This window comes from Chionomys nivalis, chromosome 14 (assembly GCF_950005125.1).
Source record: "Chionomys nivalis chromosome 14, mChiNiv1.1, whole genome shotgun sequence".
Lineage (NCBI taxonomy): Eukaryota > Metazoa > Chordata > Mammalia > Rodentia > Cricetidae > Chionomys > Chionomys nivalis.
In genome coordinates this window covers 64,690,826-64,835,004 of record NC_080099.1, presented here as the reverse complement: position 1 = coordinate 64,835,004, position 144,179 = coordinate 64,690,826, and positions in this window count along the sequence as shown.

Here is a 144,179-nt window from a genome sequence, read left to right as displayed (position 1 = left end):
GCATTCCCTGCCAATTAACTGCTAAAGCCCCTTGGAATTTCACTCAGTGTGTGAGAGGCCTTGGAGGGAGAATGATCTTTGGATGTCTAGCTTAATAGGATTTCCTGTGCCATGTGGGATTACATTGTGCTCCAGTACAATTCCAACTGAGAAATGTTTGTCATATTTAACTGACAACTTAGTGTTATAATTGTATATTAAGAATATCTACTCCAGTCAAGCATTAAGGTAATAAGTAAATACTAGCTAATGGCCTCACTAGAATAAGTAAAAGCCTTGCCAGATATATTCTTAGGTACCTATAGGGAGTTTTGTCGCCAACCCTGTGGCACTGACTGTCTTTTGGGAATGGAACCTTAAGATGTATGTGTGTGACAAGTGTCAAGGAGAAGTGAATTCCATCATACGATCCATCAAAGCAGGGTAGACACGGGGGGTGAGGGTGGGGAGTGGGGGACGGGAAGGCTGTTCTTTCCTGAAGAAGCAGCGCCTCATCTCAATACTAAGAGCATCTGTGTAGGATTCCCTCACTGCTGCTCTTTGGGCCGACAATCTTTCATATGATCCTGAACAATTCTTATCTTTTAAAGGTGCCACTCTTGCTTAGCATGAGAAAAATTGTCTCTCTGACTAGTGATCCCTCCCTTAGAGGGAGGGACTAAGGGAGGGAGTCTCTGAAAATTCTGGATTATCCTTTGTGAAAGTTTAAATCCCTCCTCCCATCACTTGAGCAAGCATTAATACCATGTGTCTGAGAAAAGGCCCGGAGAGAAGGGAAAGAAATGACACACAATTTTTCCCATTGTCTATAATCCCTTCTTTCTCCTTTTAAAGTCATGCTTTTCTTCTGGGAAAAGGGCAAAAGCCTTCATTGCAGGATTCTGCAGAGGTCAGGATACAATAAAAAGTTGTAAGTTTTATAAATTGGGTGAAAGTTCTCATAGTGCACTTTTTTTCTGTACCGAAATAAAAATAAAATTTCTTGATCTCAATGACTGAGTGAATGGGGTTGAGGTTCTTACTCAGGGAGGGATTCTCATCTCAACAAGCTTTCTAGTATCAGTGGGGGGGCGACAAATCCCTTGTTCTTCAGCTGTGGGTAGTGATAGGTAGGAACTACAGGAAGTTAGAAGGTGTTGTGCGACTGTTGCCGTTGTTGTCAAAGACTAAGCACACAGAATGAAGAAGACAAGGTGATAGTTTTGTCTCAAAATAGTATGTGTGTACAAGAAACAGATTTTTAAAATAGTCCTGGGCTGGAGAGATGTCTCAGTGGCTTAGAACACTCTTTGCTTGTGTCACGCAGTGTTCTTTAAAGGAACAGAACTAATAAAATAGACGAATATATGTATATATGATTCATTAGTGTGGCTTAGACTTTGTGACTGGGTTACTCCAATGGCTGTTTCCCAATGTCTCCCAGGGGCCAAGAACCTAGGATTCAGTTCATGACACTGGGTGATTCAATAGTTCTAATCTGATGCTAGTGTCCCAGAAGATCCCTAGATTCAGTCTCCATTGAAATTTGAAGACATAGGCTCTAATGCAAGGAAGGAATGCCTCAGCAGCAGGATTAAAGAACTTTGCCAGTGAGAGTGAGGGAAAAGTAGCAGAAGGAAATATTTCTCTCTTCCAGGCCCTTTTATGTGGGTTGCCACCAAAAAATGGAGACTAGCTTCAGGTGATCGAGTCAAGACAATCTCGCAAAGGCTGCCAAGCTGCTTCGAGTTTCGTGGACTCCAGATGTAAACAAGTTGACAGCCAAGATCAGTCATCACACTGCTCATACTGAGGACCCAAATTCAGTCCCCGGCATGGCACCCACATTGGGTGATTCACAACTCTCTGTACATCCAGCACCAAGGAATCTGACACCTCCTTCTGGCCCCAACAGACACATGCCATGCACACACATGTTCATACTAAGACTCTAAGATGCATTTTTTATCCTTTTCTGAAACCATCTCCCACCTCCTACACACAAATCCATTGTATACCAACCAGGATCGTTTATAAAAATCCTACTGTATTAGTTACTTCAGAGCTACTGTGATTAAATACACAGCAGAACCAATTTAGGGTAAGAAATTTTGTCTCGTGGCTTCAGAGGGCTTCAGTCTATTCTTGTAGGGTAGGCCTGGGAGAGTTCATGGCTATGAGCAAAGGGAAAAGGCTCCTCACATCACAGCAACCATGAATCCGAGAACGACCGAGCAGAGGATAACCTATTCACCCTCAGAACCTCAACCCTACTAGCCTCTTTCCTCCAGCTAAGCCGTATCCATTATAGGTTTCAGGACATGCCAAAATATTGCCACCTAGTGAAGAGGAAGTATTCAAAACAGGAGCTTGAGGGGGACATTGCTGATTGCAAATTATGATGCACAGATTTGATTTATTGAAACTAACCAAAGTCCTAACACTTGTTGACAGGGGATACTTCCCTATCTTACTGCTCTCAACTCAAATGACCCAATGCTACCTAAGGAAAACTCTGGAAAAAGAAAGTGTTCTGGTGCTCAAAAAGATAGATATTCAGCAGAAAGGACTGTGGATGAACTGCAATCTAAATATCTGCAGCTACTGAGATAAACTCTTAATTCAGAGTGGGGGAACTTCTACAGGTGTTCAAAAAAGATCCATGGCCAGTGTATTGGAAAGGGCCCTAACTTAGCTGAATCTGGCAACAAGAGCCCCTGAGCATCTCAGAACAGGAACCATCTTGGCTCACATTTATGCGACCTCTCAAATGACATAGCTGAGTTTTGTGTCTTTATTTCTGTAAGAAAGAAAGTATCAGGGAAGTGTTGATGTATACCATTTAGTGATATGCTAGAACCAAATTAATCCGTGGGAAACAATTACCACTGGAAAATTTTGCTGCAGACTAAATAAGTGTAAGATAAAATTAGTGCGATTGGGTAACAAGACATGATTTCCATATTTTACTGACAAGTAATGTTAGGAATCATTATCCTAATGGTTTATGAACTTCATGTATTTCCAAATGACATTGCAGAGCAATATTATGATCGGGAGCAGAAGGCTTCATCCCTGTGTGACATAAGCAAGGAGGTTCTGTAGAGTGTAGAGGCTGTATGTGCAGTCTGTGTATGTGTCCTTAGAACAGGTTCACTTTTTCCTAAGAATCATTCTTTCTGTCAGAACGAAACACAGGAGAGAGAATCTTAAGTCTAGCATTGATGAACGTTTTATAGTCACAAACCCATGCAGAACCATGACATTCCTCTTCTCTTGTATATTTAAGGTAAGAAATTTTTCTCTTTTACTTAACTACTGATAGAGAAGGGTCATCTGTCTATGGGTTACTCTCATTGGTTAATAAAGAAACTACCTTGGACCTTTGATAGGACAGCAGCTTAGATAGGCAGAGTAGACAGAACAGAATGCTGGGAGAAAGAAGCAGATTCAGTCAGACACTATAGCTCTCCTCTCCAAGATGGGCACAGGTTAAGATCCTTCCCGGTAAGCCAGTACCTCGTGGTGCTACACTTATTAATAGAAATGGGTTAATCAAGATGTGAGAGTTAGCCAGTAAGAGGCTAGAGCTAATGGGCCAAGCAGTGTTTAAAAGAATACAATTTGTGTGTTGTTATTTCAGGTATAAAGCTAGCCGTGTGGGAGCTGGGTGGGAACACAGCCCGCCGCTCCTCACAACAAACTATTTGCAAGATTTAGGGAGTTAGTCATTGAGAGCAATGGCTGCTCTTCCAGAAAATCTTAGTTTGAGTCCCAGTACCCACATGGCAGCTCATAATTATTTTTAACTCCAGTCCTAGGAGATTTGATGCTTTTTTCTGTCTTCCATGGGCACCAGGTATGCAACTGGTAAACACACATCTTCCAGGCAAAACACTCATGCACATAAAGCAAAATAAAAATAATTTTAAAAAGATTAAGAATAACTACCTACAGCTGATTCTCTGGATAAAGCCCACATGATGAGAGGTTAGTGACTGCACAAACCTAATGTCTGATCTTCACCTGCACTTCTGCAGTGGCAAATTCCAGACTGGAAATACCAAGGATGTAGAACGTTTTAACATTTCTCTAGAGAACATGTGGAAATGAAAAGTAAAGCTGTAACTTAACATCTAATAAAGTATATGCCCTTCCTGCCCTCCTTCCTCCTGATGAGATGGATCAACCTCCTCTGACTGTGTCTCCTGAGGGAGACATGAAGATTCTGAGCATAGTCTTGGACTCCTCTGGAGTCAATATAGTAAAACTGTGTCACCCATTCTCTCTCTCTCTCTCTCTCTCTCTCTCTCTCTCTCTCTCTCTCTCTCTCACACACACACACACACACACACACACACACACACTAACTAACTAACTAACTAAAGGAAGCTCAGGGATGAGATGGATAAAAGCGGACCAGTTTGCTAGAACAAACTTGGCCAGAGGAAATCCATGGTCACTAAGCAAATGTAACAACAGTCCCAGTGATGGTGAGAGATGGAGCCTGGTCTCCCTGATCTCAAGCATCTGTGTAGTGCAGGAGGATCGTCTGTTCATGTGTTTCTTTCATTGACTAATGAGTAAAGAAACTGCTAAGGGCAGAACTTAGGTAGGCAGAGAAAAAAGAACTGAATGCTGGGAAGAAGGGCAGAGTGAGAGATGCCATGGATCTTCTGCCTGAGATGGACACTGATTAGAATCTTGCCGGTAAGCCACAGTTATGTGGCAACACACAGATTAGTGGAGATGGGTTAAACTAATATGTAAGAGTTAGCCAATAAGAAGTTAAAGCTAATGGCCAAGCAGTGTTTTAATTAATACAGTTTCTGTGTGGTCATTTCAGGTGTAAGCTAGACGGGTGGCCAGGACAAAGAGATCCTCTCCCTGCACCTTGCAATATCTGTGGTCCCTTAGAACATGATTCTGAAAGGTGATGTTCTGTTTTGTAACATAGGAAACTTGAATCACTAGTATTTGTTTTAGTATTTGCAAAGTTGTGAGAACTTATAGGCTTGTACTCCCACAGCCTCACATATGGTCACAAGCTCAGAATGGCAACATCTGGACTACAAGGCTAAGTTCATAAAACATCTAGAGAATATATACTAGGCTGTAATTGTTTCAATAATAAGAAAACCTAAAGAGACTCGGTAGGTCCATATAGCATACCTCTGAATTTTAAAAAAATGATATACAGTTTTTTAACAATCAATAGAGAAAGAAAAATAAATGATTAATGGAAGGTTTGTAATCATTTAATTGATACACTCAATGTGGTACATATAGAAGTGTAGTATTCTTTAAAGAGAGAAGACACATATCTGTGAACCAAAAAACTAATCACAAAATGGTCAAATACTAATCAAGAAAAGAAAACTTTAATAAGCATTTTATAACAGAGTCCCTTTCCTCTTAGGAACTTATGATTTGTTCAAAAATTATTATAAATCAACCATTTCCAACTACTTTAAAACATAATGAATTTAACAGATTCACAATGAACACCAAGAATAAATGGGAGAGTTTCTAAATGAGAAGAACCATTATGTAATCATTATTCAATTGTACCTTGCTCTTGACCCTGCCTGTGAAAACAGCAGACAAACAAATGTGGAAAGCCAGAAGGGTGAAAGGTGAATGCCCTTCCCAGATGAAGCTGTTCTGAGGCTCATTATCCCAGGGAACAGAAGTAGACCAGAACAGTCACCCAAGCATGCAGACTTCTGTTTCCTTCAAAGCATCACACACACACACACACACACACACACACACATACACACACACTTCTCTTTTGTAATGTTTTACATATTCTAACTTGGAGCTTATTATTAGGCATGTATGATATTATGCTTAATGTTCCTGCTTGTCCAGTTTATACAACATATCATCAAGCAGGCCAGGCAAGAGCAGTTTTTGTCCAAATGGCTAGCCTTGTCATATTGAAGGTAAATTCCATAATATATTTCTTGATTGCCCATCAACCTCTCTGAAGTAATTGGTGCTACCAGAAGCAGACATGTCTCACTATCTTAAAACCTATTAAATGCTATATTCTGTAGATCTTTAAAGTATTGAAGATTATCTGCCTAAAATATATCTTTGTATATCTGGAAAACCTAATCAACACAGCTGAAAGCTTGATTTTTATAAATTACTATAATCTGTAAGTTTTAATTATATATTACATTTTTAATGAACTGTATAAACATAATACCTTAAACAAGAGTAGAAATATATGTAACAAAATTGACCTTAAATTTGTTTCAATAAACCATGATCTATACCAATGCAAAGTATTCTTCTCTACATCATATACACCTTACTTTTTTAGGAATTGATTGTGACCATTAATCATTTATAAGCAACCCTATTAAATAAAAATAAACATTTATAAGCAATCATTTTGGGAATTTGGATATTGTTTTCTCCAAATTGCTTCCTGCTGTTTGTTAGGCAAAGTGTTTTTAGGGTTTATGGAAATGTTTCAGGAGGTCTTGTTCCATCAAATCACATTAGCCTGGAAGGAATCCACAGACTCCCATTCTCTGTGGAAACAAAAGCAGAACCTCTTTTCCAAAGTAACATATCCTTAGACTCAAGCTTTGAAGTCAACATAAAGGTATGTGGATGTACATATGTGGATATATATTGCAGAACATTGGGTGCCATTATGTAAGTGGAGGCTGCATGCTTTCGTTTCTGGCTGCCCAGACATAAATAATCACACAAAAACTATATTAATTAAAACACTGTTTGGCTAACAGCTCAGGAATATTCTTGGTTAGATCTTATACCTCAAATTAACCCATTTCTATTATTTTATATTTTACCACAAGGCTCATGGTTTGTTACTTCTTGTTTCTTGAGCAACTGCATGGTATCTTCCTGACTCCACCTTCTTTCCTCCTCTTTCTCTGCTTGGATTTCCCACCTTGCTATATTCTGGCCTGTCATAGGCCAAAACAGCTTCTTTATTAACCAATGGTAATAAAACATTTTCATAGCATACAGAAGGGAATCCCACATCAAAACAATTTGAGATTTTGTGTTTCTCAACTTTATAAACTTATATCTCTTATGTAATTTTCTTTCCAAATTTAGAAACAAGGAAAGCTATAATTATGACTCTCTCATTTTCAACTCCATCAGAGACCCAAGAAGGATAAAATGTTATGTAAGTAAACAAGAAGTGAAGAGCAATCATTGTAGGGATATAGCCCCACCCATTGGGGGCGTGTTTGCCTTGGGCTAATGTTTACTGATAAATCTGTCCGGGGGAGTGATCCCAGCAGCCCCTTTTTGCTCTACCTTTTCTGTTCACCGCGGGAACCTGTGGTCCTGTAAGTCTATTTTCTTATTAAAGCTGTATATATTTTTATAATCTTTCTGCATTCATAGGGTAGGATAGTTCTAAAAATGATATGTCAGTTATGTTAGGCCTTAGCCAAAGTTGGTTGACTCAACATTGCAAATGAGACTTTGGGTGATTGCCCAGGTAGTCAGTTGTCCCTGTCAATTGTTGCACATTTTGGATATCTCTCGATTGTTAAGTAATATTTATTCCCTTCTCAGATCTTTGATGGAGTTAAAGATTATATAATTGTAGTCACTCTTTATGTTATTTAGACTCCTTAAGATAAAATGTTTAACAAAACTTTTGTTCTCAATATTGTTTGTTATATTTATTATTTGTTATTATTGTATATAGTTGTATTTGGTTTAGTTCTATCTTATTTAGACAAAAGGGGGAGATGTAGGGATATAGCCCCACCCATTGGGGGCATGTTCGCCTTGGGCTAATGTTTACTGATAAATCTGCCGGGCGTGATCCCAGCAGCCCTTTTTTGCTCTGCCTTTCCTGTTCACCGCGGGAACCTGTGGTCCTGTAAGTCTATTTCCTTATTAAAGCTGTATATATATATATATATATATATATATATATATATATATATATATATTTGGTTTTTCGAGACAGGGTTTCTCTGTGGTTTTGGAGCCTGTCCTGGAACTAGCTCTTGTAGACCAGGCTGGTCTCGAACTCACAGAGATCCACCTGCCTCTGCCTCCCGAGTGCTGGGATTAAAGGCGTGCGCCACCACCACCCGGCTAAGCTGTATATATTTTTATAATCTTTCTGCATTCATTTACACCTCCACAATCATCTTCTAAAATCATAGAAATGATAGAAGAAGCTAGCTGCTTAGATAGTTACTCAAAGTTCCTCTGCATTGTTGGGGCATCTTCAGCCTGCATGCCTAGACAATCTAAAAGGCTTTTCTATGAAGCAAATATTTTGAAGGACTGTCCCACCTTGCCTGGCCAATGTTTGTCAGTAGTTTCCCTTTGTGTCCTGACTGTTCAGTTTATATATTGTACTGTGAGCAGTTGAGGAAAAGACATTCTTGTCCAAATGGCTAGCTTTGCCACAATGAAGTGAATATGCATATGGATGTTCTTCAATGCCCATCACCCTTTTATGAAGTAGATTGGTGCTATCAGGATATGTCTTACTATCATGAAAAGCCTTAGGTTATTAAACATTCTAAATGCCATATTCTGTAGGTCCCTCAAGTGTTAAAGGCCACCTATCTAAAATACATCTGTCTAACCTTGAAATGATACCTAACAAGACTACAAGTTTAATTGTTATAGATGACTAACTACTAACCTGCATTTTTAAAATTATCCTAAACAGTTTTGATAATAACTTTAAAGCACTAAAACTTTATATTACATTTTAAATGAGCAAATAAGTACAATATCTTAAACAAGAGTGGAAACATATATATGGTATAACAAAAAGAAACTTAAATTTGTATCAATATACAAAAATACATACCAGTGTAAAATATTTGAGATGAGCAGTTGTCTTTTAATCATGTGTTCATATACCCCCACTAAATAATGACAAATATCCATAATCTACCTCATGATGAAAACCTACTCACCCCACCTCTTGGAAACAGGGGACTTGTGTTCTCTACATTGCTTTCTCTTGTTTGGGGGGCAATACCTTCCCCAGGAGACACTAAGAAAATTAAGATAATGGTTAAGTGCTAAGAAAACTAGATATAACATTTTCATCCAGTCTCTGTGTAATGGAAAAGTGCAAGACTTATCTGAAGTCCTGACTAGAATAATCTGTGAGGCTGGACCATCTCAGTGAGTAGCTTGAAGTTATTCTTGAAGTTGTTCTGAACATTTAACTCCAAGGAAACTGTAACAGAGGTGTTGGGGACCAACCTAAACAAAAATACCTCTTACCAGGGTAGTGTCATGGAGATCTAGAAATATTAGTAATAAATACAAAGACATGTGTGAAAAAAATAGAGTAGAAAAACAGAATAGTATTGAGAGGTAGTTCCAGTAAATACTGAAATCACTGTGCCTAATTTTTCATACACTTTTATAACCCAATACCTCGGGGTATTGAGACAAAGACTGCTTTAAAGTGATACAAAGGGTAACTAGTACAGTCATTTGCTTTAATACTTCAATAATGACTTGCTATCAAGCCATCAGCATTCTGTTGTTTAGGCAGTGAACCCATCCTAGACCAAGTATCCTGAAGACAGCCATTCCCAAGGTCAAACTTCCTATTTCAAAAGGTGCAGAAGTATGCTTGAATTTACTGACCATTGGTCAGGGGGGAGTGAATCTAGCTCTAAGGGCCACTTTAATGTCAAAAGAACCCAGTAACCATGCCTTGATTCAGGATGTGTAGCCCTGATTGTTGGTAACAGTTGGGCAGCTTCAAACTCTCTGACCTTCAGATGAGGTGGAAATAAGCTCACATTTTTGGCCCTCCATACAGAGACACTCTCAAAGGTTGGATCACCTGAGCTACCCATTTTCATTGGTGTCTAGCCCTCTTTCTCTGAAATAACACTAACTTTCAAAGGTAATGTGCATGTCTGCATTAACACATGTATGGATTGCAGTTTGTACACAAGCCAGCCAAAGATGATTTTTTTGCTTTATGTTTGAGCAGATAAAAGATATCTGTCAATTTTATAGTTGGTTTAGACTCTACAACCAAACATCTATCCATGCCAAATAAAAGGATCCATGTAATAAGTCGCGAGGACTCAGTAACCAACAAGACTTATCAAGTCTCATACAGGCTCAACAGCCAGGTGGGGAAGTGACTCACATTTCTCATACTTCTGGGAGTCAGTCACATGACAACTGTGGAGGTGGGAAACAGTCATACTGTATGCTTAGGAACAAAAAGAAATAGATCAGTGACTTTGCTACAGGCTTTCCTACAAAAGATTTCCAAATACAATTTTGATTATTATTTTTTTTAGAGTTGGAAATATTTATGAATATTAAGGCAAAATGGGGAAGTGTGTTCTATAGACAAGGTACTTTCCCACCTATGCAAACTGCCATTAGGGTTATGTTCTATAGTAAATTGCAAATTCTGAAATTTTTCCATGTACCAATGTACTTCCTAATAGATTTTGTCATTTTTTTCTTTATATGTGAAAATTTGATTTTATTCTTTGGCAGTGCACAGTCTTGCTCCCAAAATGCACTAAGTGCAGAGTTCGTTGAGCTAAACCAGCCAGAAGCAGGATAAGCTCTCTGCCATTCTCCCTTAGCTCAGGGCTTTCTGTCACCAAATGTTCTGCAGCCTCCACTTGGCAAAGGGAAATTGCTACTGCCCTTGCATGAACCCAGAATAAGGAGATGGGTCATCTAACTGCCTCTCTCCATACAATCTTAGTGCAGATATCCATCTTTTGTCAAAGAAAAAGCTAGGAAAGTATCTGTGGTTGTCAGTCTAACCACCACAAGGCACTACTTGTTTGCAGTGACTGACATGGAGATAAATACCCTTTAGGCAGAAATTTTACATTCACCAAAATATACCTTCTTCTGCGATATTTGACCCTTGCTATGAAACTTTCCATCAGTAGAAAGGAGGGCTTGGATGTTAGGTATTGCAATGCTGTATTAGTTTGTGTTTGCTAAGAATCTCCATGACTCTCAGGATGTTTATGAAAGGTCTCATTTGACAGAGAAAATAAAAAAGCTAATCCACAAATTAGACTTCCAAATGCTGCAGCAATATTACAAGAATTTTGAACATTTGCATACAACACAACAGCTTTTTTTTTTACTAGAACATATTTTATTTTTTCATGTAAACATGTCTTTATTGTATTAATCCTAAACTTTCTTCTCTCTGGGATCCCCAACACCTCCTGTTCCCATTTCACAGCACCCCTCACCATTCTCCAGGTCTTACATTCTTTTTAGCCCAGCTTGCCACATGTTCCTTGATCATGGGTAGGGCATGAAAGGACAGAAACATAGATGCCTATTTAGGGCTGAAAAATCAACAGTAGTTCATTCTCAACATTTTGGCCGGGTATGAGTCTTTGTACTAACCAATGACCATTGCAAAGAGAAATTTCTCTAGTCAAGGTAGAGAGTAGTACTGACCTATCAACATGCCTAGACGGATAGAGCACAGTATATATTTAGAGCCTACATGGGTCATTAGCAGAGCTTGATGTCTTTGACAGTCATTTCTGGTCTGCCAGTTGAGATTGAACAGTTACATGACATAGTCAAATATTGTCAATGAATCATGAATGTTTCTGTGCAGGGATGGCATGAAATCCCGCAAAATCTTGCAGATTGAGCGGTCTCTTCATAGTTGAACAAGTCTCTTATTGATTACTTTTGTTAACCTGCATTCCAAGTCTTGTGGTCCAGTCTTTATCTGCTTATCCATCTCTTCCCTCTGTTCTTCAGAAGTCCCCGTGTGAGGTCTTTATTATATTGCACCAGGTTTTCTGTCCCATCTTCTATATATGTTTCCTACATAAAACTCCAACAGCAACCTCACAGATTGAGGAAAACGGCCGTGACCACCTGTTCTTACCCTGTATTTCATAACTCATGTACTCTCTGGCTTTCCTGTGTCTCCTCAAAATAACTCACGTGTCTTCTTTATCCCTCTTTAAAACCTAATGTCTACTGTTAGCTAGAGGTCAGATAAATAACCTGACACATAAATATCAATAATGTGTTTGTTTGGTTTCAGGTATTGTACTGTATTCCTTTAAGAACAGAATTACATAAAACACTGCCATTCTGAATGTGATGTTTTAACAAAGCAAGGGAAAAATGATCAAGACTTCTGGCCCTTTGGAAAACTTGTAGAGGAGAGATCTGGGAATGGGAAATTTTCCAGTATCAATTAAATAACACAATTGCACTGGAAAGATGGTTGGTTCAATAAATTCCTTGTCAAGCTAAGTTGAGGGGCTGACTATCAAGCCATGTACCATGTAAAAAAAATAGTACACATATGACTCTTGTTATCCTTGAGCTGGGAGGCAGGGACAGATGTGGGGTTTTCTAGTCAGTCAGGGTAGCCGGCTGGAGCAACCCTGAGGAAAATGAGAGACCCTGTCTCCAAATGCAAAGTTGACTTCTGAGAAAGGACACCTAGGGTACTCTTCTGGCCTCCACATGCACACTCATGTGCATACACACGAACCGACACACACATAACTGCAAACACACACAAACAAAAGAGAAAAACCTGTCAATAACACAGTAAGCTTCTTTAATCTAGAGGCACTATGGTCTCAAAGTTGCATATGATTTTTCTAGACAATAGCCTATGTTATATGCATAGAGTATGATAGAAAAAATGATGCTATTTACCTGCTTTTCTTTAAAACCAGTGTGCTAACATATGTGCCAAAGGCTTGACTGACAGTATTTAATTTACCATCTGAATGGCCCAGAAGTACATGTGTACTTCAACATATCACATCCCCAACTCACTTCACTTCCTCCTTGGAAGTGAATTCAGCAGATTAAAATAGTATCAGACAGACTAAGAATAACTATGCAATGGAGAAAAAATTGAGTGTGGTGATGAAAATGGCAACAATGGTCTCTGCATAAATAAGCAAGCGAATTAGAGTAAAAGAGAAGCTCTCAGTAGGAACTGGTAGAAGAGTCAATAGAAGCCAGTGGTAAAGTGAAGGCAAAGGCAGTGCAGTGTGCGCACAATGGCTTGATGAAATACCAGCTAACTAGAGATACTCATTGATCACCAGGGATTAGGCCCGTTTGCAGTAAACTTCAATACTCAGAATGCCTTCACAATGGCTCACAATGAAAATTGATATACATAATAATGACTGCACACTCTGAAAGATCCTGAATGCTTTGGAATCATGAAGAATTTGATTGTGCTCAGTATAAATTTAGGGACAAAGGCATTTATTTTTGAGTAAAGAGACTTAAAAAATATTTTCTTCTGCAAAGAACTATTTCATTCAGCAGCATCACATTTTAGAGCTAGACAAATGTTTCATTGCAGCCCAGTGATGGAGTGTTAATTCAGGAGGAACACTGCCCCTGGTCTGGGGAGATGACCCAGTTAGTGAAGTATATGTCACACAAGCACAGGGAGCAAGGTTGCTTCCCCACCAGTCATGCAACACTGCCTGGCATGTGGCTTATGGCTGTAATCTCAGTTCTAGGAAGCAGAGCAATGACATCAATCACATGTACATTCATGTACACATGCACATCTACACCAACACATGCACTATACACACACACACACACACACACACACACACACACAAATGACAGAGTGTTATCAGAATGGATTTAATAACAACATCAACAAAAAATCTGCAGATACACCAGAATGTATAGCTATGAAAAAGACCCAGAATCTGAAATATTTAACAGTTTCAAGTCTTGAGATATTGGGAAACCGAAGAATCTGAAGTTAATGTGCTTCTCTGAGTTTTGTTGGTTACATGCAAGTTAGACACGATATACTGTGGAGGAAAGAAAAGAGGAACAATGTAAAGCAGCTACATTCATTCAACCGCTAATCTTTTTCTCTAAGCTGCTGCAGAACCTGAGGGCTTTCTGTGCTGTGAAAATGGAATCTTGGCCTTGTCTTATCTGTGGGAGCACTAACATCATCCACAAAAGAATCTTTTCTACATAGAATTGTCTTATCCGTGGGAGCACTAACATCACCCACAAAAGAGTCTCTTGCACAAAGACTTGGGGTTTTCAAAAGAGTTGAGATATTTCTGAGTTGTTTATTAAGGTACAATTCAAGATAATCCTGTTTATCCAATGAAACTACACAGTTTGGTGGCTTTTAATATATTCCTGGATTTATGGTAAGCAAAATCACTATCAATTCTGGGACAATTTGTTACTTGATAACTAAACGCAGGCCCTGTCATTGACTGCCTCAAAGTCCCAAGCTTCCTCTAACCTCTAAACTGTCAATATGGTTTCTCCCTGTCCCTATAGGTTTGACCACTTTGAAAATGTTCATCTAATTGAAATCATAAAATATGTGATTCATTATGATGGATTTCTTTCCCATGCTTACTCCTCCCTTCCCTTTCTCCCTTTCTCTTTCTGGGACAAATTCTCACTATGTATCCTCAAACATGTGATCCTCTTGTCTCTGGATACCAAGTGCTGGAATTACAGGCTTGTACAGCTGCATTTCTAGCATGTTCATTTCTGTTGGGAGCACAAAGTTCTTTGCACTCCTGACTAGGGAGACAAGGAGCATTAATCACACAGGTGTTTTTTTCAAATGAAAATATGGATATCCTGTTTTCTGCCTAGACGGTTGGGGAAAGGAATGGTAATAGCTTAAGTAACCCCTATGCTCTCTGCAAGGCCAGGCCATTGCAAGCCCCTGTAAGCGGTACCAGAAGTGGCTAGGAGTCTAGGTAACCTTTGTAGTATTTCTATTGCAAGGGGCTCTCCCAAGATTCCACAAACGGAGCCAGAGATACTTACTAGTGTAGGGGAACTTTCTGTTATATGTGTGGCTAGGAGTTCATGGTGACTAATGGCCCGAATGACCTCTACCCTCTCTGTACGCCAGAGACTACACCAGATCCTCTTCTGGGCCCTTAACATAATTCATGTAGCCTATCTCTAGAATGCATCTTCTTGGAAGAAATGACAGGTGTGCCTTGAATTGAGCTTCGGTGTAGTTATGCCTCCTTTTGCACAGAGGATTGTGGTACACCAGGAAACTTTCTTAAAATTGTAATGTACTTATGTATGCCTATAATAAACTGCCCAGGGTCAAAATCTAGAAACTTGAGACAACAATGGCTACTGAGTTGTGTTGAACCAGATTTCATACTTGCCCCAAGCTGATAATTACTCTGTCTTCTCTAGTATTTGCAGAGACTCTCACAGTTTTCTACGTTCATTAGAATTGTAGCATTCTGACTACCTCATCTTTTTAATGTCTAGTAATATAATGCTGGATGGATAGGCCACTCTTGCTTAATTAAAAACCATCCATTTTCACTTACCTACTTACCAACATTTATTTTCTCTAGCCTTTAGGTAATGTTGCAATAAGAATCTGTGTACCCATCTTGTGAACATTTTTACCTCCTTTGGGTATGTACCTAGGAGTGAGTTGCTGGGTCATACAGTAAGACTGTGTCTGACTTTTCAGATAACTGCTAGTTTGCTAGACTGTTTCTCACTGTGGCTGCGCCCTCTCAGACCCCTACCATCTGAGCCATTTTTAAGGCCCAATATCTTTTATTCTTAAATCACTCTGTAAAAATTAGTGGTTATGCTCTAACATGTCATTCTGTATCTATTAGAGTACTTGGGAAGTCAGAGGAAATGACACAAATTCAGAAACAAAATATTATTACATATGAAATTATTAATGCACCTTTTGTGCTAAAGAGCTTGTCGTTTTCTGTACCAATACAGTCACACTTGTCATTGTAACCTTCAGTTAAAGTCCATTCTTCCCTCTCATGTTTGTTCACATCTGGGGTGAGAAAACAATATCCAGGGTCTGTAGCTTTCTACTGCTGTGAAGAGACACCATGACTACTGCAACTTTTATAAAGGAAAACACTATTTGGTTTACAGTTTTGGGGGTTTAGTCCTTTATCATCATGGCAAGAAGCAAGGTGGTGTGCAGGCAGACATGGTGCTGGAGAAGGAGCTGAAAGTTCTACATTTAGCTCTGTAGGCAGCAGGAAGACACTGCCACACTGGGCCTGGCTTGACTTTCTGAGACCTCAAAGCCCACTCCCAGTGACACACTCCCTCCAACAAAGTCACCACTACTCCAATAGAGACATACATCCTAACATCCCACCCCTTATGGACTAAGCATTCAAATACATGAATCTATGGGGATCGCTTGTATTCAGACCACTATACCCAGTTATGTGAATCAGTTGCCTGGTGCTGGTGACCCCAGGCTTACATCAGTCTGCTTATCTGCTGCATTGTTAGTGACCTTGTCTCTTTACTCGTCTGCTTTTCTGCTTTCCTGCTGCTTTCACCGATGTAACCTAGAGTTTCAGTTATAGTTTGACCAAAATGGACTAGGTGACAACATCCAATGAAACGGAATGAAACATTTATGTGAAATTACATTGCACTACGCTATCCATCATTCAAGAAAACAGTGCACAATGTTTATGATTCATATATAAAATGTAGCTTTTAAAGATGAGGAAAGGTAGTTGGCATTACAGTGTCATAAAATTAAGACCTACCTTTTATCGACATGGATTACAATTTAAACTGATGATTGGCTATCATTCCCTTCCTGCTATTTATCTTCCAAGCCAGTCCGGCTCTATAATATTTTTTGTCCTTTCAGTTTTAGGAACTTCTCTTATGATTCTGTCAGCACAATCCATACAGCACACTAGAGGCAATTTCACAAGTATTTATTGGGTGTCAACCACCTGCAAGGCATAATATTAAACATTTCTTTGAAAGGACTTTTTAAAGCTATTATTCTTTTAAATGTGCTCATTTGAGGCAGATACCCCTCCGTGGATGGCAGATTTTAATTGGGGAAACGGTCAAAAGTTATTCAAAGTCAATACTGATGGATGCAGTGGGTAAGAGCCATCAAGCAAGATGACATTCTTAACAGTCAAAATTATGTGTAACTGTAAATTTATGGGGCTGATTTTTGTGTGTGCTTCATTAACCAGATTTGAAGAAAATTCTGCAAGAGGAGTTCCAGTAACACTTTGAATAATGGCAGCAATGGTGGGGTGTAGGCTGCCAGAGGAGCTGTTCTGATGGATGGCACACTTCTTCGGGTGTATTAGTCCTGGCATGTTTTGCAAACATATTCATTGCTTATGATCTCACATTATGTAGTGCCTACAAAACACTGGACACTGAAAATTCAACAGTATCCATAGCCAGAATGATGTCATGTTCTACTGTTGCATCCTCACCACCGACAAAGAGAGAAAACAACTGACGGTGCAAGGAACTTGTTCTTTCTCAGGCTCAGAGGAGCTGGAACCTCAGCTGCAGGTTCCAGCAAGCAAACTGGCTAGAAACAAAACATCTCATTTACCGGGGGACGTTCCCATCTGACACTATTGGTAGAAAGGGTAACAGAACAAGATCATGGCTCATACAATTTGCCTAGAAATTGGAAGTAGCTCAATGGAGTTTTAAAGACAGAAGTCAGGACTGAGTGCCACTAATCGAACATGCAGTCCATTCTAAATCTTACTATGGCTGGACTACAGTCCCCTGAGGAAAACTCCTCTTGTGTAACATAAGCCAAGAGTATGCAAAGGGCTGTTCATTCTCAAGGACTGTGCTCACAAACTGCCACGAACTAGGTGGTTTAAACTAACAGGGCTTTACTCCAGACTCTGAAACCAAGTGACAGTGAGGTCAGGTGCTTCTAGGAACTAGGAGATCACAACCCTGTGACTGACTCTCTTCTAGCTTCTATGGGTATTGGCAATCCTGTTTCAGTTATTTAATTATATTGTTTTGGCTTATTTATTCCCATGGTCTTCCTCCCTCTATATGTATTTTTATAAATCTTTCTTTCCTCTCATAAATGTGCAGATCTTTGCTTTAGGGCCCACCAAAATCCAGTATCATTTATTGTTAATTAGACTAGATCCTCAAAATTCAAATTTCCAAATAAGGTCAATATCTGAGGTAGCTACAGTAGTGATTCTTATTGCTCCTGCAACCAAACATGCAAGGAGAAACAACTTGGGGGAGAAGGGTCTGTTTGCTTGTTTGCTTGCTTGTTTTGACTCACAATTGAGTAGCAGATACCACCCATCATGGCAGAACGTGCACAGAGCAGCACTAGTGTGAAACACTCATTCAAGTTGTGTTAGCAGTTGTGGCAGAAAGGAAGTGGCGCATGGCCTCAAGGTCTATCTCCAGAGACCCACTTGCTCCACCTCCTAAAGTTTTCACTTCCTTCCAAACAAAAGAGTAACACCAGCTGGAGACCTACAGAGGGCAATTCATATTCACTCAACAACAGGTAAACCGTGCTAAGTATTTTTCTAATTGAAATCAGAAACAACCCCAAAGGCTTGTTGACTAAGAGACACATTGCTGCAGACGAGGCTATTGAGACAGGATTGATACTCAAGGACTCTAGACTTCTACTACTTCGATTAATCTATTGCTAAATTGATAGTTAGATATCATTATTGAAAGAGACTAGAACTAGATGGAACCTGGATGGGAAGATTATCCCAACTTTACACTTAAACATAGACCTTGCTGATAACATTAACCATTGCAGTGGCCTTGAATTTTGCAGGATAACCATAGGCAGTAGCAATTCTATAAAATCACATATGTGTAAAAAACAAACAGGTTGCTTGAACAATATAAATACAACAAAGGTATAGAATATCACCAACCTCTATTAGCTATAGATGTCTTATTCCAGTTACCAAAACCCTGAAGGTGACAGTTGCCCTGACTACCAAGAACTGAGATGAGTGTTGACTGGTTTTGAATTTAATAAACTTTACATCACCCAGAATCTTTCCTCTTTTCTTGTCTTCTTTTACTCAACATATTGTGTGTGTGTGTGTGTGTGTGTGTGTGATATTCAACCATACCTCTATATGCCATCACGAAACTATACATTTATCCATCTGTGGCTGTTTCTCATTATGAGAAAACATGCAATCAGTTTATGAGAAGGAAACAAAAAGTTTTCTTTTGTCAAGGGATTTCAGGTCCTTTAGGTTTAGATTTTCAGGTCTCTTTTCCTGGTTGCTCTGAGTCAGTGGTGGTAGAGCAGTATCTCACAGAAGGGCATGGCAGACCAAGCCAATTCTGGATGAGGATGCCCTGCGTTTACTAGAGGAAATAGTTCTGGGGTTTCCTAGTCATAAAAGTGGTCACATTAACCACGATATAGGTATTTCCAGGTAGATCTATGTGACTAGAGCTAAAGGTCCAGGGAGAGATCTCCCCCAATGTCACAGATCACCTAAACCCCATAGGATTTGTGCCAATGAAAGATGAAAGCTGATTTTAAATAACACAGCAGAAACAGAGGAGTTGCACACTTGCATTGTTAGAATATGAACTGCTCCATAAGTTCTCATTTGATAAAAAGTGTGGTTTTTAGATGTTGACACTACAGGATTTGGGGAGGGAGCCTTGAGGGGTCTTATGTAGGTGGAGGTAGATCACTGGGGCCATGCTTTTGAATTTTTTTCTGGGTCACTTCCTCTTATCTATCATAAAGTGATCGAGTTTGCTCACCTTGCACTCTGTCATGTTTTAACTCACATATGAAAGCATAGAAGCAACAGAGGCAGGTCACCTTAGCTGTAAGCTCCAATACTATAGCCCAATAATCCCTTTATCTCTTAGACTCTTTCTTCGGGTGTCCAGCACAGGCAATACCAAGTCTGCCTTAGGCAGGTCTTGAAATAATTTAGTGGTTCATACCCACTACTCCATGAAGGTAGAAAATATGACCATCAATCGCTAGCCAAGTACACTTTTAAATAGGGAAACTTACATAACATAGATACTATGTAATTATTTATTGAATACTGGTTGACAGTGAATAGTAAGATCAAAATTGCTGGAAGCTCAATCATGGGAAAACCTATTATGGCAAGTTATCTTTTCATCTCTGAGTGTTGGGGATGAAGTGGTGGATAAGGGGTCACTCTTGCTCACAGAACTGACATCAGCACCACAGAGTAGAGACTGGCACCCCAGCTGCTTCACTTGTTTCCCAGACTCTAAAGCTATTAGAGGTCTTTAGATGTTTTGTTTCATCTTCTGTGATAGCTGTGGCGAGGTGATGACATTTCATCTGGAATGTCTAGAGGCTTGTTAGCAGAGAGCCTGTCACCACCAGGGATCACAGCATCCTTGTGCTCAGCCCTTCGGCCAGCTGTACATCTGGACTTGACAGCAAGCATCACATGCTCTAACATGACAAGCAGCTGGCTCTCCCACCTGCAGGCAGTTACTGTTCTGAAATGCATGGCAGTTCATAGAACAGGGAGGTGAAATTTTCTTCTGTCTTAGGGTTACTATTACTGTGATGAAACACATACTGAAGAAATTAGTATGGGGGGGGGGCATGGTTTGACTTACACTTCCTTATCAGTGTTCATCACCGTCTTAGTTTGGGTTTCTATTGCTATGAAGAGGTAACCACAGCCATGGCAACTCTTATAAAGGAAAACATTTAATTGGGTGGCATACAGTTCCAGAGATTAAGTCCATTATCATCATGATGAAACACAGCACCTTGCAGGCAAATATTATGTTGGAGAAGGAGCTGAGAATTCTGCATCTTAATAAGTAGGCAACAGTAAGTAAATTGAGACACTGGGTATGGCTTTGAGGACATATGAGACCTCAAAGACTCCCTCCACAATGACACATTTCCTCCAACAAGGTCACACCTCCTAACAGTACCACTTTTTGGTGGCCATTTTCTTTTAAACCCCCACAGTCACTGAAGGATTTGAGGACAGGAACTCAAATTGGGCTGGAACCTGGAGGCAGGACCTGATGCAGGGGCCAAGGAGGAATGTGCTTGCTCTCATAGCTTACATATTTTATTATAGAACCTAGGACCACCAGCCAAGCCCAAGGTAGTAGTCTGGATCCTCTTACATCAATTGCTAATTAAGAAAATGCCGCAAGTCTTGCTATAGTCCAAACTTATAGTGGCATTTTTCTCAATTGAGGCACCCTCCTCTCTGATGATGCTAGCTTGTGTCAAGTTGACATAAAACCAGGTAGCACACTCCCCATGTTATTGAAGGCAGCTCAGTTGCACCTCTGCCCCTGTTCAGCATAGCACGAATGCTCAAAGCAGGTGAAGTCTGCCCAGCCTGTTTCTACAAAATTGTCTGCATTGGCTGAAATTGGTTAATGAGGTATAATGCAAAGATCAAGACAGAAGAGCAAACAAAACATTCTATGTACAGTTAAGTTTTCCATTGAGCACTTCATGCACATTCTCTGTAAGCCCAATTACCAGAATATCAAGGCTTTCACTTTTAACAAGCTCCCTTTGTTGTAGGACAATCTTTTGACCCTGAGCTGCAAGTCAGGAAGAGAGCAATAGAATGACTGGAAGCTGTAGACTATTGTTTGTCTGAGATTTGAAAACTGCTGGGGAACTAGAGATTCCATGTCTTGCAGAAGTAGTTGCCTGCCTGCTGCTCAATTTAAACAGGGCTCTTGACAGTTTTAGGGACATCTCCTTTGTCTCCTCAAGAAAGTAAAATGTCAGCCAGTCAAGAAACATTTTTGGTTTTTTTGTTTTTTGTTTGTCAGTAGCTTGTGGCATTTTTAAGCCACCAGGGGGAGAAATATGCAGTGTGTTTATGTCTACGAGGATCTTTTGAAAGACTGCTGTTCAGAAAGTATTTCAGTCTTCATGCTTTTGACTTCTAGTGACAGCTGAGTGTGCAGAAGCTGTTGGTAGGTTGTTTTTCAGGTCGAATATTTTGTGTTTTAGAGTTTATTTCTACAACACTCTTCAAACTTGATAGGAAAGTCAAAATGACATACAAATAGCTCATAAAATAATGGCTCCATAGCATGGACGTGGTTAAAGTATTTGTAGGTCTTGGTCTATTGAAGTATATATCAATATCTTCAAATATCAGAGCAAATTTGGAATGTCAACCAATGCATGGGAGTAAAACAATTGAAATTCTAGATAAAGCTGGGAAATCCCAGGGTACAAGAGAGTATTGGATTTGTGCAAGCTGCCCTTCTGTTTAATTATTGAACAGTAGATAGAAGCAGCAAATAGCAGTGACCTCCATCAGTAAAAATTCGGGCCTGATGTTATTGGGAAGGTCTAGTTAAAGATAGGATGTTTGGGCATGGTGAATAAAATGATTTTCAGCATTGCTGAATTTTAACTTTTGCATTCCTTTAAAGTCAACTCCATTTTAAGATAACTTTCTTACACTACTTACAGGTTATTTGAAACTATTCCAAATGGAGATATATTGACAAGAAGGCTTCTCCTTTTGAATATATATAAGTACCAGGCAGAATCAAGTACAGCTATGGTTGACTACATGTGTGTGTTAAAGAATTGTGTGTCAGGCTCCATATAAGAACTAAATATATCCCAGCATCAGTTCATGGGTATTCCTGCCTTAGTTGATAACCTGATTCAAAACCATATGAATGCATCAGACAAAACACAATTGCAGAATATTCTACCAAATAAAACAACATCGAAACCAGAAACAAGACACAAAGAGGTTAACTTGATAAAAGAAAATAAGAATGATGTGACAGCAAACTGAAATATCTCATTCTGGATTGGTACCTGCACTGGGAAAAACAGCGGTAAGACTGCCACTGGGACACAGAACAGAATTTGAATACGTACCCCCCAGATTACATTGTGATTGTCTGTAACGTATAGATGTATGACTTTGATAGCTATAATGTGATCATTCCACTATTCTTTAACTATGTTAAAATGTTACAGGAAAGGAAAGAAATTTCTGCCAAGCAGGTTACCAAAGCAGCAAGCCACAGCGCTCAGTAAAAAGAGTGCAGGGAGACAGTGAACAGTTTAGAGACTGAGGAGACTCAGGCAAAGCACTCTTGCTGCACTTAGGTAAGTTTTTAACGAATATTTTATAAAGGTATCAATAAAAAAACAGAAATGTATTCAGGGAATTATGAGTGAAATATTTTTAATGTTAAGTCCTAAAATAATATTTATAAAATAATATATACATATTATAGAATAATAACAAAGACTTAAAAGTATTTGCTAAAACTTAACATCTATTCTTAATATAGTCTTAAAATTGAGAGTAGAAGAAAATTAATTTTTAAAAGTAGTTACCAGAAATTCTGAAAAACATCAATTTTAATAAGAATTATTAAAATTTTATTATTGTTAAAAATTTCAGGCACAATGATAATTACTAATATACTGTTAGTTGCAGTCCTTGTTAAAGAAATAATAAAAGAAAATAAATGTAAAAAAAGAAAAATATATTTGTAAAAGGAAGAAATAAAATTTTAGTAGCCGATATTGTTGGTGGTATGTTAGCATTAGATATGAACCTAGGGTCTTCTCATGTCTGCTACCAAGCGCTTGACCACCGAGCTACATTCATGTCCCAAGTGTTCCCAGTTTCTACTTAAATACACAACTGAGCAAAACATAATGGCAAGGGGAAGCATCAACATAATCAAGCTTTCCAGTTTCAGGGTAATTACGAGTGAGAAGATACTATCAGAAGGAAAAGGGTTCAATTCAGAGAGAAATAATGTCATGATATATATAGAAAACAAGTTTAATTAATTCTAACTTTCTTGGTATTATTCCAAAGGTTTACTTCAGAATAAACCTTGACAGACAAGATAGTATGGGTGCTTGGAAAACAGGTAGTTTTCCATCTGACGCATCAGTTTACATGTAATACAAGAGAACTAATTTCTCACAATGTTTGGAGCAGCTGCAATGGTATTGCCTTGAGTTTCTCCTTTTTGATGGCTAATGTGTTTGGAACCTCACTGTTAATTTTACATCTACATCTATAATTCATACAAAACTTGCTTTGGTACATAGCATGAGTTAGAATTCAATATGCTTTACCAGTCATATACAATATTGGTCCAGAATTGTTTGTTTTCTTATTTTAAAGACCGTCCCCCCCCCCAGTACATTACAGTGTCATCTTTTTTATATTTCAGCTTTCTGCATGTCTATGTTTTATTTGTGGATTTCATTTTTTTCCCTACTCGTCTACCTATTTGCCTTTGAAACAATTTATATTTGGTGTTTTGTTTTTTTTTTTTTGGTTCCACTGTGTAACTTTCTAAGTAGTGCTGATATTTTCTGCAAGCATTCTAATTTTATTCTTTTATAAGACTGTCTGTCTTTACGTTTGGGGCCCTTCTAATTTTTATACAAATTAGCTTTTTAATTCCCCAAGAAAAATGCCCATTCCAGAATTGTAGTTGGAATTACATTTTATATCAAATTAGGAGAGAGATATCTTCAATGCAAAGTCTTTTATTATCATTATCAAAATTATCTTTAACTTCTCTAGGTAATGGCTTATAGCTTTGGCATAGAAACATATAAAAACAGATGGTGTCAATTTATTTCCCAGTATTAAAATGTTGGACAGTGTAGTACACAGAATGTTCTTCTGTTTGAATTTCAGCTATTTCCTTCTCTGAGCAGACACATTATTGGTCTGACAATGACATTTCTAGTTCCCTTTCTAATTCTGCCAGTCATTCTGTACATATTGGGACTTTTATGCATCAATAATTACATTTACTTTCTGTGATATATTTTTATTTCATTTTATTTATTAGTTTTTTATTGTACCGATGGAGCCCCACACAGTGAGAAAGTGGTCAGAGTGAAAGTCACTAAAGCTCTTGAACTCAGAAGGTAACTTAGTCTTTTATTATTGTCTGATTACAGTTGTAGAATTCTTCTAAGTATTCTTTACTGATGATTTCATCCTTAATTTTAATCATAAACATATATGAAATTTGTTTGCTACAGTTGATAGTGAGGTAAGAGAAAATGAATGGTGAGTGGAAGAGAATAAACACCTTATCTGGACCCCAGTTTGCTGTTCTCCTGACAGTCAAGAAACTTCAACACAACTAATAGAGTCACAGTAGCCTATAAGTATAACATAAATTTTCCTAAAGATATCTCAAGTGCAGAAAGTAGAAAGAACCAAAAACTCTCTTACTTAGGACCAGAATTTTGTGATTTTGTTTTACTGTTATTAGCTCATCTATACAACTAAATTATACATCTCAAAAATCCACTATAGAATATCATTTATAAAATTACATTCTTTTATATAAAAATTCAGCACACATATTTTACATAATTTTAAACTTAACATTTAAGCTTAAAAAACAAAAACTTTATTCATATTATAAATTATATCTTTTGAGTGTGATATGTACAATTATATAGATTATATGTATATATATACAAAAATACATATATACATGTATATTTACATATATAAAAATGTAAATATACAATTATACATTAGGGACTCAACCTTTTACATGCCTTGAATGTCTTAGATTATGTGTCCCCCCCCCTCTTCTCTCCTATCTCTCATATCTCCTTCTGTCCTCAATCTATAATTTATCTAAACTATGTAGTCCACTTTATCTTAATAAACTGTCTACCTCCACATCACTCTGGTTAATCCTGAAATTATTTACCATAATCAAGGGTCAGGTTTTACCCGAGTGGGGGTTCCTAAGACGACAATAACTCCTCAGGCTACTGGTGTTTGTGTTGGGATATAGTTTGTCACCACTACTGACAGACAACAGAGGTAGGATCCTTATGTGATTGGCAAACATTCTACCATAAGCTACATTCTCAGCCATGACATTTTATTAAAGTGCTTTTCTGCATTAAATTAATCATGTGACTTTTCTTCTGTGAATGGTGAATTACACAATTGATTTTTAAAATAATTAGCTATATTTGTGTCCCTAGAGTTAACACAATGTCATATAGGTTTTTTTTATTGCAGAGAAGAGATACCATGAACATGGCAACTCATTAAAAAAAATGTAATGGGGGAGCTCACTTGTAGTTTAAGAGGCTCAGTCCATTACCATCATGGCAGAGAACATGGTGGCATATACGCGGATGTGGTGCTGGAACTGAGAGCCCTATATCTTGACTCAGAGGCCACAGGAAGACACCATTGGGTGGCATCTTGAGCATATGAAACCTCAAAGTCTGCCCCCACAGTGACACACTTCCTTCAACAAGGCCACACCTCCTAATACTGTCATTCCTTTGAAGATTATTTTCTTTCAAACCACCACACCCAATTTAGCTATGATTAACAGTTTTAGATATGTAAGATTTAAATACTTTTATGCTATATTGTATTTATACCCATCAAAAATTATCATAGAATTTTTGTTGTTACTTGAGTCATGCTAACATTATAAAATGAGAAATGAGTTTTTCTGTGTTTTTTCTAAGAGATTTATGTAACTTTGTGGTTATTATTTTATAAATATTGGAGAGATAAAGTACTTTGTCTTCTGAGCCTGGAGGTTTTCATTATGGGAAAGTTATAAGCTATAAGTAATGGATTCAATTTCTTTAATAAATATAAGAGATGCTTTTTTAGTTTTGGTGAATTATGATTTTCAATGAATTTTTCCAATTCACTTTTTTTTCAAGTTCATGGGTTAAATCTTCATTCTTATCACAGCAGTCTAGCCAATTCATGAGTAATTTTAACCTGGCAGGAATACAATAGCAGTGTCTAGAGTCTTAAATGGATTCAGTAACCTAGCAGAGATTAATGACAGAAGTCCGACAAATCATTTCCCTGTCTACTTAAATATTCAAGCCTGTTGGTTCCACTGTCACTGGGAAAACAATAATGAATGATGCAGTGTCAGCAGTGAAACAACGTGAACCAACTTAACACAGAATCAGATACACTGACTTGTAGGTAGACACAGACACAATTCATTCACCTGATACTTCATTATTTATCCTGCGTTTAGACATGTGGGGGCAATAGGATTTTATTCTTTCATTAAGCCCTAGATCCTCCTGTCACAGAAATTGGGGCTTTAGTTCTCTGTACTACCATCTGCATTCAAAGTGTACTGCCTTCAGAGTGATTTATTGAATTAGTAAGAGATTTTTATTTGGTATTAATAGAAAATGGAGCTTAAAGAGGCAATTATCAATTCACCAGAAACTCTGAGTTTTGACAAGTATTCACAATTTCAGCCCTTGGGTACAGACCACAGTATTCATATGCACTCCTGAGATGGCCAACTGATGAATGTTACATTCAATAACTCATCTTTCTTTCTATGATGACTAAGTGTAATCGATTGATATGGATGGCTTGGTTCATATTTTACAGTGTTTTAATTATTTTTCTGTCATTGCATCTTTCTTCTAACTTTACCACTCAGTCTTTGTCCATGACACAGTTGCTTTGGAGATTTTTATTTGCAATAATGGTTAATAGTCTTGCTCAGAAACTTCGGTTCCTGGAACAGAGATGAGAGAGTATACATATGCTAGGTTCTACAACCCAGTTCCTCCATGAGTATTTATGGAAACAACTTTATTAAAAAGAAAACATGAATGGAGATGGAGAAATGACTTAGTTGATGCTTTCCATGCAAAAGCCAGGACCTGAATTTGGTTCCTCAGAACATGTCATGAACTCCATCTCTCTTGAGGAGGCAGCCAAAGCAAACCCTTTCCTCCCTAAGTTTAGCTTTCATGTTATTTTATCAGAGCAACAGAAAAGTAACTCATCCACAGACCACAAGGTGAAAATGCTTGTAAGCTTTCTCTGTTTCTAAACCTAATGCACATCTGCTCTCCTGCCAGGGATCCTCCTTAGTCGCACCCTTTTTATGAGCATCCCTTTTCGCCTCTCATCACAGTCGTTAGAGGCCCGATAATTGTGTCTCTGTAACCTCACTCTTTTTTAAAACTTATCAAGGGACTGGGAATTTGAGTCTTGTCTCTTCTCCATGTTGACAGAGTTATTTTATCCCTGGAAATGCAAATAACAATTATTGATACCAACTAACATAAGGACTAAAAGTGATAATTACATTATTTATTTGTATCATATTTTAGAGGCTTTAGATTATATTCTCACTCATCCAACTTGACTTGAAGAAAAGCACTCTTATTTTCATTTTAAACAGAAGAAGCAGAGACACATGCAGAAAACTGAATCTTCAGGTTGCATAGCTTGTACTCATGCATGGCACCATGGGGACTCAGATCTGGCTGAATCCAGGTACACAGCCATCCCACTTGGTCATTAATGTTAAGCATGCTCAGTTCGCCAGAGTTTGATGCTAACTGATTGAATGACTTTGTCTTTATCTTACTGTCTTTCTGGCCACATCATTTGGTTTGAGTTTTTCTCTTTTTAGTTTTCTTCTCAATTTTTCTCAGTTTGAAAATAAAATTACAAAAAAAAAAGAAAGAAAGAAAGAAGAAAGAAAGAAAGAAAGAAAGAAAGAAAGAAAGAAAGAAAGAAAGAAAGAAAAAGACTTAGGAGTTCATGATTCATCCATGCTTAAAGTCAGGTAATTACATTTTCAGAAAAATCAATCAATCACAGTATTAGTAATAAAGGGCAAAATTTTAATAGTGCATGATCTCACAGCTGTTTGTTGGTCTTACTGGGATTTGTAAACATATTTTGTGGAGTTATTTGCTACCTAAAGAAAAAAGTATGATTTTAAAACTATAGCATTTTAAGCTTTCAAAGGACAGTAACCCTTAAACTAGGAAAGTTAGACTCAGTACCACTGTCCCTTGCCCAATGCCATACAACCAACTAAACATTTAATGGTGTGACAGAATTTAATAGAAAGTTCTGGCCAAAAGTGTGTTTATTCTGGACTGGATGGTGTTACCCTAAAATTAGAAAGTCATTTGCAAGTCTGAGTGACTTTAGCTTCAAATTAGACCAAGAGAGGAAAAAAGTCAACTGCAATAGAAAACAGAGAAGATGTCCAATGGAGAGTCTCTGGCCAAAGTCACCCTGCTGTGTCACTTTGGGAATAGTTTGGGAAAAGCTAAAATTCATTGTTGAAGTTTTCAATTCACCATATAAAAATCTTCGTGTCTGTTCTGCCCTCAGTCAAATTCAATGTGAATCGCTTGCCTTGGGTACTGCATTCCTCTGGTATGGCCTCAAGTTGCTTTTATATAACTATTAGAAAATAATTGCTGGTGACTTCATTAACTTGCTTCCTTTGACAGGATGAAGAGCGTTCACAACTGCATCTGCCTGTTTTCATCCTACATGACTGGTTTTAATAGCTATTACCAACTTGGATTTTTTTATCAGTTGCTTTATGTCAAAATGGTCATTGCTTCCTTGTTTTTATTATGTGTCTTTGTTGTTGCTCTTATTTATTTACATGTTTTAAAAAAAATCACAGCTCAACTAAATTGGACGTGGGTTTGTTTTGCAACATCCCTTTTCTCTGAATGCCTCAGCACTTTTTCATTTACATCATTATTGCTCACAATATAATTCCATAAACTTTCCTTGCATCTGGTTCCCTTAGGTTACTCACCATTTGTTCATTCCACATGATGATGATCATCATCATAATTATCCTCTTCAACAAATCAGCTTTGGTCACCCACAGGGTGCATGCTAACAGAAAATTTGTCTCTCCACAACATAGAGATCACAGGATGCTATGCCAAAGCCCAGAAGTGGAATTTTGCAAGGATGGACCAAAACAGGAGAGTTCTGGAATCCTAGTTTTTACATCCCTAACCTGAATCACACTCTGGTCTACCTACACTTTTAGGAACAGTAGATATATGATGCACAAATGCTTCAGAAACATTCAGCATATCCACAATTGATAAAGTGTTCTCTGTTTTGCTGTAATACCCAGCTACTGGTCATATTTTAGCAACATTTTCCCCATTGCCAATCCAGGCTTGGAGAGCTTTGTTTGCTCATGTCAATGCTACAAATAAAGAGTGAAAAGTGCAGCCAAGCAGCTGGGACTCCAGGCAAACATTCTGCGAGACTACTCGTCCAAAAGCCGGCCCCCCTCCTGAATGACTGGCTGCCTGAGTAAACTAACTAGACTAACTACTAGTGTGGGCAACATGGAAACAAATGTTAAATAACTGCTAATAAAAACAAAACATATAGATGGGCTGATTTTTCTTTTTTCAGAGTAATTGTGCTCAATTGAATGCGTGTCTTAGTGATGTTTCCAAGTAAATTTACTGTTTGTTTTTCTTTTTTTTTTTCCAAAGAATATTGTTGCAGGAATTCCTACAGCCAGTAGCCTTTAAGGTACCTACCCACTTTGGCATGGCCTCTAATACTATATGTGCCGATGTAAAGAGCACATCTGGTCTCTCTTCTGGCTGCGGGAATTGGTTGCTGGCTGCTCTTCCCCGTTCAAGCAGAGGACTATAATGTGTGAGTCTACCCCTAAATAAATAACCCTCTATTATACTCAATTCTGTTATTTTATTTATTTATCTATTTATTTATTTACTTATTAAAGATTTCTGCCTCCTCCCCACCACCGCCTCCCATTTCCCTCACCCTCCCTCAATCAACTCCCCCTCCCTCAGCAGCCCAAAGAGCAGTCAGGGTTCCCTGCCTTGTGGGAAGTCCAAGGAACTCCCACCTCCTTCCAGGTCTAGTAAGGTGAGCATCCAAACAGACTAGGCACCCACAAAGCCAGTACGTGCAGTAGGATCAAAACCCAGTGCCATTGTTCTTGACTTCCCAGCAGTCCTCATTGTCCACTATGTTCAGCGAGTCCGGTTTTATCCCTTGCTTTTTTTAGACCCAGTCCAGCTGGCCTTGGTGAGTTCCCGATAGAGCATCCCCATTGTCTCAGTGTGTGGGTACACCCCTCGCAGTCCTGAGTTCCTTGCTTGTGCTCTCTCTCCTTCTGCTCCTCATTTGGGCCTTGGGATTTCAGTCCAGTGCTCCAATGTGGGTCTCTGTCTCTGTCTCCTTTCATCGCCTGATGAAGGTTAATATCCAGGAGGATGCTTATATGTTTTTCTTTGGGTTCACCTTCTTATTTAGCTTCTCTAGGATCACAAATTATAGGCTCAATGTTCTTTATTTATGACTAAAAACCCATTATGAGTGAGTACATCCCATGTTCCCCTTCTTGGGTCTGGCTTACCTCACTTAGGATAGTGTTTTCTATTTCCGTCCATTTGCAAGCAAAATTCAAGAAGTAATTGTTTTTTACTGCTGAGTAGTACTCTAATATGTATATATTCCATACTTTCTTCATCTATTCTTCCATTGAAGGGCATCTAGGTTGTTTCCAGGTTCTGGCTATTACAAACAATGCTGCTATGAACATAGTTGAGCATATACTTTTGTTGTATGATAGGGCATCTCTTGGGTATATTCCCAAGAGTTGTATTGCTGGATCCTGGGGTAGGTTGATCCCAAATTTCCTGAGAAATCGCCACACTGCTTTCCATAGTGGTTGCACAAGTTTGCGTTCCCACCAGCAATGGATGAGTGTACCCCTTTCTCCACAACCTCTCCAGCACAGGCTATCATTGGTGTTTTTGATTTTAGCCATTCTGACAGGTGTAAGATGATATCTCAAGGTTGTTTTGATTTGCATTTCCCTGATTGCTAAGGAGGTTGAGCATCACCTTAAGTGTCTTTTGGCTATTTGAACTTCTTCTGTTGAGAATTCTCTGTTCAGTTCAGTGCCCCATTTTTTAATTGGGTTAATTAGTATTTTAACGTCTAGTTTCTTGAGTTCTTTATATATTTTGGAGATCAGACCTTTGTCTGTTGCGGGGTTGGTCAATATCTTCTCCCAGTCAGTGGGTTGCCTTTTTGTCTTAGTGACAGTATCCTTTGCTTTACAGAAGCTTCTCAGTTTCAAGAGGTCCCATTTATTCAATGTTGCCCTTAATGTCTGTGCTGTTGGGGTTATATGTAGGAAGTGGTCTCCTGTGCCCATATGTTGTAGAGTACTTCATGTGGGATTCTTTTAAGTATCCATCTTCATCTGGCACTCACATGAAACTGGACTCCACACCTACGAGATGGGCCAGCTTTAAGGCTTTAACCAGTTCATAGCCCCAAAAGTCTCCCACCTGGCTTGCTTTTACCTAAGTGGTTTTTGTAAAACCCCTGATACAGTGGAGCTAATTACTTGAAGAAACTTAGAAATTTCCCACGCTCACACTCATACCAATGGGTGAATGAGTTCTGCATACACTGAACATTGAGACATTTGACTATAATATTGAATCTTGGGTCAGAGAAGCAATTTCCAAATGAATGAGGAGACATCAAAATGCCAAATGTTTTAATTGTGGTAGAATGGGACATCTGAGAAGGGATTGTAGACAAGGAATTCCTAGGAATAATATCTCCTCTAGGAATGGCAAGAATAGGAAGATTCAGTCTTCAGGTATATGTAGAAGGTGTGGCAAAGGTCAACATTGGACCAATGAATGCAGATCAACAAAAGACAGACAAGGCAACACAATAACATTGGGAAACTCCTTGCGGGGCCTCTCCCAGGCCTCCAAGTCAAAAGTGATCCAGTCATTCCCAGTCACTGTGGAGGACATGTCTCACGAGAAAAATAAAACATTCAGAGTGTTCTGTAAAAAACCATATTGTTCTGGATGTTGGAATATACTTGGAGAGTGAATCAAAAAATTCCAATAGGAAATAGGAACATATATTCTGGCAGACTTCTATATATGATCAAAGACTAAAGCTAAGAGTATGTATAAATGGCATTGTAATTGTGGGTATGATAGACATGGGTGCAGATGTGAGTATCATTACTCCAGAATCTTGCCATCTAAATTGGCCTCTTCAAGAGGCAGATGTTCAATTACTAGGAATTGGAACCCTGTCTCAAGTGAAACAAAGCAAAGACAGGTTGAATACATAGGGCTAGAAGGACAAAGAGGAAGACTGAGGCCATATGTGGCTAATATTGCAATGAATTTATGGGGTCATGACCTGCTGCAGCAATGGAATACCCATATTAATATTCCTGCAGTCCCAGAAACTCATAATTTTGGAAAGATATTGTAAGGTACTATATACAAGGTCACCAGTTATTCAGGCTGTACAAGAACACAAAGCAACTAGCAAACCTTTAGAGGTACCAGCAGTCCTACATCTAAAATAGTTAACTGAGAAACCAATATGGGTTAAACAGTGGCCGTTAACAGAAGACAAATGGCAGATTTTAGAATAGCTGTTATCGGAGCAACTAGGTGCTCATCATGTTGAAGAATCAACCAGCCCTTGGAATTCTCCTGTATTTGTTGTTAAAAAGAAATCTGGTAAATGGAGAATGATGACAGATCTAAGAGCTGTCAATAAGGTAATTCATCCTATCGGCCCTCCACAATATGAAATTCCTCCGCCTTCTCTGTTACCAAAAGATTGTTTCTTCACTATACCTTTACAAGAAAAGGGCAGAGAAAAATTTGCCTTCACAGTGCCTACTTAGAGTAATTATCAACCTACTAGGAGATACCAGTGGACCATCCTTCCACAGGAATGCTCAATAGCCCCACCCTATGCCAATACTTTGTAAGTCAGCCATTGGAAATAATATGTAAAAAAATTTCCTAAATCTATAATTTACCATTACATGGATAACATTTTGCTATCTGATTCATACATAGATACTTTAGAAAGACTGAAGAAGTAAAGAAAGTTTTGCCAAAATGGGGATTATAAATTGCTCCTGAATAAATACAGAGAGGAGATTCTGTCAATCACCTAGGTTATAAAATAGGTTTACAGAAAATTTAGAACACAAAAGGCACAAATAGGAGAAACCAATTGCGGACTCTTAATGACTTTCAAAGATTGTTAGGAGACATTTCTGGTCTACAACCAGCTGTTGGAATAACACCTGATTTAATAATTACTTAAACAAAACCTCACATGGTGACAAAGACTTGAATAGTTCAAGAGAATTAGCAGCTGAAGCAGAAAAGAAATTGATGATTGTTGAGAAGAAATTACAGGAGGCACATGTGGATAAGGTGAATCCAAATCTTAATTGTATTCTAGTCATATTACCTTCCAGAATTTCTCCTACATGAATTTTAATGCAGAGGGACAATATTATCTTAGAATGGATCTTTTTACCACATAAACCAAGTAAAAAAATAAAAACTTATGTGGCAAAAGTCTCTGAATTAATTATAAAAGGTAAATTGAGATTTTGTCAATAAGTAGGTATTGACCCAGCAAAGACTTTAGTGCCTTTTACTACCTATAAAATTAAAAAATTATTGAAAGACAATGAACCTTGGGAAAAAGTTTGTGCTAATATTTTATGAGAAATTAACAGCAATTATTTCAAAAGTGATAGAATTAACCTTATAAAGAGAACTACTTGGATCCTTCCCTGCATTGTACAGTACACACCAATAACTGGAGCTTATACATTCTATACTGATGCAAATAAATCAGGAAAGGCAGGTTACAAATCAGAAGATTTAAGTAAAATGAAACAAAGCCCTTATAATTCTGTCCAAAAGGCAGAATAATATGCTATTCTCAAGGTGCTAAGGGATTTTAAAGAACTTTTTAATATAGTTACTGATTTACAATATGCAGAAAAAGTTGTTTTGCATATTGAAACCACTGAATTTATACCAGATGATACAGAATTGACTTTATTATTCATACAGGTTCAAGATATAATCAGGAACAAGCTTTGTCCCATATACATAACACATATCTGATTCCATACAGGACTGTAATCCTCTTGCACAAGGTAATGCAAAAATTGATCAGTTACTGATTGAAAGTATCTTGAAAGCCTCAGAATTCTATATAAAACATCATGCCAATAGCAAAGGTTTAAAGAAAGAGTTTTCTATTACATGGCAACAAGATAAGGAGATTATAAAGAAATGTCCTACTTGATCTTTATATAACCAAACCACTACCTGCAGGGACCAACCCAAAGGGTACTCAAAGGAATGAAATCTGAAAGATGGATATGTTCCACTTCGCAGAATTTTGAAAAAATTAAAATATGTACACCACACCATTGACACTTATTTAGGTTTTCAATAAGCAACTTCTTTGAGCTCAGAAAAGCTTGATTCAGTAATCACATATTTATTAGAAGTTATAGCATCATGGGTATACCTGCACAAATAAAATAAAGACAAGACAGATAATGGTCCAGCATATATCTCTAAAAAATGAAAGTCTTTTGCTTATTATAATATTAAGCATATTACAGTATTACAGGTATACCACACAATCTTACAGATCAGGCAGTATAGAAAGATCAAATCAAACTATAAAGGATATGTTAAACAAACAGAAAGGGAAAGATTACATAATGGTTTGTTGACCTCAATTTTTCTTAATGCTAATGAAAAAAGACAACAGCAGCAGAGAGACATTGGATAATAAAAAAGTCTTCTGAATTAAATTAGATGGTGTATTTCAAGGATGGGTTGACCTCACAATGGGAGCCAGAGATGTGCTATGTTGGGAAAGGGGTTTTGCTCTTGTTTCAACAGGAGAAGAAATGTTATGGATAGCATCAAAATAAATAAAGATTTGGTTTGAAAAAGAGAGATCTCTTGAGAAAGAGAAATGATGACTCATCCACAGAGGTGACAACCACAAAGGTGGTAAGAAACCATATAGGGTTGGGGCAGGGTTCTGTTCTTGTCTTTAAAGGAAAATACACATCTTCAAAAATTCAAGAGACCCTGGATGTATAGATGCTGACAGAAGGAAAAATAACTATCCAATAAGGATCATCACGAAAAAGGAATATACATATATATATATATATATATATATATATATATAGAGAGAGAGAGAGAGAGAGAGAGAGAGAGAACTGCTTTGGAGTTGGACAATGACTCTGTCCTTCTCTAAATCTAAACATGTTGTTAAAATAAAAATTCAGAGTTTTTGTCTCTTGTCAGGAACGATGGTATGAGATAGAAAAAAGAAAGAATTGAGAAAAAACAATTTATTTTCTTCATACCTATTTTTTGTCTCTATCATACCTTTCATTGAATATGTCTGTATAAATAATGTTAACTTTTCCACAATGAACAATGAATTTTCCTGTAGTAATCTTTGAAGTTTCCAGGAAGAGGGTGGGGCCCCACAACAACTCCACCTGATTGATATGACATCATGATGCTGATAGCACTACTATAAGACCTGTTTTTTGGGTACCAGCTGCTCAAGATGGTTCCAAATTGGTTAGCTGAAATGGGGCACTTTTTTACACTATTCTGGCCAGAATTCCAAATAGAAACCTCAGAAAAACCTTACCGAATACTAAGAGACTACTTGCAATTATACCTAACAGTAATCTTGGAACTTAACCATCATTTTACTTTCATGGAATCCCATAGAAAGAACACTGCTCCCATGACAGCTGGAAGTAATTCTAGAAGATGACATCCCTTCTTCCAAAAAATTTTGTATTAGGGCTAGGGACATTATTTAGGGGTTGATAATATTGGTATAGGGTTGGTTGGGCGTAAGCTCAGAGATCTCATTGAAAAAAAAGGAAGGAAATTGGATGGGATAATAGATTAGTGTGAGCTTACACTAATAATAATAGTGAGTAATAGAGTGAATACTTGTGAGCTATTATTTATAGGCAATTTATATTGGTATAGATTCTTGTATATTGATATAACTTAAATTATATTGAATATGTTCCTATTTTCATTTACAATATTTGTATACCTATGCAAACTTATATTGTCATATAGTATGCATGCGTGCTTCTACCTCTGCTTAAGATATTTTGTATATTAATACAATTTTAGGATATATTTATCATATCACAATATACATTTCTGCCTCTGATCAAGATACTTTTACATTGTTTACATTTTGAGGTCATTGTCCTCATTTGTTGCACAGCTGTTTAAAGATTGTTTAATATTCTAATATGAAGTCTTAGTTTTTAAGGTATATAGGTATTAAGATTTATAGGTCAATAGTCATCCATGTTTGTCATACTTATAGTTAGACTAATCAGGTTCTTTAGATACATAGAGATTGTATTCTGCCTAGATAGGCAATCTTCAACCACTTCAAAGAGCTTTACAATATGGCATTTAAATAACTTAGGGTTCTGTTGACATGAGGCATGATTGCTCCTGGCAGCACCCATCTATTCCCGAGAGAATATTAAGCACCAAAGACACCACATTTGGAGCTTCTTTTCTTGTTGGCAAAACTGAACTTTGGGCAAGGAACTGCCCATGATGTCTGGACAGGACAAGCAGGATATAAGAAAAAAAGACTTTCAAATCATGCCAAGACAAGGTAAGACAGTTTTGAAAAATTCCCTGCCTCTGAAAATGGTCTGTCAGTTACTCTAGTCCTTAGCCAAAGTTGGTTGCTCCAATATTGCAAATGAGACTTTGGATGGTTGCCCAGGTAGCCAGTTGTCTCTTGTTGCACCTTTTGGAAGTCGCTTGATTGCATTTCCTGTTTACTCAAGTAATATTATTTACCTTCTCGGGTCTTACATGGGATTGAAGACTAGATAGTTGTAGTTACTTTCCTCTCATGTCTTGGCCAAGTTATTTATTATTCAAGACTTATACTCATTAAGATAGGATAATTATTGAGACATTTATCACAGGTTTCTTGATATTGATTATGCTGGTTGTAATTCTAACTTTTGTATCTAATATTTGTTTTTATTGTATATAATTTTGTATCAGGCTTAGAACTTTCTTATTTAAACAAAAGGGGGAGGTGCTGCAGGAATTCCTACAGCCAGTAGCCTTTAAGTTACCTGCCCACTTGACCTCTTATACTTTATATGCCCATGTAAAGAGTGCGTCTGGCCTCTCTTCCTGCTGCGGAATTCGGTTGTTTTTCTTTGTCCAAGCAGAGGTCTGTAATCTGTGAGTCTAACCCTAAATAAATAACCCTCTATTATACTCAATTATGAGTTAGTGGGGGATTTCTTTTAACATACAGCTTCAGAATATAAAACTAGTTAAGGTGTGACAATATTGGGTAAATTATTTATAGTTTGATATTTTCTCCACATATTATGTAGGATATGCTTTCTCCTTTTTCAATCTAATCAAAGTGTTCTACTTATATCCTTTCTCCCACTCCTTTGTTTTTGGTTTGCTTGGTTTTTTGTTTTAAGGCAGGGTCTACTCACTGCCCAGTCTGTGCTGGAACTCACAATCCTTGTGCTTCAGTCTCTGGGCTCTAGTAGTCACTCTGTTTGAACTTATTCATCATATCTTAAATAACCTCATCCTTTTATGGTGATTAGAGGCACACCATTGAATCCTACACTCAGAAATGAAAGCAGGAAGTTCAGAAACTGAAGGTTATCCTCAGCTGCATAGGGAGTTTAGGGGATGTCTAGAATACAAGACACCTTGTCTCAAAATTTTAACTATTACCTTATTCCCAGACACTCTTTACTTTCATGACCAGAAAAACCAAAGGGGAGAAGAGAAAGATGAATATGTTTATGTATACATATATATGTATGTAGATTTTTCTAGAGTTATTATTAGCACATAGAACATATATCACTACAATTTGTATATTATCAGAATTTTTCTTTCCCAAAATGGGTCTTAGAAACTGTAATCTTGCCGGGCGGTGGTGGCGCACGCCTTTAATCACAGCACTTGGGAGGCAGAGGCAGGCGGATCTCTGTGAGTTCGAGACCAGCCTGGTCTAAAAGAGCTAGTTCCAGGACAGGCTCCAAAACCACAGAGAAACCCTGTCTCGAAAAACCAAATTATATGCTCAATGTCCTTTATTTATGACTAGAAACCAATTATGAGTGAGTACATCCCATGTTCCTCTTTTTGGGTCTGGGACAAGGAAGTGAAGGATCTATTTGACAAGAACTTTAAGTCTTTGAAGAAAGAAATTGAGGAGGATACCAAAAAATGGAAGGATCTCCCTTGCTCTTGGATTGGGAGGATCAACATAGTAAAAATGGCAATTCTACCAAGGGCAATTTATAGATTCAATGCAATCCCCATTAAAATCCCATCAAAATTCTTCACAGATCTTGAAAGGACAATAATCAACTTTATATGGAGAAACAAAAAACCCAGGATAGCCAAAACAATCTTATACAATAAAGGAACTTCTGGAGGCATTACCATCCCTGACTTCAAACTCTATTACAGAGCTACAGTAATGAAAACAGCGTGGTACTGGCATAAAAACAGAGAAGTCGACCAATGGAATCGTATAGAAGACCCGGATTTTAACCCACAAACATATGAACAACTGATTTTCGATAAAGGAGCTAAAAGTATACAATGGAAGAAAGAAAGCATCTTCAACAAATGGTGCTGGCACAATTGGATGTCAACCTGTAGAAGAATGAAAATAGACCCATATCTAGCACCATGCACAAAACTCAAGTCCAAATGGATCAAAGACCTCAATATCAATCTGAACACACTGAACCTGATAGAAGAGAAAATGGGAAGTACCCTACAACATATGGGCACAGGAGATCGCTTCCTATGTATAACCCCAGCAGCACAGACATTAAGGGCAACATTGAATAAATGGGACCTCCTGAAACTGAGAAGCTTCTGTAAAGCAAAGGACACTGTCATTAAGACAAAAAGGCAGCCTACTGACTGGGAGAAGATCTTCACCAACCCCGCAACAGACAAAGGTCTGATCTCCAAAATATATAAAGAACTCAAGAAACTAGACGTTAAAATACTAATTAACCCAATTAAAAAATGGGGCACTGAACTGAACAGAGAATTCTCAACAGAAGAAGTTAAAATGGCCAAAAGATACTTAAGGTCATGCTCAACCTCCTTAGCGATCAGAGAAGTGCAAATCAAAACAACTTTGAGATATCATCTTACACCTGTCAGAATGGCTAAAATCAAAAACACCAAGGATAGCCTTTGCTGGAGAGGTTGTGGAGAAAGGGGTACCCTCATCCATTGCTGGTGGGACTGCAAACTTGTGCAACCACTTTGGAAATCAGTGTGGCGGTTTCTCAGAAAAATTGGGATCAACCTACCCCTGGACCCAGCAATACCACTCTTGGGAATATACCCAAGAGATGCCCTATCGTATGACAAAAGCATTTGTCCAACTATGTTCATAGCAGCATTATTTGTAATAGCCAGAACCTGGAAGCAACCTAGATGCCCTTCAATGGAAGAATGGATGAAGAAAGTGTGGAATATATACACATTAGAGTACTACTCTGCGGTAAAAAACAATGACTTCTCGAATTTTGCATGCAAATGGATGGAAATAGAAAATATGATCCTGAGTGAGGTAACCCAGACCCAAAAAGAAGAACATGGGATGTACTCACTCATAATTGGTTTCTAGCCATGGATGGGGCCACTGAGTCTATAATTTGTGATCCTAAAGAAGCTAAACAAGAGGGTAAACCCAAGGAAAAACATATAGATATCCTCCCAGCTATGGGAAATAGACATGATTGATGGGCAAAAAATTGGAATCTTGGGGGTGGGGTGGGATGGGGATGAAGGGTGATGGGGAGAGAAAAGTGTGAAGGAGAAGATGAGGGGAACTGGGGGAATCGGGGTGATTGGGGATAAAGGAAAGTTGGATAGGGGAGCAGGGAAACTCATACCTTAGGTAAGGGAGCCACCTAAGGGTTGGCAAGAGACTTGAACTTGGAATGGCTACCAGATGCCCAGGGCAATGTCCCCAGTTAGTTCATTGGGGCACCTGAGGATAGGGAACCTGAAATGAACCTATCCTATAATCATACTGATGAATATCTTGCATATCGCCATAGAACCTTCATCTAGCGATGGATGGAGATAGAGCCAGAGACCCACACTGGAGCACCGGACTGAGCTCCCAAGGTTATAATGAGGAGCAGAAGGAGAGAGAACATGAACAAGGAAGTCAGGACCATGAGGGGTGCACCCAACCACTGAGACAGTGGGGCCGATCTATTGGGAGCTCACCAAGGCCAGCTCGACTGCTACTGAAAAAACATGGGATAAAACCGGACTCTCTGAATGTGGAGGACAATGAGAGCTGACGAGAGGCCAAGAAGAATGGCACAGGAACTTTCATCTGGCGATAGATCGAGAGAGACAGAGACCCAATTTGGAGCAACGGTCTGAGCTCTTAAGGTCCAAATGAGGAGCAGAAGGAGGGAGAACATGAGCAAGGAAATCAGGACCACGAGGCGTGCACCCACCCACTGTGACAGTGGAACTGATCTATTGGGAGCTCTCCAAGGCCAGCTGGACTGGGACTGAATAAGCATGGGTTGAAACTGGACTCTCTGAACATGGCGGACAATGAAGGCTGATGAGAAGCCAAGGACAATGGCACTAGGTTTCGATCCTAATACATGAACTGGCTTTGTGGGAGCTTAGCCTGTTTGGATGCTCACCTTCCTGGGCCTGGATGGAAGTGGGAGGACCTTGGTCTTCCTGTAGGGCAGGGAATTTGGACTGCTCTTCAGTATCGAGAGGGAGGGGGAATGGACTGGGGGGAGGAGAAGAGGAGTGGGGATGGGGGAGGGGATTGGGGGGAGGGGGCAATATGTGGGAGGAGGGGGAGGGAAATGGGAAACGGGGAGCAGTTGGAAATTTTAATTAAAAAAGAATAAAATAAAAAAAAAAAGAAAAGAAACTGTAATCTTCCCTTCTTTGTAGATCTTAAAACTGCATAAAGGAATTATTTTGTACTCTTGTCACATGGTTGATCATCACACTCTCATTGCCCTCCTTTCCACCCCAGGTCCTGTAAGGAGGATGAAGGCATGGATAGCACCTAAATACTCTCATTGTGGTGGGTGTCTCTACCCACTCAGTCCACAAGCGTTCAGTCAGCTCCACTTTATGATATTTCACCAAGGTTGTCCACAATCCTGAGATAGTATTTGAAATGTCACAAAAAAAAATCATACCCAAAAGTCTTTATTTCAAGTGTGCAGCACACTGGTAGAGATGTGATAAAGGGTTGGAGAGCAAGGTGCAGAGTTCTAAGCCTCCTCTGGAACTGCCACACTGCTATCTAATCAGAAATACTGATGCTCTCTTAACCCTGTCCTCTTGGATTTCTTCTGTAGACACAATTGACCGTATTGCTGACTATCAGTTCAACCTTTAGCCTCTTGACTCTCCCTGAAGGTCTGAGGGGGAGAATAAAAGGTCCAGTCCTTTAATCATGTTTGGCCACCAAAGAGCCATCCTTACTGAGGCTACTAATCAACCCACAAAATGTCACCTCATTAGAATCACAACTGTTCTAATCACTCAAGAAATTCCAAGGTCTTTAATATCCCCATGTCAGATATTCTTATTACAAACAGAACTATGAATGCCATAAGAGATCTAAGCCAGAAATCGTAGACAGAGACCAAGTTCTAGCAAAACGAGCTGATCTGTGTTCCTTCAAAGTCTTTAGGGAAAATAATATGGATGATTTTCTGGCCTGTAACAACCAAGAATTCCTGCACTGAAGGAAGGGAGCTCAGGCTGTACCATGAGGAAAGTAAGTGCCTACCTCTCAGTATATGACCAACAGACAGCAGTTGTATCTGAAAGCCAAAACACCCCATTGGAATTCACCTTTCTAGTCCACTCAGATAGCCTCTTCATTCTAAATTCATTTTTGCTGAGACTGACAATAAAGCAAGACTCTCAAACTGCAACCTGGAAATATCACTGGCTCTTCCATATTCTCCACTCCATGCTAGTTTTGCTGTCAACTCCTTTCTGCCCTTAAAATTCAAGATTCCTCTCTCCTCCCTGTCTGCTGTCTGCCCCTATCACTGCCTACTCTATTCTTGCTGTTTCATACCTTGGTCTGTTGAATCCTAGGTACCCATCTTTCTCCTCTCTGCAGACATGTACTATGGAATCTCCTCTCTCTTCCTAAGGTTATGTGAATCCCTTGGATGGTCATCTGTTGTCTCCAGAATGAAAGTCAGGCAATTGAGCATGACAAATATCCTCTCCATGCTGGCCTATCCTAGAGTTCTCATCTCATTTGTCTAGACTTCCTTTATACAAATGCTAGGCGATATGTGTGATTATCTCAATTAAATCAAAGAGTTTTATACTGCTGAGTCATTGCCTTCTCCTATTCCAAGACTTTGGATTCCCATACCTTATTCTTCAATGACCAGTTTGTACTCAATCCTAGAAACCAGGTCACTGCCCCCTACCCTGCAAAGGAGACTTAACTGTACTTTTATACATAAATGAGAGTTGTCATCAGACACCAACGCACTAAACTAACAATGTTGCAAAAATAATGCTTCTCATTTGCTGTGAGCTCGTTATGGACAAAATCCCCGTTTTATTTAGCTATATACCTACAGCACCAGGCAAGTGGCTTTTTTTTTTAGCTGTTATCTTTATTTTACATTCTAACAAGTTTCCCCTTCCTTCTGTCCTCCAAGTCTCCCCTCCTGCTCTCCTCTTCCTTTCCATCCACTCATCCTCCATTTCTGTCAAGAAAATGGCAGGATTTTAAGCTTGGAATGTAAGTTTGCCAAGTGGATGGATGGATGGATGGATGGATGGATGGATGGATGGATGGATGGATGGGATGAGAAAAGGCTAGGGAAGCCTAGGTTCCCAGTCTGGTCATGATTTGTGTGACACGCCTCAGAAAGAAAAAGCTTGGAGGCTGAGAGGAGCCCTGAGACTACATACACAGTGTAATCTTCCTAGAGAAGGAGAGACATAGGCTTCACTGTAAACAGTCAATGAAATTCACAATTTGCTACTCATTCTACTGTAATACTCAGATTCAATTGATGTCCATTACCTAAATGAATGAGTGAGAAGTGAGAAGAAATGACCAAAGGAGATGAAACAAGCAGAGAATCCCCATTTTTGTAATTGTATTTACCACCATTTCTGATTTGGCAAAACTCATTAAGGCAGCTTGATCAAAGACATAGTCACTAGATATATGAGCCTATAGCTTTGGCTTCTTGTGTGACATAAAGGAGAATCATTTGAATCCTATAGTTTAGAACATGTGAGCAATACCAAAACTTCTTTCAAAACTCAAACACTACCCCCCACCACAGAAAGAAAGAAAGAAAGTAAGAAAGAAAGAAAGAAAGAAAGAAAGAAAGAAAGAAAGAAAGAAAGAAAGAAAGAAAGGAAGGAAGGAAGGAAGGAAGAAAGGAAGGAAGAAAAAAGAAGGAAAGAGGAGAGAGAATAAATGAGTAATGGTGAGAGGCACTAAAAAATGAAAGTCCTTTATGATGCCACTGTTTTCCCATGTCCTGGCTGTGAGGAAATCTACTTAGTAGACTATTTAGAAAAATAAGCTTACTTGTCTTAGATTAGAATGGTTAGTTGGCTTGCATCCATGATATAATTAATTTATGAGAAAGCAATGCCTTCTCTCCTGACCTTTAGCTTTATTTCTCACAGATTTGGAAGTTCCAGTTCATGATAATTAGGCCTTACTCCCTTGGATCTATGGTGAGACAGCCCCGCACATCATGGGGGAGGTATTTGGTAGAGAAAGTCGCTCAAATTATCTCCAGGAAGCAAACAGAAAGAAGAGTTCCCAAGATTTCATTGGTAAGCAAGTTTTCAATGACCTAAAGATCTCCCACAAGAGCCCTCCTTCGGTTGCTAGGAAAGACTTGTTTCATGTTTAATGATGTGGATATCTGTGTGTCGTGGGGGTTATTTGCATGTAAATGCAAGTGCTGGCAGATGCCAGAGGCATTCAAGCTCCTGGAACTGGAGCTACAGGTGACTGTGGATGCTGGCAATCAAACAGGGCCTTCTAAGACTGTAAGATGTGTTCTTAACTGCTAAGCATCTGTCTAGCCCAGATCCCAGTTCTTAAAGTTTCTGCCTCCTCCTGACAGTGGCACCCTGAGGACCAAACCTTAAAATGCTGTCCTTTTGAAAGTATTCAAGATCCAACCTAATACAGGATTTAATGAAGTGATTATAAATTCCCATTGACACCTGAACAGAACAAATGTGTCTCGCTGTACATTTTTCTACTAGGCATTGTTTAGAGAAAATGTAGCAGGGATCTTTACATTACTCTCCTCTGCAATCACCTTTAGTTTTGCCCCTCATATTTAGTATATGAGCTATTTCTAAAGGTCATACAGTTTCTGATACATCATTAATAGTGCGAACACTCAATGCCATTTCTCTTTTGTTCATTTTCATTCTTCCTTCCAGCTTCCGAGCTCTTCTAAAGTGCATAAATAAATATTGTCGATCTTTCATCTTTGTCCTATGACATAGCACTTACTGACTATTATCAAAATAGAAGCTCTACCGCAAATGGAGGGGAATGAAGAAGCTGGGAAGACACTTTCCTTATCAGTTCAGAGAGTCCTGAAACTGAAGGTCACTTCTTAAGATAACCTGATTTTTTTTTTTAATTTTAAGATACAAAAAAGTGAGAACACTGACCTCTAAGTCAGAGCTTGGAGGTTTGCTCTTAAGTCCTTCTGCTCTTCATCCCACGCTTTGAATACCTCCCCGTGGGCCTGACACTGAGCAGCCGATGAACAATGCTTTCATATGCTATTGGGACACCTGAACTTCAATAACTGCTTCACATAACGAAATCAGGAATATGTATTTTAAGTTTTCAGACATTTGCAATACATGAAACACATTTTAGTCTACTGAAGATAGTTTAAAATGCATAAGGAGCTATGTTTCTGAATCCACACTACGATACCCCGCAAGATGATAAAGAAGTCCCTACGTTGGTACAATAACAGGTACAGTCAATGGATGCATTGTAGCCTGCACCCGAGGTAGCAGGTGTACTGTAAGAAAATGAAAGAGGTAAGGTCATGTGACAGGAAAATCAACTCTGTCTGTTTATGAACTTGTGGATATGCACAGTATCTCTCTCTCTCTCTCTCTCTCTCTCTCTCTCTCTCTCTCTCTCTCTCTCTCTCTCTGTGTGTGTGTGTGTGTATTGCTAGAGATTACACCCAGGGCCTTATACATGCTAAACAAGAACTCTACCCCTGATCTAGACTCTACTCCTCTCATTCCATAAAATTTAGCAAATACCTTCTTTATAAATAGGCAGCTTACTAAATTCTTGACAACAAGCAAAACAGTGCTAAGACATGACACCAGACCAAAAGAATAACAACAAAAATCTTAAAGAAAAATTGATAAAGTTGAAGAATAGGAAGAAAAAGGTAGAGCAAGAGCAATATTAGCAGACTTTTCCTGAAGTTTCTGAACTAGAACAGTAGTCCCTGTCAGGGCAGGGCTCCATCCTGAGTGGCTTAATGCACTGAGTCATTTGATGCTCTCAAGACTCTGTAAGGTGGGGGTTACTGTTACTAACTCACCTTCTGGATGAGGAAATAGAACAACGCTTATTCATGGCTCCAAAACCAGTGACTTTGGAGCCTGTGTAGAAACTTAACAGGGTGCTCAAAATAGCAGCATCACCCTGCTACTCAGTATGTGGAAACGACAAAGGATTTGGGGTTTTCTGAAAGCCAGAAAGATATAGATCCCCAGAGGGGAAAACAGGTAAAGTGCATAGCAAGATGTCTCTTATTAATTTAATCTAAAATTTCAAAAACATACATGATGAGATACCCATTTTGGTTTGTTGAATAATGTTTAGACCACAATCCTCTGGGTAGACCATCCTGTTCTAAGGAAATCTTATGAGAAACCTTCCCAAAAAACCTAATTACAGATGTTCATCGTGGCTTTGGAGGAAAAAAAGCAAAATATTTGATGACCTTAAGTAAACTTTGAAGGAATAATACAAAATAGAAGTTGTCTACTCATGAAGAAATATAGAACTCAAAGAGAAATTAAGTAGGCCTACTTAATTAAGCTAAATACACAGAATGTTCAGATACTCATGAAAATCCTGTTTATAAGCTATCATTCTTAAACTAGATAACATATCAATAATAATAATAATTCGCAGAATTTATTGAGTGTTTATTATTTCCCATGTACTATTTCTAATAACTTTAAAACAATATTAGCTAACAATAATGAATTTGGTACTATTGTCCTAAATTCACTAATGACAAAACACTGGGTCACTGAAGAGTAAATGTGCTCCCTTTATCATTCAAATTGTAAATATGGAAAATGGATTTGGATCCAGCAATTTGGCTCCATAATAAATGCTCCTGGTTTTTAGAGCCCCACAATAAGCATATTCTTATCACACATACACGTTAAAATCCTGAAGCCAGTAATATATTAAGAGTCAGAAACATCTCCTAAGAAGTTAACATCTAGTAGAATCTTAAAATTTTTTGAATTGAGAGGCAATGTCAGAAGTTGAATTTAGTTGGGAAATGAGGGATTGGAGAAGTCATTGGACTACGATAAGGAGAGATCCTACTTAGTTTCTACCACATACCACTGTGTTAAGTATGTTCATTCTACCACTTAGTCAATAAAGTAGCTGTTAGATGACTCACTCTACAGGTGTGACAGCTGAGACCCAGTGAAGCTGACTCATCTCACACCACCACCACCATCCTGCCCGGTGGAGTTGTGAAGGAATTCATCCAAATCCAGGGGCCTCTGCTCTGGGTCGTCTCTGAGAACAGTAGGGTGATCCTCCAGTGCTTAGATTTCTACATGATACTCTACACACCTCTGTAGAAGAATCCTAATTAATGCATCTGTGCACCTTGTAGAACAGCAATGATTACTCAAGGCATTAGGTATGATCTCTGAATGTTTTAAATCTTGTTGCTTTTATCTTTTAGCACATATACCAAATGCCTTCCTCCCATATGTGCCTATGGGTATGAGTGTGTGTTTACACACTAATCCTTATGGATGGTAATATGCATGTGGATGCCAGAGTTCAACCTTGGGTATTGTATCTCAGGAGCTGTCTACCTTCCTTGGTTTTTTGTTTTTAAATTTTATTTATTTATTTTATGTGTAAGTTTACATTTGTACATGCACCACATACATGCTCAGTGCCCACAGAGACCAAAAGAGGATATTTTAGTCCCTAAAACTGGATTTATGGAAGGTTGTGAGCTTTCAGGTGGGTGCTAGGACCTGAACTCAGGTCCTCTGTGAGAGCATTGTCTCTAGCCCCTGGCACTCGATTTTGTTCATTTGTTTTCTCTGACACAATGTCTTGCATTGGTCAGGCACTCACCGACTCGGCTATGGATCCGTTTGTTTCTCCCTCCTAGGACTGGGACTACAAGAGTCTGGCAGTTCTTTTATGTGGATCCTGGGCTTGAGCTCAGGTTCTCATATGTAGACAGCAAGTACTTTACTTTGCCCAGCTGAGATAGCAGATTTTTCTGGTACCCATTTGAAAATGAAAATCATTCTAGAGCTGCATGAGGCTTTACTTCTCCTGACACGGTATCAGACTTGTTTGAAAAGACTTGTTTCTATTGTTTGCTTCCCTCTAGTCTAAAATGAGTAGGCTTTAAACACAGTGACACACACACCCCAATACTTCAACTTCCACCTCTCCCAGGCTCTGCTTTCCAAACCTAAACAAATTCAGGCTCCTTTTCTCTATTTCCCTAGCATTAATCTGCCGTGGTATATAAGGTGATCATCCAGTCCCAGGCAGAGATGGCTGCCAGTCCCCAAGCAGTGGCCTGAGCAGTGGTGGCAAGCCATGTGGCTGCAGGCAGCAGGCCCTGGGAGCAGCCAGTACCAGGTAGAGAGGGTTGCCAGTCCCCATGGGCAGGCTAGTCCCAGCTAGCCCAGCGGTGTGAGCAGGCAGCGGGTAGGAGGCACATGGACAGACACACCACACAGAATAGAATTGGATATTTATTACTTAGAGGAGAGAGGCAGAGGGAAGAAGGAGAAGAGAACAGAGAGAGAGAAGGGGGGCTGGAGAAGTGGGGAGAGAGGCAGAAACGAAGCTGCCTCTTTGAGAGGAAGAGGGAAAAGACAGCAAGCTAAGGATGGAAGCTGAAGATCAGCCTGCCTCACCGGATGGGGGAGGGAGTGGGTGTGGCTTGTACAAACAATCATAACAAGTGTTCCTTAAAATACCTGAAGGGAAATAGAGAGAGAAATAGACAGTTGTGAGTACTTTTTCATACTTATCAAAACCTATTAGTTTTTGCCTCCTGAGAAGACAGGCTTAGTGGAAAGGGGAAGAACTTCCAAGCCAGGCATCCCAGATTCAAGATATGGTTCTTTCATCTACAAGTGGCACAGATTTGGACAGATAATTGTCTAAGCCTTTGTGTGTGTGGCTTTTCTTTTTCTGCTTAGTTTGTGTACACATGCGTGTATGCATGTGGGTGTGTTTGTGTGTGTGTGTACGATGTGTGAAGCATGCAGGCTGTAGTGTGTCTGTAGAGAGCAGAGGACTTATGGAGTAGATTCCCTGCTCTTTCCTTTATGCAAATTCTGAAAGTGAAGCTCGGGTCTTCAGCTCACTCAACCACCTCCTTAGGCCCTGTTCCGTGATTGTAATGGAGTTTTTTGGATTTTTGAGTGACTTTTTAATTAACTCTTAGGGTAACTTTAAAGAGTGTGCAAAATGTATGTGTTGCATTTAGCATAGAGTTTGAGATATTGCTACTCAGTGAACAGACGGAGAGTCCTGGGGCTACCTAGCTTCGAAAGAGGTCATAGTAGACACTAGCCACACTAGACATGCTGTGAGAAAGCCATTTCAGCCCTCGAGGAAGAGTTTGAGGCTACACAGTCAGTTATAGACCTAGAAACTCCATCCTGTGTTCATTCCTGGTTAGTCCTTCCGACTTCAATATTTGCAGATTCCAAAAGCTTTATATTTTCCTGGTTTTTACCGCTTCACTCACACGATTATTTTTGTTCCATCAATGATGGATTTTTTTTTCTAGTGTTTCCACATCCAAGATCTATTTGGAATCTGAAATGTATTCTGATCTGCCTCCGAGCTTACACTTTCTCTCTCAGTTTCAATTATGAGCACACAGTCAGTAGGAGAGGAGAAAAAAAAAAAAGCTCTTAGGGATTATTTTTAGCTCCTGATTTCGTTGCAACCTTGAGTTCTTCGTGCTTTGTGTAATTAACTTATCAGAAGAAGGGAGATGTTGAAAGCCATTTCCTCTGAGCACCACAGATGCTGCAAAGAGGTTGTAGGAAGGGGCAGCAGTAGAAGGGGACTGCTGAGCCTGGCTTTATTAGAAAGCAAAATAAACAACATGCTGCACGCTGCCTTCACCCTCATTAAACATTCATACCGGAAACGCTTACCTTGTGACAGCTGAGACGTTATCCTCCATAGAAAGAGAATGGGGAAAAGGAATCCCTAGGCCAATGCATTGCAGCTTGTGTTTTATGGCTTGGGAAAAGCAGTGTTATGTAAAAGTTTTTAATATGCCAGTCTAAGCAGTTTGGCCTTCAACCGGTTTGAAACACCTGCAGGCGGGATGTGATGGTGATGAGGGAGGCATCCGGAGACTTGCACACCAGCGTGCAGAGAAATGTAAATAAAAGCCTAAAAGCCGGACGGGCCTTTATGCTCCATCTATTGTGCGTTGCCAGCCCACGAGGCCCAGTGTGTTAAGAGGATTAACGCTAAGGCTGCATGAACTTTGAAATAGCCCAATGAAGCTTAGGAACTTTCCAGTTTAAATTGGTCTTCAGCAAGACCTCCTTGATCATTGGGAATTTGGCAGCTCAGATCCTGCCATTGTCTGGCAGCAGGGCTGACCTCCTGGGTGTCAATCCTGTCATATCCCTTTTTATTCTTGGCAGAAGAAAGAAAAAGCTGAAGGGGCGGGGATTATCATAGAGGTCAGAGTGGAAGCCCAAATCAGAAATAATATTCTGTCATAGCTTTCCCAAGTTAAAGAAAATGCTGTTAGAGTCAACATGAAATCATTTTTGCTACCATTTAATCTAGAAGGCATCGTGTTATTCCCTTATATAGAAGCAGGCATCAGCTCATGTAACTGTTGGGAAAGAGTTTGAAAAAGAATGAGAACAAATTTCCAGTAAAGCGACTCTTAACCAAAGGTTCCAAGACCTTTCCCTTTGTGTTAGCAAAACTGGCACCAAGTAAAGGTACTGGTGAGAGAGAAGAGGCCAGAGTCCTCCATCTGAGCCCATAGTCACCTCCGCTGAGCAGTGAATGCCTGCAGAGCCACTTCCAGATGTGGTATGCTGCCGGATTTGGGCATGGCAGGGTCCACGTGACTAAACAACTCACGGCACAGTTGCAGAATCAGCATAAATCACAGAGCGTGAAAGCATGAAGAACTGCGTTCGCTCCACTTGCAGGGTTCCAGGGCCTTTTGCTAGGGATGCCAAGGATGATGAAATTGATTTCCACTAGCTGAGGAGCAGCTGGAGACTGGAGTTGCCAGAGCCTCTCTTGGGTGTCGTCTGAAGACCCTACTTCTGTTTCAAGGGGATCAGATAGCTGGCACCTTTCTTTGTCAAGGAGGGAAAAGTGTGAGAACGGTTTCATCACCTGAGCCAGTGCTATGTCATCCCCACAAAACACAAAACCAATAGCTGGGAACATCCGTCAGTCCAGCTCAAAGGATGCTAGAGGTAGAGCTGCAGGTCAATAGGAGAGAAAGCTCCCAATTCTGAACGGGTTGTTTGCCATAAAGTGGGGATGACTAAGAAAAAAACATTTTAGAAGACAAAGCTAGAAAAGGAGAAAGAACAAAAAGTTACCATGATCTTTTGATAGCTTTGCCATGTTAACCGAGAAACAGCAGACCCTGAGTTGGTGTCTCCTTCCAGCCAGTGGGTTTGTTCTCCACCTCCCGTTCTGTGACCATAGTACTAATTGAATTCATGAGAAAACCAGGAGCCGGTCTGACAAAGTAGAAAACCAGTTGTAAAACTAATGAATATTTCAGTGGAAAAGAGATTGTATTTTTAACGAACTGATTTCTCAGCTGAAGGATACAGAATGCTGACTCCATTGCAGCGGACAAAACACTGATGCTCACTGCAGATGTGATTTCATTCATAACTCCATCATGCCAAAGTTGCTGCTGAGCCCATTCAACTGTAGAGCCCCGCAGTGCTGCTAGTGTGTTAAAGTGCTTGTTAAAGGGTCTTTGGGATACTGGTGAAAACAACTTTCCCCCTGAATCAAAACTAGCAAATAAACTAGTTGAGTGCAGCATGGCAGAAGGTATACTGGAAAATGTATAAATACCTCGAAAAATAATGGGAGGAAAGTTATCTAATAAATTCTACTTTTATTTAGCACCTAACACCTTTGTCCTCGCCCCCTGAATTTTTTTTTTTTTTTTTTTTGCGTTTGGGCCTCCAGAGAAGCCCAACTCACTAGGTTATTCTGAATTTCTAGCCTTCAGTGAAATACCCAAATTTTCACCTGGGTATGCATTTGCATGTGTGTGTGCATACGTGTGTGTGTGTGTGTGTGTGTGTGTGTGTGTGTAAACACATTATGGTGGCCACAGGTCAAACTCTAACATCTTTTGTACTCAGCACTTTAACGACTGAGCAATCTCCCTGTCCCAACTTGGTCTTCTGATGGTGTTGTCACTAGGCTATGTGACTTCCAGTCTCAACAGGGTGAAGCTCCCCTGGGCTTGCCCTGGAAGCCTTGACCTAGCCCAACAATTTTGCAAGGTCAGCATCTAAGTAAGGTTGACACAAAGTCATGAACCTACACATATAAAGACAGAGCCCTGCTCTACAACCAGCAACAACCAACCCTGGAAACTCCCCCCTGATTTGTAGTAATCACACTCAGAAACCATGTATAATGAAGCAGCTATCCCAAAGACCATGCTAGAATTCCAACAATTCAAATAATTTTCACAACTGGCTAAAATTGCCAAGATTTGGTTAATTAGACAGCTTTTCTGATTGTTGGCCATATTTTTAAGTGTAGGCTAGCCAGAGAAATCAAAATATACAATATAAAACAATCACACAGGAGACCCACTTTTAATTTGCCCACTTACATTGGCCGCATGCAAACCTTGCAATCACACCTGAAGCCTTTCTTTATTTTCACCAACTCTCCAGCTCTCAGCAGTGCATTTGAGTCCTGGCCAACACAAGTGCTGCTGGTTAATTACCTTGCTCTAACAAGCTCTGAATATGTAGCCTTTGCTTGTTCCCATTTGATCCACTTCTACTTATTTCCACAACCAGTGCTTCTTAAGAAAAGATATACTTTTAATCTTTAAACTAAAATAACATTTCCCCATTCCCCCCTTCTTTTTTCTCCCTCCAACTCTTCCCATGCACCCCCTTTCTGCCTGTCTGTCTGCTTTTCTCAAATTTATGAATTTATGACCTTTATTTGTCTAATTGTTGTTACACATGCCCAACACACACACATACACACACACACTCACTCACTCCTAAATATATAAATGCTACTTGCTCCATTTTATATTACTTGCATATATATATATATATATATATATATGTATATATATATATATATATATATGACTTCAGGGCTGCTTATTTAGTGTTGGCTGTCCAGTTTGGGCTTCTCTTCCCTAGGGAAGATTATCTCTTCTTCTCTCTGCATTCCTTAGTGGTCTGTAATTCTTTTCTGGTGTTAAGGCATGACTCCCTTCTATGCTAGCATGTCTGTTGGTATTATTGCTTCATTTGCAAGATAGTCTTTAAGAAGTCTTTGTTTAATCTTTGTTAATTTTGGAGAAGAAGGGCCATATTATTAAAACGTATCCACTTGGATACATGTTAAATGTATCAGGAAATCAGAACAAACCCTATGCTTGGGATTCATACAGTGAGCTTGCATGACATCATAAAAACAGAAGTCATCCTGCATACATATATTTTAAAAGGACTGCTAAGAAAAGGCATGGATCATAAGATTTGGAATGCTGGGATGAAAGAAGTACTCAAAGGGGAGAGAGTCACTGCTACTCTAAGATCAGAGAGCCACCACTAGCCCTTGACGTACGTGACTTTGTAAAGGCTCAACAGCTCCTACTCTGATGGACCCCCCGTCACTACTGAGCAGAAAAATGAAAGGTATAAAGACACCAAACCACCACAATTATTGACACCTGTGGAAAAGTTCACACTTTTTCTCTAGGGTGTCGTTTTTTTCCATCTACTGAAACACACTAGCAAGGACAGCTCATACAGAGAATAGGACAGCAAAACATATTAAGATATATAAATGCAGGGGGCAAGTGAGAAGACAAAGGACTTGATGGGTGCAATAGAATCTTTCTTCTCAAGGAAGAGGGAACCGTGGACTGAGAGGATCTAAAGGAGCAGTAACTGATGTGAACAGAGAGCAAAAGCAGCAAATGCTGGCCTCAAAACCAACCCTGTTGCTTCTGTCAAAGCATCCTGAGAGAGACTCTACCTTGATGAGGTTACCGAATGCCAACCAACATGTTATTTAAACCTGGTCAGCATATGAGAAAGAAAAAGATAAGACAAAATCTCCTGACCTTTTAGAGCGTAGGTTCTGCAAGGAAGGGGCAAGAATAATACAACAACAAAAAAAAAGTGGTATTAAAAAAGAGGCACAGTTGGGGGAGGGGAGGAGAGGAGGAGGTACAGAACTGGGATTGGAATTTCAATGTACACATGGGAAAAGGCTTTACAAAGAGGAAATCCTCTAGCAAGGACTCAAAGGTAAATTAGGAAGTCGTCTGAACACCAGGAGTACACCAACCAGGGCACATTGCAGGATCGAAGGTTTTGAGGGAAAATACACAAAGTCAGGGAGACTAGAAAGAAAAGCAAACATTACATTATGAAGGCCTCAAGAACCAATGAACAGTGATGTCTTTCGAGTATAAAGAGTATAAGCCTGTGATTTTTAGCTCCAAGAAAGACATGATCTAAGTTAGGGTGTTGTGAATAATTCTGGAAGCTATGTGCATGGATAGAGAGGACACAAGGGATTGCCATGGGGAAAGTCAATTAAGGAAGTCTATTCAGGGTACCATTGAAATAACCAAGGTGGAAGAGATGCCTGTAATGGCTAAAGCAAATGTCAAATTGGTGAGATAGTCCTGTGGACGGGCCTGTGGAAGATTTGTTTTGCATGAATTAAAGCAGGAAGACTCACCCATTGTGGGTGGTGCTGGTGCCTGACTGGACCCTGGACTGTACAAACAGTGAAAGGAAGATGATATGACTACTTCTGGACTTGCCTTTCTGCCGTGACAGACAGTATCTTGAACTGTGAGCCAAAACAAGCCCTTTCTCCTGTAAGTGGCTTTTGTCAGAGCTTTCTGTCCTGTCAACAGGAGATAAAACATACGCTACACTAAGGCAAGGCCCCAGAGTAGGTGACCATGGAGGTGCTGGCACGCAGTTGTTCACATAAGTAGGAAAGGACATGACTCAGCCTAGGCAGAATTAGCCTGCAGCCTTTAACTGGAAAGCCACTGCAGAACAGACTTCATTGTGGCATGCCAGCACTGCCTTCTTCAGGCCCACACATTGTTCCCGCATTGTCTTCATGTGTCGTGGTCTGTGCCTTCTTCCTGCTTCATTTTGGCTGCACAGATTTTGCTGTCATCATTACTGAGACAACTGAACTTAGTCTTTTATTTGTTTGTGGTTTTATGTCCAGATGAAGGGTTTTTTTTGTTTGTTTGTTTTTTGTTGTTTGTTTTTTTCTTTTTATTCTTTATTTATTTATTAAAGATTTCTGCCTTCTCCCCGTCACCACCTCCCATTTTCCTCCCCCTCCCCCATCAAGTCCCCCTCCCTCATCACCCCTAAGAGTAATCCGGGTTCCCTGCCCTGTGGGAAGTCCAAGGATCACCCACCTCCATCCAGGTCTAGTAAGATGAGCATCCAAACTGCCTAGGCTCCCACAAAGCCAGTACGTGCAGTGGGATCAAAAACCCATTGCCATTGTTCTTGAGTTCTCAGTAGTCCTCATACAACAAAAGTATATGCTCAACTATGTTCATAGCAGCATTGTTTGTAATAGCTAGAACCTGGAAACAACCTAGATGCCCTTCAATGGAAGAATGGATGAAGAAAGTATGGAATATATACATATTAGAGTACTACTCAGCAGTAAAAAACAATGACTTCCTGAATTTTGCAGGCAAATGGACAGAAATAGAAAACACTATCCTGAGTGAGGTGAGCCAGACCCAAAAAGAAGAACATGGGATGTACTCACTCATATTTGGTTTCTAGCCATGAATAGGGGACGTTGAGCCTATTATGCGTGGTCCTAGAGAAGCTAATTAAGAAGGTGGACCCAAAGAAAAACATTTAGGCGATGAAAGGAGACAGAGACAAAGACCCACATTGGAGCACCGGACTGAAATCTCAAGGTCCAAATCATGAGCAGGAGACAGAGCACGAGCAAGGAACTTAGGACCGTGAGGGGTGCACCCACACACTGAGACAATGGGGATGTTCTATCAGGAGCTCACCAAGGCCAGCTGGCCTGGGTCTGAAAAAGTATGGGATAAAACCAGACTTGCTGAACATAATGGACAATGTTGTTTGTTTTACAGAAAATTATTTTGTGATTCCTTATATACAAATACGTGCATAGTGTCCTAAACAAGCTTTTTGGGAAACCATTATTGCAAGAGTGTGTCATATTTTACAACATGCAAGAATGTCTCCATTCGACTGATGAGAAAGTGCAGATGTTAGCACACACCCAGGGTTTGTTAGTCGCTGACCACACAGAGCAGGCATGTTTTACAGAATCTCTCATGTCATTGTTATAGAAATAACCTTTAAAGAGTCAAACAGCTTTGTCTTAATCTAACTAACCTGACTTAAATATTAAACTCAAATGTCCCCCTGACAGGAAAAGTGAGAAACGAATCAGAAGAGAAGTAATAAACTGACTAGCAAAGATCACTACTGGTTTATCTGAGAAAGGAGTTTGACCACCTATTTCCATGGCAAATGGAAGTGGGAGTTCACACACCCAAGCTGAAAGACTGGAGTAAGCATACCCCTTGTTAAATTTGGCATCTTATGATTCAGACCTAACACTAAATAAAACATTAGTCAATTATTAACCTCCTGGAGATAAAAAGGTATTTCAATATTGAATTACCTTAAGAAGCCAAGTCATAATCATATTTAGAGCACAAATTTCCTTAGAAAAATATTATACATTCATAAATATACATATATGTATACAATCTGCATTTGTGTGTATATATATAATCCATATATATGAAATTATTTAGGTATTGATGACTAATTATCATTGCATAATATATAAGTCCTGTTTGTTTGTTTGTTTGTTTTTGAAAAGACAAACTTAGCCAGGTACTAGTGGCAAATGCCTTTAATTCCAGCACTTGTGAGTCAGAGGCAAGTGGACTTCTGAGTTTAAGTTCAGCCTGGTCTACAAAGTGAATTTCAGGATAGCCAAGGCTATACAGAGAAACCCTGTCTCAACAACAAAAACAGGCAAATTAAAGGATTGAGTGACACTTAGGACATTAACTTGAAGTTTGCAGGTTGCATGGAAAAGTGGACTATTTGAAGCATTGGCATGCCAACTCTGGAATATTTGACATACTGGCATGCCAACTTTGGCAGACATCCTGACAATGACACAGCTGTCCTGGTCCAGTCTCCTTTCTCATCCTGGGGGTCTGTGTGGAGTCAGTCACTTATGTTTTTAATAAATTTTAGATAAAGACTATGATGATGATGCTCTACACTTTGCAGAACCACTGATTTAAGGGAACCCAGAGTCTCTCTTATTCGTAAAGTAAATTCAGCAGACTTACTAGAATTTCTGAAGATCTTGAGAAAAAAATGCCAAACCAGACACACCCTTTAGAGAGGAAGTCCATCAGTCACATAAAAGTTGTAATTGGAGCTTCAAACTTTTAAAGAAATTAATAATCCAAGTATAGAAATGGCACCAAACACAATGAAGGCCTTACAAAAGCTTACCAGCTCTATACTTAGAAAACAGTGATTTATATGTTTAAAAGGCCACTCTGGGTTTAAATGAGTGTGTGAAAGTGAATGTTAACACTTCAAATGGGAGTTACCTCTGCATAATCTTTTCACTGCACAAAACTCAGTTTGAAAACTTTGACAATCCAATGTTGACTGTAGTTTCTCTATTTCCTAAGGCTTCTAAGCCCCTGGATTGGACACCCTGAGCACAAAGGAGTTGCTGGAATGTGCACCCTTTCCCTAAGCCATTTGATGCCTCTTCAAATGGTCTGCTTCCCAGCAATGAGTCAAAGCTTGCTTTGAAGACAGGGACCCAAAGAGCCCACATGTTGATTGACTCAGAGTCCAGCTACACAGAAATGCATCTCCAGTGAGTTCTGGGAGCCTTTCTCCCCAGCTCCCCTGCTAACTGTCATTGTCTTCACAGGTAGTCAGAGGACACCGCAGACAAAAAGAGTGGTGTGTCAAGATCGATGTTCCTCCAGAGACACTCTTTGAAATACTGTTGAATAACTGAGCGCTTGAAACCTTTTCCTTCTGAGACCAATTATCTCCCTGCTACAATGGACTCAGCCTTCAGCAGACTGGCTTCTGGACCCAGGTGTTTCCTACAATGCCAGATGTATGTTTGAATCACAGATGTGATCATTTAAATTAACTAAATGTCCTATGTTTTATAAAAGGTACTTTTATAAGCCTACTGGGATACAAGCTTTTGTTTGTTTTCTGTTAGGACCTCTGGTCCTCATTGCACTGTCACAATTAAAGTGCTCAATACTTCACAAACACTGGAAACATCGACAGGCACTCTCTTTCTTGTGCACATAGAGTCAGTGTAGGCCTTGCATGCAGTTGGATTCCATTCTCTAGAGACCCCCACCTCTACCTCTGCTGAATTCTACATGCCAACCACAGGCTTGATGCAAGTGCTGCTCTGAGAAAGCCTCAGTCTTTGTATATGTTCATTTGATTTAGCAAAGAAATCACTTGTTCTCTTGGAATCTGTTTTTTAATCTATCTTAGACAAAATTTTAAAGAGCTGCCACTGAAGAAAAAGAAAGTTGTTCAGTCTCTCTGTAAGCTGAAACACTATGGTATGTGCACATAAACAAAATTTCAATGTGAAGTGTTGCTTTATTACAAAAGACATGGGCTGCATACTATCTTTACCTTCCACAGGGGTTTTAACTGATAGCCATGAAAACAATAAATATGAGAAAATTATAATGACTTTTAATGTGGTTTTATATAATATGAGACTTTCAGAAAGGAAGACTAAAGAGTTCAGAGAAAAAGTATGATTTTTTTTTTTTTTGCTTAAATCAGATGAAGAATAGACAGTCATTTAGAATTGCAATTGAGCTTGAAGAGACAGCTAAGAAGGAAAAGGCTGTTAGCTGTCAATACTAATGATCTGAATTCAATACCAGAAAGTCACATGGTAGGAGACAATCTACTCTCACACACACATTGTCATCTGAATTCTACACACACACACACACACACACACACACACACACACAGAGACATTTAAATAAATAAATAATAGATAGATGATAGTTATAGATAGGTAGATGATAGAGAGATAGAGAGATGGATGGATGGATAGATTAGATAGATAGATAGATAGATAGATAGATAGATAGATAGATAGATAGATAGATAGATAGATAGATAGATAGAGGGATAGATGGATAGGTAGGTAGATGGATGTATAGGTAGGTAGGTATTAAATAGATAGATAGATAGATTATCACAAGGTACATTAGTGTTGTGGTTGTGAGACAGGTACAACCTACAGCAGTAATCAGGTGACCTCACTAAGGCCTGTTTGTTCAGACTGATCGATCACTCCTGTTTTTTTTTTTTCTGGATGTGGGGCAAACATACTTGTGACAGGAGACCCAGTCTAAAATGGATGGGAGGAGAGTTCTCAGCCTTTGCAGCTTTCTTGCTGCCCTTCAGCTGAGGCTCAGGCCACAGTTAGAGCAGCACTTGGGCCATCCTGTCCTCTCCAGAAAGCACATTTTATAGTAGGTGGTCTGAGGCTCAGCTTTGCCTTGCATATTGTTGGTTGCTAATAGAATCAAAATGATAGCTGCTTAGCTGGAATGCTTCTGAGACAAAGAAATTAATCAACAAATGTTAGTTCACTTTTTCTGGTTTTTAAAACTTTATTGATTTTACATCCTGACTGAAGTTTCCCCTCCCTCCTTTCCTTCCAGTGGCTTCCCCTACTTTCCCTCTTCCCCACGATAATCTACTCCTCCCCTTTTGTTATGTCTGTTCCTGTTCAGAAAAGGGCAAGCATCTCATGGATATCAACAAAATATGGCATAACAAGCTGCAGTAAGACTAAGCACTTCTCCATATCAAGGCTGGACAAGGCAATTTGGTCCCAAAAACATCAGAGTCAGAGACAGTCCCTGGTCCCACTGTTAGGAGTACCGTAGGAACAGCAAACTGCACAACTGCCTCATATATGCAGAGGGCCTAGGTCAGTGCAGTGCAGGCTCCCTGGTTATCCATTCACACTCTGTGAGTTCCTATGAGCTCAGTTAGTTGATTCTGTGGGTTTTCTTGTGATGCCTCTGGTGACCCTTCTGGTTCCTACAAATCTGCCTCCTTTCTTCAACAGGATTCTCCAAGTTCAGCCTAATGTTTGACTGTGTGTCTCTACTTCTGTTTCCATCAGTTGCAGGCTGAGGCCTCTTTGATGACAATTGGGCTAGGCACCAATCTATGTGGATAGCAGATTATCATTAGATACCTTACATTACCATTTTTCCTCCGGTAATGTTGGGTTCTATCCTAGGTCTTAGGTTCATCCAGCCTGAGTCCAGCCAGTGTCACAGGCAGGCTTATCCTTGTGGCAGTGATCTTAGGTTGGACCCATCTTAGGCTGACCACTCCTTCTTACTCTAGGCCACACTTACCCCAATATTTCCCATAACCAATATATCCCATAAGTAGGACAGACTATAGGTTGAAGGTTGTGTGGCTGGGTTGGGGTCCTAATCCCTCCACATGGAACTCTTGCTTGGTCACAGGAGAAAACTAGTTTGGGCGACATATCCACTATTGTTAGGAGTCTTAGCTGTGGTTATCCTGGTAGATACTGTCAAGTTGGGAGCATAGGCCCCAGCCCCTCGCATCTATCCCAGTACACAGGCCCTTGTCTGGACTCCAAATCCCAGCAGGCCAGGTCGCGACCCCTCCCTGGGGTTGGGGTCAGGACCACTCTTCAGAGCCCCCAAAAGAGGAACACATGGTTTCCCTTTCTTCCTCCCAGTGGTCGGTGGTCGTGTTTGCCAGGCTTTATGGTTCCCCCTAGGAGCCACCCAAGAGGGCAGAACTCCCATTAAACCTGGATATTTCTTAATTTGGCTTGTTTTGATTTGGCTTGATTGAGAACTTTGCGTCCACAGGGAGCTCCGGTTAGGAAACATTCCTAACAGATACCTGGGAGTTTACCTACACCAGGTTTCTACCTGACCCTGAAAAGGCCCCCTTTCCAGTCATCTCTTTCAGCACTCTCTCCCTTCACCCCACCGGACCGGAAAACTCGTGTTTCCATCCCTACCCATTACAAGTCCACTCATGAAATCTCTTTCATTTCCCCATTCCCCTCTCTAGGGAGTTATGGGCATCCCACCTTGAACCTTCCTAGTTACTTAGCTTCCCTGGGTCTGTGGGCCATAGTACAACTATCCTTTATTTTACAGCTAGTATCCACTTATACATACACATTTGTCTTTCTGGGTCTGATGACTTTTTCTACTTACATCCATTTGCCCACAAATTTCATGATGTCATTGTTTTCAACAGCTAGCTACTCCACTTTATAAAAAAAAATAGCTGGACTTTTTTTTTTTTAAAGAAGACATGGTGGTGCACGCCTTTAATCCCAGCACTTGGGAGGAAAAGGCAGAAGGATCTCTGTGAGTTTGACACCAGCCTGGTCTACAGAGCTAGTTCCAGGACATCTAAGGCTATTTGTTACACAGAGAAACCGTGTCTCAAAAAACCAAAAAAAACAAAAAACAAAAAAAACCCCAAAAAAACAAAACCCACTAAATATCATTGGCAAATGGTAATCCCTTTCATAACATTATAAGATCTTGTATGGCCATTAAAATTGTAGTTTCAATAAGCTATGAATGTTACATTCAATGCAGAAAATGTTCAGTTATAAATGCCATAATTTAACTATTTAAAATTTATATAATAGAAAAAAAAGATATTATATAATCATAAAACATAATAAAACTATGACTTTCAAAGATTATACTTCAATTCATTTTTATTTTGAGGTTTTTAAATTTAATTTCTACAAACATGGAGAACATACATAAACAACTAAAAATTTTAGGAGTTTGGACGAAATGTTCATAATGTTCATAACCCCCAACACACACACACACACACACACACTCACACAAACATTACACTAAAAATGTTAAAGCTGTACCTATGTTCATCCTTTCAGGGAGTAATATACAGACTGAAAGGATCATATTTAGGAACATACAAAGGAATACATACACATAGATAAATTCATGCAATAACAATTAGTGAAAAAGAGGCTGTAAATTTTTAGGCAGGGGCATAGAACAGAGTTTGAAGAGAGAAAAGGAGAGGGACAAATTTAATCAAGTGATAATCTTTGTGTATGTGTGTGTGCAAGTGTGTGTGCATGCGTGCATGCATGTGTATGCGCGCGTGTGTGTGTGCATGTGTGTGTGTGGTTTTTAAGACAGGGTTTCTCAATGTAACAGCCTTGGCTGCCCTGGTGTTTGCTCTGTAGATAAGGCTGGCCTCTAATTCACGGAGATCAGTCTGCCTATACCACGCAAGTGCTGGGATTAAAGGTGTGCACCGTCCAACCCAAATTATAATCTTAAAAAAATAAAAAGCTGCACCTACCTCACACATGCCTGTCATTCTAGCATCTGGAAAACTGAGGCAGAAGGATATCCTTAAGTTCTCGCCTAACCTGGGCTACAGAGTGAAGCTCAGGCTCAATAATAAAATAAAGTAAGCTGCACTAAACAAATGCTTATTTCATGACTTTGTTTACTTATTTTCCATGTCTTCAAGGCAGATTGGCCAGCATTATAATGGGCACTCTGCTCATTCCTATGAAACGCTCCAAGCCCCCTGTGTTTATCTCCCTCTAAGAAGAGAATGGCAGGGGAGTCAAGCAACGCGGAACGTGGGACAGGTGAGTGCTCAGAATGCTGAGAGAGGTCTTTGCTGCTGTTCATTTAAAGCAGCATCAGAATTGCCGGGACTAAGTGCAGGTCTCTTCCCTCTTGATAGTAATAAAATACCAAGATACTTCAATAGTTCTGTAGAACTGCAGAGTTTTCTGTGATTTCAAAGGTCATTTAGGCTGGGCTTATATCTCAGTGGTATTGCAGCCTAGCATGTGTGAGGTCCAGAGTTCAGCCACTCAGCAATGGTCGGAGGAGGGGGTCTTGGGGAGATAGGTCGTTTATTAATTTATCTCTCACCTCTGGAAATATGCTACAGAGCCATGATTAGAGTGTTGTGAGTGAAAAAAAGAAAAAACAAAACAGTGTCTTCCTTCCTGAGCACTTGTCTTCCTTTGGACAATACAATATGCAGCAACCTGTTTAATCTATTTGCATGAATTCCAACAGAAAGTGAAAGAAAAGGCGCATAAGGTTTCCCTCAGAGCCAATGAGATGGCTTAGCAGGTGGTAAGGATGCAGGTAAAGTTGCTCTCTGTCCAGTGCAATGAGATTGATCTGTTCCGCATTTATGTCTTGTGTGTGTGTGTCTGCCTATGTCTGTGTGTATCTGTGCACACACACACACTTATGCACACACACTAATAAATGTAACAAAAATTTAATTCAGAAAAGAAAAGAGCCATCTTGTTAATCTTAAAACATTTGCAGTTAACAATCTTTTGAAACTTACGTTATGCATTTTTCCTCTTGCTTTCTTTGTGATGCTGGGATTTCTCATATACATGTCTCACCAGCAAACCCATTTTCTCTTTGTTTTACATTGAGCATTCTTACACAGTTGAAATGAATTTCCACTTTTAATTTTTCATTAATTGACAAAATTTGACATTATAAAATAAAAACATTGGTGGGAGAGCCATCTTCTTCAGGATTAGACTTGCATTATAGGTAGCAAATTTCAGATACTTCTTGGGCCTCTGAACTGGTTCTATAACGAACAAGTGCTTCTAAGTCATCATCAGAGCCAGTCTGGTCTCATGCACATTTGCTCTGGACGCCGTGGTGCACAAGAGGGTTACAAGAACAACAAGGACCTCTCTAAGCAGACTATATTTCAAGTGGGTATTGTTAGGCATAGAAATATATTGAAATCTAAATATGGGAAACATGCAACTTTATCCATCTTTTCTCAGCTTGGTCACCCCAGCCTTGAACCTGCCTTTGGTTTTCTGTGAAGAAGAGGATGACAAAGGTGATAGGTGCCCCTCCATAGTCAGTGATTCCAAGTGTCTCATTTAAACCAATGATGGCGGTTACCTGGTTACCTCACCATCTCTTGGACCTGTGAGGATCAGATATATACATAGATATATTGTGGTTTTATGTTTTTAAAAAAAGGAAAATGGGACTTGGGAAGAAAATCTGCACACTCTAAAGAATACAGCTTAATTTGGCTCAATCTGTTCCTTCTCAGTTGCAACACTGCTAGAACTTCCAGTCACTCAAGCCCCAGGGTTACTAGTAGCTGGTGGCAAAAGCCCAGAGAGGGTCCTTTCTCTTCCTTTGCACCAGAGTAAAGGTGAGCTCGGGTAGTTGGGAAAGCAGCAGGTTTCCTGCAGAATAAAATGACTTGGGTATTTCCCAAGGAAATTTTCATTGCTAATAGATACAGCCATAGTCATAGGTAAGCCTGTTTTAATCAGAAATCAGCTAAGCCTCATTAACCTGCAGTCCCCAATCCCTGTTTCCCTGAACTCTTTCTAAAGATACCCTAGTGGCAACTCCCCACTAGGACTATGAGCTTCCTATTGATTTAGGAACTGAGCTCTGCAATGAGGAAAACTTCAGATTATAGGATAGTTATTATAGGATACTTATTCTCAGCAGTCAACTGACACCTGACACAATGCAAAGGGGGAAAAAAGCAAAGCAAAACAGCTAACACCATGCTACTTCAAATAAGGAAGAGCCTTAGTAGAATGGGGAGGGAGCCGGGGATGGGGTGGATGTCCGGGAATACACCAAAATATGCAAGCAATCCTGGGCAGCTCCTCTCTCTCACACATTGCTGTTGTCCAGAGACTGCATCTTATGTGATCTCTTCATCTCCTCGGACCACACATTCCTCACATATTAAGGGAAAGAAATGAATCACTGTAGTTCATAACTCTAGCATACCTTCTTCTCTTTGGTAATTCAAGAAGAATAGGCAGGGATTGTTTATGTCTTGGTTTGTTGCACTGTTGTCTTATACTAATTATGATTTTTAAGGCTATTTTGTATCTATAAACTCTTTGTAATGTTGAAATGTAAGCTTCAAGAATAATGTGCCTTCCTGTGCCTCACTATTTTGGTTTATAGCTTTTTTTCTGTCTTCTGAGTGGAAGTGTGTGTGTGTGTGTGTGTGTGTGTGTGTGTGTGATAATTTCCAAGATGGATAATAGAATTCCCAGGCATTGTTACAACATTCAGGATAACAAAGAATCAATCAGGAGTCAGACTTCTGAGTGCACCTGACTTCCGCAGCTAGTCAATGCTCACAGTAAGAACTGGTTTTATGACTATGGCAACACTAATGATTCTGTTGATATTCTGAAGCACATAGCCAGTGTAATCATAGCAGAACAAGATGTGCCACTCTAGCAAGAGATCCTCTTTCATTTGGTAATACTGTTAATGTGTGTTAGTCAAATATCTGTTTCTGCTTAGTTGTCTCACATGACTGGAAGAAGTCCACTGTACACGTAGCAGCAGCTGGTAACCCTATGCCAACCTTTGGTGCAGTCTGGTGGTTACATTTCTATTTCCTTCTATAGGATCACTTCTGTATTTCAGGCGTGTCCTTAAGTGTAGAAGTTTCTTAGCACTCTCTTCTTTAGTTTTCTTTTCTCATCTCATAATGTTTTAGGCCTCTCTATTTTACTCTGTGTCTCCAGCTAGTCTTCCTTCTGTTCCAGCGCATTGTTTGTCTCCCACGTGAGCCAAGGCCCTAGCTCCTGCCATCTCAATTACCAGGCCTTTTCCACCTGACCATGCCCGTTTGAGAACACTGTGGAGTAGTCTCACATCCTTGCCTCTCTAGTTTTTAGAAATTTTATTGTTTTACCCACCTTGAGATTTTTCTTTCTTTCAAGCTCAATTATGTGTCTGGACACAGAAAAATTATTTCTAAGACATGGTAACAGTAAGAGTATTATAATTTTGAAGTAGCTGTAACTTTTAAGGAGTAATATTTCATTTAAAAATACCTGAAAGTCATGTAAGAAATAACAATAATGGACTCACTAGAATGCCAACATATAAGCATACATTTATAAATTAGGAGTATCAAGGATAAATAGGAATTATTAAAAGCAAATATGGTGGATCATGCAAACAGTGGGCCAGGAAAAAAATGGAAGTTATGCCAAAACAAAGGAAAAAGTCATCACCTATAAAAGAGCAACTATATAGGCAGAGATTTATCATCAGCAATAACAAAGGCCAGAAGAGGATGTCTTTTGGTTAATGAAAAAAAGAGCATAAAATATAGAATATTATACTCATATAAATAAATTTTAAGAATGAAAGTAAAATGGTGATGTCACTTACAGATTCAGCTTAAAAAATACTAAGGATATTCTAGGAAAGAGAATTAAATTGAGAAAGATTTAGTGAGCTGAACTTTAGAAGTAGCATTAAATAAGAATATGGTAAATGCTGGTAAATTTAATGTATGTAATGGGATCCTCAGTAAAAACTAATTTTCCGGGACCTTGTGGTTACGACTGGAGAGTTGAAGGAAGGCTGAAGAAATGGCTCCGTAGGTGAAAGGTGTGCAGTGTAAGCATCACCACCATAGTTGAGAACGCCTACTACTCACCTAAAACCTCAGACAAGGCAGAGCACACCCACAACCCATGCACTGGGGAGACAGACAGGCAGGTCTCTGTAGATGGACATTTCTGTCCTATCTGGTCCCACAGTTGTTCAGTCCCAAAGAAACACACAGAGGCTTATATTAATTATAAACTGTTTGACCCATTATTAACTTGCTCTTACAACTTAACCCATGCTTCTTGTCTAAGTTTAGCCCCATGGCTTGGTACCTTTTCTCAGTGCAGCATTCTCATCTTGCCTCCTCTGCATTCTTCTAAGAATTTTCCTACTCTGATCACCTCACCTATACTTCCTGCCTGGCTACTGGCCATTCAGCATTTTTTAAAATCAATATGAGTGACAAATCTTTATAGCATTGTCCCACAGCAGATCTCTACAGCTTGCTGTTCAAGCAACCTAACTAAATTGGCAAACTCTGGATTCAGTAAGAGCCGACTTTGTCTCAAAAAATTAGGTAGAGAGTGATGAAAAAAAAAAAACACCTGACTTTGATTTCTGGTCTACACACACACACACACACACACACACACACACTAAAATAAATAAATATTAAGTTGGAGAACAAAGACATAGCAGCACCGCACTCCTTGCCACACGACTGCTGGCACTGAAACAGCTTGTACTTGTGGCCTTGGGACTCACTGACCTGCAGCCCAAACTGCATCCCTACACCAGGTCAGTATTGCAACAGCACTAGAAAAAGAAAGGACTCTCTCACAGGCTTAGCCAAAAGCTCTTCCTGGCCTTCCGTGCTGGAGCAGGCAACTTTCTTCTGAGGCTTCTGAGCCCTGCTCTTCTCCAACCCTGAGTGTTCCTGCCCTCTCTCCTCTGCCTCTGCACTCCTACAGCCACTATCTCTGCAAAACTCAACATCTTCCTTCATCAAGCACACAGACGCATGTCTGCAGCTCCAAAAGATCTTTTAAAAAATTAATTAGAACTATCAACATGAAGAGCAGAGCTTTTCCTTCATGAAACTGTGTTTGCTTGCCCTGTGAGCTGAAAAACCCAGGAAGCAGGGACATCTTAGTAAGAAAAGATGTTCTTCTTGCTCGAGATCTTGCTAAAGAGTCTAAATCCCATTTTCCAATACAAAGAACTGGAGATAAAAGAAAAAGAGGGAGAAGGAGGAGAGGAAGAGGAAGAAGGAGGAGGAGGAGGAGGAGGAGGAGGAGGAGGAGGAGGAGGAGGAGGAGAAAAAGAAGAAGAAGAAGAAGAAGAAGAAGAAGAAGAAGAAGAAGAAGAAGAAGAAGAAGAAGAAGAAGAAGAAGAAGAAGAAGAAGAAGAGAACTCATTTTATTGAAAAGAAAATATGTAAAAAAAAAAATATATAAGCTGGAAGCCAAGGAAGTTATTTTAAAACCCTCACAGGATCATAAGCCAGGGTAACCTGAGCAAAGGAGGGAAAAAATCTATTGAAGTGTAATATTTTATCATTTCTGTGTTCATAGTAATATTTTTAAAAAGTCTGTGGCACTGGGCTGAGTACAGCTCGGTTGGTAGAGCACTTAGCTAAATTAAGCAAACCCTGGGTTTTTTTCTCCAGAGATGAATATACTTGGCATGGAAGCTCATGCCCATTACCTTAGTAATCAAGAGGTTTCGGCAGAGGAATCCACAGGTCAAGATCATATTTGGGTGTGGAAAACATTGAGATTCAGCTTTAAAAATAAGCAAAAACAAGCAAACTAGTAAAATAATGACAAAATGGACGTCACCCCAGTCTATGATATTATCTTGATATTGAAATATTATCTCTCAGAGACATCGCGGTCTGTAGAGTGTTTGTATCCCTGGCATGAGAAACTCAGTTATATCCTAAGGACAGACATACAATTTGCTGCTGCAGTTCTGTGCACCTGTAGTCCCAGTGTGCATGCTGAAGTGGTGACAACAGGGTCTTGGGGGTTGATGGCCAGCCAGCACAGTCTTGCCAGCAAGCCCCAGGTCACTGAGACAATATCTGAGGAACACAACACGAGCTTGACCTTTGGACCTCCACAAACATATATACACACTGACCCAAAAATAAACAGGACTATGCATACACACAAAAAATAAATTAGTAAAATGAAAGTTTTAAAACACTGTGGTCACAGTGATAGATGACTCATTGCTTATAAAAGCTGCTGATAAAAAAATCAAAGAATTCCCTTTCCATACAAACTGTGTCACAGATAACTTGTGAGAGAGTGTTCTTTAAAATACACAGAAAGTGTATTTCAAATATACAGAAAGACTCAGAGGCATGAAATAAATAATGGGTTCAGACAACAGTTGTCAGAAAGATTAAAACCACTGGGTAGAATGTTGATCGGTAATTTGAGGCTGAATGGATGAGCGGGAATGAGCTGAGCCCACTAATTCACTTGGCACCTCCACAAAGAGGACAGCACCAGACCTTACGTGTTATTCTTTAAGACTGTAGGAAAGACTCACCATGCCCCGGAGGCCCTTACCTAAACACGTTTAAGTATGCCTAGAATGAGTCTCTGAATGTCAGTGCCAACTTAACAAGAAATATAGAGAAAGGGGGAAGACACCAAATTTCCATATTAGAAGCAAACACTGACCAGAATTCAGAATAGTCTTTCCACATGAGGAGAAAATTGTGGTCTCTAGAATAAACCAGAGAAATGTAAGGGAGTGGAGTGGGGGGATAAAAATATAAAATCAAAGACAGTCAAATATAGGAGGTAGGTCCCACTTGGCTGTTAATTCCACTAAGACTGAAATCTTGCATTTCACACAATTGGACAACCTTCCTCCCTGTGAGCCAAGAGGTTAAGCTGTCTTATGACTTCTTCCTATACATCATCACATTCTAATCATCCACATGAGCACAAACTAGGCTATTAAAACAAGCTTACACAACACCTCTAAAACTTCATTCTGGTAGATTTTGATCATGTATAGGCATTCAGTATTTTTAAATATCTTTCTCATATTTTATTAAGTTCTTATATGTATAGTAGTCCTTCTTTTTCAAAGTTCCATAGAAAAATAATCATATCTTTAGACACCCAAACACTGAGAATTCCAGTCATGAATTCCATTTGGAAGCAAGAGCTAGCAAGGACATTCAAGACCATGTGATTACAGAGGAAATGAAACGTTAGTGATGATGGGACTTGTGGAATCAAATCTCAAGAGTCCATTGTTGATCTGAAATTTGCTGGGCTTCACAGTGAGGGAGCACCTTCCGAGTCCAACTTCCTGTAGCTTCTGGAACCTTTTCTCCTTGAAATGGCTAGGGTGGCCATACATATTACAGCTAAGACCTCTGTGGAAGCCATGCCGTTTCCCTGGACTCCTGGGCAAAGTACCCTATTTTCCTCCACAGCATCCTTTGACAAAAAAATGGAAGGTAATGCTTAATTGTGAATTAAGCTTCCACAGGACTCAGACTTAGGCAAATACCTCCGATCTTTTTCCCCAACTCATGTAGTCTCTTCGCTCAGTCCCCTCCCAAATGAACAATAATTTCCCAATCCTATCTTCTATTCTTTGGCTTGCATGGGCCTTGACATTCTACAGTAGTGGTCAGATAATTATACCTGGCTGCTTATTTTTCTAGAGATCTATAGCAACACAGAGTGAGTCTTATTTATGTATTGTCTGTCATCTCATTGGGTCTATAACTGCAGAGCTGAATAGTTACAGAACGGGCACTGTGATCCCCAAAGCCTAAAATACTGTTGATCTCTTTACATAAAATGTTTCTTAGTTCTAACTCCACTGCTTTCAAGCAGTATTTCTGGACATTAGTATTTTTTCTTCTTATTTAAGTTTAAGAAAGATATAGAAACAGACAGTGGGGAAGGGGGAGGAGGGAAAGGACCAGGAAGAGTGGGTATTGTTTTGGGAGGCTGTGGAACCTTGGAAGGAGCCTCACTGAAGAGAGTGGGTCACTGGGATCAGACCTTGAGGTCTTATAGAATGGTCTCAATTCTTGTCCACCTCTACTTGCTGACTGACTGTCTATGCAGTGTGACCAGCTGCATCATGTTCCCGTTGCCAGACCTCCCCTGCCATTATAGACTCTATCTCATCCAACTAGAAGCCCAGATAAGCCCTTCCTCTTTTAAGTTGCTTCTTGCTAAGTATCTTGTCACAGCAGCAAGTATTGTAAGTAAGACAGAAGCAATTCTCTAGGACAGTGATGAATTCTGTCTTAGTCATTGTTAAGGCTTGCCCCCTTGCTCACATCTTGAGGTCATTTCTGTACACACATAGTCTTCAGTATGGGTTGAAAGTTGTCGTGTCTTATGTCACTCTCTATACACTCAAGGTCCTTCAAGAAGAGTCTCCTCATTACTTTCAAACAAATGTCCCATAGTTCCCAGGAAACAAGCATTCTGTTTGGTTCCCACCACCAGCTGCTGTTACAACCTCTAGCCTCTTCTCTCAAGGACCTTCAAATTGAAGTTATGTGTCTAGACATCTGACTCGACATATCCTAGAACCAATGAACCTGTTTCTTGCTCCCACCACCTAGATGCTCCAAATCTCCACACACACATTGCATGATTTCACTGAGTGTCCTTTCAGAAAGCTGGCTGTTCTCAGACCAGCGGGTGCAACAGAGAGAATAAGTCCTAATTGTCCAGTTACACTGAAGATTAAGTAAGCATGCAGTAAGACCATAATGAGAGAGAAAAATTGAGCCAGACATAGATGGGAAAATGAGAACTGTATGTATTGCAGTGGACAAGAAGCCACCAAAATGCCACCCGCAGAAGTCATAAACAGGTCTGGTGATGTCTCACTGTAGGCTCATAGTATTGATTTAAATTTGAGCAAATACTTCATAAGAAAACAGGTATAAGAATCCCCAACACAAGTAGTTGCACATCATCTCTAACTTTTGTTTGCATTAGAATTCTGGTGTCTTTTCTCACATTGTTAATGCAGCCTTGCAGACTCATACACTGCTCTCAAGGTGGCCCCTCTCCTGCTCTCGAGTCGCTCACTACTGTCATGTGTCATAGCCACACTCCATCTCTCAGAACTGGGCTCGGATGTCTGGCTTTACAGCAGTTCCCTTGATGTCTTCTTCAAACGCAGACTCTCAGGCCAGCCAGGGAGCTGAAGGGATGGATTATAACAGTGTTGTGGAATTTCTATCCATTTACTCAATGACTTTTGGAGCAGCGAGCCCTAGTCTTGTCTGCTTACAACACAGCTGAAAAGTTAGGAAGAGGGTCATGTGCTCTGCTCTCTTGGGTGGTTGGATCAGAGTAAGAGGTGGATGATGGCTTGTGGTTGGTGTTCTTTACTCCTGTGCAGAATGACTGGACAAAGGCAGCTGGATCACCAGTCGTGTCTAATTGGCTCTGCACCAGTGAGTGTCTGTCCCTATCTATACTATACCTAAATAAATTCTTGAGAGCCTCAAGCAGTCTCTCATGGTTTCATGTAACAGTTAGCACAGACCTATGGAAATGTATGTCTTGTTTTAAGTTCATGTGCTAAGCAATTAGGTAGTTAAATAAATAATGGTATTGATCTAGAGAACCAGTGATGGCCACAATGAGGTGAATTGTATGTGCATGTGTTTTCTGCTGTTTGCAAAGTTCCTTAGTACTCAATTCAAAGCAGCTAGTGCTTCAAAGAGTCAAAATGGTGTCAAAGTAAGTCAAGGAAATGAGACCATGGGTCCGGGCAGTTAGATGGCTTGACTGAAAGTTAGTTCTGTGATACAGCTTTCTAGACTATGTGTAGATTTATCTTTCACTTTTTCTATTTCCCTTGAGGTATGTACTCAGTCCTTATGCATCCAATCCAATCTCCTCAACTTTTATCTCTTACGCAAACCCATATAACAAAAAGCAAAGAGCTCAGTCTGCTCATTGTGAGCCAACAGTCCATATGCCAATGAGGGGCACTCACACTCAAGTTTCCGTATGCTAATTAGTTGCTCCCACCCTCAAGTTTCCTTTGATTCAGTCTCCCTCCTGTCTATGAAAGATGTTTGTATTTTCAAACTCAGGATTTTTGAATTGTTTGGACTCGGTTTCACCTGAGCACCAAGCAGATTCTTGGGAGATCAGAGGGAATATGGAGAAAAACAAATTGGGAAAGATGCTGGTTTAGGTGTCTAAAGCTGAATGGATGATCTCATTAGCCCAGTTTCTGGCCCACTGGCCTGTAGGATGAGTCCCTCCTGAGTCATTCTGGGTTCTGGGCACCGGCTGGGCCTCACACTCCACCCCTTCAGCTGTTGAGTTCATCTTAACTCCTGAGACAGTCTCTTCTAAACTAAGAGAGATTCTTGGGTAGTGAGCCTTTTTCAATTGTGTGGCATGCTTCACTGTCTGTATGTATTTATCTGCTAACTACTAATTCATCAGTAAAAGGAAAAGTTCTCTAATCCCAAAGGAGAAAACTTCCTCTTTACCCATCAATCCTCATCCACTGTACTGTAATTATGGATTATTTACACAAACCTCCTTTCTTTGTCAACTCACAGCAAAAGGTGTCTGCAGCTAACAGATGAGATAGCATGCAAAGTGATTTGTCATTATGAAGGTCATTAGTACATAAGTGTTTCAACCTGTCCTTTCTTTGCTCTACTGCTAGGTCATGGAATCCTTGGGGATAAGGCTTTGTTAGGAAAAAAAAAGTGTTTACATTTTGCATTTGTGAACACACACACACCACCACCACCACCACACCACACACCAAAGCCCCACGGGACAAACGATAATGAGAAAACTAAATCAGAAAGGTCAAATGCTGTTTGGCTAAGACACAAAAGACACCAAGGGCAATCCTGCTTACTATAAGGAGTTACAGTCATACACAAAGTTAAAGTATATACCTACACTGATATTTTACCAACACAGCTTCATTTCTTGCTATGAGCATTCCCTGTCAGTCAGTGTTAATAAGAAGATACAAACAGAAGCCCTCTGGCTCACCCACTGTCTTAGCAGGGAGAGCCCCTGCAGAAATGTTTCCTCAAATTTACTGTTTACAAAAAAGAAAAAAAAAACTGTGGCTGTGCTGCCCTCTAATGGCTGTCATGTCACAGGTTCAGGGTGGCCAGTCATGAGCTGCTGCCCCACCCTGGTCAGTGGCATCATGGAATGTGAAGTGTGGAAGTCTCTAAACTAATCTCTCAGCATCTTTTCAAAAGAGTCGCCATCAGTTAGCCAGCCCTGAACTTAGACTTCTCTAGCTTGGTATTTGATTAGAGAAATTGTGGAGTTCTCAGGAACCAATCTTTGGTGATCTTTCACGAGGGGATGACGGAGCAGGAGGGAAAGTGCTTTGGACTGCAAGAGAATATATTCTCCTTGAGGAGAGAGATACGGTGGGGACAGAAGTGAGACCCAGAGTACACAGCAGTGTCCTCTGAGGGCAACGATGGCAGTGTGTATGTGTGTGTGTGTGTGTGCTTGTTCTCTCTTAACACCCATTAACCTGAATGCCCATCTTAACCTAGTTTGACGGTTCCCCTATGCCAGATTACTTACTGCCATTTGCATAGTAAATGTCACTGTGTCAAAAGTTAAAACCAAAATCTTAATCCAAGATTGACAGTTTGAGCTTCTAACATTGCCACACTCAGAGCTAACTCTTAATTGTCTCCAAAGAGCAAGGAAAAAAGGAGAAAGCATTATGGCTTGGATGTGTTTGGCACACGTTAGCACTGAGACCTGACCTTCGGTTAGCCTCCAAGTTTGACAAAGAGAAGAAGCAGTTTAGGGCTGCAGAAGAGAGGAACGCAGAAGGCTCCACACAGGCTGCAGAAGACCTGCATCTAAACTAGCTGAGCAAGTCGCATACATATTAATAGTGGCATGTGGCTCTACCAGTCACGCCTCAGTCAGAGCTGCTTCTATAGCCCAGCTGCTAGTCGCTGTCTCTGGGATCCATTTATAAATAATTGAAGTGTTTAGTGTCAAATTACCACCACGTGCATGGAAGAGATCATTGTGTGAATGCCCATCAGATGGGGAATCCCAAATTACTGTTAGATGGAGAAGATGGAGCAGGCCATTTGCCAGGATGCATACGCCTCTGTGTGTGTGCCTCTGTGTGTGTGTGTGTGTTTGTGTGTGTGTGCATGGGTGTGTCTTTCCCTGCATGTATTTGTATCTGTATGAGACTTTGGGTATCTCTATGTGTGTATGTGATTTTGTGTGTCTGTAGGTGTTATTGTACATGTCTGTGTATCTGTGTGTATGTGTATACCCATGCAAGTATGTTTGTATATATGTCTGTGTGTGTATATTTGTGGTTGCATATGTATGACTGTGTACACATGTGTATCATTTAGTGTATGTCTGTGCACTTGCACAGGACACCTGTTCCATTGCTCCCTCATCTTCTCCCTGTGAGACGTATAGGTCCAAGCACCTGCTTTAACCTGAAACTCTCTCAACCATTCTTCCATATGGGGAAAATGGTAGAATAAAAGAAAAAGATAATTGAGAAAAAGAAAAGTAAAATATCAGAGAGATAGATACCATTGCCACCACATCAAAAAGTTTGCTATGAACAATTAAAAATAAACTGAGACACACATTAAAAAGAGTTCTCAGAACATTACTCCAAGAGATACAAACAATTCAAACTGTATTAGATAGCAAAGAGTGGAAACAGAGTTTTACAACAGCATCATTTCAGACATAATGGTTTCTGGGAGTTGAGAAAGAATGCACATGAAAACTTCTTCATCTTCCATTGCACAGTGGTTATTCTAGGATGTATAAAGCAGCCTTTGTATGCTCAGCTTGTGCGATGCCCTGATCAAGTCAGTTTTCAGTGTACAAATTGGTAAATATTTCCATTTTTATCTCTTAAAAACAGGTCACTGTAATTATGAAGGGAAGTTCAAGTCTGAATTTTTAAGCAAATAACTCCTTAAGCCATTTTTAAAAGATGCTGATGGAACTAATTTGAAGATGCAAGAGATTTTTCTTTTACAAAAATAAGTTTCATATAACAGTGTTTCTAAACTTTTCTGGGCTAATTCATATTTCAAAGTAAGAAAACATTGCTTCAAAATCACATATTTTAATCAGCATTATTTGCTGCAATATTTTTTTTTCTGTGGAGGATTCTATCAGACCTCCATGAGAGGCTCAAACATTTGTAAAGCAGGATCTCTTCCCTGGAAGTATGTATAGCAGAAAGCATGGTTCCTGTAAAACAAACCCATGCTCCTACATGATTTTGTGATAATATCTGATACAAAAATGTCTGAACAGCTCTCCCCAACAGAGTCTTCAAAAATTTCTCTTGAATCAGATGTACAGAAAATACAATAGGAATTAAATCAAATGCGTGGAAAATGCACTGAGAGTGTTCTGCATGAAACACTGTAATAAGAAGAGAGTGCCACAGAGTAGAAGGCTGAGCCTGCAACTCCAGTGACTTTGCACGAGATTATATTTGACCGTCTATGAAGAGTCAGCTACAGTTTTTCAAAATAGTGAGAAATTCTGAGCAGGAGATAGAGTTCAATTGTTCTCTTTAACCTCTTGAGCCCAAGCTGTCAAAGAAGAAGTCTCTAACTACATTGGGACCAAAGATAAGGGGAAATGAGAAGAAAAGCCAGACATATTTCTGGCATATTCAAGAGTTTTACTACCTGAAACTCCTAGAATAGATCAGTGCTGACATGGGTGCTGTAACTGAAGCAAAGATTCACCATCAGCTCGCGTCTGGGTCTCAGATGTCCGTGACAGGGACATAAGTGCTGCTCGGTAGATCATTCTCATGCTGCACTTCCAGTCTCTTCATGTCCCTGTGTCCCATAGACAGCCATGGGCATGACACATATGTTCTCCTTCAAATTCATCTTCTCTTGGGAGCATAGATGCATTTTTGATGACATATGTGGGAGGTGGGGGAGTGGTATCCTCACAGCAGCTGTTCTGTACTTGGATAAATGTTATATATGCCAATTGTATTGGCAGGAAAGAAGCAGGGAGAACTGAAAAACATTGTTCAGAAAAGGTGGAATAAAATAGAAAGTACTTCTCAACTTTTTGCTTCATTTATTTTTTCTATTGATGTTTTAGCATCCCACTGAAATCTTCTGAATATTTTCTATCCATTGGCCCATTTAGTGGGCTCTTGTTCTTTGAGCCTATCAACATCTGTAGATGCTCTAGAGGTCATGACCTGTCATAGTAATATGATTTTTAGCAGAATTACTGCCAGATAGGTGGACAGACTCTTGTGAGTTAATGCACATAATTCCTTCCTTCTCTTGTCTTCTGACTCAAATTATGGCCACTCCAAGAACATGGAACTGGATTTGAGAATAGAGACCTTGTCTCTGTTTTTGGACTTTTGTGGGTCATGTAGAGAAATGCCAAATACACATAGAGATTTGAAGGTAATTGGAAAGAAAATATTGCCTTGTTGATTTAATTAGTCTGTCAGTTACCATACAAAGGATGGTCTTTGGTCCACATTCTGGTCTTTGGTCCACATGAATGAACAACTAAAATGTCGTTGGACCATTCTCAAGAAGTGATAGGATTTAAATCTCAAATGTTCCCTGAAAAACTAATCTGTTGAATACTAGATCACAATATAACAGTATCTAGAAGCAAGGTCTTTCTGGTGTGATTGAATTACGAGAGATCTAACTTCATGGATATATTGACCCACTGATTCAGATAGAGATTAGTAAGTTATTCAGAGCTAGAAGAAACTCAAGGTGGGGTTTGGTTGGAACATGTTACTGAGAGCACCTCTTGAATGGTGTAGTTGACCTTTGGACTTTTTTTTCCTGTAGTACTATTTATTTCCTGGATACCATGAGTTGAGCTCTTTCCCCCACCATATGCTCTTACCATGATGCTTTGCTTCAGCTTAGACACTAAAGCAGCTAGGTAAGCAAACATGGATTGAGTCCTTTGACACAAGCCAAATTAATTCTTCTTTATTATAATTTACTCAGGTGCTTTGTCACAGCAATAGAAAGCTCTATGAACTATGTAGCACCTGCAAATCTCCAGGTCATTTTTCAAGTATCAACCATTTAAGAGAAGCACCCAGATCCCCTAGTGAACACCAGTGAAGCAACTAGGGATGGTGGATGCTGATGCCAAACCAGCTTCAGAGTCCCTTTCCTATCCCTTCATCATTAGTGTGTTTAACATGTGTGACTCTGCATTGCCTCTTTGAGATCAGGAGCGGTACCTTCTCCATTTGTTTAAAGACCCAGGCTCTAATACAGTACCTTGAGGACAGGAACTTTCCTCTGTGTTTGCTGAATTGAACAAACATGTATTCACAATGTGTGCTACAGTGTAATAACAATAGCTATGACTCTAAAATATTTACCTTTTTCTTCTTAACAGCTCAACCAAAATATGTTATTATCACTCTGATGAGTGAAATGTTTGTGTACTGGTAGGGATATATGAATAATATTTAACTAAAAGGTCCAGTTTTACTTCTGATAGAATGTGGTTCTTCACCCCCAAATAAAAAATTAAACCCCACATGATAAATGATGAGAATTTAATTGTTCTGTTGCTGACATTGCTGGCCAGGGAATCAGTGATCTTAAACACAGCAGAGATGGACAGAAGATATTTTATTCATTTTTTTAAAAAGAATGATCTGGACGTTGAGGAAAGAAAAAAGGAAAAGAAAACTGAGTTCATGCACTTTCTCACTGTGTGGCTGAAATGGACCTTCTCTCTGATCTATACCATTACTTTCCGCAGGTGAGCCACGCCCTGAGGGTCTGTTGAGACTCAGACTGTAAACCAACATCAGGAGTGCCTTGTGCAGCGGTAATGTAAAGGCTTTAAAAATAGCATGGGTGAAATGTCAACTATACACACAGTCTTGAAACTTTAAGCAATGCAGTTCATAGAAGGAATTTCCTAGAGTTAAATAAGCTAGACACACTGCAAACACCAATGCATTAAAGATATTTCCTGTATCATTACTGTGTTATTTGAGTTTAGCATGTATGAGAGATCCCTAGTTTACCTCTTTACTTTGTACAGCTGTGTGAGATACCACCTCTCTGAGAAAAAAAATGTGTAATAACTTACAATTTCCTTCTATATAAATAAACAACAATAATGTCTTTTTATTTCACATACTTATTTCTTTTTCTGTGCATGTGCATGTGATTTGGGGTGCTAAAGTACATGAGTGGAAGACAGGAGGAAGCCAAGTGTTCTGCTCGCTGAGTCAGGAGCTGTTAGTAGCCAGCAGGCTCTGGCAATCCTCCTGTCTGTCTCCAAAAATGCAGGGTGCTGAGGATTTGAACCCGGGTTGTCCATGACTAGCGTTTAAAATTCCTTTAGTTTGAACTAACTTAAAATAGAATCAGTTCTTACTTGAGATTTGGGATTTGAACCTCATCCAATTCAGTCTAAACTGAGACACAGCACAATTTTCCAAGGACTTCTCTCACACAGAGTAAATGGGTTCTGGAGGCCAGGTAACTTCAGTCTTTTCTTAATTTTTACTTATATAAAGAGGTATTTTCAGACCTCTAGTTGCTCCAAGTGTGTCTGAGGAAGGGTCATTATGACCTGTTTTTAACAGCACCCTGGCACCCAGAACAAATGCCATGTGGGTTAAATGTATTATCTGTGGTTGGTACACTAAAAACATGATCAGAAGAATTGAAATTTGCCTCTCACTGTGATTCAGGCTGCATTTTCTTCCTAATCCTGACAGAACCTGGAGACAGACTGTGGGACCAAGGCAGAGTTCCTTGAGACACAGCCTAAGTCAGTGAAGGGCAGACATTGCCTAGAGAGCTATTGTTTGCTGTTTTCACAGTTTTAGACTGAGAATAAAGGTGTAGATATCTATTTTTAAAGCTCTTTAAATTTTAATTTTCCAGTTCTTTTCATCTTACACAAAAGACCTTATGTAGTGACTTAGTTTGCTTGTATTTTAATGACTACAGGAGACTGGAAGAATTTCAGATCTATCCCTTTGCTGATTTCGAATATTTCAAAAACAACATGTAGTTAATGAATATGAAAGACATGTGAGGAAAAACAGCATTAATAGCCAGCTGTTGTGCTCCAATCCCAGCATCCAGGAGTTGGAGGCTGAAAAATCTTAAGTTTGAAATCAGCCTGAGATGTATAGTGAGGTGCTGTGCCAAATATGGAAGGGAAGGGAGAAACTACATTAAGAGATAGAAAAAAGGCTATTGTGTTGTGGGGATGAAGAAAGGGACAAAGAGAGAGGGAGGGAAGGAGGGAGGGAGGGAGGGAGGGAGGGAGGGAGGGAGGGAGGGAAGGAGGAATGAGGACCAATAGGTCTTTCATCCAATAGTTTTATTAAGAACACATCAACTAGTACAGCAAGAATTTCAGTCCACCAGAAAAAAACAAAATATTAACTTTGACACTTCCAAGAAAAGGCAGGGAGTCTTGTATGATGAAGGAAGGTCATTGGTTAAAAATAAAGAAACTGCGTGGCCCTCATAGGTTAGAACATAGGTGGGTGGAGTAAACAGAACAGAATGCGGGGAGGAAGAGGAAGTGAGCTCAGACGCCATTTCCTCTCCTCTCTGGGGCAGACGCCATGCCGGTGTGCTCCTGGGCAGACGCGATGAAGCAAGCCGCCAGGTCAGACATGCTGAATCTTTCCTGGTAAGACTGATGCTACACAGATTATTAGAGATGGGTTGATCGGGATATGAGAATTAGCCAGTAAGGGCTAGAGCTAATGGGCCAAGCAGTGTTTAAAAGAATACAGTTGGTGTGTTGTTATTTCTGGTGTAAAGCTAGCTGTGCAGGAGCCGGGCAGGACGAAAAGCAGGCCCGCAGCTCCCTACTACACTTGTACCCCAAGGTAACAGAACTGTAGTACATGACAGAGGTAGGAAAGATGAGCACATGTGACTTAGGTACACCCCAAGGGTCACTATTACTCAGTGAGGGATTTTAGGCTAAACAAAGAGGTGGGCCATGAATGGCTACTCAATGGCCAAGATACTTGGCCCTGGACTGGCAACGATCTAGCCTCTGTGATCATCGATGTTCTAATCAGTTGGTGAGCTTTGGTGAGTATCCTGGGAGAGTGAGGTTCCATTCTGGGATTCCTGGGAGTCTTGGACTTAAATTAGCATTGTAACAACAATAAATATAAATGAGCTAAAAATGGTAAACACACTTATGTGTTAATTTCTACTGCAGTAGAAGACAAAATTGATATAAACTGAGGTCAACTCCTTCAAGACAAAAGTAAAAGCTTTTTAAATACTGAGGTATGTTCATGAAAAGCACAGAAGGAATAAAAGGGAATGAAAGGCTAGACAATCTAGGTTTGCTAATTGGTGTTTATTTTTAGGGCCAACAACTCTGAACCTCTATGATGGGAGGTAGCACAGGCTGGACCTTCTCATGGGGTCTAAGAGACATGGTCTCGAACTCACAGAGATCCGCCTGCCTCTGCCTCCCAAGTGCTGGGATTAAAGGCGTGCGCCACCACCGCCCGGCTGGGAACAACTTTAAATGGTAGAAAATTTATATCTCCAAAGGCAGAGAGATAATTGGTAATTGCTAGCTCTTTTAATTGGACATTTTAAGAATGTAATTGGACATTTTAAGGATGGAGCCACACGAGGGACAGTTTTTTTTTTTTTAAGTTGGTAAAATTCTTAAAAGGATTTGGCAATAGGACTAGCCAAGTCTAAGACACTCTTAAATATTCAGTGTCTTGTAAAGGATGGAAGGTCAGATGAGAGCATTGCCTGGCTAGATAAATATTGACTCTTGAAAATCACTGAGGCTGCTGCCTCGTCCTCCAAAAACCAGACACTGAAACTGCAGGTGTTTGCTTACTGGTCAAAATATCCGGACCTCAATATATCTGTGGCCCTGGTGTTCAGAATTGCTAGGAAGATTGTAAGATTATGATCTATCTTTCTGGTAAAGAACAAAGCCAAACCACTATACCCTCCTTCAAGAGATATTGGGAATGAGGTTGTCAATCTCCCAGATAGGAAAGCAGGCCTTAGGAAGCTGTGTACTCCAGGGACTGTAAGAAATGGTTTAAAGCTAATCTGTAAAAGTAGGCTGCTGCAATGGTCCCTTTGGTCCCTGTCACCCTCAACTGTCAGTGTGCCCATTACTCTGTAATAAACTTGTGTCTCTTCTACTATGTTCTGTGTGTCACAAGTTTAGGGAGCTGCAGGAAGGCCAGAGAGAGACCACAGTTACAAAAGCAATTTCTGCTGTGGCACAAAGGCAAGAGCTGAGGAGGTACAAAGGGAGTTAACTTGTGTAGTAATTTGCTTTGTCACGTGTATGAACTTTTAAAAAATGAGAAAAAAAACGAACAAGCCACAACAACAAATGTTGGTTTGAAATATTGTAGCCAGTGGATCTACCTAATTCCTTACTGCTCTTTTTTGGCCATTTAAATGTTGACAACTGCATTTTTCTGTAACAGTGGATTTTGCTATTTATTTAAAAAATACTTCAGTCATAGTCTGTGAGATATGCTTCAGACTCAGTCCAGAGTGGATGTCTCTTTCAATATCACACGATGGCTTCTGTCTTACATCCTGCCTTTAAAACACACACACACACACACACACACACACAAAATTCCATTTTGGATGATCTTGAGAGTATTTCTCTGTAAAGTCTTCTCTTGCTTTTAAAGAAAAATTGAAAGTGAGTTTTTGTAAATGCTTATAAAAATTGAAGGTTCTCAGTGTATCCAAACACAAATTGATATTGTTTATATGCCATCATGTTCAAGTGCTGCGGCCTCTGCAGAAGCACGTAATTAAACCTGGTGGCATTTTCATTTTCAACCTCATCATAAACATTTCCCTCTGGGCAATAAGGTGCCATTTTCAGACTCTAGCCAGAAGTTCCCACTGTTTAGGAACAATATTTGTGAAAGTTTTAGCGGGGGGCCAAACTCTAAAGTGGTGAAACATAAAGAATCTTTTTAAAACATCACCCTTGATGCTTGTTTGCTCTCCGAAAACTAATTTCAATCTACGATTCTATGTTTATATAAAGGACAGACACAGTGCAAGAACTCCATGCTTTCTACAAAGTTTAAGGTACAACTGAAACAAAGCAGAATACTGCTTAATACATACATATACATGTGCATACACACATATACATATATATGTATATATGTATAAAGTGGTTCTCAACCTGTGGGTCATGACCCCCTTATGAGTCAAATGACACTTTCACAGGGGTTGTCTAAGACCATCAGAAAACATAGATATTTACATTAAGATTCATATCGGTAGCAAAATTACAGTTAAGAAGTAGCAATAAAAACAGTTTCACAATTGGGGGTCACCATAACATGAGGAATTATATTAAAGGGTCACAACATTACGAAGGTTGAAAACCACTGATATATATGTGTGTGTGTATGTGTGTGTGTGTGTGTGTGTGTGTGTTGTTTTATTGAGTCTGGAGCTTAAGAATTTCAGAGGGAGATTAAGAAAAAAATGAAAACTACAAATACAAGTTTAGAAATGAGAATGAATATTTGGAATGGAAAATCAATTACAAATTGCTAAGTTAGAAAAGCTGTCAAACACTATAATGTGAAAATGACCAGGACAGCAAGATATAAAACTATGTTATTGCTCCAGTGTTTTCGAATACTGCAATGTATTTTCCTCACATACAGTTGTCTTCTTTAAACAATAATTTGTATGACAAAAGTACATAACTGTGTATTACAGAGGTGATTTAGCTAGTCTTCCCCCCTGCCTGACCAACTTTTCTCTATAAAAGGCTTTAACGGAGACTATGGTAGATTCTGAAGGCCAGATATTCTCTGACACAGCTATCTATCCCTGTTGTTAACACACACACACACACACGCGAAGGAGCATAGCTGTGTTCTCATAAACATTACTTGTGGACTTTGAATTTGAGTTCAACACAATTTCCATGTATCCTGTATTTGTTTCTCCCAGATAATGAACCGAGAATCTCCTGAGTTTGGGGCCGTGCAAAGGCACAGCTGATAGTCCGCTCACTTTCCATCTGCTGACAGAAATGTGTTTCTTGTTATTGATCATTTTACAATTTATTTTATTTTGAGTGCTTTGCCTGTATGTATGTATGTCTGTGCAGTACATGTGTGTTTTGTGCCTTTAGTGGTCAGACATATTGAATTCCCTAGACCTGGAGTTAAAGCTGGTGGGAGTCTCCATGTAGAGCTGTGAACCAAAGTCTCTTGCAAGAGCAACAAGTGCCCTTAACTACTGAGCCATCTACTCAACCCCTATTGATAATTCTTAAAAGTTACGTTTAATCTCTTTAGTTGTTAACAATACTTATGTTTAATAGTTTTGAAAAAATGGATCCTTTCACATTTGAACATGTGAAATAGTCTTTTTCTAATGTGACTAATTTATGTTTTCTCAGTTGATGGCATTCATTAATCAGTTTCTGATTGATAACATCAGTAAAAAGGTATAATATGAATTCTATTATCTTTTCTACATTATTAGTAGTTAACAATGAGTTACCAAGAAATTTTCCTATTTCTCAATAAGTTTAGCCCTCACTCATGTTTAATCTAAGAATTTATTTACTACTGATAGTATGGATTTGTCAGCGCTCTATTAAGTATTACTTTTTGCTATGCTGTCTGTCGTTTCCTGGTTATACTTATACATTTGATGTTGAATGAATTCATCTCTTACTTTGGTCATATTGCTTCAGGTATGTATATTTCTTGATTCTAAAATTGCTCTCTGCTCTTTCATAAACTTTAATCTCAAGGTAAGGGATACACCATCTACTTCTAACTTAAATCAAATTCCTCACATTATCTATTGAAGCATCCAAGCAGGGGTTCTCAACCCTATTGCCAACTTCAAGCCCAGACATCAGGAGTTGGCACCATGGCCTGCCAGTTATACCAGGGAGCCATAACAGCAACGCGACAGTTAGTGCTCACTTTCATTGTCCAGAGTACTGAAGGATTCACTGTGTATTCCTTCAAGACCCTAAAGTGTATTTACTAGTCATGTATGCTTTAGTCAAACTCCAGATGTGCCAATAGCCACTGCAGTCTGTGAAGGGAAGAGATGCCCAAGAAGAAAGCCAGCTGTAGAGTTACAACACTTTTGACTAAAATTATAACCATACTAAGTACTATAGGCATCTTCATGCTTAAGTCTCTTGGTGAGTCTGCCTCTGAAACCCACTAGGTGGCCTGTCATATCACTGAGCAAGCCCTGCTGTAAACCCTCCACATGTCCCTGACAATTTATCACAAACAGTAAGAGAAGAACATTAACCAAGTATTCCAGAGGAATCCAGTGAGAACACATGGGACCCACAGATTACATAAAAGGTCATTTTTAACACAAGAAGTAATAGTTCAATTATTTTTTTAAAGAATAAATTAGGAAAGTCATCTCCTGAGATTTTTTTTTTCCATTTTGAATGCTCAGGACATTTCATTCCACAAAGCTTAATAGGAACTTGTATATCATAATAATATCATAATTACAGACTCTAATTTAATTATGTGAATGCACATATTAATTTATTCTGCGAGTTATAAGAAATATACATCAACTAAACATCCTGACAGGTCTAACAGGTCAAAGCTATAGAGGAAAGCAAGAAACCCGTGAAGTCTTTTCCACAGTGAAAGGAGGAAAGGGCAATCACAGCTCACAAAAGCAGACTCTCCGGATGGTAAGGTAATTACAGCCAGATCACTGGCTTCCCACCACAGCAGACGCTGTTTTGCAAGTGAAAGAAAAATGGATGAGTTTGAACTTTGCATATCTTCATGGCTTTAAAAGGGGCCACACTCTTAGAGGTTTCCATAAAATAACCTCTATGTAAGAAGTCCTGTGAGGGTAAATCAGTCTGCGTCGGACGCCTTTCTCCTGTCTTCCTTTCTGTTTATTTTGGCTTTAGGGTATTCCTAATACATGTCTAGCCTATGCCCACAGCTTTTGAATGTCTGTTGTTTTCCTAATAAAAACCTAATAGCCTTTTTCAGTATCATGATTATCCGTGTAAAGGATAATTAACTCCAAGAAATTACTATTTTTTAAAAGGCTTAGATATTATAACAACAGTACAGATACCTGAGGTTTATTTTCCAACCTATTAAGCTAAATGCTATATTGAATTTTAAACTACATGCCCACAGGTCTGCCTGGCTGTGAAAAAAATTAAATATAAGATATTAGATAAATACAAACAAAACCAGATAATTTAGAAAAATAATCACGTTACACATAAAAGACCTTATAATATTCTTTATAATATTTTATAAAATATATTTTTTTCTATTAAGTTTTAGATTTTGGTTCTTATAAAGTAACCTATGGCATTACAAATAGTTTATCTTTCCTATCCTCATGTCTTTACTTACTAAGGTGTTGTTTTATCAAGGTATATGTGGTGCTCAGAGCAGTAATGCCAGTTAAGTACCTGCCATCATCGAGAGACAAAATAATATTCCCATAATTATTTTTCCCATTATGCTTATCCATCATGGTTGTGTTGAAGTTCTGATTTTATGTGCATCCCTATTGCTGGCAATAATGGACATCTCACAAGCATCACAGAGCTTTGGGGACATGTTTGGAGAAAATGCTTAATTAGGCAATGTTGTGAATTTTGACATCTCTCTTCACGGCTTAGAAAATTCTCCATTTCAAACATATGATTTCCACTTTTTGAAGGTCAGAAAAATCTTACTTTCTTCAATATTATAAATGGAATTACAAGGTCACAATATTGTGAGAAACCAAAGGTTTTTTTTAATTTATTTATTTTTCAAAACTGTCTTCTTGCTCAATAAGTCTAAGAATTCTATCATTATGCAGAATATGCCACTAACTTGTGACAGACCAGTAATGGTTGAACTTTGAGTCCAAATCTCCAAATCGTTTGGGAATAAGCATGGGACATAAACATCAGGCTTCAGGTAAATTGGAGCAATTCTCTGTTGTTTATCAAGCAGTGTCGACACCTGCCCTTGTTCAGCAAGACATACTTCAGTCTGATGAGTAAAAGTTCTCCTGTCCTTAGGTGGGAGTCTAAAGTTACCCAGTAAAATCTTTGCTAAATGGTTGTATTTCTATTTTCTTTTTCTAAACCTACATCACAGAATTATAGGAATGAAGATGTTCATAGAAATTATTAGCCAAGCAACACATTCCTCTGGTTTCTAATATCCAGGATGTTAAGTCTTAAAATATTATCAATTTACAATATTGAGCCATTGACCAGGTGGCCACTGTGGTTCATGTCTATATTAATGTTAATTAATATAAGGTTCTCCCTTATATTCTGTTATTTGGCAAGTTGGTATTTGCAGGACATGCATGTGAGTTTCACTCACAAATTCTTTACCACAACAACATGAACAAGAAAGTGAGGGTTAGGGTTCTCAGTCACCATACTGACCAGGAGGCTATATTATAATCAAATCTGAACAGGGCATCATATATATATATACTCACAGACATACATTCTTTAAAAGTTCTTATTAATATATCTTATGTTGGACTGGAGGAATATGAGCATATGCTACTCCTGCAGAGGACTGGAGTTCAATTCCCAGAACCCACACGAATAGCTCACAACTAAATGCGTCTCCAACTCCAGTTTACAAAAAGCTGTACTCACATACATAGGTGCATATAAACATGTCATTAAAAACAAGAAATAGATCTTTAAAAAATATGTATGTTTGGAAAAGAAGAGGTGTGTAAAATAATTGAAAATAAAAACACTTCACTACTCTTTTCTACAAAATTATTGAATTGCTCAGCTTTACCTCATTCATATGGGAATCCGACTGAATGTGTTGATATCAGGGAAGTGAGTAGAACAATTACCCTACTAGCCAATCTTCAATGCCCCATGTTGGTGGAAAAATTTGGAATGCATTTGACCAAAAGATGTTACAGGAAGTCCTCTGGACAAAAGATCCTGTACCGTATTTAACAGGAAGTAAAAGCATCCACATTTTGTTGCTTTATTCTCTTTCATTTGTCTTACAGTTTCCCAACTGAAAGGACAAAGCACGCTCTGGTTTTCACACCATTCAGCATGCCCAGGCTTGTTTTCCTCTGCTACAGTCTGCACACAAAGTGCCCTGCCCATCCAGAGTCTTGTGTAGGAAGCTGGGTCTCCAGCTGCTGTCGTTGTTATGAAAGACCCTGGAAATGGGACTTAGCAGAAACAGTAGGCTATTGCTGTAGGTGGTCCTGAGAGTATTTTGTCTGAGACTTCTTGTCTGGCTCCCTGTGTCCTGGCTGCCTCCTGCTGGTGCTTCTGATGTCACAAGCTCTTCCTTAACAGCCTTCAGAAACCACAGTATCAAGTGAGGGTGCACCAATCCACTGAGACTATGAGCCCAAGGAGCTGCCATTGTTTGAGGAGCACAGGTTTTAATTACTTATAAAGGAATGCAGAAGAGAGCCAAGTAAATGTCAGTCATTCTTCTGTTCAGCTGCTCACCAAAACTCCAGGCAGTTGTCCATTGCAGGTAGAAAAAATAAAATCATTCAGATTTGTTTTGAGAGTATCCTCGCCACCTTCTCAAGTCAGATCTCACAAGACTGTGACAAAGGAAAGAATCTATCATTCTCATATATGACTGAGTTTGAACAGAGGGAAAGAAAGGAAGTGGTGGGCTAGATGTTAGGACTTTGTAGGCTTGAGAAAACAGAACTCTGATGGAGTTATGAAGGACTCTAATATTAAAATGAAATTATACATGGGGTCTGAATTCCTCCGTGGAAACATAGAGGCCCCCCAGTTCTGACACTAGTAAGTGGGAATGCTGTGAAAATATTACTCTCCCCTCATGTAGTTGGCACAAATAGAGGGCAATTTCATCTTTCACCTCTCAGAACACCTGTCAGTTTCTTTTATTAGAAATCACCTAAGCAACTCAGATTAACCTAAAAATAGTCTTTAAGAAGCAACTTTCTGTTTTCAATAATCATATTTTATCTTATCTCATCATCAAAAGATAGACCCTATAGTGACTTTTCCTAATGTTTCATTCTCTGTCAGTTCCATACTTGGCTATACTCCAGCTCCGTTACCCTCTTCCTACCAGTGCCGTCTTCTTCCCAAATCCTCTCCTCACATCCATATCTTTTTGCCTTTTGTTGTTGCTTTGCTTTGTTTTGTTTTGTTTTGTTTTGTTTTGTTTTTGTGAGTCCTGGGTCGAAGCAGGACCACCCTTGTGGGCACAGTGTGATGCTGTCCTCTGAAGCTTGAGTAATTCTCAGAGAATCCATTGTTGCTTTGACTACAAATCTCACTGGGTCACGGATTTTAGCGATCTTGACTTCGCTCTGCACCTGCATAGAAAGCCCTGGTGAATTTTACCAAACTGAAATATCCACATTGATAAATTGATCTTCCCTTCTTTTATTTTGTTCAAGTAATGAAAAAGTTCTCAAAAATGTAACTTTTAGAAAAATTAAAAATATTCCATAACTAAAATAATTTATAAAAATCAGTCATATTACAGTGGACAGTACCATAGTATGTGGTCTAGATAGAGGTTCTGAGCATCTATGAAATTTATGCATGTAGCATTCAATTACTCTCAATTCTTGTTTGAAATGGAGACTTTCACATGTTATCTTTGCTTAAAAGTTGAACGTAGAATGTATCTCAGTTGATGTGGAAGTTGTCTAGCATGCATGAAGCTTTGAGGTCAATCGTAAACGCCATAAGTCAGGTGTGATTATGGAGCCACCTTAACAGGAGGATCAGAAGTTCAAGATCACCTTTTCTTATACAGTTAGTTCTAGACCACCCTGGGCTACATGAAACAATGTCTCAAAAAAAAAAAAAAAAAAAGCCGGGCAGTGGTGGCGCACGCCTTTAATCCCAGCACTTGGGAGGCAGAGGCAGGCGATCTCTGTGAGTTCGAGACCAGCCTGGTCTACAAGAGCTAGTTCCAAGACAGGCTCCAAAACCACAGGGAAACCCTGCCTCGAAAAACCAAAAAAAAAAAAAAAAAAAAAAAAAGCCACAAAAATTGAAGTTTATCAAACTGAACTTGACAAAATCGGATTCTCTGTGTCTTCCAGTATACAAAGCACTAATATCTGGAGCTCTAATATTTTCATTTACAGTTTTCTTTGCACTCCATAATCTTGATTTAGCTATTCAATCCCTTATTATAAAAATACCCATGCTCACAATCAGGTGTGTGCTTAGTATTTCCAATCCAGTGTAGGTATTATATTTATGTTCATTCAATCTGTTTATCTCAGAAATTTGATGCCAGGACTGTAAACTTGTTTTCTGAGGTCAGCCTCTGGTCACCTGACCCATGCATAGGCATTTGATGCATGCTTCTGACAATGGCAACACAGGAATGTGCCATCAAGTTTGACACTGTATTCTAACATGTGCAATGCAGAAAAGCATGGCCACAAAGCAGTTCTAAAAACAGAGCAGCAGTCTGGAATCCTGGGTATCTGCTCTTTTAAATGATTGGCAGTCAGACATCCGAAACACCACACTGGAACATCAGGGGCAGCCTAGTTTGATATGAAGCGCTGTACATTGTGGGGTTTTTTTTAAACACAGTGAGCTTGATTTTTTTTCTCTCCTTCTAAAAGTGATTTAGCAAGTTGTCCTCTGGGAGATGCTCATGGAACATTGTCCTGGAATCTGAAGCCAGCTTCTGTTGCTACTGAAAAACATCAAGGAATGTTTCTTATGGTTTCAAACACATGCAGAGCAACAAACAGGGGGGATAACCTAGGTTACTGACAATGCTTTTCTTGTTTAATCAAAGAGATAAATGCTTTACTAGGCACAGATCCTTCCAAGAATAATGTTCTTGATGTGACTGCAGTGAACAAAAACACCAACCTCCTGCCAAATGAGGCTAGTTGGGTGGAAGGCTGTACAACTTGACCTGGGAAGATGTAAACAAATATTAGTCCACCCCAGATTGCCAGAGCAACAACAGATCAAAGAGAAGGTCCCATCTGAGCCCACCTTAGAGAACCAAGGGGTGTGTTGGAATGACTCACATAAGCAAGATAGACTTTAAAGCAAAGGGTTCTGTCTGTTCCCTAGGTTTGACATTTCAAAGATTCTTGCTGCTTATTGCTGTCCATATAGAAGGGCAGGTCCAGCCCAAGGCAGGTATGAGATGAAGAACAGATCTCTGTTTCTTCTCTCTACCAACACCCGTCAACATATGGTGCGTGGGTAGAATTAGGTTAAAATGAACATCCTTGGAAGAGAATGAAATTATCACCAAAGGAAGTACGCTGTAGAATAAAGAACAGAGGGCAGATTGATGTAGAAGGTGTCAGAGCACTGATCGTATACCCAGAGAGTCTGCCACTGACCATCTGCCTGTTATTTCTCAAAAGTTTTTACACAGTCTATTAAGTTTCAGGCTCAGTATGGAAGAGGACAGAACATGAGGAACATGTTGTTAATTGTCAACTGTGAGCTGGACACCAGGATAAAGGTCTTGGAGTCTCATCAAGGTTTCTGTTCTGTGGCACTGGCTGTAGATATGAGCTTGACACAGCAGTACACGTCATCAGGAGCATCTTCCAGTAGAGACTGCCACTATGAAAACGGGAGGTAGAATGGGCAGAAAAGGTAGGAGGGCATTCCAAGCTTTCTAAGAACCAGGAGCTTGTTCACACAAACTTTATACAGGAAAAGTCAGACATTTCAAGCAGCAGTGAGTGTGCCTGAGTAGACGACCTGCTGAAAGTTAGAATCCCCCAGAAATCCTCCTTTGGAGTGAGCTCTGGTTAGACACCTCCCACACCCAGGCTCGGGTACAGCTGGCCCCTCTTCTTCCTGTCTCTGCCACCTGCTCTCTGAGTCATAGTCCTTACATTTCTGAAGTACAGCCAAACCTCCTAATGACCTTCATTCACTGATTCACTCAATGTCATATACCCTTAGCAGACATCCTAATTAAAAAGGAAGAAACAGCATAATACGTGACATTTAATGGATTGAATAAAAATCTATGTGTGGGCATACTTAAAATGGTACAGGAATTAATTCTTTTTATTCAGTGTTTACATTCCTATGCAAATAATTAAAATGAGAAGGATTTTTTAAAACCTTTAACCATTTTTTTAATGCTAAAGGAAAAGTGTCAGGCAGCCTATATTACTAATAAAAATAAATCCACACAAACCCAGGGACAGCTTTGGCTTATGTGTAACCAAACTCAGCTGGCATGATTTTTCAGATTTAGGGCAATAAATCAAAACTGGGTTTTCCATATATTCAAAAGTAAGCAAAGAAATAACCTCTCTTCTGTTGCTCTTTTGAACATCCCATTAGGTAATGAACTAGTTCTCTACTTAAGAAATATTTATAATCTAAAAAGGTTTTCAAAATTTTAAAATATGCTTTAAAATAATTACATTAAACATGTCCTTTTGGAGTTGTGAATTATTCTTCTTTGATATATTTGTACCTTGCTCTGATCTTCATACAGAATTTATTATTAGTAAGAGAGAAAAATATCTGAAATACTATGGTTGCTACTGGTGACTTTTCTTTTTTCCCTTGCAAAGGAGGTGTGTGTGTGTGTGTGTGTGTGTGTGTGTTGTATGTATGGTAGATGAGTATGTATACATGTATGTATAAGCATGGTATGTCTGGTGCTGTGTGTTGTGATATATACATACATATATTTACACATGTACATAAGCATATGCATATGTATGTTCTACAGTACATGGCAGATCATACAAGGAGAGCCGCTTTTCAGACCTGAACTATATTCTTTTTAGAAAAATTATCTATTTATTGGAGTTTGGAGTGCTTGTGTACACCAGTAGAAGTTGATTCTATGTAAGTCCCAGGGAGGGAACTCAGGGTGTCATGCTTGGCAACACTGTGGAGCATTTCACTGGTCCCACTTTCCTTTTCTTGATGTGATTTTTTTCATTTATTTGTGTTGTGTGGGACACAATATTTCCTATACATGAAGTGGTAGAGGATAACTAGTTTGAGATTTATATGATTAGACTTCAGGGGAGGGCTAGGTGTGCTCAGAAGGGAAAAATTAACCATACTATGTCTTCCAAAGATGGCTAGAAAGATGGCTCAGCAGTTAAGAGCGTTGCCTGTTCTACCAAAGGTCCTGAGTTCAATTCCTAGCAACCACATGGTGGCTCACAACCATCTGTAATGAGATCTGGTGCCCCTTGAGGAAGAGACCTGGTCAGTTGTCCTCATCAACATAGCCCATGATACCCAATGTGGACAAGTTCAACAGAAACACCATATTTCAGCATTGCTAGAGCATAAATTTCATTTTTTTTCATTTTTCATGTCTTTTGAAGGCTTTCTTGCCACCATTCTGCCTTTATTCATACATGAATATCTTATGATCTGAGAAAATCATACCTCATACTGGTCAGCTCCAATTTGATTACTTTGCCATCATTTTACCAACTTAGGTATATTTCTTAGCTGGCATCTAAACCAAGAACTAGCTCTTCTCTCTTCCCTCACAAGGTGGCCCTTCTTTCCCAGTCTAAAGCCTTCCAGTTTAGTCCTGCACATTCTTCAGCAACCCCTCCATTTATTATTAAACAGATGCTTCAAATCTTGTATTTTCTTCTACACTATGTTATGGAAAACAAAGAATGTACTGTGCCACATTTGGTTTCATGTCTTTTATAAATATTCTTTTCAGAATGCATTGTGTTATTCAACCAAGTCTAAATTTGCTCTGATTGGAGAAAATCACAGAAAGCCCATCATGTTCAGAATCTTTTCCAGCAATCCCTTTTACCGGCATCCCTCTTTCCCCTGGATGTGCCCTTTCTCAGAGGCTCCAACCATGACAAGTGCTACACTGTCACATAACCGAACCCACAGTTTCTCACACTGGCAAAATACCAGCCCTATGCTGCTGCAAAGATGTAACGCTGATGCCCCAATAAATGTGACATTAACTGTTCCTGGTTATAAACAGGGAAAAAAATAACATGTTCAAAAGTACCTACATGAAACAGATACTTTGTTGGAGAAAATGTGCAAATTAGATATGGAGACAACTCAAGATAAATTTCACAACAATTAAATGTGAGATGGCACAGAACCATCAGCTCACCCTGAACAAAGAACAACACATTTTATTTACCAGAAAGAAAAGAACTCATTCTTTATTAGAATTATAGGCTATGGCCCCAGGAGGATGGGCCCACCCTTTACAGGGGTGGAGGATGGGCCCACCCTTCACAGGGATGGAGGATGTGCCAGGGTTGGACTTTTGGGCAGAATTCAGGGCTTGATACCATGCGAGAAACACCCCAACTGTACTTCCCAACAGATGTGGATTGTTCCCTGTTCAGCTGACTGGGGGACTCTCTTTTACTTCTTGGAGAATTAAGGAGAATTACAAATCAGACATTGTGTTCACAGCCAGCAAAAGAGGGGAAAACAACATGTGTCTATGCTAGAAAGGAAATGTGACTATTACCACCCAAATCTTTTTCTGTTTTTCTCTAGAATAGAAAATGTGACTAGTACCACCCAAATCTTTTTCCGATTTTTTCTAGCATTCCTACCCATTCTAGAAGACAAAGAAGGGTTTCATAGATTTGTGCTGAGGATGTACATGTACATACACAAACACAAATGTACATTGTTGTACATACACATGTTCACACACCATGCAAATACAATACACATAAACATAAAAAACCATGTCATGACATATACCATTTCTTATGAAAATAAAAATACTGAATCTATGTTTTCAAAGAATTTATTACCAGTTTTTAAGCTAAAAGTATCTCATCTGATAGATTAAAACATAAAATTGGGAATGGAGAAATGAATCAGTGGTGTAACATGTTTGCTGCTCTTCCAGAGGATCAGAGTTCAGTTCCCAGCACCCACATCAGGCGACTCTCAACTGCCTACAATCCAGCTTCAAAGGATTTGACTTTCTCTTCTAGCCTCTCTGGGTACATACACACAGAAGGATTACACACACACATACAAACCCATACATGCACACACACATACATATATGCACATATGTACACAAATACACACATACATTTACATATGCATACATACACACACATTCAAACAAAATAAAACATTTAAATGCATGAAATTATACATAATGCTATTTTATGTGATGTTTTGAGATTTGCACAAGTATCTCATAGAAACACACATACACACACACATGAGGACAGTGTATGCTGTTTTATACCATAAAAACTGTATTGCATTCATAATTCTAAAATACTTTGCTGTCACAAAGTTTAATTTGTTTCAATAGAGACATAAAATCACACACACACACACACACACATATATATCTTTCATGAGATGCTTAGAGACAGGTATACATTGTGCTAATTCTATTTTTTTAATGGAAAAATATAAAAGGAAGGAACAGATGACTGTCTCCTTCTGTGGATGCCTGTAGGAGGGAAAGAACAGAGCAGCCTCCAAATCCAGCAAAGTACAGCCGTCTATTTTCATTTTGGAGCAGTTAAGAGCACGGTGGGAACATGACCTTATCAGGTCACATGAACAGAAAAGGCTCCTGGATCTTCTGTAACTGAGGCTTGGAATCAGGTTCCATGGCCAAGGTATAAGAAATGGTGGCAAATTGCTTCCCTATGTGGGGACTTTTCAGGAGATGTATTGAGTGAAACTAAAAAGAAATGGGTATCAAAAAGATATTTGGTCAACAGAAGTAAAGAGGAAAATGGTCCTTTTCATCATATCTCTCTCTCCTATCCCCTTTCCTGTTCTCTCTCAAATCTGGAAACATCCCAGTACAGCCTCCAAATCCATCTTGTAAAGGTTGAGAGGACAAAAAAAAAAAAAAAAGTCGCGAAGATCTCTTCCTTCTGCCTCATCTGATATGCATCCAGTAAGTTTCTTTCTTGCTAAGCCTCTGGGCAAGATGGTTGTCCAGATACAATGCTCTTTTGGAATTGATGTTGGTAGCAATACCTGGATAGTTTTCTGATGAAGTAAAGAGAAGTGCTCCTAAAAAGCCATGTGTGCTATTCCTTCACATGTGGCTCTAAAGTTTTGCAAAGCTTAAAATGCTCATCAAAGTATACATAAATAAGTTTTTGTGATACAAAACTCACTGTTTGCTCAAATTGTGTGACATGGAAAATTTAGTGAATGTTTTCCCACATGTAGTATTGGGCTGTAAGACACCTTAAATACAAGTCGTTCAGTTAGCACATGTGTCCAAAACTAACTAAATTCTGACCACTTGTCATATTTGAACATGACTCTGCCTCGATGACAGGAAGTGAGTACTGACTGACAAATGGCATGTATTTCAAACCTTCCTTGAAATTCCAAGGAAAATTCAGCTCATTTCCTACTGTGTTATGTAAAAATACATATAAAATTTCTAAAAAAAAGAAAGAAAGAAAGAAATCACAGATGTGTTTAAACCATCACAAGGAAAATCTTTTTATTCAAGATTTACTCATAAAGCATCATAACTAGATGGAGCCTCAAGGGGAGTTCAGCCAATCTCATTCTTTCAGGACAGATCACTTTTTCCAAAAAAACCCTAAGATTTGTATTGTGTAATTTGTTCACTTGTGACCACCAAGGTAAAAAAGGCTCATGTCTTCACATAGGACGCAAAACTTGGCTGTGGCTGCCCATAGCCAATTAGGCTCCAATTTCCAAGGTCACATGAGAAACACCTAACCTACTGACATACATAATTTTAGCCTCCTCCTTCTCTTCTCCTCCTCTTCCTTCTCTTTCCACTTCCTCTCCCTCTCCCTCCCTCCCTCCCTCCCTCCCTCTCTCTCTCTCTCTCTCTCTCTCTCTCTTGTGTGTCTACACCTGCATGTGGGTTTAGAGGCCCAAGATCTTCAACCACAGTTGTTCTTCCTCAGACACTACTTAACTTACCTTATGAAACAGGGTCTTAATTGGAGTAGAGCTCATTAGTTGGGCTAGACTGTCTGGCTAGAGACCAGGGAAACCCAGCATGAAGGTTATATATCATGAGTCGGCATGGCCAACTTCTTCCACAGGTGTTGGAGGTGGAACTCAGGCATCTCATTCTTGTGCAGGAAGTAACTTCACCAACTGATCTCTCTCCCCTGCACCCCTTTCTCCCATGTTTTAGAAGCAGTTTTCTTTTGAGGGTAGAGCAGGAGTAAAAGGTGGGTGTTACATTGTATCTGCAGTTGGGGACTATATACATGAATGTGGGCACTCAGCTAGCTCTCTTCTTCATATGAAGTCTGGGAACTAGCCCAGGGAATGATGCACCCGTGTTCAGGTTGGATCGTCCAACCTCAATTAGCCTGCTTTAGACAATTCCTCACTAACATACCAGGACTTGTTTCTTCAATAATTCTAAATCCTGCCAGCATGACAACCAATAGACAGCATGACATTATTTTTCCAAAGACAATAGAATTTAGAAAATATTTTTGTCTAAGCATTTCTATTTTTAATAATAAAACCTATTATTAAAAATCTGCAAATAATGGCGCACACCTTTAATCCCAGCACTCGGGAGGCAGAGGCAGGCGGATCTCTGTGAGTTTGAGGCCAGCCTGGTCTACAAGAGCTAGTTCCAGGACAGGAACCGAAAGCTACGGAGAAACCCTGTCTTGAAAATCAAAAAAAAAAATGCAAATAAGCCGGGTATGGTAGTGCATGCCTTTAATCCCAGCGCTCTAGAGACAGAGGCAGGTGAATCTCGACAAGTTCAAGGTCAACCTGGTCTACAAATCGAGTTCTAGGATAGCTAAGATTGTTACACAGAGAAACACTGCTTTGGGAAAAAATTGCAAATAAATAAAAGCATCACACAGCACATCTAACCATGCCTAAAGACTATACAACATAAAATGAATTTGTACATAGTTAGAACTGCCATTTGAAACAGAAGCAGTGGGGTTTCATGTTAAATTTTATACTTTCAGGTTAGAATATATTTTATGCATTTATCCTCCACCAAAACCAGGAAAAATCCAAGATAAAATTAGAACAAGAAAAGAAATTAGCTTTCTATCCTGTTTCATATCCTCTGTCATAATTTATGTCCATTACGTGCATTCTGTAATTCCTCTTAGTTTTCTACTTGGTGTTCTTATATTTAGAATTTCTACTCAAAAACTTATAACTGCTATTTCTGCGAGGATTTTTTTTTGGTTGGTGCTATATGTTAGTTATGCATAAAGCAGTAAAGAGGTGAAATTCGGGTGGAGGGAACTCAGGTGTGGTGACTCACCTGTTGGGACACATGTTGTAAAATTGCCAGTTGACAGAAAAAGAGCAGAATTAGGTAACACTATGTGCTTCACTTTGTTTACTAAAAAAAAGAATCTCGAAACTTAAAACATAATAAGCCAGAGAAAGTGTTTGCATCTGTAGAGAAGGATCCCATTGTTCTAAGTCAATCAGCCCATTTTGCTGAGTATTGCACTATATTGTATATTCTATCAAGGGCCATGTGTGATCATGTCTGTTCAATAAGGAGGAGTGGAGAAATTAGATAAATAACAGATGAGTAAAGCTTAGCTCAATCGCAAAACCATTAATTCTAGAAATTATATGCTGCTGAATTCGATTATAAAATTCTACAATAGAACCATTAACACATGATCCAGAAGCAGGGAACAAATAAACTAACAATTATCTGAGAATAAATCCAAAGGAACTGGGTTTGTTTGTTCAGTCTCAATTATATGTTGGGAAAAACCTTCATAGGTAAACCAAGACTCTCGCAATATATCAGTTTCCTGCCCATGTTCTTAAGAACAATGCTGGAAAAAAAAAGTGATTTGGATTGCAATGCTGGAGAAGGACTGTTTATTAATTGAACTGTTTCTACTGGCAACCCAGAAAGAAAATTCTAAATCCTGATGGGCGATGCCCTTTGTGATCTTTCCCACCCACTCCCCTCTTGTTTGCCTGGTAACCTTCAAGCAGGTGCCCTTCAGTTCTCACCCGGGCATGCGCGTTTCTTCTGCCCACACTGCTGCTCCTTCTGTCTGGAATCCTGCTTTCCTGGCTCTTCAGATAGTTAAAGCCTGACTTGAAGATAACAGTTTAAATTTCACCATGTCAACATTATCTCCAGATTATGCACCCCATCCCCAACCCATTCACTAGCCTATCCTTCTGCTGATTTCCTGCCATGCTCAGACTGCTTTTCAACCCTTTCACAGAACATCAGCATCACAAAAGGTAAGGTTCTATGTAAGTATACTAAACAAGTATTCCTCAAACCAAGAGTTTGGCATGTAGTAGGCTGTGTTATATATTTTAACAGATGAATGAATAATTAATTGCTGCCCTTGTAAATTATGAAGCAATATAATCATGTTTTACCTTTTAGAACATAATGGTTTTTTAAACAATGTTTTATGTGGCGATATAGAAGCCCTAGTATTCTGAAAGATTACATTTTCTCCCCTTTTGGACAAATATATTCCACGATGGAAAAAAAAATAAAGTGCCTTAATAGGTGAAAAGCCAAACCATTGTGGTGTGGAACACTCTGAACGTGGAACCAAAGGGATGTCCTATGGTATCGGAGAGGGGGAGACTTTATTGTCATCAAAGACCTTTAAAACAATACTGTGGTTTCAGCCCACCACAGCCTTATTAGGGTGAGCCAATAGAGTAATAAGGCATTACAAAGTACCAGGATCTTAAATCAAAAGACGGCACAGCCAGACCAAGTATCTCAGGGTTTCTATTGCTGTGAAGAGACATCATGACCATGGCAACTCTTATATAAGGAAAACATTTAATTGGGGTGGTTTGCTTAGTTTCAGAGGTCCAGTCCAATATCATCAAAGAAGTAGGTAGAGGTTTCCTGTTCCATATGCTCTCAAATGATTACCCAGAGGCTTAATATTAATTACAAATGTTCATCCAATAGCTCAAGCTTGTTACTAGCCACTTACACTTAAATTAACGCATATTTCTTATCTATGCTTTGCCATACAGCTAATGGCTTATTGCCTCATTTTCTACACATCCTGCTTCCTCAGCAGTTGGATGGCATCTCTTCTGACTCCACTCTTCCTCATACCATCATTCTCAGTTTGACTCTTCCACATAGCTTTATCCTGTTCAGCTATTGGTCAGGTAGCCAGTCATAGCAACATATAGTCACACAGTATACAGAAGGATTATTCCACAGTAGGCAGCATAGAGGCATGCAGGAGGACCTAGTGTTGGAGAAATATTTGAAAGTTCTACATCATGCAGGCAACAGAAAGTCAACTGACTCATTGGGTGATATTCTAAGCACAGAAAGCTTCAAAGCCCACCACCACAGTGACACACTTCCTCTAACAAGGTCGTACCCACTTTATCAAAGCCACACCTTCTCATATGAGCTTATGGGGACCAACTACATTAAAAATCATACAAGATCTGATATTTGCTCATCCATATCAATAAAAACAAATGTGATTCAGATAGTAGAGTGCTTGCTTTGCTCAGCATACATAAAGCCCTGGGTTTAATCCCCAGCACTGCATAAACTAGGCCTAGTAGCACATAGCATACTCCCACTATTAGCAGGTAGGAAAGGTGGAGCATGAACACTAGACGTTCATGGTCATCAATTGCTGCATAGGAAGGTTGAGGTCAACCTATGCTATTTGAGACCCCATCCCCCCAGAAAACACACCATAGAAAGAATAGTAAGTGAGAGAGTCACCGAAAACATGTCTCATAATGAAAGAATGAGAAACTTTACCAACAGAGCCAATGAAAACTAAGAATTTTCTAATAGTTCAGGGTAATCCTGATTACTCCATAAAAAGCTGACTTGCTTCTCTGTGTGTATCAATACCAACTATGTAGTTAGAAGTTAGGACACATTCAAGGGAATGCTCATAAACACAGGCTGACCTGATAAAGGACTGATTATGTCATTATAGTGGACCCTATTCTCCCCCAAGCTTACCACTGCGAATCATCTTCATTAAATTCCATATTGTTGGTTGAGTTTTCAATATACATGGTTGGTTAAGAGGTATACGTGTTGAGGTTTACTTAGTCTCTACACATTATAGGAGAATTATGAGAGCAAGCATCCTAAAATGTGTAGGTAGCTGATAGAACTGTGAAGAATCCATATAGCTTAATGGAATGGACCTATGTAAGAGTCAAGCAGGAGCTTATGTCTAAATCCACATCTTAAGAAACTGGAATTTAATGGATATAAAAGTGATTTGGAAGGTTTTTATGGCTTAAAAGCAGGGGTGTAAATGTGTTTACAAGATTAGAAGTAAGAAGGACACAGTCAACTTGAAAAGCAGCCTGCAATGGGGCTGGGGAGATGGCTCTGAAAGGAGAGCTGGCTGTGTAATCCTGAGGACTTTATTCCTCACCCACCCATCCCAGCACACTGAGCGATAACTGAGGAACAAAGTCATGTCCATAAGCAGCAATAGTTTGAATTTCATTCTTTTTCTTTTTGATAATCACTGATTTCTTCCATCAATAAAAGTTTTTGAAATCTAATGTGAGAAAAAGAACAAGACAAAAAGGAAGGAACAATGCCACTTGTCTTTGAGGTCTTTGTTGGGTGATTTGAAATCCTTGTTTACCTGGTGACTTAAGGCCCAGCATCCAAAATCTTCCCCAGGTTCAATGAGATCTGCAGCTGACCTGCAAACAAAGAGCTATGTACCTGCCATCCAGAGACAGAAAAGAGAATGTGACAGGGGTTTGGGTTTCACATAAGACACTCCACAAATTAGCACCTGATACAGGAATATATGTGACATGACAAAAGTGAAGAGCTTTGACATTTTTAAACAAACAAGCATATGTTATTTTATATGTTGCAAAATACTACAGTATTCATCAGTACTACAGTATTCAAGATTTTGTATCATGAACAAAATCTATGAACCCAATGTAAGATACAAACAAACCATTATTAGTCAGTCCTACAAAAGCAAAAAGAATCAAGAATGCCCCCTAAAGTCTAAAGAAACCAAATCAGAATGATATGTTTATTTGTTTTCAGCTATTCACTTATTTTTGACAAGGGCCATTTGGAAAACCCCAGAGTTCTCTATGCTTCCCTCAGAATAAAGCAAGCTATCCATTCCTCAGGGCTCCACTACTTCATTAATTATGTTTCACTTTCTGGCAGGCCTAAGTATTTCCTGGCTTCCCTAAACCCTTGAAGTTTAGATGTAAGCAATTGAAATCTGCTTTCAGTACCCCCAAAGACTACAACAAACACTAAAATAGAGAAGTAACCGAAACTACAGTGCAAAAAAAGACCAATTTCCAGAAGAAGTAATGAGAGGGCTAAGCTAGGAAGCCAGTTACAGAAGCCATAGTTACCTGCTCTGAAGAGACTGCTGCGGAGAAGCCATCAGAGTTCCTTGACAGCCTGCCAAGGGAACTGGGCAACCCTCCTTAATGTGCGCAGGGTGTTCGCAGCCACTTGCTTGGTAATTGTCTCCAAGACAATAAGCAACAATTACATTGCTCCAGGTCTCCATCCAGCCTGCTTATCTCTAGATCCGCTGACTCAATGAGTTCTGTGACTGAGTGCACAGACTGATGTATTTTCATCACCCCCAGAAATAGTGATGCTCACGAGCTTGTTCCTGCCATCTCCATGCATGGAGACCTAGCCTGGGCAGCTGTTTGTTGTCTAGAATTAAGAGTATTCAGTTTTGAGGTTTAATACTTGGGGGCCTGGGGCTGAGGAAATGATATAGGTAATAAAGTGACTGCCAGGGAGCTGAGGACCTGGGATCTAATCCCCAACACCTATTTAAAATCTGGACACTGCTGTGCACATCTGTAATTCCAGCATAGCTCTTGTGAGGCAGAGAGTAAAATGCTGGGGCTTGCTGGCCAGGGGCTAACCAAATTGGTTGACTCCAAGGGTAGTGGAAGATCCTGTCTCAAATAAAAAGGAAGGTGAAAAGTGACTGGGAAAGAATCATGCACACACACACACACACACGCATGCACACACGCACACATGCACACATGCGTGCACACACCTGTAAGCGGAGGCTGGTCATTTGTTTCCTGAACGCCCAGACCCGAGTAATCACACAGAAACTATATTAATTACAATACTGTTTGGCCTATTAGCTTAGGATTTTTATTAACTAACTCTTACATCTTAAATTAACCCATTTCCATTAATCTATGTATCATCATGAGGTTGTGGTGTACCAGTAAGGATCCAACATCTTTCTCCTTAGGCAGATACATGGTGTCTCTTTGACTCTGCCTACTCTTTCTCTGTATCTCTTCCAGCCTGGCTATATTCTGCCATGCTATAGGCCAAAGCAGTTTTATTCATTAACCAATAAAAGCAAAACATGAACAGAAGAACATCCCACATCACACACCCTCTCACACATACATGCACACATGTGCATCTGCACACCTGTACATGCGCACACACACACACAAAGAAAATAAAGGGGCAAGCTCTAGAAAGTCTGAATAAACCATTTTTTTTCCTTTCAAATGAATCACATTTAAGTGGGGATTTAGTGGAGCTCTGTTAAACTTACCACACACAACTGGAGCAAAAATTTACCCATCCATTATTTAAATTCAATTCATAGCAAGTTAAGGAGTCTAAAGTTCTTGTGTGGTGTTCTATAATCATATGCCTTTCTTTTTTAGGCAGGTGAGCTGAGGATATCAAGAGTTCTGCCTTAGCATAGAGAGCCATTTTGTTTTGAAAGCAAAAAGCACTCCTCAACACAATTTCCTTGCTGTAAATTTGCAATGGTGTTTTAACATCTGAAAGTGCCACCCGTGAATTTAAATTCTGAACTATTAAATGGGCAACAAGCTTGTGCTCGCTGCTGAAAATATGAGCTGGGAGACAATGGCACCATATGGAATGACCATGGCATAATGAACCAGGAAAGCAAGATCTAAATGAGTCAGGCTGCTCCAAATACAAAACAAGGTTCAAGCACTCCTTCAAAATTAGCACACACAATGGCAATGAATATCATCTTCTAAGCCTGCCATGATCCCACTTCCCGGTTTAATTTACAGTGGCTTCAGATCCTCCACAGGATGCAGCTAGCTCTTGTGCACTTGCGAGAAAACCAGGACATTTTGACACTCTACTGTGAGTTAAACTCCAGGCTATCCTCAGACTCACCTTGTCACCTTTTCAACTATGGTGGAAAATGTCACAATGGATAATATGGTCCTTAAGGAAACTCAAATCCACGGCTGGGATTTGTATAAAAGACCATTTTGCTAGTTACTAAAAGTCATTATTTAGATGGAGCCTTGAGTTTGATGGATCCCATGAGGGATATTGATACAAAAAGCAGTAATGTCTTCCTTTATCTGGCTTAGGACTCAAAACAATTTCAGCATCTTATTATGACTTGATATCTATTCAGTAACTGACTTCAGTGACTCAAACAGAAAGAGTAGCAAGTATTTCAACATAAAAAGTATCACAATATCCTATATTCTGTATCATTGAGAACCTGTCAAGCAAGTTACAGTACGAGAATAAGAGACTTTGAAAACATTCATTATTTTGGTCACCAGAATGCCTATAATAATACAAAGTACCTAGAAGTCTTGACAGACATAACAACAATAAAGTGTGCATGCATTTGGATTTGTGCAAAAGATATGTTGTTTTGGCCCAAGTGAAGCTGTTAGGTGGGTTTTATTCTTCATATTCCATGTAAAGGCTTAAAGAATTTGCTCACCCCCAGTAAATTTTAGACTAAATTAAGCCTGGAAGAATGGTAACAAAGTCTGTGTAATGAGGGTACAAGCACATAGAGGCAATAATGAGAAATTCAACAACTCAGGTGAATTTGCAGGAAGGGAAAATGAAACCCAAGATACCATGTTTTATAGTTAGAAATGTGGCTCTAAAACCCACGACCTCAGCCTCCTCCCATTTCTTTCATTTATGATTGATTCTAGATGAATTAAAGAAATACCAAAGCCCAGTGGTTTATGATCTAGGCACAGTGGCACAGTGTTGCATAGTATGAAGAGATACAGAGTAAAAATAGGCTGAAAAAAAAGAAAAAGAAAAGGAAAAAAGAAAAAAAAGACCTGCTTCTCAAATACAATAAAGACCTGGATGGAGGGGGGAGGACCTTGGACTTTCCACAGGGCAGGGAACCCTGATTGCTCTTCAGACTGGAGAGGGAGGAGAAGAGGAGTGGGGGGAGGGGGAGAGGGGCGGGAGGAGGGGGAGGGAAATGGGAGGCGGGGAGGAGGCAGAAAAAAATTTTTTTCAAAAAAAAAAGAAAAGAAGAAAAAAAAGAAAAAAGACAAAAGAAAAAGAGAAAGAAAGAAAGAAAGAAAGAAAGAAAGAAAGAAAGAAAGAAAGAAAGAAAGAAAGAAAGAAAGAAAGAAGAAAAGAAGAAGGGCCAGCAAGACTGACCAGCCTGTAAGGAAACTCACTGTCATACAAGGATCTTAATTTGATCCCTGAACCCACATGATGGAAAAAGAGACCAAACTCCTGCAGGTTGTCTTCTGACCTCCACATACACAGTGTGGAATGGATGACATCTGCTGCCTCCAACACATAGTAAACAATAAGTAAATGTAAATACAGTAAACAAATAATAAATGTAAAAATGAAAATCGATACAATCTTGACATGGTGAACTCTTTTTGATCTCTATGTCATTCTTTTGATGTGACTTTTTGTTGTTGTTGTTTTTCAAGACAGGGTTTTTCTGAAGTTTTTTGGAGCCTGTCCTGGAACTAGCTTTTATAGACCAGGCTGGCCTCAAACTCACACAGGTCTGCCTGCCCCTGCCTCCCGAGTGCTGGGGTCAAAGACATGTGCCACCACTGCCCGGTTTCTTGATGTGATCTTTAGAAAATGGGAATTCAGCTGTGCCACATGACTCTGACATCAACCTAACAGATGCAGGCTTATCCGGAGACACACCTTTGGATCTGGCTATAAGGGCGTACCAGAGAGGTGTCACTGATAAGGGAAAACCCACTTTGAATGTAGCTGGCACTCTCCATGGGCTGGGATTCTAGACTGAATACAAAGAAAACAAGCCAAGCACTTGCATTCACCTCCTTTTTTCCCTGTTGTGGATGCAATGTGACCAGCTGCGTTATATGCCTGCAATATACCTTCCCACAAGAATGGACTGCACCCTCTTACACAGTGGACCAAGATAATCCCTTCCTCCATTATGTTGTTTAGGTCAGGAATTTTATCGCAGCAGTGAGGAAAGTAACAAATACACTTGCTTTAAATCACCTAAAAGATCACAGTTGTGGTGGGGTTCTGTTCATGTCTTTGCAGGAAAATACCCATCTTCAAAAAGTCGAGAGACCTTGGACATCCAGATGCTTAAAGAAGAAAATATAGCTGTACAGAAAGAAGTAATAAGCAAAGAGAAATCTGACTTATGGTACCAATATCCTCTGCAGGGTAAAATTTAACTACCTGAACATACATATCTCCCTACTTCTCAGTATAATAGTTGAGACTCACTTGAAAATCAAAGCTGGCTTTGTAGTTGGACAGTGACTATCCTTCTCTAAATCGAAATGTGTTGTTAAAAGAAAAATTCAGAGTTTGTCTCATATCAGAACCCACTTGGTGTGGGACAGAAAGAAGATAAAATTTAGAGGCTATTATTATCATCAAAACTCTGCTTTCAAAAAACTTACTTCTCCCCATACTTATTTTTGTCTCTATGGTACTCTGTGTCTATATGAGTTATACTTAAGTTTTCCACAATGAACAATACATTTTTCTGCAGTAATCCGTGAAGTTTCCAGGAAGAAGATGGGACCCCACAACAATGATTCTACCTGGTTGATATGATGTCATTATGCTGATAGCACCACTTTAAGATTGGTTTTGAGTTACAAACTGCTCAAGATGACTCCAACATAGCTAGGTGACATGGTGCACCTTTTTATCACATTCCGGCCAGAATTTAAAATGAGAACTTCAGAAAAACCCTACCTACTACTCAGAGACTATTTGCAATTATACCAGACAGTATCTTGAAACATAACCATCATTTCAGCTTTTACAGAATCTCATAGAAATAACATTACCCCCATAACAGCTGGAAGTAATTCTAGAAAATGACATCCCCTCTCCCAACAAACTTTGTCCTCAGGGTTAGGGACATCTATTAGGGGTTAGATGTAAGTGGTATAGGGCTAGGAGTGGAAATGAAGTAAGCTTGGGGATCTCTTTTAAATACAAAAAAGGGGGGGAATGAATGCAATGGGACAATAGGTAGATTAGTGTGAGCTTGTTCACACTAATAATAGTAATAGTAAGATTACTTGTGAGCTATTATTCATAGACAATTTGCATTGCTATACATTCTTATACATTAATACAAATTCAAATTACATTTGTTATATCAAATAAACTCCTCTTTCTGTCTATAATATTTGTACACCTATGCAAAGTTATTTTGTTATATTGTATGCATGCATGTTTCTACCTTTGCTTAATATTCTTTGTATATTGATGCAATTTTAGGATACATGTATTATATTGCACTATACATTTCTACCTCTGATCAAGATACTAATATATTTTTTACATTTTGAGGTCATTGTTTTCATTTGCTGCACAGTTGTTTAAAGATTGTTTAATTTTCTAATATAAGCCTTAGTCTTTAAGCTATATAGGTATTAAGAATTACAGGTCAAAGGCCATCCATGTTTGTCATACTTATAATTAAACTCGTCAGGTTCTTTAGATGCATTGTATTCCACATAGGTAGGTAATCTTCAAACACTTCAAAGAACTGTAGAATATAGCATTTAAATAAGTTAGGATTCTACTGACATGAGACACAATTGCTCCCAGCAGCACCATGTGTTAGGCATTAAAGACACTTCTCTTGGAGCTTGTTTACTTCTTGGCAAAACTGCCCTTTGGGCAAAGAACAGCTTCTGACAAAATGCACGCTATCTAGACTGGACAAGCAGAATACAAGAAGAAAGACTGCCAAACTTTGCCAAGACAGGGTAAGAAGCTTTGTACCTTTTGGAAGTTGTTTCATTGCACTTCTTCTTTACTCAAGTAGAATTATTTCCCTTCTCAGGTCTTTAATGAGGTTCAAGACTAGATAGTCATAGTTACTCTCCTCTCATGACTTAGCCAAGCCATTTTTTAATATGAGATTTAGACTTCTTAGGATAGGATAACTATTGAAACATTCAGCATATGTTTCTTGCTTGGTGTTGTTCATGCTTGCTGTAATTCCAGTTTTTATGTATATTTTTGCCTTTTCTTTTCCCTGGACAATACTTGATTTTTTTGTTATTGTATATAGTTTTGGGTTAGGCTTAGAACTCTATTAATTAGACAACAAGGGGAGATGCTCGAAATGACCCTATCCTGTCCTGATGAATATCTTACATATCACCTTAGAACCTTCATCTGGCGAGGGATCGAGGTAGAGACAGAGACTCAATTTGGAGCAACGGTCTGAGCTCTTAAGGTCCAAATGAGGAGCAGAAGGAAAGAGAACATGAGCAAGGAAATCAGGACCACGAGGGATGCACCCACCCACTGTGACAGTGGAACTGATTTATTGGGAGCCCACCAAGGCCAGCTCGTCTGGGACTGAATAAGCATGGGTTGAAACTGGACTCTCTGAGCATGGCGGACAATGAAGGCTGATGAGAAGCCAAGGACAATGGCACTAGGTTTCAATCCTAATATATGAACTGGCTTTGTGGGAGCTTAGCTTGTTTAGACGCTCACCTTCCTGGACGTAGATAGAAGACCTTCGTCTTCCCGCGGGGCAGGGAATTTGGACTGCTCTTCAGTATCGAGAGGGAGGGGGAATGGTGTGGGGGGAGGAGAAGAGGAGTGGGGATAGGGGGAGGGGAGTGGGGGGAGAGGGCAATATTTGGGAGGAGGGGAGGGAAATGGGAAACGGGGAGCAGGTGGAAATTTTAATTAAAAAAGAATAAAAATTTTAAAAAAAAGATATGGCCCACTTTGGACATGGTTTCATGTACTATAAATGCAGACATAAAGCTTGTATGGGCATCTTGGCTGCTAATTTAGGTTACAGTCCCTTGCACACACAGAGGGTTATGAATCACTATTCTTTCTGTGAGTTTACCCCTAGATAAACAAACCTTTGTTATACTCTATTCCAGGCTAGTGTGGAACTCTTTTGTATGTTAACACCTGTATAAAAACTTTAAATCTTTGAAGAAAGAAATTGAAGAAGATATCAGAAAATAAAAAAGATCTCCTATGCTCTTGGATGAGTAGGATCAACCTAATAAAAATGCAATTTTACCAAAAATAATCTACAGATTCAAGGCAATCTCCATCAAAATCCAAACATAAATCTTCACAGGCTTCCAAATAACAATACTCAACTTGATATGGAAAAACAAAAACCCAGGATAACCAAAACAATCCTGTATAAGAAAGAAACCTCCAGAGGCAACACCCTGACTTCAAGACCTACTATAGAGTTATAGTAATGAAAACAGCTTGGTAATGGCATAAAAACAAACAGTTGGATCAATGAAATCGAATCAAAGACAATTAATCCACACACCTATGAATACTTGATTTTTGACAAAGAAGCTAAAATTATACAATAGAAAAAAGAAGTCACCTTCAACAAATGGTGCTGGCATAACTGGATATCAATGTGTAGAAGAATACAAATAGATTCATATCTATTCCCATGCAAAAAACTCAAGTCCAAATGGATCAAAGACCTCAAAATAACTCTAGCCACACTGAATCTCATAGGAGGGAAAATGGTAAGTAGCCTTGGGCACAGAAGAACACTTCCTAAATATAATACCAGTAGCACAGACACTGAGAGTAACAATTAACAAATGTGATCTTCTGAAATTGTGAAGCTTCTATAAATCAAAGAACACAATAAATAAGACAAAACAGCTGCCTACGGAATAGAAAAAGATCTTCACCAACTCCAAATCAGACAGAGGACTGATATTCAAAATATATAAGGAACTCAAGAAACTAGACTTTAAAGTACCAAATAATCCAATTTAAAAATGGGGTACAGATCTAAACATAGAATTATCAACAGAAGAATTTCAAATGGCCGAAAGACACTTAATAAATTGCTCAATGTCCTTATTCATCAGGGAAATGCAAATCAAAACAACTCTGAGATACCATCATATACCAGTCAAAATGGCTAAGATCAAAAACACTGAGGACAGCTTATGTTGGAGCAGATGTGAAGTAAGGTGAACACCCTTCCATTGCTTGTGGGAGTGCAAACTCGTACAGCCACTTTGGAAACTAGTATGGTGGTTTCTCAGAAAATTGGGAATCAAAATACCTCAATACCCAGCAATACCACTCTTGGGCATGTACCCAAAGGATGTAGACCCATACCATAAGGACATTTGCTCAACTATGTTTGTAGCAGCATTATTCATAATAGCCAGAACCTGGAAACAACCTAGATGCCCCTCAGCTGAAGAATGGATAAAAAAAATGTGGTACATTTACACAGTGGAGTACTACTCAGTTGTAAAAAAAAAAAATGGCATCTTGAAATTTGTATGCAAATGGATGGAACTAAAAAAACCCATCCTGAGTGAGGCAACCCAGACCCAGAAAAACAAACACAGTATGTACTCACTCATAACTCGATATTAGATATAAAGCAAAGAATAACCAGCCTATAGTTGGTGGTCACAGAGAAGCTGGGGAACAAGGAGAACTCTAAGAGAGGCATACATGCATCCCCTGAACAAGGAGAAAAAGACAAGATCTCTTGATAAAATTGGGAGTGTGGGGACGAAGGGGGGATGAAGGAAAGAATGGAAGGTGAAAGTGAAGGAGAAGTGGAGAAGGGGAGGGAATATGAAGGAACAGGAAGGTCAAGATAGGGAAGCACAGACAGGGAGAGCAAGGAACGCGATATCTTGATTATGGGAGCCATTATAGAGTTAGCATGAAATCTGGCACTGGGGAAGTTCCCAGGAATCCACAAGGATGACCCCAGCTAAGACTCTAAGCAACAGTGGAGAGGGTGCTCAAACTGAACTTCCCCTGTAATCAGATTGATGACTGCCTTAATTGTCATCATAGAACCTTTAGCCAGCAACTGATGGAAGCAGATGCAGAGATCCACAGCTAAACACTGAGCCAAGCTTCCAGAGACCAGTCAAAGAGAGGAAGGAACAATAATATGAGGAAAGGGGTCAAGACCATGGTGGTGATACCCACAAAAACAGTTTACGTGAGCTAGTGGGAGTTCACTGACTCCAGATTGACAGTGGGGTAGCCTGCACAGGAGCAAACTAGGTTCTCTGAATGTGGGTGTCAGTGTATGGCTGGGACAGTTTTGGGGCCATTGCCAGTGAGACCATGACTTATCCCTAGTGCTTGAACTGACTTTTAGAAACCCATTCTCTTTGGAGGGATATCTTGCTCAGTCTAAATATAAGGGGGAGGGACTTTGTTCTGCCCTAGAGTGATGTGTCAGACTTTGTTGACTCCCCATGAAAATTCTTACCCTCTCTGAGGAGCAGATGGTGGGTGGGGTGGGGAGCAGGGAGAGGGAGGGGGAAGGGAGGAGTAGAAACTGGGATAGGCACATGAAATGAGGAAAGGTTATTTTTAAAAATTAATTAACTAAAGCCAGGCGGTGGTGGAGCACACCTTTAATCCCAGCACTTGGGAGGCAGAGGCAGGCGTATCTCTGGGAGTTCGAGGCCAGCCTGGTCTACAAGAGCTAGTTCCGGGACAGGCACCAAAGCTACAGAGAAACCCTGTCTCGAAAAACCAAAATAATAATAATAACAATAATAATAATAATAATAATAATAATTAACTAAAAAAGGATCATCTCCAAATAGAAAGAAAGGAGGAAAGAATGGAAAGAGAGAGCTAGAAAAATAATTAGGCGACTAAACAATTCACTGGTTTGAACAAGAACATCTAGTACTACTAAATTTAACCCTAACTTTACTATGTAGCTTATATAATTGGTTACAAAGAGAATAGAGTCCTCATCTAAAGTATTTTCTCAATTGAGAAGTCTACATTAGATGATGAACCCCCTTCCTTAGTCCTTCTCTTAGTTGGGGTTGCTATTACTGTGAAGAAACACTATTACAGAGAGTAACTTGGAGAAGACTGTTCCACATCACCATTCATCACTGAAGGGAATCAGGACAGGGATTCAAACAAGACAAGAACCTGGAGAGGAGCTGATGTAGAGCCCATGGAGGGGAATGCCACTTACTAGCTTACTCCTCATGGTTTGCTCAGCCTGCTTTCTTATAGAATTCAGGACCACAAGTCCAGCCATGACCCCACCACAAATGACTGGGCCCTTCCTCATCAATCACTAATTTAAAATAATGACCTAGAGGCTTGTCTACAGCCTGATCTTATGGAGTCATCTTTTTCAGTGGATGCTTTCTCCTCTGTGATGACTCTAGCTGCGTCAAATTGCCATAACATTAGCCAGCACAGTCCTCTCCACTAATTTCCTTATCCCAAGCTAAAGCAGAAAGCTATCAAATGTGTTCTAGCTGTACATCCGTAAGCACACCTCTGCCACCTATTTATTTATTTATTTATTTATTTATTTATTTATTTATTTATTAAAGATTTCTGCCTTCTCCCCACCACCACCTCCCATTTCCCTCCCCCAATCAAGTCCCCCTCCCTCGTCAGCCCTAAGAGCAATCAGGGTTCCCTGCCCTGTGGGAAGTCCAAAGACCATCCACCTCCATCCTGGTCTAGTAGGAGGAGTATCCAAACAGCCTAGGCTCCCACAAAGCCAGTATATGCAGTACGATCAAAAACCCATTGCCATTGTTCTTGAGTTCTCAGTAGTCCTCAATGTCCACTATGTTCAGCGTGTCCAGTTTTATCCCATGCTTTTTCTGACCCAGGCCAGCTGGCCTAGGTGAGTTCCCGATAGAACATCTCCATTGTCTCAGTGTGTGGGTGCACCCCTCGCGGTCCTGAGTTCCTTGCTAGTGTTCTCTCTCCTTCTGCTCCTGATTTGGACCTTGAGATTTCAGTCCGGTGCTCCAATGTGGGTCTTTGTATCTGTCGCCTTTCATCGCCTGATGAAGGTTACTGTTCAGGAGGATGCCTATATGTTTTTCTTTGGGTTCATCTTCTTATTTAGCTTCTCTAGGATCACGAATTATAGGCTCAATGTTCTTTATTTATGGCTAGAAACCAAATATGAGTGAGTACATCCCATGTTCCTCTTTTTGGGTCTGTCTTACCTCAAAATGCAAATCAAGACAACTTTAAGATACCATCTTACACTTGTCAGATTGGCTAAAATAAAAAGCACCAATGATAGCCTTTGCTGGAGAGGTTGTGGAGAAAGGGGTACACTCATCCATTGCTGGTGGGAATGCAAACTTGTGCAACCACTTTGGAAAGCAGTGTGGCGGTTTCTCAGGAAATTCGGGATCAACCTACCCCTGAACCCAGCAATACCACTCTTGGGAATATACCCAAGAGATGCCTTATCATACAACAAAAGTATATGCTCAACTATGTTCATAGCAGCATTGTTTATAATAGCCAGAACCTGGAAACAACCTAGATGCCCTTCAATGGAAGAATGGATAAAGAAAGTATGGAATATATACATATTAGAGTACTACTCAGCAGTAAAAAACAATGACCTCTTGAATTTTGCATGCAAATGGACGGAAATAGAAAACACTATTCTGCCTCCTATTTTTAAGTAAAGAAAAATTCTCTGTTTCTATTTCCAGGACAGGGACTCCAGCACTTTGAAGAAGCTTAGGCACCCACTTACAGCTGTATCTAGAAGGAAGCTTTCCACTGTCTACTGAACAACGGAATTTTGTGGTGTGTTGACTCCGCCTAATGAGAGTGTGTTTAAATGCTGAGGCATTTTAAAAAAGACATAGAAAAACAGCCACCGCCTGAAAAGCTTCAACTTCAGGGTTGATGCCCCATAGACAATTCCATCTATAGCCCTTCATGTCTCTTAGGGCTTGAGCATTAGGAGTGTGAACCCATGAGGAGAGCAAGGAGTAAGGCATGACCACTCCCCTTTTCCATGGCAGGTCAGGTTTCACAGAGCCCGGGGTTGACAAGGCAGGGTGTGACCCTTGAGCCCTGAGTCCGACTGGTCCAGATTTTAATAACTGAAAGTGGATGAGCCACAGTTTCTGATCTGATTGAACAAAAGGATGAGTCAACAGAACACTGTTCAAAGCGATGCCTGAATAAAAATAAAACGTTTTCATGTTTGCACCCCACTGAGTGCAGGACCACTTCAGTGAGCACAGAGGTACGAGGAGGAGCAGCTGAATAATGCAGGGTTCTGTGTTGCCAAGAACAAGGAGCAGGTGCGATGCGGTCCTGCTGGGCAGGGTGAGGAAAGGGGAAGAGAGAGCGGGAGATGGAGAAGCAGAGTTTGAAGGAGCAACAGAAGTAGGAAAGGCTGAATGCAATAGACAATCTCTAAAGCAAATGAAGTAGGCACAGTGACTTGATTTGAGAATCCTGTTGTGACAGTGGTCACGGGAGGCACCAGGAAGGAAGCACAGACTGAAGGCACAGGGTAGGGAGGCTGCATCCTTTTGAAAGTCAGTGGATCATTCCTTTTCCGTCCTGGGGATAAAGGAGTATGTCCAGGACAATGCGAAGATGAATAGGGTTGCCTTAGTAGGGTGAAGAATTGAAGGCATGCGGCATCTAAAATTGCCTTTTAAATAGTTTTGCTTATATTTCAGTCTCTCTGATTAGCAGAGCAACGCTGAGAATCCCTCCTGCTTGAAAGGAAAATTTCCCCTTGAGAAACCAAACAGGGTAAGTTCAGGGGAGTAAAGGAACTTGCGGCTGAAATTGGATCTCTAGTCTGGGAAAGTGTGGGTACCAAGCAACTTTCAAGTTCAAACATTCCTTTTCCCTGAAGAGAACCAACAATGCTTTGAAATTATGTCCGTAATTGGTAATAAGGAAGACAGGGACTCTGGGAGATGTCAGCTGCTCTTTCTAGAATCTATGGTTTTTTAACAACTCCATGAAAATGCAAGAATTTTGATACCTGCCTGAGTGCCATTCCATTAAAAAATTATTATTTTTATATTTTTTGAAAATTCTATACATGCACATATACCCAATAGTTTAATTCTTAAAGAAAAGAAAGGAAAATGATAGAGAAGGGCTAGCGAAGTTACTCTGTAGGAGAACGTTTCCTTCAAGCCTGTGTGAGGTTCTGGGTTCAGTTCCCAGCATTCCTAGCCACCACATGCAGACAAAAAAGCATAGCTGTAATAGAGACATTGGCATGACTTCTAAGGAGGTAAGCATCAACATGAGAAGAAACAGGTTCTGAGACTCACCTGTTACACAGACAGTGGTGCCACTCACAGGAGGAACACAAATAAGGGGTCCTTCTGAGATGAGGGAAGAGGGAAGGATTTGCTTTTAAGCATCTGGAAACACCATTAACAAGCAAAGCTTGAGCATGCTTGTCTTCTCTTCCCAGTCATTGTGGAGACAATAGCTGAGGTTGTTGGTGTTCCCTGCAAAAGGAGGAACTAAACCCCAGCTTTAGCACAAGTAGTGACCGTAAGAAATAAACAACAAACGCATTTTCCTCTTTGAGTAAGCTAACTCCCCAAGTGCTGGCACTGTCTCCATGAGCTAGGGAGTAAAAGGCCCGTCAAAAGTGAATGCTGAACTAATAGCCAAGGACTGCAAGTTTAGATGCCGTGAAGTTTGTGACAAGCAGTAATGAAAATGTCAGATGCCACATGGTTGAGGAATTTGGTGCATATGAAACACATGTTATTTAACAATCTGCCACTGAGTGAACAAAGCCCAGCTGAAATCAGGCTAGAGACAGCCAAGAGTGCACGGCTAAGTCATTACTAAGCAAAACCGGGATTGGCTATAAGACAGCAGGGCTGTGATTCTTATTCTCTCAGAAGCCCAGGTCAAGAGGGGGTGGATGGAGTATGCTGGAAAATGAATAATGAGGGGGGAAGGCATCTTCGTTTCAAGCCGAGTCTTATTTGTAATGCAAGGCTAGGTAAGAGAAGGAAGTCACTCCTCTCTAAGACCTGCTTGACCCTGGTCTATCCTTGATGGCAATTTTATTTACTTAACCCATTTCTTTATACCCTCCATTAACTGGGCATGATGAGACATGGTCAGACATGACATGACAGATGAAACAGGGATCTGGAAGACAAGTTCCCTCTAAAAGAGAATGCCTATCTACCAGGGACTCATCTGAGGTGTGGAACTCAGAGATTTGTAACACCAAGGGCAGAGGAACTTGGTGCCCAGTACAGAAGGAAGGCGGGCTCAAGCAATCAACAGATTCAAGCTAAAAAGCACAAGTGGACACCGTGACAGAATATGCACTAATCCAACAGAAAATACTCACCAACAACTGTTCCTCTCTAAAACCATGAGCCACAATGAAGATTCCCTTCATTAAGTTGATCATCTCAGGTGTTTTCTCAGAGTGTTGGAAGCTATGCACAAACGCCAACACCCAATCTCACGTTGAAATAAAATCCCTACAGAGAGGCTGAGGTTGTCGGAAGGGGAATCAGTCTGCCCAGGGCGTTGCTGGTGGAACTTCGGGAAGTGGTTTAAAGGAAAAGAAACTGCCGTGGCGGGGACTCTGGCTCAGTGCATCTGTGCCTTTACAAGCCGGAGACTGAGTCAGTGTGCTCAGCTTCTCTCGCCTTCGTGGTGTTCTCTGCAAGAGCAAAAAGGGGTTCTCCAGATGCATCTGTGCACTGTGTCTAAATAAATATGTATTCCTTTCAAATTACTCTCCACAGTCTTCAGTTATGATGACCAAACATGTACCAAGATAGGGATTTTCTCAGAACTGTGTGCAAATAAAATTATCTGGACTAATTGAATAAAGTGAATCTAATGTCAAAAGGATGCCCATGTTTAAACAGTTACAAAATGTTAAGCTCATGCATCGCGAGTTGGAGGGCAGGCTAACAGCTGGAACTGCCCTTGTTAATACCCTGCTCATGCAACTGGCTCTCAAGTTAATTGCTCCATGCCACACTTTTTTTCTCACCTAAGAATGGTGTCTGATAAGAACACCCTATTTTGAGGTGTACTTGGGATTAAGTTAAGAAATATGAATTTTATCATGCCGGGAACATAGAGCATGTTCATTAAATGTTGGTTTAACAGATGCAAACCTGGTTTTCCCCACAATAGGAAGGAAGTCAATTAAGCTCTTGCAGCACAAGCATGTCTGTGAACAAGAATTATTTTTCTTATGGCAGTGGTATTTGCGTGAACACTTACAGAACTGACTATGTCTCATTATCTCTGTAGATTCGTAAAAATGGCACAAGGACAATTAAAAGACAAACTCTGTAACATCTAAAGAGTCAGCTCCAAAAAGTACATAACTTTCTTCTGGTGGCCACTGGCAACTTTTTGGCCCAATTAAAATCACTTGCATTTTTTTTTCTAAAATAGTCTCCCACTTAAGAATAATCCTCAAGAAAAAAATCCTATAAGGTGAGGTTCATTAATTTTGTCCTGATAATTGGTACAAGCGCTCCAAGAGGCCTTACAGAGTTCAGTGTAGAAACCTGGAGCTCTGGATTCAAATAGTCACAGAAAGAATCTATTGAAAGGTTTTTCGAAGAATTTCAGTTTAAACCTTTAATGGTTTACATTATATATTATCCTAATGCTAAGGAAATAAGGCTCCCCCCCATTCTCTTCCCTGCATGGCCTAGATACCGTACAGGTGAATCCCTATTTCTTCCAGATCCTGGGGTTTCCAGAAACGGACCCTCTTTGCCAACTACAATGCTGGGCCCTTACAAGCTAGGTTTCAGGCTAGTTTTCCTGAGGAACTCTCATAAGAAAGTCAATTTTCTTTCCTTACAGCAAGATGCATTTCTGTATTTAATATTTCCTCCTGACATGCACTTATTCCATTGCATGCTTGATTTTTAAAATAATATCCTCATGCAAAAGAGTAGAGAATTTTACTGTCCATATGAAAATATAAATAACAACATTCACCACAGACAAATCACAATAAGACTAAATTTGGTTGAAGAGTGAGGGAAACAGCAAACCTTGGTGGGAACCATACAGCATTTTAAAATGTTTTACCTTTCTTGGTAGTACCAGCATCTACCTATTAAATTGTTATGTGCTATAGATAGCTTAATTTTTCAAATGGGTGGTTGTTTGCACATTTACGGGGGGGGGTGGACATAACAGGAACATCACCAGGATCCCCTACAAATATCCACAGAAATTCTCCCATTGCTCATTTGGTTCTGTTGTTAAAGAACATTCCCTTGGTTCCTGGGTTAGGCAACTGGCTAAGAAAAGCTTTGAAATCCTGCCTGTCCCTTTGGTAAACAATGCCATCTGTCCCCAAGAGGCCCCTTTTAAAAAAGTCAACAGTTTGAAGTACTTGAGACACTCTTGTTCTTGACACAAGCTCTGTTCACTCAGGTCAGCTCCGTAAGACAGCAACTATAAATGACAGAACCTGAAGTAGATGTGGCTATTTAGTCCCAACCATTTTCAAATACGTGAGATCTGAGGAGCATTCTGCACGAAATAACTGACAAGGGTAATGATCAACTATTTTTAAAGGTTACATATGGTTTACAAATGCACAAACATCATGTGCAGAGATGCAAAAGCCCTTGAAATATAACATATAATCTGATACATTGTATGCATAATAATTTACCAAAAATAAACCACGCATATCAAGTAAAAATTCTCAGTTGCTCTGAAAAGCGATCTAGATGTCTCCATTTTTATTTATTTATTTATTTATTTATTTATTTATTTATTTTTAGAATTCTAAGTAAAAGAATGAGCATCTCCATTTTAGAGTCATTGGAAAGACAATGTTCCATTCAAATTTGAAAGTTTTTTTTTCTTATTTATTTTGAAATAGCAAAACTCAACTGATAACAGTACAATTGATGCTATTAACAGACAATATGCCACTGGGCTTCTAATTAACAGAAACAGATTATGAACAGTGAGGGCATTCACAAATCTCCACTGGAAGTTTTCATAAAGACACATGGAAATATAAATATATTTACATAAATATACATGAAATATTTGTGTTATAAACATTTGCATACTCAGATACAGCCTTGGAAATACTAGCATCTCTTCCACTTTGCAACTCTTTAAACTTCATGTCTTGTCCTTATTTAATAAGAATGGATCATTGTCACCATGCAGAGATCTGTGAAGTCTGTTTTACACATAAAAGGCACACTAGAGCTTTGCATTCTTTCATATACTTATTCTTAGACTTTGGCTTTTTTTGAATTAAAAAAAGTCAAAAATAATTGTCATAGGAAATTTGAACATGCACTAAAGATAAGCCTTCACACAGGTACCTGAGAAATTATACTTCATTATCATTTAATCAAAGTCGAGCAGAGTATTTTAAAGTAAACATGAAAGTACCACAAATCAAAAGAACCTTATAGTCTTTCATGGGAGAAGAGGCTTTGTTCTTTGTTAGTCTTTTGCCCTAACTTTAACTCATCTTGTTAGAAGACCACTACTTTTTAAGAATAATTTTCTTAAATTTAAAATTATGACTTTCATGTACACATAAAATGAGCAGGTGTTGAAGATGGCATTAAACTCCTTAATTAATGAGGAAACGGGAAAAGGTGGTCCAGCCAATTTCAAGGAAAATTCAAACACTGGACAAATATATAAACCCTTCAGAAATGTTGAAATTAATTGAATAGTTCAATACCATCATCTTTGTTGGCTGGGATAGGAAGTCAATTAGCACCCACCAAATAATACTCCTTTCCATGTCCACAGAGACGATTCATTACACTGCTGTTGTCTGCCAACCTTTCTTCTCAATCATGCTGTAGGATAGCAGAAGCAAAGAGAGATTCAAACTCTACAAGTGAAGAGGCCAACAAGACATGTTTGACACGAAGACAGCTACTAGACTTTTTGATCCATTTAAATGGTTTTACAAAGTCCTCCTCATACCCTCACAAAGATAAAAGGTTTTAAGAACCCCGCTTTATCAGTTGGACAGGATGGCCCGTGTTTGCAGTTGGGTACACACTGAGTGGTTTACTAGCACTCCTGCACACAGTAGAGGCAGCTGTCTTCCCAGCAGGAAAGACAGCCTAGTGAATGCAGCAAGGATGGGCACAAAATATCACTTCAGTCCAATCTCAAGGCTGAGGAAGGCTTACTGCGGTAACGATAGGCATCTGCCAAGAGACAGGGAGCAGTAGCTGCTGTAGATACCGGAAGGAAAAGGCTCTAGACAGAAGAAGTCACAGCAGCCATACCTGGAAGGGAATTAGACCTTACTGATTTCAAGGCAGTGTTTTTTGGCTTTGAGGCAAATGCTTCCCCCAACTGTGACTTATGTGAGACACAAGCTCCTGGGCAAACCATAACATCCCCCAACTGCTTCAAAGAAATTTAAGAAAAATGTGTAATGTAGAATATACAATAGGCCAAATGTGTGAATAGGAAACTGGAGATAACTCTTACCAATCCTAAAAATGACTTGCAGCCATTTTAAAGCTGCCTAGAAATTATTTATCATGTCTGATACAATGTGTGATAATACAGATATACACAGTTGAAAGTTTGTTGAAATTAAACCCAATTGAAAAGAAAGGCAATGAGGGGCAACACCAGCATAGGAAAAAGATCATTTGCTTTGGCGTCTTATCCAAGTAAAAGTTTAAAAACACTCTCACATTCAGGAAGTAATAACTCCTTCCAGAGTTAATAATTTCTGGAACCAGCAGATAGAGCTGTCTCCTCTTGTGTCTGCTGCCATATTTAGTAAAGAACCAGGGCTTTTCCAGTCATGGTGGGAAGGGCTACTGAGAATAAATACAACCCAGTAAATATGTCCCCAGCCTATCCTAACTCCAAAATTACATCTGGGAAAATGAAATTGCAATCATCTAGCAGATGGCTCAACAGAGAAGAACTCTTCATAGGAAATGGTAGATGCCATTTCTTATTTATTTGTTGTGTACTAGGCTCTTTAACAACATTTTATATTTTTATATAGTAAATTACCAAGCTTACCTCACAGATGAATAAACTATCAGGGAGAATAAACAAATTACTCCAATTTTTCTATGCTGCAAGAAGAAAGGCCTGAATTCTACTCTAGACTTGTTAGATTCCCCAAATGCAGAACTTCCAGACAGCTCTGGAGCATCCCCAAATGCTGCTAAATGATGCTATTTATGAACAGTAGCTGTTTAGGTAAAGGGAAGGCTGTTATCTAGGAAGCTGACTGTGGGGCCATATTCACATTTCTCATGCTGATGAATGTCTGCATGCTCAATATTAAAATTAATAAATACATTTAATAAGCTTCTACATAAAATATGGCCTAGATTACTGCCTCCATACATATACTGTATAATGTCTAGGAGGCCAGGTTCAAATTAAAAGTCTCTACCTGATTGCAGAGCTTCCTGCCTTTCCTGATCCTCCCTGTACTCATGCAAACTCTCTCTGTCTCTGTGTGTCTGTCTGTCTTTCTGTCTCTCTCTTTCTTTTTCTCTCTCACAGCACAACAGACATCCACATACACACATATACTTCAAAGGGCCTACTGTGCACATCGACATCTCTAGATGGCCTTTTCTGCACACAGCTGTTTCATAGCTGCTGGTGGACTTGTCTATCTCTGAAGACTAAAGTCCTGGCTAAGCTCAGGTTCCTCTAGACAGGGGATTCTGCCCACTAGAGCACATGCCGGAAACAGACTGTTCAAACACGCTGGCTTTGAACTTGTCCTGGTCTTTGAACTGTTAGTTACTAGTCTTCATCAAGTTAATTATGAAAGCATGGAAGTAATCACTTGGCGTCTGTGGCAGCCATGTGACATTGCTGCTATATCTAAATGTAAAGATGCATATCTTAAAAATATATTGATTGTGTTTGAATGAGAAATCATAAATGGGAAGGCAGGGCTCTTTCCACAGATAGACAGAAACACTGTTTAGAAAAAGGAAGAAAGGAAGACACTTGGTTCACCCTGCCTTTGCCCACAGCATCCCCCAATGTGGGGACAGACTTGCTTGAGGAAGAATCCCTTAAACATGGACTTCTCAAATGAGATTCCTCTCAGTTCAAGAGAAGCAAAGTCAACAGCGAGCCCATTCTTCATTTGCAGCCTAATTTCACAGATCCACATGTCCGGGCTATGAGCCTCCGCAGAGCCTCTGGAATCATAAAGGCTGGCTTTGACATTACTGTGCTGGCTTTGGGGATCCCATATGACAAAAAGCAGATCCATCCCTAAAAGGCAGCAAACAGGAAATCACTCACTCTGTGGATCTTCCACCAACAGTGGGTTGCTGATTAACCTCAGCGGGGAAAATCAGGTCAACGTCAAAAAAAAAAAAAAAAAATAGCTTCTTTTATTTAACTAGGCACTATTTTTACAATTCAATAGAAAGATTTTAGCTGTGTTATTCTCCAATCAGTTTTTGCTGGAGACACACTACTCAACCATGATTTTTTTTCTTTTGTTTATTTGGGCGGTTTTGGTTTGGGGGTTGCTTTTATTGTATGTGTGTATGTCTGCTCGGAAAGGGATTTGAAAATGCAGGGAAGAAATCTTGAAATTTAGAAATGTTTTTCTAGAAAAATCAACTTTTAAGAGTAAAACAAATGTAACTCAAAATCCCATTTGCAATGGTCTTAATGGGATTGCCTAAATAAATGTTCAGGCCAGTAGGAAATTGTTTTTAAATGACCTTGGGTAAAGAATACTTTTTGCACTGTAATTTTTTTCTTTGCAATCTATTTGCTCAATGTGTAACACCCATCTCCTCTACTCCTCATCCACCCCCTTCCTTTTGGCCTTCTCCCAGTTAACACATATGTATGCCAACATCAACACTGAGAGATGGTGAGAATGATAAATGTTCCTTTGTGTTTAAATACTCTATTTAACTATTAATAAACAATAAGCTTAGCAAATACATATTTTTATACAGATCACATAACAAGACTATACTTTTAAAGTAATAAATGCCTAGCTGTAGTGTGGTCTTGTGTTAACAACATATTAACTTTTTATTCAGTTCTAGTAGTCTATAGACATTTTGCATTGAAATGTAGAATTTGGGATGGGGAGGTACTTCTGTTGGTAAAGTACTTGCTATGCAAACATGCGTTTAATCCCAAGCACCTACACAAAAATATTAATGATTATGTGCTGTTGTGATTCCAGCACTGGGGCATAGAGATAGGAGGATGGATCCCTGGGGCTGACCAGCTACCCAACCTAGTCTACTAGGTGAGTTCCAAGCTAGCAAGAGACCTTGCTCAACTGACAAGGAAAGGTGGGCCTGAGGAATGGCTTCAGGATTGTCCTTTGGAATCAACATGTATGTATATCACACATAAGCATGCACATGCACGTGTGCAAATACAAACAGAGACATATAGAAGTTGATGATAGAAATTTTATCCAGGCAAGTTCCATAAAAAATAAACTCAAAGAAGTCCATCTCCCAGGATACGTATGTATTTTATGATAGACTGACCCTTTTTTACTGCAAGGCCAGGGTTTTGTTCAGCACCAAAGATCACCATTAACTTTACATGAAGGTTAAATTAAAGATCTTAAGCCAACAAAATTTTCAATATCACACTTAAAATTATGTAAACACTCTTCAGTGCCACTAATACCTTAGTGAAATCTAAGTTCTCATAAGTACCTACACGATTTTAACCCTGCAGTTGTCTGTCAACAATAACCTTTTTGCTCAAACAGTGGTTTGGTCTCTTGAAGCACAGATGATTTCTGTCTTTTTTTGCTCATTCTTTTATGCCAGGGCCCTGTCTCTAGACATTTTAATTGTATAGGTCTAATCAGGAACCTTTGTTTTTAACAAATCCCTATGGTGACTACAATATAAATGCTCCATGAAACTGACGGAAAGAAACACCATACTATGCCATGAATTTTGTTAACTGTTGAATGGGACAGCTCCTTTTTATTGACATTTTAAACCAATTTGATTTTGATGGCCAAGATATCAAGATGGGCAAAAGTACAATTTCACAGAGGTTCATAAACCATTAAACATTATCCTCTTGGGCTCCTGAGACCACCCACTCCAGTGAGGATCTATTGGCAATTAATGGCCACATAAAAAGGCAAAGTAATTTTCTTCACTGGTATAGCTCATGAGCCAACAGATACCTTTCCACCCTTCTTATACAAACAGTCTTAATGAAACCCAGTGAAAAACAGAGAAAGGACAAGAATAGGAGAGGACTTGTTGAGAAGGGAAGAATTCTGTAGCAGCAAAAGGAGCTAAGAGAGCAATGGGATGAGAATGACAAAAATGTTTCATATAAGAATGGAATTATCAACAAATAGAACATGCTTTAAGTAAGTCCTTTCTTAGTTTGTGCACGGGATTAGGTAGAAGCTGCCCCAGTCCAGTATCAAGGATACCTAAGTACTTACATGGCATGCATAGTTGTAGTTCATAACCTATCTACACACTCTCTACTCTAAATCACCACTGCATTGCTTTAGACCTAATGCAAATTCTCTGCAAGTACTTGCCAGACTTTGTAGTTCAGGGAATAATGACAGGAACACCTGCAAGCATTCAGTATAGATGCAATTTTAAAATCAATTTCCACTCATGCTTGGTTGAATCCATAGAGGCAGGACCCACAAATATAGAGGGCAGATTGTGTTATGGAAATTGATTGAAAAGACAATCAATTATACTTAAAGTTGCCAATGTAATTCAGACCCCTGGTTTCTTATAAGAAAGTTCTTAAGGTCCCAAACACATAGAAAGAAACAAGGCAATGACTGCACCTCACTATAGCTCTGTAGTTAAGAGGCTCACACAAGGACTATCTGCCAGTTAAAAAAGTGGCTGCTTTTTAATTATTGCACAGAGACACACATCAGGATGTCATATATGAACACATATGTATGAGAAGAACAAAGAATCCAAAGTTAGAGATGTACTTCCCTGTAAATCACTGCCCAGGTTGGCACTGGGAGCAAACTGATTTCAAAGTCCTTTTATCTAAATGACATTTGGATTTACTTTCTGTAAAAATTGTCCTTCAAACTCATCCTAACATCTGACTGATCGTTTCATTAAGCAATGGATTGGATAAAAGCTTTGATATGTATATGAGTCTCATGTTTCAATTTTTTGATAGTTCTTGTTTTTGTCTGTATTTTGATACAGGCTATAATATAGCATGTTGCAGAGGATGACCTTGAAGCCTGATGTCTCCTGAGCACTAGGATTATAGGTTTTCATCAGGACACCCACCTCATATTTTAATTTTTGGGAGAGCTGTGCTCTGGAAGGTTTGGATAACCCTCTGAGATGTTTTTAGGTGCTCACCTGCTGGAGTCAGAGACACCTTCACGTAGCCCCTCCTGAGAGGCTCCAGAGGCAGAAAACACCTCATTGCTTCTCTGCTCAGCCTCCCGATGCCTCTATGTCTGTTTCTGGTTCTGGTACACATATGGTTCTGACTCTCATTTGTATACATTGTGCCCCACCCTACCATTGGCTATAAGCTGAATCTTGTTTTATGGTTGGATGGCATGATTATCTGTTTCAAGATGATGGACATCTGTCTGGATCAAAGGAGAAACCAAGGAGATGTTTTCTGCCTGCTGGTCTGTCTGCTTCTTTCTCTGCTCACTCTAATTAGGAAAATGCTTTAGACACATTAAAAGGAAACAACACTTCGAGATAGAAAATCATGATATTTTGTGCTTCTGTTTTATTTTTACATTTGGCTTCAACTAATGTGTTCATTTTTCGTATGCATGAGTTTAACTCTTCATTGTTCTTGTCTGTTTTTTGAAGAAAGGTTTCATGTAGCCCATGAACTTGCTGGATAACCAAGAATGAACTTTATAAGTCTGCAATTCTTGCTTGAGTTTCCAATTTTTCTTACTTTTAAGGATGATGATTTGGGAAACAGAAAGATGGCTACACGGTTAAAGCATGTACTGCTCTGCCAGAGGACCCAAGTTCAGGACCCAAGACTCATAATGACTGGCTCAAAACTGCCTGTAACTCTGTCTCAAAGGCTCCTGAAATCTTCTCCTGGTCTCCAGGGATACCTATACACATCCTCCATTCTCTTCTGATATCCATACACATTCTCCATCCTCTCTGGTACCCACACACATCCTCCATCTTCTTCTGGTACCCATACACATCCTCCAACCTCTTCTGGTATCCTTATACATCGTCTATCTTCTTTTGGTACCCACACACATCCTCCATCTTCTTCTGGTACCCATACACATCCTCCATCTTCTTCTGGTACCCATACACATCCTCCATCCTCTTCTGGTATCCATAAACAGTAGTATTCACTCAAACAGACTCAAACATACATATAAATAAAAATAATAAAAATAAATCTTTTAAAGATTAGATGATATATTTGAAAACAAAGGAATCCTTCTTTTATTTCTTTGTAGCAATGCATGGGTATACTTACAGGGGCAATGAGCTATATCAACAGTAAATGCACATGCCACCAAGCCTGACAGCCTGGGTTCATTTCCCAGGACTTACATGACAGAAGGACCAAATTGACTTTAACAAATCATTCTCTGAATTCCATATGCCTACCTTGGCATGCACCTCCCACCCCAATTAATAATAACTAATATAATTTAAAATTGTAAAACTTGGATACACACATGACATCGCTAAACTGCTCCAGAAAATAACCTGAATATTACATATAATAGCCTTTTACAGAAGTCAAGTAAATGGGTAGCCCAGAATATTCAACTAACAAAATATCCATCATTTAATATTTAATTAGAGTCAGAAACTATGACATTACAGAAGGTGTTCATATACAAATTGAATTTCCCATAATCAAGATGTACCATTGGGCAAATCAGACTAGACTGGCTTTATAATTTGAGGTTAGAAAATAGCTGCTTGTCTTTCTGTGTTTGTACCTGACCATGCTTTTATGTAAGAATTCTTAATTTTAAAAAATTCATGAATTTTCAGAAGATCTTATGCTATTTTACTGGGAAAATAAGCTAACATAATGAAACTCTAAGAACATCAAAAATATAAACTCATATCAAAAAAATTAATTATAATTCATTATAATTCTAACAAGCTTTTTATATAAATGTCTATATTCTGTGGAGTTTTGATTTTAACATAATTTGCAAAATCCTTGGTTACTCAAAAACCCTTGGGCTAATTTTAAACAGACTCCATTAATAATCTTCAGATACCCGGATTTTTTCTGAGTCAAACATTAAAGATCCTCTTTTATTAATTATGAGGCTTCGTCTCAGTAAGTTGAAAACATAACTTGAAAATGTATTAGGACGCCTTACCCTCTGAATTTTGTAGAGCAGAAATGCAGCATACATATGGTGTCAATCGACTTGTGTATCCTTATGATTCCAGATCTCACAGGGGTTATGGCTCATCCAGCTGCTGAGTGCAGCATGAGACAGCTGGGCTGCACTCCACTAGCGTGTGGAAAGTTCAGAGGCTGAACTTGTAAGAATTATTTTATTGAATGCTTATTGCTATGACACTATTTTAAAGTTGAAAAGCCTCAGGTGGAATGATGACAAATAAGTGACTGTGTGATGAAACCCAAGCACAGGCTTAGTGTAGATGCCTTTCTTTGCCTCTTAACACATGCAGGGGCTTCAAGCTTGGATGGTGTGTTTGAATATGCTCATCCTTGACATGTGAATAATGCATGAGACTGATATGAGCTGCTATCAGGAAGGAGCCCTAATGATTCATTTGCTAAATGGCCAGTGGAACAGGCAACTCTCAATGACCTTCCTTCCCCAAATTAATTGGGTGGAAGTTGTATACAGTACCAGTGATTAAGATGACTGCAGAATAATGAACATATACCAATGTCTGTAAGACCATGGGGTACAGCCACAGCAGTAAGACAGTGGGGTAAGGCCATGCATGTAAGACAGTGGGATACATCACTGACAGTAAGACAGTGGGCCACAGTTGTTCCTGTAAGACATTGAAGTACAAACATGCTGGTAAGACAGTGGGATGCAGCCATACCTGTAAGACAGTGGGGTACACTTATGTCGGTAAGACAGTGGGGTGCAGTTTTAGCTTTGTCCTGGCGAAGACTGTCGGCTTACTCCAGTGTGTAAAAGAGTAAAGAACTAATTAAGTTTGTTAAGTAAGTTGAGACTCTTGGAGAGCCCTAAACTATTTACCTTGGTAGATGATGCCTAAGTCTGTAAAAGGCAATGTTAAAATGTCACCAAAGGGACTGAGGACATTGACTTGGTGTGTAAGAACACTTGCTGAGCAAACCTGAGAACCTGAGTTTGGATCCCGGCACCTGTATAAAAGCCAGGCGATCCCGACCCCTGTATAAAAGCCAGGCGATCCCGGCACCTGTATAAAAGCCAGGCGATCCCGACCCCTGTATAAAAGCCAGGCGATCCCGGCACCTGTATAAAAGCCAGGCGATTCCGACACCATATAAAAGCCAGGCGATCCCGACCCCTGTACAAAAGCCAGGCGATCCCGACCCCTGTATAAAAGCCAGGCGATCCCGACCCCTGTATAAAAGCCAGGCGATTCCGACACCGTATAAAAGCCAGGCGATCCCGACCCCTGTATAAAAGCCAGGCGATCCCGACCCCTGTATAAAAGCCAGGCGATCCCGACACCTGTATAAAAGCCAGGCATGGGCAGCTTCCTCAGTGCTGAGGGATGGAAACAGAATGCAGGATCGCTGAGCAAGCCTAGCAAAAACTAAACAAAACAAAAAAGCAGGAAACAGAAGAAAACTCCTCCCTCCCTTCCAAAGGCCATCAAGTTGGGAGGATAATGAGAGACCATATCTTAAAAGAATAGAGAATAACAAAGCAGGGCACTTGAAGTCTTTCTCTGGTTTCAACATAGGTATGTGCACATATAAGCACACATACACACATGCAGGCACAGACACACATGCACACACAGACACACATGCACACACAGACACGGGGAGAGAGAGAGAGAGAGAGAGAGAGAGAGAGAGAGAGAGAGAGAGAGATTTTAAAATGTTAAAAAATGTTGTTCAGTCCCAATAAATTTATTTCCAATTAATTTACAAGGGAACTTAAGAAACTGCCAAATGCTGTATTCACGCAGGCTAGAACTTGGCATCCTCTGCATAAAACTGACTGGCCTCAGCCTTGTTCAGACTTAATAAAGGGCAGGCAGTCAGTGATTATTCTTGACCACTGCATCGTCTGTCAAAACAGGATCCAGTACTCAGCAGGAGAGCATGCTGTGCTGCGCTTGCTTTTTGTCATGTCCCCAATTATCATTATCACTCTTTAATAGAAGAGCATAAAATCTGCTCTCTTTAAAAAATGCTAAAGTCACATTTCGGATTCCACAGAAGCAGTTACTGAGACAATTTAACATTCAAGTCTCAACACAGCATTCAAGGAAGACAGAGCAAAAGCAAGTTGGACCCTGAAGAAGCTGCATTACCCTCTCCTGGCTCATTCAACACACATACACACACACACACACACACACACCCCACACAATTCACATAGTCACACATACATCCACATATATATTCACATATTCACACTCATATGCACACATACATTTACACATACACACACACTGTAGACCACCTGAGGGAGGCTCTCATTTGAATGTGATTGATAGAGTCAAGCCAATGGCAGCTGGGCAGTAGGTTCTCCTCCATGTCTACCTCCTCCTCCTCCTCCAGCCATTTTATCCTCTGCTTCTTTCATGTGAAGAGGCTATATTGCTGGCTTTCTAAAATAGGTAGCCAAGAAAATCAAAAAATTGTGATTTCTGCCTTAATCCAGTGAGAGATCGTTTCTAACACCCCTTGATTTTTCTTCACAGGATCAGAACCCAAATTTAGAAAATAACACAGTTCCATAAAACTACTTTATCATCAGAAACTGACTTTGAGATTTTTCACTCAGCCCCTGGATCATCACAAATGTGTCTTCTTCTGCCCTACAAAAAGAAGGATGCTAGAAATGGTATGCAATGTTTGGTACAGGACATATTTCTCAATCAGCTCAATATTATTGTAATAATATTAATGTGACTTGTCAAGGCAAAGGAGCAATTGAACAGTCAGGATGCTACTAATGAAATTGCTTCAGAAATTACATCTCTACAGCAGTGACTCTCATAGTGCACCCTCAGACCTCATCACCTGGCTCCTTCCTAGGCATATCTATTCTAAGGTGGTGGTGCAGCTCAGTTGTAGGCCGTGTACCTGACATATACAGGTCTTTAAATAGAGGGAGGACTGCAGGGAGGGGGAGAGGAGGAAGGAATACTCTAGAGACCTATTTCAGACTTACTAAATGAGAAATGAAGAAGGTGGAGTCCAATACTGTTTAAGGTGCTTCTGATTGACACATAACTATCATTGCCTTAGATCAGAAGACTCCCAAAATATGTTAATATTGTGATATGCAGGGTCTCATTAAAAATTTATAGATGTCACTAAACAAGAGGATTTTACACTCTATATTATTTGTGATCCTAACAAAGGAACTCCAGCATTTACCCTGCTCTCAGTCCAGTGTTTTCCTGGACCTCATGCTCATCTGAAGTCCACCATAAGCTGCGACTTCCATTTGTATCTAGGACTGAATGATAGTCTCACTAAAAGGCTGAAACCCGCAGGAGCAAGGCGGAGACTCACAATCAGACTTGGGAACTGAAAGCTGACATCATTTAAATGAGTGATACTCAACCTGTGGGTCACAACTCCTTGAGGGTCCCATATCAGATGTTTTGCATATCAGATATTTACATTGTGATTTATAACAGTAGCAAAATTACAGTTATGAATAGCAAGAAAATAATTGCATGGTTCAAGGTCACCACAACAGGAGGAACTGTATTAAAGAGTCACAGCAGTAGAGAGGTTGAGAATCACTGATTTAGACAGTAAACTTATTGAAGACAAGGTCAAGATTTTGAAAACTACACTCCAGAAGCAGACAATGGCATGAAAGTAAAACAAAAATCAAGAACTACACCACATCTAATGAACCAAAGAGATAAATTTGGTTCCTCATTTTGGAATTCATTTGATCTAAGAAAAGCTCCTTTTCCTTTTCCTTTTGAAAATAAAACTTTTATTTCTCTCAATTCAGTAGATGCAATAGCTAAGCTTGATTTGTCAGTGTGATTGGATTGAGACAGCTGGGAGGTTATAAATTCACCCCTGAGCATGTATGTGATGGTCTTTCCAAGACAGCAAACCCATGGCTGGAGACTCACACTGAACTGTCAAGTCATGCAATATCCTAGCAGGAACCAAAAAAGATGAAATAGGAATCTCACCAGTGCAAATGCTCTCTCCTTCCTCGCTACCGTGAGTGAGCAGGTGTGCTCTGCCACAATCTCCCACTGCCACAACGTCCTGTTCCACCACAGGCCAGAGCAATTGAGACTGCCAACCAAGGACTGAACTCTCCAAAACTGTGAGACAAATAAACATTGTCTTCTTTCCAAAATTCTCCTTCCAATTATTTCTGACACCAAAAATCCCTGACCAGTAAGCAGACTGTACTTCTGCTGCTACACCGAAACCCAGCCAGACAGGTGATGCATATGATTCCCGTGCAAAACAGCAGAGTGTACAAGTCCCCAGCATGCAAATGTTTTCCATGGTTGCCTTCTGTTTAGTGGATATTTGGTAATTTGTGCAATTTCAGTGGCCATCTGCTCCTCTTACTGGAGTATGATCATGTACTTGAACAGCATAGACACAGAAAGATATAGAATATCAAATTTCTGGACTGTCCTTGTGTCCAGAATAATTACGAGATCGGGAGTGCTGGCCCATGCCTAGAATCCCAGCATGAGGGAGGCTGAGAAAGAGGACTACTGTGTGCTCAAGGCTAGCCTGTGCTACATAGGCTTTCAAGGCCAGGGTGGATTTAAAGATGATAATTACCTGAAAGGCCAATGCCTCCACGCCTTTCTAGGAAAATTTGCCTACAACTGTCCCAAATCCCTAGCAATAAGCAAAGACATTTCTTGGTGGCTATATATTTTAAAGTAATGGGACAATCTCTGACATGGGATTTGGGTCCAACTTACAGCTACTGAAGATGATATTGCAAAGGCATGAGTTCACTGGCCTTGGTTTCCTAGATTCAGGATAAAAGAATAAATCATGGAAGCTCAGAATGAGACAAGGCTAAGGTTGGAGATTTAAGGCCAGCCGCAGCTATCTGATGTGATTCTGACTCACAAAAAAAGAGCCAAAGAAGGAAGGAAGGAAGGAAGGAAGGAAGGAAGGAAGGAAGGAAGGAAGGAAGGAGAAAAGGAATAAAAGGTTCCAAGCCAAAATAACGCCTATGTTCTACTTGTATATATTTACATATGCATGTCATGTTTATGTGTGTCTGTACTTTCCCTTTAGTTTTTCAGGATAGATCTCAAAGGGACCAGGCTCTCCTCAAGCTCACTATGTCGCTGACCCTTGGTTTAACAACTGATCATCCTACTTTTGCCTTTCCATTTCATATAAACTTTTGGTTCAGCCTTTAAATAAGGAACTAGAATTTAATGAGCCAACCTCTTTGGTACATGTGAATTTTGAAGTTTATGAATGGCCATGGTGGGATCCAGGCAGCAAATGGGAAGGTTCTTCAGGTTAAAGTAAACTGGAGTACTAACTCTTGTCTTTTCCCTGTCATTGTGTAACTAGGGACTACACAAATGCCTGGAAGAATATACCCAGATTTGACTTTCTTATTCAACGTTTTATTTAGAATTCAGAGACTTTGAAATCATGTGATAGTGTATAAGCTTTGAAATCATGTGATAATGTTCAGGGAGTAAATCATGTGATAATCATGTGATAATCATGTGATAATGAAATCATGTGATAATGTTCAGGGGGAAACTATTTTATTCCTTTATACACAACTAACCATTTTTTTAAAAATTATTCCTACAAAATGGCTTCAGCAGCTCTATAATGACCTTACTGCACCATTTTTTCCTCTTTAAATTCTCCTTTGAACCATCTCTGCCGTCTTTCAGGTTCCCTCATCAATTAATGAGTCAAATAAAAATTTTAATTTGTGTTCTTCTTGCATTTCTATGAAAGTCATACATTTTACTTAGAGAATTCTGCTCTAATACTGGGGACCAGATGTGTTTTGGAATTCCAGATTCATCACATTTAGAAAGTGCAGAGACATATATCTCAAATATACATCAATCTACAAAAAGCTTCTTAATATTTCTTTAGCAAAACATATAAATATTTACACTCAGTGATATGAAGGGTTTATAAATGAGAGCATGTCATTCGAGGTTGGGTTTAGCCAACGAGCATTGAACAAGTACAGAGTTGGCCAAGATGCTGCCAAATTAGTTATGAAAAAGTTAGTGTCACTTCTCAGTGGTGGGCAATTCAGAGCTGGGGAGTCAGCAATTTTTTGACCACCTCAATCTACATTTATTCCATTTAAAGAGAGCCATAACAAAGATAATGAGAAAAGGGGAGGTGTGCACTCTCAGAATCCATGAATAATTTAGCATCTCAGAGCACAATCCAATGTGAGCTATCTCCAAGAGGAAAGCAATACAATTATAAAAACTTAGCATTCCCAGAACAATGACTGAAATTCTGTGCCCCAAGTTCAGAAACACTTTAAGAGATTAACTACCACATTTAAAAACAAAAAACAAATTCAAAGTGGGCAAAAGGTAAGGAGCAAAGTTTCCTAAGTTTAAAATAGGTAACTTTGCCAATAGCTTTACATTCATGGCAAACCTCCACCATTACCTAACGGCAAGCATTCAGGAGCTTTGAAACAAAGGTAAAGATCCCAAAATAACATATTTATAGAAAATAAAGGCTTATTCATTTTATTAATGAATTGAAAAGTATCTTTCACATTTCAAGGCATTGCAAACCTATATTGCAGTGAACAAGGATTTCTGGTGCAAAAGTCAGAACATAACTTTTAAAATGAGTATTTTTAGAAATCAGGCAGGAAGCCACAAGTTCAGGTTCATGCTCATCCCCCACCATTCAATACTGTAAGGTGGGAGGACTGTGAGTCTTGGTCCAATCCGGGTTCCATGTCATAATCCTGGCTCAAAATGTGAAAACAGGAAAGAAACGAAAAATAAGAAAAAAAAATCAAGAACAAAAAGTTTTACCTCAAAAAATCATTTTTTATAAAATTTTTTCCTAATTTTGCAATATTTTCAATCATGAGGATTACAGTCTGAGTTCAGGAAGCTTAAAAGAAGAGAAAGGCAAGATAGCAAGATTTAAGATTTTTAAAGTGATACACACAGTTACATTTCTTTTTGGCCTTACTCCATCTTACCAGAGGACAAAATGAAATAAAAAGGAAAGCAAAGACAAATCAAAGGGAATTCTCTAGGAAGAGGGAAGTCACAGGAGAGCAAGGGTACCAAGTGAACATGCAGACTGGAGGATGTGGTGCTCCTCTGACTGAAAATTTCACACAACAGATGAATTCTCTGATTCTGTATGGAAAGACCAGTAGACTTACTTTCTTTCCAGCTATCAAAGGGTGTGCTTCCAATGAAGCCCCACCTTTTGCGTGTCTTACTGATGACATTCCACTCAATTTATGGTACCCAGAGCAACCTGACTTGGTATGTGCACATGAGCAGCCACTGAAAAGTCCCTGCTACGATCTCAATGGACTCTCTCTTCCCATCCTCACCATCTTGGGACGTTGCAGTGGATTTACGTCTATCTACATGACATCTGCTCCACCCATGTATCTATGTAAACATACAAGGCAAACCAAATACATGCTGTGTCATGTTCTCATACAACAATTCACACTTTCAGTTTATTTACAGTACTCAAGCAAAGCTTGATTCAGTACCAAATGTGAAGTTAGTGAGAGGGACTTTCGCTATTGAAAGCTGTTTCTCCCTAAACTTTAGCCCATCAGAAAACTTAGGGACTGTTTCAGTTTTAACAATAGAGAGAAATATTTATGAAATAAATAATTTCCTATTTTAAAATTCTGAAAATTTTGAATGCAAAGGTTTTTGGTTGTGATTTAAAAAGTACAGTTGAGTGGGATTTCCCTTTGTATACTGTGATTACCATTAATAAATAAGAAACTGCTTTGGACCTATAGCAGGGCAAAGCTTAGCTGTTGGGGTGGGGTGGGGGACTAAACTGAATGCTGTGAGAAAGAAAGACAAAGTCAGAGAGAAGCTATGGAGCTGCTTGAGATAGGCACTGGGAACTTTACCAGATAAGCCCCAGACATGTGGTGATATGCAAATTAATAGAAATTGGTTTAAATCAATATGAATTAGCCAATAAGAAGCTAAAGCTAATGGGCCAAGCAGTGATTTAATTAATACAGTTTCTGTGTGATTATTTCACATCTAAGGTAGCCAGGTGGCTGGGAACCAACAAGCAGCCTTCTCCAACATAAAGTTGCAGATAAACATTAATCTTTTATCTCTATCAATTTAAAAGTTAACTCTTTTACATGTGTTACAATTTGTCTTTCCTCTAGAAATAGAATATGAAGACTGTAGCTTTAGAATACAGTTTGCAATTAAAACATGAATTTATTTACTGAGTTTACAAATACACTAGAAATACATTTTCTTTCATCCCTTTGAATTGTGGATTTGTGTGTGATGCTCTCCCAAATCCTCTATTTGCCCACATACTATGCATGAACTAATCTTCTATGACTAGTACACTCTCTTTATAGCCCTCTATACTGCTTCACTCCTTAACTACTCATTCATTTCTGTCTTAGTTTCATTTCTGCTGCTGTGAAATACCTGGGAAAAAGAGACTCAGAGGAAAAGGGTTTATTTCAGTTCACAACTCCAGGATACAATTGTGCAAAATCCAGGGCAGCAGAAACATGAAGCCACTAGTCAGTCACACCCACAGTCAAGAAAATAGAGAAATAAACATGGGTGTTCTCACTTACTTGCCTGATTTTTGTGTTCAGCTTCATTCCCTCACTCTTAGACAGTTCAGAGCTTCCTGTCTAGGGAATGGTGCTGCCCACAGTGGGCTGAGTCATTCCGCACCAATTAACTTAATGAGGATAATCATCCCCAGACATGCCCAGAGGCCAACTCAGCAAAGATAATTCCTTATTGAAATTCTCTTCCCTGGTGATTCTAAGTTATGTTAGCTTGATAATTAAAACTGACAATCATAATTCCTGTGTTATTTAACCATCTCAATTATAAGTATAACCCCCAATAAATAACAGTTAGTTAAAGGGGCTGGGGCTGATAGAGAATGAAAATAAGTGAAAAGATGGTTCAAAATAACATACAAAACCAGTTTTATTTTATTTTTTTTTCTTTCATTTTTCATTGTAAAAGACAGCACTTAAGACTCACTAACTTGGGCAGCTGGTTTCTAACTTTCAAAGACCAAGATGACCTCCATGGTAATTACTAAAAAAACTAGGGTGGACCCATTGACATCCTTCTGGACCCATTGACATCCTTGCCGAGAGAACCTAAGGAGTGGCAGTGATTGGAGTCTCTCTTTCAGTACATTCCTCATTAAAGTACAGCAATCATGGAAACTGACCTCTGCCAGCTTCAGTACAATCTCAGAATCTTTGTGCCAAGGCCTGTGAGCCATCTACACAGTCAGTTTAGGGGATGATGCTGACACACTGCTATTCTAATGCAAATGTGCTTTCCTGAAGAGAGTAACAGTCTGAACACAGGATATTGAAAAAAGATCCTACTGGGGATATTCTGACCATCCCTGAGGAAGGCCCTGGAGTGAGTGAGCAGTGTGCTCAGATTGCCATCAGCAGTCACTGTTGTCTTAAAGAGCACAGATAGGGTGAGCTGACACCCAAATTACCACGGCCTTCAGCCTCGCCAGTCCATCCTCACTTCCACTACACCAACCTTAGTGGTTTCTTTACATTTTTGGAAATCACAGTTTCACCACATTTCCGAACAATTCATTTATGTCCTCATTCTTCTGACTCCTGAATAAGATACTCCTCTGCACCCCAAACTGCCACCCCCACCCAGAACGTGCTAGGGCAGCTGTTCATCCTCAGAGCCTTCCCACCCTTCTGAAGGTCAAAGAAGCCCAGGATTCTAGTAGTCAGTTTGCTTCCCTCACAGTCGTGACTGTTGAGCACACAAACATGGCTAGCCCCTCTCTGTTCCCTGCCTAAGTTTAGCTCTCTCTCAGTTTTCTGCTGAATATGTGTGGCACATTGCTTGAGACGCAGCTTCAACTCTCAACCTGGCTTTTGTTTATCCAGAATATTTCAACAGGTGAAAGAAGTTTCCATTTCAGGAATCTGGATGGTTCTTACAATTTGCCTTGGCAAACCAAATTCTTCCTAAATTAATATTGTCAACCCCAGGCACAATGACAGTGACAATAATTTGCATTTGCTTTTTGCTAGACTTTTTGCAAAGTGCTTTCTCTGCATATATTAATCAACTTCACTTGCATCTCATCTCCAATTGTCTAAATTGACATTATTTTCTTTGATGAAGACAGCTCAGATAAGGGAGTAAGGTCAGATCATTAGAAGTTTCACTTTTAGAATAAATTTGTGATTTTTCAATTACCTATCAACTGTATCTGTGAAATGATTATTCTTAAATATGTATCAGCAAATATAAACAGGATTAATTTCACTTTCTTTCTTTTTTTGGATCACCAATATAGCTAACATTAGTCTGTTTTCAAGAATACTAGATATCATTTTTAACTTTGGGTTGAGAGCCAAGAGGATTCCCAAATGGCTCACTATACAATTGCTTTCAGCAAGTTAGTTTAATATTTTTTGACCAGTTTTACCCTCACTTGGGTGGCCCATTAGTTAGTCTCATTCTGATCTCAAAGACCTTAGCTGAAAATGAAAAGAGTTTTCAGTGCTGTGAATGACTTTTACAGTGAAAACGTCCTTTCTAATGCTCTCCGTAGTGTATTTGCTAGCTTTTCTTCCTCTTACAATCCCTAGTGACATTTGTTTAAAGTACTGGCTTTACACAACCTCTTGACTGTTGCTTAAATTAGTGGAAATCCTCAAGGAGAATACAAACTGATCAAACTTATCAATTTAGGTGACAATGCAATGTTCAAAAATGTAAAACTGTGGATAGCTCTTAGTTCTACATTTCTAATGAATTTCAGAAAACTCAGCCACACTGGAACCTTCATCCTGATGTTGCTTTGGTCATTACAAGGGTGGAATGATGTGTAGTTCAGGACAGGAAGTGTGTCACAGGAACTAGGTTTGCTAACATATTCCAGAGTTGGATTCCCGGGTAGGGGTCTTAGGGCTGTATGTCTGAATGGCTTTTGCCTGTAGCCCTCTGTCAAGAAACACAAGTGGAGGAACAGGGACTATAGTGTGCCATGGATGTAGACAAAAAGAACAATTTATGTGCAAGCTATTTGAAATTGCACAAAGGCACACACACAATAAACTGTTGTTGTTTAGTGAGTCTAAAATTCACATACTCAGGCAACAATGTATCTGAGTACTAAGTTTGAGAACAGCACAGATGTCAAAGATCCAGTTAAATCATAGTCCTACTTCTTACCTGTGGCATTTTGAACAGGAATGCCCCTGCAAGGCTAATATGATTGAATGTTTTGTCTTAGTTGGTGGGACTGATTTTGGAAAGATTAGGAGGTTCAGTCGTGTTGGAGGAGGTGTGACACATAGAATGGGCCCCATCCCTCCTCATTCCCTCTCTGCTTCATGGTTGTGAGTCAGATGTGAGCTCCAAGCTGCTGCTCCAGCATCATTCCTGCTCTTGCTGTTGCCTTGCTCCCCATAATGATGGTCATGAACTCACTCTCTGAAACTGTAAGCAAGCTCCCAAATAAATTTTTTTTTAAAATAAGTTGCCTTGGTCATAGCAATAGAAAATTAGCAAAGACACCACCTAAACAACAGCTCGTAACCAGGTTTTCATGACATCCGTTCATGGCAATATTGTTCTTCTCTTCATCGGCAAAATAGGTGGTCAAAATTCCTCCCCTTTCCACCTCTATTCATCCAGCATGTATCTTTCATGAAACCTTGGAAATTAACTTCTTCTTTTCCACTAGTCCACTAGTTAATGTCAATATTGGAAAACTCAATGTGAGTATCCCCAGGATAAAGATGAGAATGGTCAGTGCTGTTTAGTCTAGATGGAAACTACTAGTGAGGTGTTTTTTTCTCCCCCAGCTTCTGTTTTTAGAATCATAAAAAAAACCCACAGAGAATATATTTTAGCCTTACTATAATTAGAAAGCAGAATAAAATTTTTTTTCTGAAAATGGCATCATAGGAAAACACTTTGCCTCTCCATGTGAAAAGATGTCTTCCTCACTGGCTTCCTCTTGGAAAAGGAATCACCTCTGCCTGCACAGCAGCTCAGCTGCGGAGTGTTCTGCCTTCAGTCACAGCACAGAGAATTTCTACTTGTTTTTCTTAAAAGGGCATGTCATTGTAAGTGCAAACTTAGGATTAAGGACCTTAATGCTGTGGAAACAGTGATCAGATTGGTAGTCTAGCTGGAACAGCAACTGATAAATTTAAATAAAAACTACAAAATCTTGGGGCCTTTTAATCTGCCTTTATGTGTAATAGCTATTCCAATTAAGAGACATTTATACAAAGAACTCAAAAAATTGGTCATCATAAAAACAAATAATCCAAAAAAAAAAATGGAGTAAAGACCTAAATAGAGAACTCTCAACAGAGGAATCTAAAATGTCTGAAAGACACTTAAGGAAATGTTCAATATCCTTAGTCATCAGAGAAATGCAAATCAAAACAACTCTGAGATTCCATCTTATACCTGAAAGAATGACCAAGATCAAAAACACTGATGATCTCCTGAGTAAAGTAGGAGCATGGGGACCTTGGGAGAGGGTTGGAGGGTAGGGGAGAGGCAGGGAGAGGAACAGAGAAAAATGTAGAGCTCAATAAAAATAAAAGAGAGACACTTAAGATGAGATTCAGTGAGAAGAAATTTGTTCAATGTGAGTGTGGTAAATCTACACAGTGGAGCATTACTCAGCTGTTAAAAACAACCACGTCATGAAATTTAAAGACAAATGGATGAACTAGAAGAAAAATAATCCTGAGTGAGATTGGTGACTACCCCAATTGTCAACAGGGAGCCTTCATCCAAAAACTGATGGAAACAGATGCAGACTCACAGCCAAGCATTAAGCAGAGCTGGGGAATCCTGCTGAAGAAAGGGAAGGATTGTATAGGCCAGATGGGTCAAGGACATCACAAGAAATACTGCAGTGTCAACTAACCTGGACTCATGGGAGCTCACGGATTCTGAACTGACAGTTAAGAAACCTGCACAGGACTGACATAGGCCCTCCACTTATTAGTTAGAATCATATAGCTTGGTGTCCTTGTGGGGCTGCTAACAGTGGGAGCAGGGCCTATCCCTAACTTTTGGCTGGGTTGCCTTGCCCAGCCTTAGTATAAGGGGAAGTATTTAGTCCTACTGAAACTCAGTATGTCATGTTTTGTTCAGCCCCATGGGAGGCCTCCCTTTTCTGAACAGAAACTGAGGAGAAGTGGATTGGGGAAGGGAACAGAGGGGAGGTGAGAGGAGGGAATGGGAGAGGAACTGTAGTTGGGATGTAAAATAAATAATTTAATTTAATTTTTCCATAAGTTTATAAAGAAAATTCAGCAAGAAAGAAATCAAATAAGAGAAAGAAATCTTAATGGTTATTGGTATAAAAATAAACTTTTGATTAAAGTAGCTAAAAAGAAAAGAAAATGTTTGGGGGTCGGAAAGCGTTTATATGACAAATTGGTTTATCTTAATGTTTAGAATTGTTTCAAAATGGGCATAGAAAGACCAAGACAAAGCTAGAAGGCCCAAGCATATCACAAGATGTTTTCGAAGACAAGTGTAATAATGATATATGTATGATAGTTAGAGATGGTAAGAGACCATTTTTTAATTCCTATGATTAGACATTGATAATCATTTATTTCCTCAGTCAATTGGCTCCAGATACTAGTAGAAAACTGAAAAAGCAGACAATAAGGCCCCCAGATACTTGTAAACATCTTTTAAACTTGCCTTTTGGAGTTTTCAGCAGCAGAGATAAAATAGGGACTATCTAAAAGACTCAGAAGAAGTGATTATAGATGGAACACAAAAGGTAGCCTCAGCCCAGAGGAATAAGGTGTTTCCCCAATGAGCACAGCTGTGCACATCAGAGAAACCCCAGGAAGAATAGTCTCTGATAGCACAATACTTCCAATGGCTGTGGAAAAGTTAGCACTGGACACGATCAGTGGGAGGGGCTTTGCTCCTCTACAAACGGAAGTCACCAGAAGTCAGGATAACCCACATTCTGAAGGAAGAAAAGAATTTTAATTCCAGTGATGACTGCCTGTTTCTCACTGAAGGCCACCCCAGGCAACTGGAAGCAACCATCAATGTACCTTGAGTAATTTTTGGCATGCAGATAATGTTAACACTATTAAAGCTCCATTCTCTGTTTTAATCAGTATCCCAGAAACTCTTACTAAACAAATCTGTATAATAATCAGTTTAGGGGGAGAATGCCCAAAAGTCAAGGAATTAATGTTGTCAGCCAAGCACTGAGAATTTTCTTAAACATGGACTAAGCACAAGACCCAACACTGAGAGTCCTCACTCAGGTTTTAGGGCTCCCCTTGGGCCATAGCACACTTCTTGGTTATTCACCCTAGCAAGAGAAGAGATTGCATATTTCCAGACCATAGCAGCCACAGACGTGCTGGTAGCTGAGACTATGCAAAGAGCTCTCATACCTCTTTCTCGAATTAAACAGAAGATCACCAGTTGTAGAAACAGAAAATAAATGAACAACCCTTCTCAGCTACAGACGGACTGAGGATGACTGATTGATAGACTCAGGGTACCATAAGGACAGATGAAACATTACAAAGGGACATCACGCCTCGTAGCATCAGGCCCCAAGCTTTGTGTCTCTGAAAAGAGAAACGGAGGATGAAGTCAACGAAGCAAAACTTGGCACGTCCCTGTCTACTCCATTTCTCTCATAAACCAGGGGTTGCTACCAAACACCACATTAACCCAGTACAAGGGTGACATGCATGGCCAGAGGGATGTCAGGTAGATTTTACTCAGATGGTGCCTGTCAGAGATATCAACAATATCAGGTGTCACCTCCTCAGGGTGGAAGGCAGCCTCCAAAAACCAACCCAAGCAAACAAAAAGCATTCAGAATGTGTTCTTCCAGAGTAAAAACATGTCCCTGCTGTGTCTCCACAGCATTCACAGCCCCCTGAACACAAAGGTCTGCAATAGCAGCAAGTAAAAATAAAAAGTTGTCTGCAATCAAGAGAAAAAGTCTAAACTTCTTAAACAGAAATAAAAACCTCACGTGTCTAAGTACCAATAGTCATTAATGCATCTGCTGCAGTGTTGACTGCACTGCTCTTGTCTTGGGCGTTGTCACTGTAATCTTCCACATTTGGTGAGTGTACTCTCGCACCTTTTTCCTTTGGCTCTACTTGGATACTGAATTCCGTCTCAGAACTATCCTTTTGTGCTTTGTCACACTCTTGGTATATAAGCATCAGTATGTTCTTTTTACAGCCCAAATGATCTCACTCTTAGAATCAAAAGTTAAAATAATGAGGACAGCATCCCACAAGCCAGATGGCCCTCGATATTCTGATTGCAGTGCAGTAAGAACCTGTGCCATTACTAAAGCAGAGAGCTGTGTGCACACACAGGATAACTAGGGCAATGTGGCTTCAGTGCTCCAAAATTTACATGCCCCATTTAAGTCTCTTTAAAACTCTGCATTAAGTTTTTAATAATTTGCTAGTGTTATAGCTCCCAGGCCCATCATGATAAAAAAAAGAAAGAAAGAAAGGCCCTGGTAGTTTTGATGCTAATCATAAAATTCAGCTTAACAATCTGGTCTATGCTTATCATTTATATGGTTTTATATCCCAAGTTGTGACATCTTTTCTTGCAAATTTCCATCAGATGATCACCCTACAGTGAATAGGAGACCACCACGGGCCACTTGAGACCACGTCTCAAACAAACAAACAAACAAATAAGACAACATTAAGATACCATCTTACACCGGTCAGAATGGCTAAAATCAAAAACACCAATGATAGCCTTTGCTGGAGAGGTTGTGGAGAAAGGGGCACTCTCATCCATTGCTGGTGGGAATGCAAACTTGTGCAACCACTTTGGAAAGCAGTGTGGCGGTTTCTCAGGAAAGTCGGGTTCAACCTACCTCTCGACCCAGCAATACCACTATTGGGAATATACCCAAGAGATGCCCAAACATACAACAAAAGCATATGCTCAACTATGTTCATAGCAGCATTGTTTGTAATAGCCAGAACCTGGAAACAACCTAGATGTCCTTCAATGGAAGAATGGATGAAGAAAGTATGGAATATATACATATTAGAGTACTACTCAGCAGTAAAAAACAATGACTTCTTGAATTTTGCATACAAATGGACGGAAATTGAAAACACTATCCTGAGTGAGGTAAGCCAGACCCAAAAAGAGGAACATGGGATGTACTCACTCATATTTGGTTTCTAGCCATAAACAAAGGACATTGAGACTATAATTCGTGATTCTAGAGAAGCTAAATAAGAAGGTGAACCCAAAGAAAAACATATAAGCATCCCCCTGAATATTAACCTTCATCAGACAATGAAAGAAGACAGAGACAGAGACCAACATTGGAGTACTGGACTGAAGTCTCATGATCCAAAGGAGGAGCAGAAGGAGAGTGAGCACGAGCAAGGAACTCAGGACTGCGAGGGGTGCACCCACACACTGAGGCAAAGGGGATGTTCTATCGGGAACTCACCAAGGCCAGCTGGCCGGGGACTGAAAAAGCATGGGACAAAACCGGTCTCGCTGAACATAATGGACAATGAGGACTACTGAGAACTGAAGAACAATGGCAATGGGTTCTTGATCCTATTGCACGTAATGGCTTTGTGGGAGCCCAGGTAGTTTGGATGCTCACCTTAATAGACCTGGATGGAGGTGGGTGGTCCTTGGACCTCCCACAGGGCAGAGAAACCTGCTTGCTCTTTGGGCTGAGGAGGAAGGAAGACTTGATTGGGGGAGGGGGAGGGAATGGGAGGTGGTGGTGGGGAAGAGGCAGAAATCTTTAATAATTAAATAAATTAATTAATAAAAAAATAAAATAAAATAAAGCCCCATAAAGATGGAAAACACATAAAAAAAATA